Source organism: Vicugna pacos, unplaced genomic scaffold, assembly GCF_048564905.1.
Source record: "Vicugna pacos unplaced genomic scaffold, VicPac4 scaffold_114, whole genome shotgun sequence".
NCBI lineage: Eukaryota > Metazoa > Chordata > Mammalia > Artiodactyla > Camelidae > Vicugna > Vicugna pacos.
In genome coordinates this window covers 192795-333091 of record NW_027328794.1, presented here as the reverse complement: position 1 = coordinate 333091, position 140297 = coordinate 192795, and the positions used below count along the sequence as shown (strand labels likewise).

Sequence of the window (140297 nt, the reverse complement as noted above, 5' to 3'; positions counted from 1 at the left end):
GAGTAGGGAGGGATCTGGAGAGGGGAGGGTCTTAGCGGAGTTGGAGAGAAAAAGCTTTACCTCTGGGGCACCCCTAGGCGGCAGACCTGCCTCTGTACCCTTCTGTAACCCTTCAAGTTCCGCAGCTCAAGTTTTACCTACCTGATCCAGCCCTCCATGGGATGCTTCTGCAGAAACTCTATGGGGATCACACCCATTGCCCCGACGCGGACCTGGGTTTCCTGTTGCTCTGAGAACCAAGCACCCGCAGGTGTTGTCGCTCAGAACTACCTTGGAAAGGTACATAATCCCCTTTTACACGCTGGGAAACAGGCAGGCAGGATCACTGCCTTAGCTCCACTGTCCCAGGTGTTGGGCTGGCGGGGAGCGGGATGGTACAAGATCAGAGCCCCAGACAGAGCAGACTGCCTGAGTGTTGGTGCATAGTCCCCATCCCTCCTGGGTAAACCATACCCCACCCTAGTGGAAACATCAAGGGCTCACAGTGGTTTCCTGGGGGTGGGAGAGCTGTCCTCATGTGAAGGAAAAGTCCAGCTGGGCTAACAAGCTAAGTCACAAATCTAAGTGTGATAAGTGTCGGTTTACTGATCTAAGTTCTGCTGGGCTATCTCGTAAATCTGAAGTTTAGTGTCAGTTTATTGGGCTAACAACCTAACTCGTAATTCCAAGCTCAACAAGTGTCAGTAACGTGATCTATTACAAATTGATAAGCTCCAGTGTACTGATTCCTTGCTTTTTTTTCTTTAAGTCTTATTGGCTAATATCCCCTTACTTGTAATTAAGCCTTTAAAACCTCATGTGCACGTCTTGGAGGTGCTCAGAACTTCAGAGCAGGAGCCCCACTGAGCCCACCGGCATAATACTTCTGAGTACACCAACACCCCGATTGGTGCTTTTCTTGGCTGGCCTGTTTCCATAACACTCAGCTCCAGTGCCCAGCTTTCTAGGTAGATAGGAGTGTTACCAAGTCGAAATTCTTTCTCCTCAGTGCAGGACAGGACAATAAGTTGGAAGACAAGATGTTGGGGCATGGAATAGCAAGTTTCTGTAGACCTAGATGGCAAACTAATGTCCTGGAAAACCATCTCCCCAAGTCACAATTCAGGATCCTTTCCTATGTGCTTGGTTGTTGCAAACTTCTTAGTGTAGGAATACCTTCTTGTTAGAATCCTTTCTTCTTGCAGCTATCTGCGTGGGTCAGATCCCTGCAAACCTCCAACAAAACAAACGTTATTTTCTATTCTGCAATTTGCTATCTTTAAATGAATGAAAAAGTGTTAAATATCCTTAAAGGTCAGAGGCTTCAGAATAGGCTCTCCTGTATATTTCAGGCTCCAGGCGACATTGATTACAAGCAAGATGAAGCCTAGGAGACAGAGCATAGGGTTAAATTCAAAGGAACAGATCTAATATGGAGTCAGATTTGTTCTGTTCTATTACCCGGCCAGAAGCCACTTGAGGATTTAAATCCGTTTAAGTTAAAAATAACTAAAATTTTAAAGGAATTTACATACATAGGTGGGAATGTGCAAAGCATATCTGGAACAGCACCCAAAGGATAGCAAACAGTGGCATTTCCAGAGAGGGCTGAAAGAACAGAGGATGAGGGAAAACTTCTTTCACTTGTGTATTTTTGTGCTCTGTTTGAGTTTTTTTTTTTAACCATTTGCTTGTATTTCTTTTTCAGTTAAAAAAACTGTGTAATGGAACAAAGGAGTAACTAGCATAGCAAATACAGCAGCCATGGAATCACTGAGTCATCACTTTTGGTTTAAGCCAGAAAGCATTTATTGACTCTCTCCAATGTGCAGTCGTGTTTTAAGAATTCTTTTAATATAATTATTACTATTATTATTATTACTACTACTACTACTGCTACTACTATTAATATTACTAATATTACTATTATTTTATGAAATAATAACATGGTTTATCTCACCCCTGCCCATGGCTGGTGAAAAACCAACTGAGTTTATCTTGAGTTGTTTTCCAAGGAGTAGAGATGAGTTTATAAACAGAACACATCTTCAGGGTAAAACAGGCAGAGTGCTTTTCCAGCAGGCCAGACAGCTATGAAGGGTTTTCAACAGAGGCGCCCAGAAGCTGAGAGAGAAAGCCTCCAGGACACTACAAAAAGCTGCCCAAACTGCCTTCTCCATGGCACTACTGAAATAGGAAAGAACAAATCTGACTCCATATTTGATCTGTACCTTTGCCTTTAACAAAGCCAAGTTAATATGCTCCGGTCTTTTCATGGGTTATGATGTGACAGAGGAGATGGACAGGTCAACAAGGAACCACTCTGCCCTGATTACAGAGCCGGAGAAAGGGATGGGCTGCAAGATGTATGACGCAGCCGCAACTGTGCCCGTGCTTCTAGGCAGGTATCCAAAATCGCCTCGACAAGGTGTCAAACACTTGTGCCCACGTCCTCATCAAAAGACATGTATTAAAGACAAATGGAACCATATAAAAGGCCAATACCCTTGCTGGGTACACCGTCCAAAGAACAAAGTCTCAATTTGACAACTGGCCATCTCAGTTCCCTGGGATTCATTCTTGAAGAACCTTAAAAACCACTCCTCTGCCCTCAAGAAGTGCTCCATATTTGTCCTATCTTTGGATCAGGGATGGAACACGTTCAAGTGAACTTTAATGTCTGCACAGATTTGACTGTCTTTCTCCAGGTTCACTTGTCCATTCCAAAGAGGCCTGAGCTAAGCTCATCCTCCGTAAGATCTATTCCCTCCAGTGACAGCTCATTGAGCCTGCAATTAAAAGCCAAGTGAACAAGACTGTCCTCAGCTAAAAAGTTCACCCACCCTTCACTGTTTTCTTAATCTCCTCTCCTGGCTAATTGCAACAGACTAACACCTCCCTCCACCAAGATACCCAACTATGTCATTTTGTCTCCCCAAAGAGAAAGTAAGGTCCATAAAAGAGGAGACAACTCCATAGTCACCTCTGAATTCTTAGCATATAGTAATGTCAATAAATACAACTCAGATTATTGTTAGTTTCCTTTAAAACCTTTCTGGTTATTTGAATGAGACCTTGGAAGAGAGGTGTTTGCTGTCCAGTATCTTGATCCACAAGACTCTGGAGGCCTTTTTCGGAATAGCTGTTCACTGATTCATTCAAAACACAACTTATCAATCAAGGAGTAGCTGTGCTTTTCTGCCAGGAGTTTGTGGTCACTCTCATGCCAGAACAGCTTTAAACTATATCCTTACTTTGGATTTGTTATTTTCCCCCTCTTCCAAAAAATTGACCTTCCTTACTTTCTTGTCTTGAGGAATTTTCTTTTTCCTCTTTCACCCTTTAGTAAACCAAGATTCTCAGGATGGGCAAGGCCCATTATATGATCACCCATCCAACTCCTAGTGTGAGAGGCCTGGGGCTAAACTCCTGCCCTCCTGTCAAGGCAACTGAAAATCAGTTCAGGAGCCAACCTGCACACCACGGATTCTAACGCTCACTTATCTCCCAGAATCCCTGTTTTCTCGTTTGTCTTGGCTTCTGAGGATTTCCCCTTTCTTGACAATGAGTTGTGCAGCTTGAAAGATGAGGAAGGAAGGTTTTATTTCTCAATCAGCATTTTAAGAAACTTGTCTAATGAAGGTTTCCAAGAGGTTATACAACCCTCCATTGCCGAGACAGAAAACACACTAGACATTTTCTAAATTTAGCTCTCATGTGCATTTTTTCTTTGCTTTTGTTTTCTTAACTGCTAACAGACATTATTTAATTAAAAAAAAATAAGGCCCCAAAAAGGATAGAACACTGAAGGGGCAAACAAAATTAAAGGGCAAAGACAGAAAAATGATAACTACTCTACAAAGTTAATATAATACATACACTATGTATCAGATCAGCAATTCTCAGTAACAGCTAATTGAAACATGACCATGAGGTAAAATTTCTCTCCTGTCAGGACATGGCCAACAGAAAATACAATTAAACCAACAAACTAATATCCTAAGTCTGGCAAGGTACAGAAGGCTACAAGCTAAATGTGTCTTCTTCTGGAAAAGAAGGAGACACACAAGCTCTTCTCTGTGGAGCCGGAGCCCACGGGAGGACGGTGAAGTGAGCTCTGTAAGTACCCAATTAGCAAAGTGAGTGATGAATAAATAGACGTGAGCTTTGTTGACAGTGATGATACTACTATTCATTTGTCCTTTAAAGTATGACTTCACTTTCAGTGATCAATACATCGGTGTCCTCAGGGGTTGAGATTTTAGGAAAATGCACAGCCTGGGCCCAGACCTCCTCTTTAAGCTCGTGACTCTGTGTAGATATCTCAAGGGCACTCCCAACTCAACCTGCAAAGAGCTGACTTCACGGTGCTCCTCCCATAGCCGTCCTTACCAGGGCCCCTGGTCGGAGGGTAAGGTCTCCCTGCGTCTCCCAACTCAGGCCCATTACTCACAGATGTGAATGGACCCCTCCTTCAGGGACCAGATATCCTCAGACACCGAGTCCCACTACCCTCAACTGACCTACCAGATACTCACTGGCACTCACTCAGCACTGACTCTCTGCTGGAGACCACGCTGCACACTGCACAGTGTATCTCACCGGATCTCCACAACAGTCCTGGGAATTGGGTACATCACTGCTTCAATTGATTAGATAAATTGTTTCAATTCCTTGTGTGTGTCATTCAAACTGACACGGCTACTAAGCCACAAGCCTGGGCCTGAAAACAACTTGAAAATTGAACACTGCTACACCTCGCAGCCACCCTACTCTGACTCAGCACATCACCTCCTGCCAAGCCTTCTAAACTTTTCCAAGCATTCTACAAGACAAATGTGAACTACGAGAGCAGCCTATTCTCCTACTTAAAATCTGTCAATGATGGTGCACTGCCCTTAGGAGAAAGCCCCACTGGGCTTGAGCACAGCCTAAGACCCCAGCATCCGCGTTCCCTGCGTGGCCGCGCTGCCTCACCCAGCACGCAGCTCTACACGTGCCGTGTCCAGGACAGGGATGCTGACTCCACACAACCCAGGGCTTGTCTCACTCGAACAATGATCACATTCTTCAGTGTTCATCTTCATTGCTGACTCTCACAAAAATGTTTTCTCATGATGAATCAATATCTTTTTCCTTACAACTTCCCATCATTGATAATGAGCTCCCCCCAAAAGAGAGAAGACCTAATTCTCAGTCTCCTTATATTTAAAGTGAGAATAACAAGGAAATATATGAGGTTTTAAGAGAAATAATATTCATGTGAGGCTGAGGGACAATTCCATCATACAGTAAGCACTCAATGTGTGCTTACTAAATATTAGTAAGAATATATTGCATTCTAGCAATCTTCAATCAATGTTTTATGACTTTGTCCAACAGGCTACTGACAAACTGTTGGATGAACCACTTTGAGCAGATCAGCACTAGCGTACTGGGAGAGGTAAGCACTGACTCCAGTTACAGCTGCAGCCACCCAACACTACGGGGCGGGGGCAGTTTGCTCAAACTCTTACATGTTGCTTAAGCATTTAGTCCTCGTTATAGAATAAAGATAGGTGTTCTTTAGTCAAATCTCCTGAAACATAAATCTTCAAAGATTGATGCAAATTAGGTTTCAAGTACAACACTCTCACTAGAATTTATTTGAAAATTATAGTCTTAGCTACTCCGCACATCAAAAGGGCATAATCTTAATGTATCTGACTAAATACACTGAAAGGGTTGTTTAAAAGTAATTAAGAAGAAGCCATTCAGAATAAGCTCTCAGTATCATCTGCACAAAGACCCACCCAAGAGTCTCATTTCTCACTTCCACATAGGTGTTTTCAAGTAGCTTACCTTGGGTCTTGGTTTCTTATAACACGGGGCGGGGAATAGTTGTGGATAGATTTATGTAGCAAATATATACCTAGGGTATTTGCTGTGAAGGAATTCTAGAAATAAGAAGATTGATATATAGTACCACCCATAAGAAACTCAGCCTTTCCTTTAACAACAGCATTAAGAATAAAGTGAGAGATACATTTAACAAAAATTTACAAGATTTGTACATTGAACTTTTTGAAGTATCAACAAAATAAATTTTAAAAGATCTACATATATGGAAGACATTCCATTTTCATGGAATGATTGACAATATTATTAAAAATGTTAAGACTCCTCAAAGTGATCTATATATTCAGTGGAATCCCTATCAAAATTCCAGCCAACTTCATTGGAAAAATTGAAAAACTGAACCCAAAATTCATATGGACGTGCAAGGGGCCCAGGACAGCAAAAACAACCTTGAAAAAGAAGAGTAAAGTTGGAGGACTCACTTTAAAGTGTACTAAAATGCTATAGCACTAAGTCAGTATGAAACTGGCATAAGTTTGGATAAATAAATTTAAGAGACACAATAAAAACCCACGGGGAAAACTTTCATTTACAGACAGTTTTCCACCTGGGGGCCAAAAATACTCCATTGAAAGAATAGCCTATTCAACAAATGGTGCAGGGACAGCTGGGTATCTGCAGGCAAAAGAATCAATCTGGAATCTGAACACCCATATTTTATATAACAAATAAAATTAATTGAAAATACATCACAGACAGAAATGTAAAAATTAAACTTATAAAATTTCTAAAAGAAGACACAGTATAAATCTTTGTGGGCCTAGGATAGGCTTTGGTTTCCTAGATACAAAACCAAGAGCACAAGTGATAGAAGAAAAAAGCAGATAAACTGGACTTCACCAAAATTAAAATCTTTTTATTACAAAGGACATCATCAAGAAAGTGAAATGACAGGGGAAATGGTTATCTCAAGTCAGAGAGGGCGTGCTTAGTAAGAAAAATAAAATAAATCATTTCATCTATCTACCTCCCCTGTAAAGAAATTGTTTTAATGTTTAAAAAAATATAGTGAAAAGACAGTTTGCAGAATAGAAGAAAAATTTTGCAAAGCATGTATCTAATAAGAGAGTAGTATCCAGGATATATAACGAATGCTTTCAACTGAGCAATACAAGAAAATAGACACAATTTTTAAATTTACCATGAATTTAAATAGATATACAAATGGCCAATAAGCATATGAAACGATGCTCAGCATCACTAGCGAAATCAAGAACAAAATGAGATCTCATTTTACACCCACTAGGATGGTTATAACCAAAACATGGACAATAACAAATGTCATTCAGGAGGCAGAGAAACCTCATATGCGGCCAGGGGAAAGGGACAATTGTGCAACTTCTTTGGAGAAGTCTGGTATTTCCTCAAAAGCTTAGAGTTATATGGCTCAGCAATTCCACTCCTATATGTAGAGTCATCCCTCAATACCCTTGGGTGGTTGGTTTCAGGAACCCCACACCCTGGATACCATAATCCAAGGATGTTCGAGTCCCTTTACAATCAGCCATCTAGATCCATGTAGTGGAAACTACAGATATGGCGGGCCAAATGTACAGCCAAAAGAATGAAAACATATTCTCATAAAAAATTTCACATCAATATTCATAGCAGTATCATTCAGAGTAGCCAAAAGTTACTAACAATATCCATCCATCAATGAACGGATAAACACATTTACCAAGAATAGGCCCACAAACTTTTGGTCATTGAAACTTTGACAAAGGAGGTGACAACATACAATGGAGTAAAGACAGCCTCTTCAGCAAATGGTGTAGGGAAAACTGAACAGCTGCATGCTAATCATTGAAGCTAGACTACTGCCACACAGCATACACAAAAAAGAAATAAAATCTGTTAAAGACTTAAACATGTAAACAAGACACTATAAACCTCTTAGAAGCAACCATAGGCAAAACATCTGACATACATCTCAGCAATGTTCTCCTAGATCAGTCTACTCAAGCAATAGAAAAACAACCAAAAATATACAAGAGGGATCTAATTAAACTTACAAGCTTTTGCACAGCTATGGAAACAGTAAGCAAAACAAAAAGACAACCAACCTATGGAATGGGAGAAAATATTTACAATAAATGAAACTGCTAGGGGCTTAATTCCCAGAATATGTAAGCAGCTTTTACAGTTAATATGAAAAAATACAAACAATCAATTCAAAAATTGGCAGAAGTCCTAAAGAAACATTTCTCCAATGAAGACGTACAAATGGCCAGTAGGCACATGAAAAAATGTTCAATATCATTATCAGAGAAATGCAAATCAAAACTGTAATCAAGTATCACCTCTCACCAGTCAGAATAGGCATCATTCAGAAGTTCACTGACAATAAATACTGGAGAGGCTGCGGAGAATTGGGAACACTCCTACACTGTGGAGGGAATTCAGTTTGGTGGAGCCATTGTGGAAAAGTGTATAGATGTTCCTCTAAAGACAAAAAATTGACCTCCCAGATGACCCAGCAATGCCACTCCTGGGCATATATCCAGAAGGAACCCTAATTCAAAAAGACACCTACACCCCAATGTTCACAGCAGCACTATTTACAATAGCAAGACATGGAAACAACCGAAATGTCCACTGAGAGATGACTGGATAAAAAGGTTGTAGCATATTTGTCCAATAGACTACTATTCAGCAATAAAATAATAATAAAATAATGCAATTTGTAGCAACATCAATGGACGTGGGAATGTCATTCTAAGTGAAGTAAGCTATAAAGAGAAAGGAAAATACCATATGAGATTGCTCACAGGTGGAATCTAAAAAAAAAAGAAAGAAACAAAAAGATAAACTTATCTACAGAACAGAAACAGACACAGAGTCATAGAAACCAAACTATGGTTACCAGAGGGGAGAGGGTGTGGGAAGGAATAAATTGGGAGTTCAAGATTTGCAGATACTGAGTATGTAACAAATAAACAGCAAGTTTATACTGTATAGCACAGGAGAATATATTTAATATCTCATAGTATCTTGTGTTTAAAAAGAGTATGAAAATGAATACAGGTATATTCCTAATTAACTGAAATGTTGTGCTGCACACAAGAAACTGACACAAAATTATAAACTGACTAGACTTCAATGAAAATATTTTTAAATAGACCAAAAACGAAAAAAAGGAAAATGATATTATCAAACAAAAAGAATAAAGTACTAATTCAGGCTACAATATGGATGAACCTTGAAACTTTATGCTAAAAAGCCAGACACAAAATGTCAAATAGTGCCCTTTAAGGTGAACTGTATTTAAGGTTTTATTTTACTACTCCTTTAAATTTTCTGGTGGTTTGAAATCTATCAATATCAAAATAAGATGTATTATACATTAAAAGCTTAAAACGCTTCCTCACAGGAGGGCTTTTATTATTAAATTCAGAAAACGCATATAAAGCTCTTGGAAAAACACTTTGCACGTCCACACACAGTGACTGCTGTCACTGCCACTCATAGGGTGGTGCCAGCACTGATGAGAGCTGCCTCCACTCGCTCCCCTGCAGAAAGGAGTGAAGGCCTGAGCTCTGACAGGCAGGGTGAGCGTGAACCTGGGTCAGACACAGCCACGTCCCAGACTCTGCGTTACCCAACTTTCTTACACAAACTGCAACATGTAATGTAAACACGCTAGAGGGATGTACCTTACAACACAGGGAATACAGACAATGTTTTACAGTAACTATAAATGGAGCATCTATTGTACACCTGAAACTAATATCATATTTTAAATCAGCTATATCTTTCCAAAAAATTAAAAAATATTTCTAAAATGTTATCACTTTAATATTCAATTCGGTTTTTAAGTAACTACTAAATAGTTTAGAATGTATAAAAGCATTTAATTGTGCTGTTTGTTTACATATTTATTCACATTCAGCCTCTTGTTAAAGAGAATTTAAACAATTCTTTTAAAAACAGCTTAACAACCTTAACAACAAAAAGGCAAACCTGAGAATGAAGAGAAAATGGAGATTCAATACTTAAATGAAACCAGGGGGAGATAAACTCATAAAAATGGATTCCATGAAGTCAGAGCAAGTGTTAAAGGCTGACTAGAAATTCAGCTGTAGGATTCTTGGCAGCTAAACCAAAAAGAAAAGATGATGGGGCGGGTGGTAGAGCGTGTGCTTAGTGTGCACGGGGTCCTGGGTTCAAGCCCCAGGGCTTCCACTAACAGATAAATACGTCTAATTACCTGCCCCCATAAAAGATCACCAAAGAAAAGAAAAAGAGAAATTTCTTTCCCAAAAAACCCTGATATTAAATTTGGATTAAATACTTAAAAAAAGCAAAAAAGAAAAATAGAAAAGATAAGTGACACTGTGAAGGGAAACCACAGCTGGTCTAACAAGCTAAGTCACAAATCTAAGTGTGATAAGTGTCTGTTTACTGATCTAAGTTTTGCTGGGATACCTGGTAAGTCTGAAGTTTAGTGTCAGTTTACTGGGCTAATAAGTTAACCCGAAAATCCAAGGTGAACAATTGTCAGTAACGGGATCTGTTCCAAATTGATAAGCTTCAGTGTACTGATTCCTTGCTTTCTGTTGTTTGAGCCTTATTGGCTAATAGTCCCATACTTGTAATTAACCGTATAAAACATCATGTGCACATCTTGGAGGGGCTCAGAGCTTTGGAAAAGAAGCCCCTCAGAGCCCGCCAACGTAATAAATCTCAATACTCCAACCCTGTGAGTGATTCTTGTTTCTTGGCTGGCCCGTTGTTTCCATAACAACACAAGGGATAATGCCCGTGGGATAAATCTGCAGTGGCTGCTGGCAGGTCCCCATGTCTCACGTGGGAAAATCTGAAACATCCTTCTCAACACTCAGAGTCATCATAAGCCCACCCCAAACCTGCAGCCTTTAAATGCAGGAGCACAGGTAGGGCCTGGCCTTTGCTGTCTCTGTGTCATCACAGTGAGACAGGATGGAAGGGGGAAGAGCACAGCCATTCAAGGAAGGCCACCACAATTAACATAGAAATGGTGAAGGATTCAAACCCCAATAGGTCTTGAGGCTCAGGATGAAGAGATTTAACTTCTAGCAGATCTTGAGATTCAGTAAACACCCATTGTAATAGTAACGTGGTGAATAACATGCCCCAGGCACCATGGCAGTCCCAATGCTAGCCACAAAAGGTCAAAGGGTGGGAAATGGCCAACTCCTTGGAAATCACAGCCCCTTGCCCTAAGGCTGGTCCTTCTACTTATTAGCATATGAAACCACCAAGCCCAAGAAAACAAGCAACACAGCGCCACCTCGCGGTCACCACTCTTTCCCTCTTTGGTGAAGGCCCACACTCTGTCTGTGAAGTGTGTACCTACTTCTAATCTGAGCATCAAACCCCCACACCTCGTGAAGTTTCTGTTGCCTATCAATGTATCTCTCTGAATAAATATACCTTTACTCAACACTGGCTTACTCTTGAATTCTTTACTGCATGAAGTCAAGGAACAAAATCTGGTGGGGCACATCCCAGGGACTCAACAAAAGCCTGGGACACAGCCCTTCTCATGCCCAACGTTTTTTTATTCTTCTATCAACAGGACTGGTCTGTGAAGGGAGGTCTGAGACCCCAGCTAAGGGACAGAAGCAGCCTCCAGGGCTCCAGCTTGCAGGCAGCCTCTCCCCCAGCATGGGTCTTGGGGTCTGCCCGGTTCTCTGTGTTTCTCTGTTGTGCTGACTCCCCAGCCAGACAGCGTACTCCTAGGCCTGTCCCCACAAAACCCTTCTCTCCAAAATACAAGCACATCATGTCACAATCCTCTTGTTCAACCAGGAAATGTTCAGCCCACTTTTTTCCTCCCCAATAAAGTACCCAACTGTCCTCCATCCCATCACATCAGTTCTTTTTTTGTGAGAACTCTGCACTCGCCACACCCCATCCTGAACACAGGTGTCTTGCTGGCTGTGACCGAGATGTTTCTTTCTCACATAGCCTGCGTCCTTTCTCTTTCCCTTTATTACCTTAAAAAAGCCTTTCCTGAGTCACCCACCCCACTGATTCTGAACTCACAAAGTGCTGTGGTTGCAGTCACTATGTGCATACCTCCCAGGTTTTGGCTAGGTTTCCATCGCAAGATCTTCATTAAGGAGCTGCATCAAGAAGTTTAAAGAGGCTATTCTTACATCTGAGTGGAGGAGCCTGCAAAAAATTTACATGGCTTTGAAGAGAGAGTTAACCAGGGACAGAGAAGTCACGGGTCCTAGTCAAAAGTTTCATGAGGCAAAATATTCTCCCAAGGCTCAGAGTGGCTTCTGAACATGGAGTCGGCAGGTAGGAGGTGACAGGCAATGATTAGGGTGGGTGATACAGGGTACGCTCCCCCAGCTGGGAAAGAATAGGTATTTTTCTAGTTTTCCAAACAATTTCTTACTGCCTTTTTTCCCTTATTACCACATACCATTTCCTACGAATTAAGCATATCAATGTAAGTTATTTGGGGCAATTGGGAGAAGCTACACGATGCCATTCACAGGGCCGGGACATGACAGCCACACCAGTCTAGGTTGAAAGACCAGTGGGAATATTTCCATGGTAATCACGGGCATGCAGCAAACTCCCCAGCTTCAATGACCTCCTCTCAAAGTTGGCGCCAATAAAGCTACCAGTCAAAATGCGTGACGATTATGGCCAACATCTGTTTATTAGTTAAGTGCCCGTGAGAGCTGTCGCTTAATGGGGAATGAGTACGATCAATGAGGCCCTGTCTACCTGGCCACACGCGCCCTGCCTTCCTGCCTTGGTGCAGCAGCAGAGTTTGTTTAGCTGAGATGAACGCCCCCAGAGCAGCCCGACGGGAAAGCTCCCAGCTCTGCACGGCGAGACGTGTTCCTTTCCTTCTCAGAGCTGATCACAGTTTGCTGTCGTCTGTTTTTATGTTTATCCCTTTTGTAACTGCCTCTCCTCCGGAGATTTTGCTCAAGCAGCACGGGGCCAGTTGTGTCTTGCGGCCTGCCGGATATTTTGGGCAGGGAAACAGCCGAGCCCACATCTGGCTCTGGTGCTGAACGGAGAAGGCACAAGTCCCAGGGGCCCATGCTGAACCGAGGCCCCTGCACCCAAAATTATGGTCTGACTTTGGGCAAATTACAGTCTTTTTTACCCTGAGATTCCTCATCTGTCTATGAAAATAACTGCCCATGGAACACAGAGTTACAAGTATTAAAGGAAATCACCAAATTCACAACCTAGCCAAGGGGCTACCAGTGCATCCTCAACAGATAAATACTGCCTTTACGGCTCTGACACACGCCAAGCTTGGTGGCCGCACAAAGTGTAAACTGCTAAGTGCCAGTGTGTTAAGTGTTTCATGTGTGCTATAATACCCTTTAGAACTTACAACAATCCCAGAAAGTAACGAATATTATCATGCCCATTTCACAGATTCACCAACAGGTTAAGAGTGGTTACATTCTAGTCCAAGGTGCTATGGTGAGGTAATGGCGATTTCAACGTCAATATGGCCCCAGGCCTGGGCTCCATCTCTGTCCCATCCACCTGACCACTTGCCTATGAAATCCACCTGTCCAATACCCAAGTTTGAAACCGGCCAGCTCTTAAATGCAATGTGTGCCACCGTTTGTCTATGTTCCTTAATTACCATAAACTGTTCTCAGAAAGCACTTCAGAAAGGAAAGTTGGACTCACGTCCCTGCCCACAAAGAAGAGGAATTCTGCCTTGCCTTCTCCTGTAACGTGCAGAAACCCTTCCCATTCACCACCGAATCCTTTTGTATGCTTCCTCCGTGTTCATGTTTGCACACGGCTTATTAAAGTAGAAGTTACCTGCAGTAATTCCATCTCGGTTCCTTTCCAAGGTTCCAGATTATCCATAATCAGGGTAATACCATAATTTTCTGTGAACGAAAATACTACAATGTGAATGAAAATACTGCAACCATGTCACTAAACAAAGAATGCTGAAAACAAGTCATCAGCGACTGCTGCCGCACCCCAGTGAAAACAGGCCTGCAGCCACTCACAAAGGTGCCCTCTGAGCAGACTCAGAATAAGAAAGGACAGATTACTGGCCCTAGATAGCTAGGTGCTTGTCTAAAGAATATATTCAGTGAGCCCAAATGTTGGCTTCCTCCCATATATTGAAAAGCACTAAATTCTTGAACGTGAGATACCTGGCTTTCTTTAGATAACAAGCAATGTTTTATTGTTCTAACTACCTGGTCTTTGTTGTAAAGCTCCTATATAATCCTAGCTTCTCCCCTAGTCTTGGGAGCAGTCCCTCAGAGTGCTCCGAGAGGCGGTCATCCTGGCTCGAGCCCTCCTGACAAATAAAACATAACTCTTAACATTCAGGCTGCACGTTTATTTCAATCAAGTCCCAAAATAGACACAACTCATCAATTCTGTAATGGGACACACTGGATCAGGAACCAAAAGAGTGTAGTAGTCCCGAAGAACTACGGCTCCCTCTTTCTTCCTGTCATTATACAATCCCACCAGAACTCATTACTATGCTGTCTGCTCCTCTGGCAACCAAACTCATAGAAGAGTGAACTCAGCAGAGCACCATGCTGGGGAGAACCCCCCACAGCAGCACTGCAGGCCGCCTGCTCTCCCGCACGCTCTGCCGACCGCTAGTGTCCTCCGTGGAGACCAGGTCAAAAGAGCTGTTCCCAAAAACTGCAAAGTCCCACATATTAAATAAAAACGTTTTATTTTATACGATATGTTACGTATATACCCATCTGTGAAAACAGCTTTGCCAGAAGCCCAAACCTTCAATATTAATATGCAAAGGCAAACCCGGTCCCCAAGGGAAAACAAGTCTTAAGACGACACTAAGGCCTCCAAAGTCCACTCCACGACAATGAACCAAACTGCCTGCAGGTCTGCAGCTGCAGGAGGCTACATGTCTGCTTTTAAAGCAGCTCCTTCCTGCCCTCGTGTGCTACAATGCCCTTTTATGCCCTCCCATCGCAGGGCAAGAGCAGCTGCTGCAGAAACTTGCAGGGGCCTCAGAGCCAGGGATTATGCCCAGGTCACACTGCAAACCTACTGCCCGCCTCACAGCCCCCAGCCAGCAGGTCACCTGGAAGTCACAGCAAGTGCCCCAATCCAGAAGTCTCTTCATTTGCCAGCACAACTGATAACTGGTCTCCAACCTTCGTCAGTTTTGCACAAAACAGCACCTTCTACTGTGAAGCGGGTGGTTTTCGCTTCTGTGACCCATCCTTACTGGAAACGTTAAGGGAAACCAAAAGGCCTCTTTCAACCCTTTTCTGATAACACCCTCCCACCCACAATACTCATATGCTCAAGAGTTTGGATCCACGTGATTTTGTTTCCCTTATGCTAAGGGGCTCAAAACACTGCGGGATTCTTTCTCCTTTGAGTGTATTAGCACTCAGTTTCTTGGCTTTAATCTGTTTTTGTCTCTCTCTTCAGTGTCCCTAGCAGTTGCCACCTCTTACTCCCTTCAGCAGCCTCCTTCCCAACATCTATTCTAGGGAATCAGCTGTGATGAGGGGCCCGGGGGCAGTCACAGAAGATGCAACTAAGGTACAGAGAGGCTACATAATTTGCCCAAGAAATCACCTTGAGCCACCAACAGAGTGTGTCACGTCCCTCTATTTAACAGTTATGCTAAGCAAGTTAACTTTTTGTAGATTATGTTTATAAACAGATGAGAAATCAAAATACATACAAGGACACACATCAACTCTAAGATGTTCATTAACTCCACTGTTTTGTTTCAATTTATTTTATTTCTATTAAAAAATTGAGAACCCCTGCAGCCTATATAGCAAAATGTTACTGGGTTTTAAATCCAGAATATAGAGGGGTTATGTCATTACTCATTCTTATATGTATGTTCAGAAGACAAAATGATTTGAAAGTCTCTCTCCCCGCCCCCTACTCACTACTGGCTCTCACCAGAGCTCCCAGATCACACATCTAATACCTTTTCACTTTACCCACAGCTGAACTCATCAGTTTTCCCCCAGAACTCCCTCTGCAGCTTTCCGTCCTCAGAACACAGCAGGACCATTATTTAACTCATTAATCCACCCAGAAACCTGGGTCTTACTCCATCCTACCTTCACAGACAGCATTGATCCTTTCATTTTAACCATCAAAACATGCCTTCAATCTGTTCGCTTTTACCCACTGAATGTCCTACGACTCAAGTGGAAGCCACCAACACTGCGCACCTGGACTCATGAGTCTCCCAAGTGGCCCCACAGCCACTCTTCCCTACTTTAGACAAATGGGATTGTGTCAATCCCGCGCTTTTTGGACTCTTCAGACCCAATTTTCTTAGAAGAAACTTCAATTTCTTCACCTGGTGAAGGTCTTTGCCATGAAACTGTCAGCTCAGGGAGGGCAGGACCCGCCCTCTCCCCTTGGCCCCGCCCTCTGGCAGAGCTTCAGCTTGGGAGGACCTGCTGAGCTAAATCAGCCTGTATTATAAACCTGGTCTTGAGTTCTTAGCAAACAACTTCACTTATCCATACAAATCCAACGTAGATTAGAAAGATTTTAGATGTTGAGCTAGACAATTGATTTGGGGATTTTGCACTGGCAACCTGCAAGTATATGTTCTAATGATTGTGTCTTGTTAAAACCACACACAGATTAAAGGAGTATTTGTGGAATGTCTTCGGAGTAAAAGGGACTGTACTTTTACAGATTTTATGTTTTATTACATGAACAACCAGGACAGGGTCACAAATGGAACCGCCTCACAAGTGACAGAAGACAGGTGAGACGCATATAGCAACAGGTCACAAAGATGGTAAGAGCAAAGTTGTTTATCCAACCCCCGAAAAAATTCCTCCAAGAACAGAAAACTCACAATTTTGAAAATAAAATTCTATCATCTAAAGAAAGAAAATAAATAATCCTCTTCATCAGGGTTTCTAGATCTGACTGCAGAGTTATTAGCAGGCCATACTGAATCCTAGCAGAGAAAAATCAGATGGACTAGTGGTGAGTAAGTTCCAGGAAAACGGCAGTAATTCCTCCACTTGAAAGAGGACACACATTCACTTGTTGAAGGTGACTGTAAACCGCATTCTGCAGAAATTCAGAAGATTCAGACACTGCTTCTACATGGTGATGACATGGAAGGACGGCTTGGATGCATGCTTCTAACTGAGTCACCGGCATTCTTACACAGCAGGGTGAAACGGAGGCCCTCAGCCAAGAGCTCAGATGTTCCTGTCATGTATCCCAGATCGTGCCTCGGGGACTCAGTGTCCTGTAGCAGTGCGGCCCCAGGCGAGGACCCGCAGCGTGGTCCACGCAAGCAGGAGGGGCACTGTGCTTGAGAAATCCCATCCCCGATGGGGGCAAGACGGGCTGGTGGGGTTGTGTGAACCTATAAATGCTCATAGAAATAAACCTGCATACATTCACGTGATAAAATTAACTGTAGCAGGCTATTTAACAAAATTTCAATTATCAGTGTTAATTTTACCATTCCTTTCCTCTTGTCCCCTGCACTCTGAGACAGGCTTAGGCTCTCTCACATATGCAGCTCTGATGCAATAGTTTTGAATTTATTTTATTTTGCTACAAGTGTTTTCACTCCCAGTGTCGCTGTGACTGTCGTCTCTTAACACAGTCAGATGTCTTCCTGGATCTCTCCCTGTGTTCCTTGCTCCTGCTTCTCAGATCCTGAGATAAAGAACAGGTGAAGGCATATGACTGGGAATGTCAATGTGGACTTGATCAAAGTCCTCAGTGACTCGCTAGGTGAGTGCTGCCCACCCCTTACCTTCGATTCTCAAGGTTCTGCCCAGGGTGACATCCAGACAGGAGAGATTCCTGGGTCCAAATAAGAGCTGTGTGGCTTGGGTGCGGGGAAAGGTGCAGGAGCTGGTTCCGTAGACGGTCACTTCCATTTCTCTGCTACTCTCTCTCCCGAGGCCCCGCTGCCAAGCCCCCAGGCTCCCTGATCTTCTGTCTTTCTCTTCTACTCTAATTCAAGCCCTTTTCCTCTTCCTTTATTCCCTGATTATCCCCAGCTGGAGTGATTTTCCCATCACAGATTCTGAAAAATTTTCCTGCAGCTGAAAAACAGGTCTCCAGAGGTCAATGCCCATATGGTGGTTCCTGAAGAGAGCCCCTGGTTAGGGGGACCCTCACCAACACTCACGGGGCATCAGACATGTTGCAGGGTCGAGCACCCCCAACAAGAGTTTGCTGTGACCCCAAAGCACGCACAGAATCCCTGCTCACTAAAGTGTAGTTGTAGTCCTTTATTAAGAAGCAAAAATAAAAAAATTGCTCATGTTTCTTACTAAAATTATTTATGAGGTAGAAAAGTAATTCTAATAGAAAAGAACAAATTTCACTCCATGTTAGATGTGTTCGTCTGACTTTAAACCTGTACCTTGTTTTCTAGGCTCAGACTTGCTGTTTCTGCAACTTTTGTAAAAGAATGTTGCCTTTAGCCTGAAATACCCAGGAGGGCCTATTCTCCGGGCTCTGATCTTTAAGGATATTAGCTCTTCTACACTTATGTACAGATGGCAAGTTGCAAAAAAATTCTTTTTTTTGGAGGTTATACGGGGGCACCATAATTTGACCCACATGAACAGCTGCAGGAACAAAGGGTTTCAAATAGAAACAATTCGTACAGCAAGAAGTTTGCAACAACCAGCCACATCCCCGCCGCTTTTTAGTATAAAAGGAGACTGAATTCTGCCTTGGGGAAGAGAGTTCTACTGGATATCAATATGCCATTTTCTGGGTCTGCCGTCTTTTCAAATAAAGTCACTATTCCTTACTCCAACATCTCATCTCCCCATTTATTGGCCTGTCATGCAGCAAGCAGAACGAGTTTGGACTTGGTAACAAAGTGACTGCATTAGAGGTAGTATGTCTCCACTGTTTCCTCATTTCCAGAATGTCACAACTTATCAGTTTTATATGCTGTTTAACAACACGAACTAAAAACCTATTATACGGAACTGATTCCAAGAAATAAAATTATTTCTACTCCTTCAAACATTTTCTTCTTTTTATTTTGTTTTGTTATGCTTATTGAAAAGAAAATAAAAGTCAAATCATTTTATTTCACGTATTTTTTAAAGCTACATATTGTAAGTACTACAAAGATATTTAAATTGCAATAAAAATTGTTCATATATTAGTATAAAGATATATACACAATCAATGCAGATTAGGAAAGGAGTAGATATTTACTAAAAATCCACTGCACATCCAGTCTTTTACAAGCATATCCTGGAATATAAGCTCTATTACCCCGGAGTCCCCCACCCCCATTCTCACTGCGGAGTCCCTTAGTAATCAACTACCAAGGCACCAGCATAGAACCATGCAATCACTATTTTAGGTATAAATGAGAGTATTAGCTCATTCAATTCTGAAACAGAAACCTTAAAATAAATACTGAACTTATTTACAGATAAACAAATTTGGACACAAAAAAGTACAGTTTCTCCCCCAAGACACAAAGATAATAATTGGTAAAGGCAAGATTTGAACTAATCTGCCTGATTCTAAAAGCTAAGGTGGAAATCCCCTTTGACTTTGGAGGTAAAGCAGCACAACCTATCACCCTATCATTGTTCAGATCTAACTTTAGACAGCATGAGACAGCACCTCATTCCCTTGGAACTCGAGGGCAAACAATAACAATAAGGATTTTATATTCAGTATTTTCTTAAGTCTCAATTATATAAAGTGTCAGAAGATCAGCAGAAAACTCTGGGAAATATGAGTGGGTCCAGAGCTTTTTGCTGATAAGAAACTCATTCTATCAGGACAGAGTGACCTTCCCATGTGAGGCCTCATGTACATAAACTAAAGGCAGCTGAGCAATGAAAACTAGCAAGAACATGGAACTCAAGCAAGAAGGATGCCTGCCATCCCCTGCCCAGTTGCCTCTTCACCCACGTGGACAAGATGGCAGAAGATCCAGTTTCTTGTCCAAGTGACAACATAATGGATTCTCACCCATGAAATGTTATGACTCTATGCTGTCTTAAGTCCGTTCCAACTAAAATATGATAACACCAATATCTCAGCAGAATGTCTATGTCTCCACTTTCTGTCTTCTATTAGGAGACTATATCTATGGCTACAAAGCCGAAATTCAATTAAAAACACCATGCACGAAGCCTGGTGAAAGTCTGTGTAAGAGACATTGTTCTCACGCTCAGTGAGTGAAAACTCAGAAAAAGTGGTCCTTCTCCCTCTGCAAGTGGGAGGTAGCCTGATTGTGTGTGTGTGTGTGTGTGTGCACACGTGTGTGTGTGTAAATCAAATACAACGTATTCTGGGATGTGCACAGATTTTTTTTATGTTACTATTATTTCGTGAGAATGAGCCTACCTTTAAATTAATTTGAATCTATTATTCTGAGAGAGTCTCAGGCTCTTTTGGTGGAGGATGGGAAAGAGGAAAGGAAAGTAGGAAAGATGTAAATGAAGCAAAGCTGTAAGAGTACTGCTAGGGAAAGGCAAGGCATTATTTTTGTTCCTACTTGCATCACACACAAATTACGGACTGGCTTTCCCCCATGTCTTGTCAAGCACTGAGTTGCAGAAGAACAGGCAACAGCCCTTTTCTCACTGAGCTTGTGACTGTACGTGACATCTTATAGACACAAATTATTTAACCTGATCAAACACTCTAGCAGCAGGCTGTAATTCTCCTACTTTGAGAGACAAGGAAACAGGAAGTGAAAGACGGTATATAGCTTGACCAAAGACAGAGGACAAGTAAACTAAAGAGGATGAATTCAAACTCAGATCTGAATGCAGAGTCTGAACTTCCCACTCCGAGGGCTGGAAAATCCTTAACACACAGGGTCCCCAGCTCCTCTGCATTGTTCCTGGCACCAAGCATTTCCCATGGTCTCCAGTTCTCAGACACAGCGCTCTGTGCAGCCAATAACCTCCATTCGACCTTGATCATCTACCTGCCACGCCCACCAGGCTTCACCATACAGGCAGGAAAGCTGGCTTTCAAGTGCATACAAAGCCACCCCTGGTCTAACCTGGACTCTTCAGCAGCTTTTCCAGCATAAAGGCAGCCATGAAAGTGCTCACAGTTTGTACATGAGCCACACTACCTCTCTCCATCTCTCTCCCCACCTATACTACTTAGCTATGACCATTTTGAGAATCTTGGAAACAAATTTTTAAAAACAGAAAAGAAAGGATTGTGTATCGAGTACTTAACACTTACAATTTTAAATGAGAAGTTACAAAGTGAGTATTTACAAACCGAATCTGCCTTCCTAGGTGTCAGTTTTAACAGTTAAAAAATATAATAGCAAAAATTTCTCACTTAAAAAATTAACAAAAACATCAACAATAATCTGGAATAAACTCAAAAACAATGCCCATGTTGTATATGGAGGAAGTACAGGACTGTACTGAGGGGTAAAGTAAGAAGTGTGAATGTAGAGACATCAACCTTTGTATGGAGGAAAACAGTTTTGTAAAGATTTACGTTCTCCTAAAGATAATTCAAAATTACTAAAAAATCCCATGACAACACTTATCCTTTTTTTTAACTTGAAAAAATTATATTAGAATTCTTCAGGAAAAATGAAGTCATAATACTAGCAAAGAAAAATAGGGATTGAAAAGCAAATCAAAAACTTTGCACTGTCAGATATTAAATAAATTTTTACAATATGTAAGATATAGTGCTAGTGTAGGAAAGTAAGATTGACAGAAATAAATCATGAGCTCAAAAAGAGACTCTAGTGTACATAAGTATTTTTACAGGTGGGATTTCAAATTAAAGAGCAAAGTAGGAATTCAATAATTGTCTTGGGACAATCACAGAATCCCCTTGAAAAAACAAATTCTATTCCGGTCAAAATGACCGCAAGAAAAATTACAGAAAGTGATGTAAATATTAGAAAGTACTAATAAGAGCAAATACAACTCTTTGCTCATATCAATTCAGCTTCTCCTCACTATGACAAGCACTATTATCATCTCCATCTTAGAGATTAAGGAAACCTACAGAAGAAATTTATACCATTATAAGAAAGCATTTCTAAGAATAATATCAAGAATAAAACCGAAAAAGAAGACATTTACTATCTAAAGTTTATTTTGGGCCATAACAAAAATGAACCTACTGAACAAAATGAAAGGCAAAAAATGACAAGGGAAAGCTCTGTGATACATGTTGATGAAGACAAGGGGCTAATGTTCATAATATACATAGAGCTGTCACAAAGCAACAAGAAGCTCCCTCACTTAAATATTTGCAAAGGACAAAAAGGATCATTCACTTTTTAAAAGTCAGATGGCTAATGAGTGAAAAATGCTCAATACCTCACTGGTCATAAAGTGCAAACTAAAACAATGAAAATCATTTTGCTCGTCATATTGGCAAATATTTTTAAAAGATATTCTAGCTAGTGTCCATCTTTGAGACAACAAACTGTGAGCGATCTTTTGGAGGACGACATGTCAATGGATATGTAAACCCTGGAAAACGTGTGTACACACAGGCTGAACTTCACTTTTAGGAATCGTTTCATTTACAAAAAGAATCAGTTCAAATAGATGTACTCATCAGAGAATTTACACAGCACTGTTTACATTGGTGGGAAGAAAAGCTGAAGTGGAATCATACCCACGGATAGAGAATTGGTTACATAAGTTATTCTACATCTTTTCATTCCCCACAAGAGAAGGAATTTCTAGATTCACTTGAAAGGAGCCTGTGATTTATGTAGTTGTCACATCCAAGGACTAAATTTCCAGAAACCTTAACTAAAGGAATACTTATACAAGATCACAGGAATGTTTGTACAAGAAGGATGCCAGTCAGACACCCTTTCTGACAGTGGAAAATGGAGAAAACTTAAGTGTCCACCATCAAGACAATGATGCGGTAAATCACGGTGAGCTGTGGCCACTGAAGTTCCGGTGTTTCGGCGTGGTCCAAGGCCTTGCCCACTGTTCTCTCCCACGAAAGGTGTCCTTACACAAGAGACCAAACCTGCACATCAGGAGACCACTCTACTCTATCTGAAAGGACCGGGTGAGTCTGGAGGGAGAGGACGTCTGTGATATATACCTGAGTGAATAAACCGAGCTGCAGAAAACATATAGTATGGCCTTATTTTTCAATAAAGCATATATACACACACATATACATAGATTTCTCATATACGTTTATGTATGTGTATATATATATGACATAGGCATAAAGGTCATGAAATATATACTCCACATTGTCAGCAGTTTTTACTCTCAGGAAAAAAGGGGAAGGGAAGTAGGGGACTTTCGGTACCACCACAGTTCTCTTTTCAGAATTTCAATTAAGTATACTTGGAATATAAAAGTTTACTTAAGTCCAAAGTAAAATGGACGAGGACTCCACAAGACAGAATGCTATAATGGTCATTAAAAATCATGCCAGCAGAGATAGAATACTGTAAAAAAATTGTCATAAGCTGAATGGAAAATGGAGGTCTCCACACAGCAAACAGGCACACAGTGCTTGCTGGTTTTTATGACAGAGGTAATACACACTGATGAAAAGAACAGAAAATAGATTTTAAAGTGTTAATTATTATCTCTGAATACTGGGAACAGGATAGACCCTTTGACCCTTTTTTCAGAATTTTATATTAAATACACATTATTTTTCATCTGAAAAATGCATTTTTAGATGTCTAGTAACACACATTGGAAAAAATACATGAGTACTTACAGAAATAAATAACTAGGAGACACCGAAGCACCGTCACACAGTGCAGAATGGGTGATCCTGAATAACACCGCGCAGTTACATAAGGACTCAAAAATTGAAAGCACCCGCTGTAACAGGGCGCGTCCCCCTTCCATTTGTCAGTTGTGTCTTCAGGGCTGAGGCAGTTCTGAGCACGGCCAGTGTCAGTGCTGGTGTCTGGATGGATGCCACTGGAGGTGAAGGCACCTGCAAGCCGAGAGGAAGAACAGAAATCATCCTGTGCTTTTTCTGTCTTGTTTCTTTTCTCTTTTAAAGAGAGGCGGAAATAAGATAAACTGAATCTTCCCTACTGAAATTTCAGTATTGAAACAGTTTTTATATTGTTCACAACTTATATTCTGCCTATAACTGTCTTTTCAACAAAGCATTATATTTATTAAATGTTAATTAACTCAGTTAATTAACTACCTGTTGAAACCTATTAAAGAACATGAAATGCACTACGTGAAAGCACCACACCTGCAGTGACTAGCACAGCTGTTTTGACGGCAGTGCAGTCAGCCCCCACCATCACGTGGCCCTGAGCTCCTGATGCTGGGAAGAGAGCACGCTGCTTCCTCAGGCGGAGAGAAATGGTAAAAGTATTTTCTGAAATCTACAGCACTGACAAAACATAACTGCTTAATCCCAGGCTCCTTTGAGGCTGTCATTTTCCGTTTCTGGCCAACACCCGTCAATGAGCAGAACCACCCCATTCCCGAGTCATGGGACTCACGTGGGCAGCAGTTTTGGAGAAATTTCCAGGTATAGAATGTAAACCAACTATACATAAAAGTCTGAAAAAGAAAAGATGCAATAATCTGATTTTGGAAGACACTCAATATATTCTCCTAAGCCTTAGTAGTTGGAAAGTCTGGGCTTCTCCTAAGCCACTTATTTATTTCTCAGACAGTAAGCATCTCCCACAAACCCTGTTTCCCTGTGTCTGCTGGGAGCCTCAGGCATATTGATGCTGTCTATCTTATAAGGCACAAGGCAGAGGCGTGTGTCTCACGCCTGCAAATCTCACACAGGCTCAACTGCAAGCCTCACTGTCTGAAATTGGCCCCATTTTCTCACCTGTTTATTTGGTATCTGTTCTTCTGTAAGCTGCCTGAAATGCTTATTGAAACAAGTCAGAAGAATGAGTGGGTAGAGAAATGGACAGATGGACAGGTGAGAGATGGGCAGACAAACAGGGAGACTCCAAGAGAAGGGGAGCAAACAAAATTTCCTATGCAAAACCCTCTTCTAGTCAGGGAAGAAAACCACCACAAAGAAGTGTGAAGAGGCAGGTGGCTTAGGACTGTTTCCTGGATTCCATGAAATGTCACACCAAGAGATGAGAGGGTAGAAGTATAAATAATAAAAGATAAAAAGCATGCATGTTTGAAAAATATATCTACATTATGTACTTTCTAAAGAATAGATTCAAATCAGCAAGGCCCAATAACCCAATTCTTGGGTATTTACAGAAGTGAGAATCCCATCTCCAATCCACAAGGCATCCCTTCGGAGCACTGAGAGTCTACACGGTGTGGTCATAAAGGCATCACCGCAAAAGCTGTGCTATCCTGCACTTACGAGGAACGAGCAGGTGTGCTCGGGCTGCCCACTCACGTCATTTACACCCCACAGCACCTCTACGGGGTAGGGATGCCTAGCGAACCCCATCTCTACAGGACAGAAAACAAGTCCAAGAGAGGCTAAGCCGATCTACCATTTCTCCATCTCACAGGACTTGTCACTCCAGAGCAGGAATCGAACTCGGACCCACGTTTGTAACCACAGTACTACCGTAATTTATGTGCTTTTTGTGTGTATAATACATTTGTTTCTGGCATGAAAGGATATTTAATAAATGATCGGTTGTCTTGTCTATCTCATTAGCTCACAATCTTTATATTTTTGAATTGTACCCTTCCCCTGGAGAAATGAACGGAAAGAGCGGTGGTCAGAATGAGGTGGGGCTCCATTCTTTATCTGTTACCTCATCTCATCCAAGTCCCCAACCAGGGAGAAGGAGCAAAGGTTTTCTTCATCTTTTAATGAGAGGGCTCCAGTGATGGTGACTTACTCAACTCCAAAACCGAGTCTGGGGGAAGGGCACATGCAGCAACGAGAGCAGTATCACCTGTAGGAAGGCGAAAAGAGCTCAGGGGATGGCTCAATGGGTCAGCCTGATTTAATTTCAATCGATAATACAATAACACACTCTAAAAAATCTAGCATGCAATGGATTTGCTCTTTCTTGACATCTAGCAAGTTTCCACAGCCCACATGTAACATTATCATGAACTAGTGAAAGGATGAGACCACAGACAAGAAAAATCAATGCCACAGGCACGCTGAAACCCAGGCTGGAAGAAAGGAAGGGAAAGGGCATAGTTAAGAAGAGAGGAAAGTCTGGGAAAAAGACATCATCACAAGGACTCTCAAGCATCATCCAGCAATCATATAATCATTCTTTCAAGAGAGAGTTACTTAGGTCCTATTTTGTGCGAGATTTTACAAAGGGCAAAGAGAGACCGCAGCGTCCATGGTGGCAGCAAGTTGCGGGGCTATAATACAATTCTAATCCTGGTACCTTGCACACTTGTCCTCAGTATAAAGGCAAAAAATAAATAAAATAATACTATGTAAACCATACACATTGCTGAAAAAAATTAAAGAATACCTAAATACCTGGAAAGACACACCACGCAGATTCCTGGATCAGATGACAGCATTCTTGGGATGGCAGTGCTCTCCAGAGCGATGCATACATACAACGTGGTCTCGATCACAATCCCAGCGGGCTCCTCTGCAGTAACTGACTAGCTGCTGCTACAATTCATATGGGAATTCGAGGGTCTCAGTAACCAAAACGTACTTGAAAGAGAAGTACAACGTGAGAGGACTTGTAATTCTCAATTTCAAACCTTACATCTGTATCTCCAAGTGAGATTAGAGGCCATTTTTAAGTTATTATTTTGTTTATCCTTATTTTCTAAATTCTGTACAACAAATATACCTGTTAGAATAAGAAAAATAAAAAGTAAGTTATCTTTTAAAACATGAACACCGATTCATTCATTGGGAAAAAATTATTTTAACTCTAAAGAAGTAAACAAATATCTAGTGAAAAAGGACTACTTAAAAACAAGTGTGCATTTACAATTTTCATAAATTGAAAACTGAAAAGCACAAACACATCAAGTTTCTAGGGAGACTGGTGAAACATATTAACAATTATTTTAAAAATTCTTATTGAAAAATGAAAACTCAAGAAAGGGAAATTCGTGATTTACAGCCAACTGCAAACACATGGAAAGCAAAGGCCTAGAAATCACAGTTCCTTTAACTCTGCTACTAACGGAATAGGAGAGGAAATTCCTCACTGAGGGGACAGTGGAATCCCATCCATAAGATAGAATACACAGTACAAACTGCAGTAATATCGGGAGTGAATAACTTAGAAGAATTCTGAAGTTATAACATTGCTGAAAAACTATAAAAAACACTGACAGGCAGATTAAAACACACAGTCATATATATTATATAGAAACATATGCAGTCTGCTCCCATGTTGCATAGAAATACAAACATATTTGTTCATTTATGGGCACTTATGACTTTATCCCTGGTAGAATATTTCAACTAAATCAAATAATCAATATAACACTCCTCTTGTCAAATCTACTTGATAAGTTACTCTGCTATGTAACCATAAAGTGTCTAAGATAGATCTAAAATTAGTGAAAAAGAGCTTTGTATGGCTTCTTGAATTCTTCTCAAATTTCCAAGCTTAATTTTAAAATAGATCTGAGCAGTATTTCTATATTATCTTTTCCCTTGTGAAATGAACAGCACAGTCTGTTGTCAAAATTCTGTGCTTACAAATATTCACGAGCACAGTATCCTCACAAAACTGCTGGACAGCAAAGCACTATCCAGACACTGTGACCAAATAAATGAAACACAAGGAAGACAGTGACCCTATTCTGGAGGGCTTATAGTCTGTGTCAACACTGGGGTTTTTACTTGATTGGTTTGATTGGGTAGCAAAATAAAATCAATCAAGTACTTTCTTCTTTGAGCGTTCTGTAAGTCATGACTGTTTTTAGTGTCATGAGCAGGAAAGACTTAAGCATGACTTGATTAGGTCAACTAGCAACAATCATCACTGGAGAGTGAGTAATATAGAAGTTAACTGATAGCAATGCTTCTGCCTACATGAGCCCTATAATAAATCTACACTGACATCAGAAAGGAAAATAAGGAGATGAGGTCCCCAATGAGAAAACAAACTAACAAGAAATCAAAAAAGGAAAGATGTTTTCATTAATGATTCCAGGCAGTAGTGGAGCATGGTGGTGAAGATCACATATTCTGGGGAAAAACATGAGGGGTCTGAACTCCCACAGCACTGGGTAGCTGTGACACTGATATTTCAGTGAAATTTTCTGCACCTCAGTCTCCTATCCAAAGACGGGGGAAAACAACCGCACCCATCTCCTAGACTGTTTCTACAAATTTAGATATTTTATACATAAAAGCTTAAATAAAATACTTCAGATTTAAAATAATACCCCAAAACAAATGGAACAAAGAAAACAGAGATAAATTGGAGTTCATCAAAATTTAAAACTTTGCTTCAAAGGGCACCATTCAGAAAGTGAAAAAACAACACACTAGAGAAAATTTTTTCAAATCATTTATCTCATAAGGAATTTGTATCTCCAAATGAAGAAAAAAACCCCCTACAACTCAACAATAAAAAGGCAACTCAATTAAAAAATTAATAAATGTTCTGAAAAGGTATTTTTCAAGAAAAACATAGAAATGTCCAATAAGCACAATGAAATGATGTTCAATAGCATTAGCTGTAAGGAAAATCAAGTGAAAACCACTAGGAGAAGCCGCTTCACACTCACAACAATAGGTTATAATAAAAAAAAATGGTAACAAGCACTAATGAGGACACAGAGGAAGTGGAGCGCACAGCCCTTGCTGGTGAGGACGTAACACAGCGTGGCCACTTTGGAAAACAGCCTGGCAGGGCCTCAGAGAGTTGAACATTTCGTTTCTGACTTACCCAGCAATTCTGCTCTCTGGGCACACACGAAAGAGAACTGAAAACAGATATTCACATAAAAAATCCCACATGAGTGTCCACGGCGACATTACTCATCACAGCCAAAAAGCAGAAACAACCCAAATGCCTATCACCTGGTGAATGGGTAAACAGAGGGGCCCAGCCATACAGTGGAATGTTATTCAGCAATAGCAAAGCATAGAATAGTGACTCAGGCCACAACATGGACAAACATTGAAAACGTTACTCAGTGTGAAAGTAGTCGGTCACAATAGACGGTTCCACTTACATGAAGTGACTCGATTTACATTAAATGTCCAGCACAGGCAAATCCACAGAGAGAAAAGTGGCTCCTTGGGGCTGGGGGAGGATGGGGAAGATGGGAATGTCTGCTTATGCATACGGGGCATCCTGTTGGGGGGATGAAAATGTTCTAAGATTGAATGGGATGCACAATTCTGGGCATAGAGTAAAAACCGATGTACATTTTAATGGGTGAATTGTATTAAAACTGTTAAGAACAAAAGCATCTCGGGGCAGTACCTTCCAGAGTAAATGCAAATTGCTAACTTTTATTAGAGGAAAAAGAAACTGCCCTCAGCATGAAAGCAGGAGATCAGCAAATGTGAGTTAACCGAAATTGGACAAGAGCATTTCACTTGAAACAGTTGCTGAGTGTACACGAAATATTCAGAAATAGGAGAATCACCTTGACATCACGAAGAAGCATTCTGCTTCAAATGCAGATCAAGGATTCGGCAAGCCCTGCTGCCAGAAATGAGCAGAGAAGAATCCTGATTCATAAAACTAGCACCAGAGCCAACAAGGAAATGGTGGTGAGGAAAGCAGGCGGCGAATATCTGGAAGAGTTTGCTACAAATATTTTCTCCACCAAAAATTTAAAAATAAAATGAAAGTGATGAAATGCTGTGTTGACATCACGTGAATGGGCTTCCTTCAGTGCTCGACTGTTCTGTAACCCAGATTGATAGACTCAGGAGAATCAGCATGGCTCCTGGGGGTCCCCAAAGGACTGCCCACCAGCACGCTGACCACCATCACATCTGCCAGGGTTGAATTGCAGGGAAGAGACCAAGTTCTGAAAGGTACCGGAAATGTTGGCAAGGGAAGAAAAGGATGAGTTTAGTCCTGGGACAGAGGCAGTGTGAGCAGAGGCCAGAAGGCTGCAGGTGAACTGCAGTAGACCTGGGGCAGGAAGGGATCACGGGGGAGCATATCTCAATTCTCTTCTGTCTCTGCCTCCGGTAGGAGAGATAAAGCCTGCATCCTTCTCACCTGGAACTGTGGGTTCTGGCTGGCAGAAGTCTTACCGACACGGAATGATTATTCAAGACTCTGTGGAAAAAGTCAAGAAATCGAGAGGGAGTAGGGAGCCATCTCCATGAGCCTCTCAAATGTTCCCATATTTATTGTGCATAATCAAAGGAAAAATTCGTTAACAGTTGTGAGATAGTAAGGAGGAAATTCGGGAAAGACAGGATGAGGCAGAGATTGTAGAATATACAATGAGTACAAAGGATTAGTGTATGTTTAGGGAAGTCATGGGGTGAGGGGAACAAGATACACTTTTAGATATGTTCATTACAAAGCACACCACCAGACCAGCCAGGTCTTTGTTTTGAGGATAATAGACTAACAACACACAAGCCCAGCGTTTATAGCTGAGGGTCTCGGTCCTTGCTTTGCAACCAGCAGAGTGCTACCTAAAACCTCAACTACACAAGCAAAGCATTGTCTCTGCTTTTTAAGGAAAGGAGACTGGAGTGAAGATGCACAGGAACTTGCTTGCAAAGCAGTACCAAAGCATATTTTTTCTTCTTAAAGTTCAGAGGCGACTGTGCTGTGTTATAATTTGTTAACCCAATCATGGGCTCCCACATGGAACCATTATGGAGGACACCCTAGGATGACTAATCCTGGATGTGGGTCTCTTCCTGCCATCTTCAGCCACTCTAGCAGGGTCTACGCACATCCGAGAATAACGATCCTACGGAACCACCCACTCTCTTAACCCCTGATGCTTGAAACTTAATTTTAGCTCTACACAACTTTCCGTAGAAAAGTTTCAGAAATAAAAGATATAATATTCCTTTTATATCTCATCATATTACTGATTTTTCTGATTGCTCTCTGCTGCTTCTACTTGGTAAAGCACCTCATTCTGCAGCTGAATTCAGTAATTTCCGTTGTGCATTTCTAGCCAGTTTGGGCTCGCTAAATTCTATTGGTCAAATATCGATATACTTAATTGATTTCTTTGTTCATCAATTTCAGCCAGGAGGAGAGGGAGTGTCACTCTTTTCCTCAGCCCACCCTCAACACTTTTCTCATCAACTCAGGCCTCCTGAAAACAAAACAAAGCATTTTTTTCCCTTCTACTCTTTCCACAAACCCAACAGGAAACATCAGTCTGGAGAAAGTATTCAACACAAATTTTAAAACAAAAATCTATAAACCTGAAGCAACTCCATCTCCGAATCATGATACACAATGACATGAGAGTAAGTGTGTCAGGCACAAAGCATGAGGGAGCCTGACTACCTGATTTCTATTCTTCAAAGGAAGGAAGATTTTCGTATTTTTTATTATCATTCTTGGTCATTGTTTCTGATTATGCCAAAAAATAGTTTATGAAATAATTATGCACTGCAATAACAGATTTTTAATGTATCAATTTTAGAAGGCATTCAGAGGGGATAGGAAAACCCACCTGTGTAAAAAATGCAAAATTTCTTCCCCTGTTAAGAACACGTATACAAAATGCAACAGAGAATTCAAATTCTTGTGGAGAGGATCAAAACCACAGAATCAAAGCAAAGTCATTACAATGAGTCAATTTAAATTTCACTGGACATACATGCTCAATGCATACAAATAATTTTAAAGGCACACTGCAAACCATTCACTTAATGATCTGCAGGCTAGAGGAAGAATTTCCCTCTTGAACAGACAACAGAAATCAGTAGGTTGTCCCACCAAACCAGGAGCAGAGAACAATCAGGTTTTTAACAGTTTTGATAAATCAGCATGTTCTAAAGATCAAAATCCAGAAATTTTAAACATTCATTCAAACCACAATGAAACAAGCACTTAAAGAAAAAAAAACACAAAGAATCTAAGCACAGAGGTCATTTAGATAGATCAATGAGAATTTCTTGTACCGCTGGAAGAAAGAACAGGCTATAACCTTTTACTTGAAAAATAAAACTTCTTTTAAAGATAAATGCTAAAACATATTTCATCTTTCATGTTGCCTTAAAAAATCTGAGGTACTTGTATCTGATCAGAAAAGCAATTCTGAGTAATATTATGTTACAATTCAGTGCCAGTTTGCTCTAGAAGAAAAGAGAAAAGTTACTATTTCTCATTCTGCACAGTTTAAAGAACCTCCCTGTCTCTATATCCTCCCATTTCCTAAGCTCAACCTCCCTAACCCTTCTGAAACAAGTATGAGAAAGTCTTATTCCCAACATGCCAAATGACAAAAGAATATCAATTTATTTATGTAAATATATGCCTACACCTTGAAATGGAGGAGAAAGTTATCAGAAGTCTATATGGAACTTCTTTCTATCTTCCTGATATCACACACACAAACGTTCACACAGACACAGACACATACCCCCTGGATTACTGAGCACTTCACAAGCTTAGTACTTACAACTTGTAGAAGATAACTTTGTAGTTAATTTAAAATACAAAACTTTCAGCTTTTGAAAGTCTTCATCATCTGCTAAACCATCCAAATATCAAAGAGACCCAATTAGCCTTCTCTGTAGAATGTAATTTCCCTTGATGGCAAAACAGACCCTAAGAAGTACTGGATCAAAGATTCGTGTTTATCACTACCTATGATCGTTTTTAAGCACATTAACAGATTCAGAAATGTATGTCTCATCAACATTTATTCCTATTGAATTAGCATACGTGTTCAATTGTCTATACAGTGACTAGGTCCCATGATGGTGTTTAAGAGCTATTTTGTGTATAGCAATATTTATATTCAAGTGCAGAAAAGGAGGGTGTGTTTTACTCAGTTGTAGAGCACCTGCATAGCATGCACAATGTCCTGGCTTCAGTCCCCAGTACCTCCAAAAAAATAAATAAACTAAGTGCATATTTAAAAATAAGAATAGTGCAGCCACTATGGAAGACAGTGTGGAGATTCCTCAAAAGACTAGGAATAGACTTACCATATGACCCAGGAATCCCACTCCTGGGCTTGTACCCAGAAGGAAAACTACTTCAGGATGACACCTGCACCCCAATGTTCATAGCAGCACTATTTACAATAGCCAAAACATGGAAACTACCTAAATGTCCATCAACAGGTGACTGGATAAAGAAGATGTGGTATATTTATACAATGGAATACTTCTCAGCCATAAAAACCGACAACATAATGCCATTTGCAGCAACATGGATGCTCCTAGAGAATGTCATTCTAAGTGAAGTAAGCCAGAAAGAGAAATAAAAATACCATATGAGATCGCTCATATGCGGAATCTAAAAAACAAAAACAAACAAAAACAAAGCATAAATACAGGACAGAAATAGACTCATGGACCGAGAATACAGACTTGTGGTTACCGGGGGGGTGGTAGAGGGTGGGAAGGGATAGACTGGGATTTCAAAATTGTAGAATAAATAAACAAGATTACACTGTATAGCACTGGGAAATATACACAAAATGTTATGATAAATCACAGAGAAAAAAATGTGACATGAGTGTGTATATGTACATGAATGACTGAAAAATTGTGCTGAACACTGGAATTTGACACAGCACTGTAAAATGATTATGAATTAATAAAAAATGTAAAAAAAAAGAATAAACACAGGGAAATATACACAAAATGTTATGATAAATCACAGAGAAAAAAATGTGACAATGAGTGTGTATATTTCCATGAATGACTGAAAAATTGTGCTGAACACTGGAATTTGACACAACACTGTAAAATGATTATAAATCAATAAAAAATGTTAAAAAATAAAAATAAAAATAAATAAACAAAGTTGCAAAACAAAAAAAATAAGAATAAAGTTATAAAAAAACGCAGACTAAAAACCACTGCAACCTAGGTATTACAATTATACTAAAAAAACAAGTGTTTCTATCAAATATTCACTATATGCCAATCACAGAGACAACCCCAAGTCACCCCTGAAGCTTCACGTGTGATTCTCAACAACCCTACTAAGTAGACACGGATGAGAAACCCGGCTCTGCGGATGAGGAGACGGAGCTCAGAGGAGCCGGGGACGCTGACCGTCCTACTCCGTGTGACACCGCGTCAGCCCAGGGCAAGCGCTGACAGTGCTGCACTGAGGGGACACCCAGCTGCATGGAACCTTGGGGTACTGGGGAGTCCCAGAAAACACTAAAAATTTTTCAGTGAAAAACCAGCTCAAATATATTACACTGTGCCGCATCCCTTAAACAGGGAACGTGAACGAGACCTTTTTGATGCGTCCATGTTCTTTCTGCCATCATCAGTTACTTGCCCTCACTGCGTCACCAGTGATGATCTGGACCCCATATGAAGTGCACTCAGATGGAAGAGCTTTTAATGCTGTTTTATGAAGTTTGTAAGACTCTGTCTATGCCTCACACTGGTGGCCATCCATCACTTCTCACCAGTGTGGACGTACCACCTGAAATCATTCCTTTCTGCTTTTTAAAATCCCTTCATCTACTCCAGACTTTTCAATAGCAAAGAAGCAGCTAAACCACAGACAGTGGACAGCTTTTCACCAAATGGACTCGAACAGCCCATCTGACTACCTGGAAGCCCTTTTCTTCTATTAAACCCACTTCCAGGTATTTCATCATTTTCTGATTGGTTAACTGGGCCTCTGACTGGCCTACTCAGAGAGCTCCCAACCTCACATCCAGGGGTGGGAGAGGACCCTGCTGTTGGGGGAAATCAGTGAGGAAGGTGGACATCCTTCAGCCACGTCTGCATGGGTAGAAGTGCCACAGCGTGCTCAGAAATTATACCGTCATCACCCCTGGGCTCCCATGGACTGGTTTCACATTAACCAAAGTCATGAGACACTGATGCAAGAAAACCAGAAACTTAGCTTATTAATGTAACAGAAGACGTGAATCTATGAACCAGACTGAAATATCAGAGTTCAACCATGAGTACATTTTCTCCTCCACTGCCCGATAACGGGCAGGCAGTCACATGGCAAGCATGGACAGAAACGGAGCAGGAAGGGTTTCTAGATTAACTCAATGAACTAAATTTCTATTATACGAACAGATCTACTGCCCAGAAGACAATTAACGCCAATCACGGTGCACTCTCCGTGGACAGCGGCAAGACATGACTATGAGCACCCATGTAACTCTCCTTTCCCTGTCCTTTATAGGCTAACTGATGCACAGAGGTACAAAGATTCAGGGATGCTGATAACGCTAAACACAAAAAGCCCATCTCTGGGAGCCTCAAAACCAGACAGCCAGGGTTTAAATACCAGCTCTGCCAATTACTAGTTCTGTGATTTTGCCAACTTAATTACCCTCTGTGTGCCTCAATTTCCACACTGTAAAACTGGGATAACAATCAAACCTTCCTTACTCGCTTGTTGAGAAGATTGAAGGATTCATTTCTGTAAAATGCTCAGAAAAGAATGTAGCACATTTTGGGTGTTCAACAAATGTCAACTTAATATCAAAGTGATTTACAAGTCTCCCCTCTAATCATCTTATGTGTTTCCTGGCTAGCCTAAGTCCCAAAGAACATCCTTATTTCTCCTTTTATAAACAATTGGGGAGTACCCTTATGTTCCACCCCACCACCTGTTTAAACTGAGGGAGGGGATGCCTCCTAACCACTCTTTTGGGCCATGGAGGGTGCTTCTCCCTTCACACCCCTGGCCCCTGGCCCACAGCTAGCACTCATCACACTAACAGAGTGAGGTGTGAGTCCGGGGAGACAAGCGGGGCATGTGAAACCCTTCCTTTCACTCCAGTGTTGGTCACCATTGGGAAGCACCTGGGATGCTCAGCTCCATGGCAGGAAAGCCCTGTGCAGGAAAGGGGCATGTCCTCTCAAGGGAAGGCTCGCTGTGGCCCAGAGCTACATGGGACAGGGTGAGTCTGTATTTCTGGGACACAGTATCATGACACGCATTTTCCCACAGCCTTGAAGTTCATGAAGAACGTGGCTTCATCAGTAACAAAGAAGACATTTATCGCCTGTCTACTCTTTTGTGTCATCTCTCAGTTGGCTGCTGGAGACAACATGTGTATAAGTATTGGATCTCCTTAAGCCCCAAAATATATGAAGCAACAAATAATTCTGTGGCTTAACATTGGTTCAGGGCGACTGTGTAACTGTCCTGACTCTGCTGATGCTAAATTATGGGTATAGGAACTATGGAACCTCCTCAAATATCTTTCATCATAAAAACAGCTCTTCTTATTTTCCTGTTTCTTAGTAATTGCCAAAGACTCCCAAATGATGGCTTCACACAAAACAGCAGCTAAAGTTTAAGAGCCCTCTTGACATACTCACTGTGGTAAACACTGCACATAATTTCTAATTCTCACAATTCTACAATTCATATATGAATGTCCCCATCTCACAGACGAGGGAAAAACTCAAAACGAACTGTCTCAGGCTCACGTGGCTCAGTGGCAGCACGTGCAACCAAACCCATGTCAAAAAACTACACCCCTTCGTATATGTACCAAATCTCCTACCACCAATTAACACACAGCGGCGGGGTCAAAACTCAGGGAACTCAATACACTTTTCACCTTTAACGTCGTCCAGATGCCGCTTCTAGCTGTTTTATAAAATCCCGGCTCACTGGTTTCTAACACTAGAAGAAAAGCCCGATTTTCCCATTGCTTGCACAGCAAGTCTGAAATGTTCACAGTGAGATGACAGAATAAATCTAAGATATAAGCAGAATAACTTTTCCAGGTAGACACACATAAAAGACATTGGGCTCTTCTGAAGCATTAAGTAAAGAAATCAAAATAAAATAAAGTTATTTAAGCCTTCTTTTACAAACAGGAATGTTAAGACTGTAAGAAGGTGCAACAGTGCCACCTATGGCTAAAATGACCTTCCAGGTTGCCGGGAAAGATGCAACACAAAAATTGCCTGTAGGATCAGAAAGGAGAATCAGATAACTAAAAGCAAATGTAGCATATACTGCACTTTGATTCGGGGGAAGGGAGGGATATTCAGTATTTAATTTGATACTGCTAATACTCCTGAATATAAACAGAAGACATAGGCTCATGGAAACTCATCTTAGAAGAGGAAAGAATCCAGTTCAGCCACTTCATTTTACAGGAGGGGAAACTGAGACATGGAATGTGTCCTCCTGGCAATCGGCAGCAAAGGCATCCTAGGCCTCATGTCTTGCACTATAGCAAAAACCAACAGATCTGTACTACGCCTATTTTCATAAAAGTCACGTTTGTATTTTTCCAACAGTAGGTTATCTAATATCTTGCAAAATACTTCTCAAAGATCCAGGATATCATACAAGTTTGTCGACATACAAAAATATTTATTTACATAATAAAACAGCATGAGCTTTATTCTCTCTATTAAAAAAGTAATGTGTCAAATCAATGTTTTGATATTTTAAACCTGTTAAGAGTGTAGAAAAAAATCAAAATTTTCTTTAATCACAAAAGAGAGGAGCTTATTCCCTGAAAATGATCAATGTGGATTTTACTAAACTTAATTGATCTGGTCAGAATCCCACGAATTTAAATATCTGAGTGGATGGTTACACGGCAACATAAATTCTGATTTGTAGCAATACATATTCTGTGTAAATAATCTTCAAGGTCATCTGATTAAGGCAATTTAACTAGTCCCTGTCTCACTAGAATGATACAGATTTCATTAAAACTTCATACTACACCAAAAAAAAAATGAATCCTTGTTACTTTAAACCATATTCAAATATATCATACATATACATATTAAATATGCATCAGAAATAAGCGACACTCTTTAGTATTCAGAGTTGATCAATCTAAAATATCTGTCATTGTGACAGCACTTTTATTAAGCACCTCTTGTGTTCTTTGTATACAAGGCGTCTAACTCTCACAGTCAGACAAATTAAACAATATTACTAAAATTTCACAAATGAGGAAATGTACTTAAGCCATGAAAACAACTTACATATTCATCAACAGGAAAGAAAAGAGTAAAGACTTTACTTACAATATTCACTGACAATCTTTTCTTCCATATTAAGACTACATAAAACCAATTCAGTCTTTGTAATTATTTCTGTCAATAAGGGCCACTAGAGAAAAACAAGTAACATCAATAGCAGTTTTTGGACTTTCAGAGCCCACTTCTCTTTTGCACTATAATTATTTTTAATGTTATGTTTTTAGTGCTTACAAAGCACTAAAATATAAAATTAACTTTTTAAGTAATTACCTGAGAATTATAAATTTGTGAAAATAAACAATTGTAATTTCTGCCACTCTGTCTCACCTTCTCAATGGTGTCTCTCCTTTGAAGGCATCATCAAGCTGAGATCACTAAACTCGGCCATTTATGGAGTCACAGGTGTTTGGGTAACCACTTAACGGGAGGCTGATTAGAGGAGCAATTAAGAAAGCATCCTGTGCAGCCTGGGTTCCAGCACCGAGCTAGCCACAGCCTGCTGCATGTAATTTGGGACAAGCTGCTCCATCTCTCAATCCCTCAGCTGCAAAAAAGGAGACACTGATACCTACAATCAAACACCTGCTATGAACTAAAACATGAGGAAAGCATTTTAGCCTTAGGTAGGTGTCCACTCACAGCGAGTTTGGTCATTATGATGATGAGGATGCCTGTTAATAAATTAAGCTAGACCACAAAGGAGAAATCACCTTAAAGGAGAAGCATTTTAAGTCAATGAGCATTTCTTTTTGGATGGATTGCACAATATTCTATTGATTTTTTTAATAAACCAAATTTTGTCCATTAATTATAGATTTACAGGTTCATGGACAAGTCTCCAGAAAAAGAATTAGAGGCCTCTAAACTCCGTAAATTAAGAAAGTAAATTAAAAAAAAATCAGGGAGGAGGTTATACCTCATGTGGGAGAGTATGTGCTCAGCATGCATGAGGCACTCAGTTCAGTCCCCAGTAACTCCATTTAAAAACTTTGTTTTTTAAGAAATGGGGAATTAAAGCAAAAAGATGGAGGAATACAGACTTTTTTAGAGACTCATCTCAGATTTAAGATGGGGAAGATACCATCTATTTCTCAGAGGAAATTTTGAGGACTATGTAAACTGGATCTGAGATATCTAGTTCTTTAACATTATTCATGAATTCATATTACCAAGTCATAAACTACCTGATAATCAACAGTGGTGATACTGATCATAACAGCTGCCATCACGGATCGAGCTCCGGCTAGGACTGCTCTGTTCTGACATCTCTGCCCCTCAGGCCTCACCAGACTGACAGCACTAAACTAGGTCATTCATGAGCACCTCGTGTAAGTCCTCCATTTGTGCTTCTGACTCTCCCCTCACCAGCTCCTCTGAGGGAAGCACTGTTATCATCTTACCCACTCACAGATAAGGTGACTGAGGCACAGAGGCTAATCCCATTCCAGGTCACATTGGCATTAAAGGACGTCTGTATTTCTGCTGTTTTGCTTTTGACAAAGGAATCTGAGATATCAATTCAAGGCAGACTGTTAAATAATCAAGTCTGTCAGGTCTTCACCTCAAAGAGCAGATACTATAAATTCCTGATGTAGGATGAGGCTGCCGCCACAAACTGACTCAGCTTGAAATTAATATCCAAGATGAAGCAGCGGATACACGTAAATATTCACGATTGTCAAGTCTGCTCACGGGTCTGGGCCCTTCACTGCCTGAACGGGGGTGCAAACCCCACCCGTGTCTGGGAGAGATGCACGGTGCTTCCCGGGCTCAAACAGGCTTCACGGGCTATTTCCTCCCACAGACTGGCCTCAACGATTAAAAGCTCTCAAGGTTTTTACATCATGCAAAACAAAAAGACATTTCTGCAGATGGAGCACTTTCTTAGGCTTAAATCTTTTTTTGCCTACACTCACCCAGGGGGAAAAAAGAAACATGACTCTGCAAAGTCTCTGACCCTCACCACTCACAGGAGTAGAACAGCCACAGCAGAAGATGGCTCTTCACATTGCAGGATGAGAACAAAATAAAGATGCCCCAACAACAGGCACTCCCAGACACAGCGCTCAGCAGTCTTCTGCACAATCACGGTTGTGTAGCACCCATCACCTTCTATTTCCAGAACACTTCATCACCCCTAAAGAATCCGCCTATCACTAGCAGTCAGTCCCTAATCCCCCTCCAACCAGCCCCTTCCAGCCATCACCTGCTCTCTGCCTCTGCATGTGCCTTTTCTGGGTATTTCAGATCACTGAAATCAACAATATTTGACCGTTTGTGTCTGCTTCCTTTCAATTAACAAGCTGTTATCAAGGCTTGTATATTTTGAAGTGGTATCAGCATCTCTTTCTTTTTTTTTTTTTTTGAAAACGTTAAAGATTATTAGAAGGTGGTAAGCACTATCAAAAAGAGTAGAGTGGAGCATAAGTGATTGGGTTTCAAAGGGAAAAGTGTGGGTTGAACAGTCAGGGTGGACTTCCAAAAACAGGTGGCCTTTTTCATTTTCCTCTTTTTTTTTTCTTTTTTATTCACTCTTACGTGTGAATAATCTTCCACTTCATAGAGATACTACATTCTGTTCATCCATTCAGCAGCTATTTATGGACGAGTTCCAGAAAAATGAGTGTAAGGGGTGACTAGCATGGATGGCATTTAAGCAAAGGGCAAAATGTGCTTTCAAAAAAAAGCCAACAAACAGAGTCACAAGGAAATTCAGTGCGTTTCTGAGCAAAGTGCTTGCTTGCTTCGGCAGGACTACCGTGCAGGACTGTGGCGGATATTGGCAGGAGTCACGGTGTGGGAGAAACATGAGAAGACTCCCCACTGCAAGTAGCTCAGACAATTCTCCTCCCTCATCCTGTATTGTTAGAGCAATGTTTCTAGGTTACTCTTATTTCAAGTAATAGCACTTTAACTGCACATCTGATCATCTCCATCAGACCACCTTTCCTCCAAGCAACAGAAAAGCATTCAATGACCTGAGCAGCTCCAGGACATAATGGTGATGGATTAGGGAGTCCTGCAGCATTCCAGCCTGCAGGCACAAACCCCACATGTGCCCTGGTGATGTCCAGAAAATAAAATGCATGGAAATATCTCACTGTTTTTACACGACATCTGCCATAAATTTGCCCCAAAATCATGCTCGCAAAGCACTAATCAACCCTCTCAATACAAAAATAAAAAAGCTAAGAAGACAAATTTAGGCTCTTTCATTGAAAACCAGCAACCATCACTGCCAGTATCTGAGCTGGAATGCTCCTGACTTTGAAAACCACTGCGCAGTTACTTTTCAAGCGTAAAACTCATATATGTATTCCATGTAGATGATATTGCAGTAGGATTTTTCTTTTCAAAATTTCCAGTTGCAACATTAGCACAAGAAAGTTTATGTATAGGATTTAAAAAAATCAATTATCCTCCACTTTCTTAATTTTGAACTAATTATTATTTTATAAATGTGGCTATGCTGCGTATTATAAACCGTTTGATTTCTGAAAACAAGACCTTTATGACCTCACTATTTCAGAGAAAACTTTAACGATTCTTTGAGAGGTGGGGCCTGGGGCGCCCACTATCAGCTCTTTAAATACTGACAAGGATGTGCTATTAAGTAATGCAAAGGCTCTAACTCCACATTAGCTCAGAAAGCAAAGAAACTACACCAAAGACTTCCTTAAATATTTTATATATTTCTATTCTTTTGAATATTAAAGTTCTTAAATGATATGATTTTTTTGAAAAAGACAACAGCTGTATTAAATTTCCTCTCACCAAGAAAGCAATCTTTATGAAGTAAAAAACCCCTATGGAAATCGAAATGACAGGACGTTTCTAGCTAAGTGAACATCCAGATCTGAACACAAACCTAAATCCGATCAGATCTCACTCGAAGGAGCTCTACAAAGTCCTGGCAACCCTGGAAATTAGCTCTTTTGTTCCAAATGTTGGCTGAGCTAAGATCATCACACTAGGCAGGGAAGGAGAGAAGAGGAAAATCCACCTGGCGGCCTCCATCAGTTTTCTTCCAGCCACAAAATGCCTCTAGGTCGGCCCGCTAACAAGTCCCCCAATAAGGAAAGCCAGCATCCACACTGCCCCTGCCATCCCCAAGTAGCCCCGATGCCCATATCCCAGCCTGTGAATGGTCTTCTAATGATCCCCCAGTTGGTGGCACCCACCCCCTCTTCCCCGCTATACAAACACAGAGAGCCACGGCAGCCTTCCCAAATCACAAATTTGATTACATCAACCCCCACTTCAAACCCTTTAGAGGCTCCCTGTTAGAGTTCTAGCCCCACCCCAGACCCTGCTCGCCCATCCTCACCTAAGTACACAGGTCCCCAGTGACCACAGGGGCCCCTGACCTGCTCCTACTTCCCACTTGCTCCAGTCTCATTTTGACTGTTTCCCAAGGAAGCCTTCCCTCCCTCCAACCTCCACAATTTGTTCCTCTCTTCCTAGAACATTCTAGGCTAAGTCAACTTCTGACAATGCTAAGCTCTCAAGAAGCAAATACATTTTGCTTACTAATGTGGCTACACGCTCTCTCCCCTAGACTCACAGAAGTGCACGTGTAATGTATAAATGAATGACCGGTTGGGTCTCAAAGGGACAGACATAACTGCTCTCCCCATCCCGATCCTTCGGTCTGTAGAATATCAGAAGCAAAACCAAAAGTACCTTTCCTGAGGGTCACTTCTGTTGACACCCTTCACTGCCTACTGTGTCAGTTCTAGTAAAACTCAAATTCTTCCAAAGCCCTACATCCCGGACTCTCTCCAGTGTCCTCCCCAGCAGGGGCTCCCTCCACCCTGGACCGCACAGGGCACTCTCCACGGGTGCCCACGCCAAAAGCCTCCAGGCCTCTGCCCGGGCTGCACCTGCGATCTGAGACACATTCTTGACTCCTTCTCCTGGCTGACTCTTACTCTGTCCTCACAACTGAATGTAGAGCCCATTTCTTCCAGGAATTCCTCTCCGATAATGTCCTTTAGGTCTTGTCTGGTCTCTATCTATAGCAGCAGTACATGGTGACCAACTGGGTGTTTGCCCGCTCCTTTGAGACCACGAACACTTGGGAACCACGTGGGAAGGAGTGAGAGATTACAAGACAGGTGGGGGAAGCAAAAAGCAGAAATCACAGTCCAAGTCCCAAATTCAAGGATACTTTCTCAGAAAAAAGTATAAACTATTTCACACGTGTGCAATTTGGCTACTATTTTTGTGGCATGGGGACAGCAAGAACTTGGTGTTCTAGTCCAAAACCTAGGTTACATGCAAAGAAATGTATATATTCATATCCAAAGAAAACCAGAGCTGCTCAACAACAGTTTGCAGTTAGAACTGAAAGGAACTTTGATAAAGGCAATCTCTCTCTCTCTCTCTTCTTTCTTTTCTGGCATCATATAATTTTAGAAGTTTTTGCGTGACTAACAGATGGCTACAGCCCGTGATTCTGCACTGGAGTGTTTGGGGTTGAGGAAGACCAGATTAGATTCACTCTGTAAATGCAATCACACCAACACACTGATAGGTGCCGTGGTGGTGAAGCTGATGTTCCAAAGCAGGCAACCTTATTCGGTAAGGGAACTCTAAATAGAAAGGAAGAAATGCAATGTCCTATACTGAATTTCATTTGCTATATGGGCCATTAACTGATAGTATATCTTGACTAATGAAACCCAAAAATAAATTGTCAATGTCGGTTTTCTTCATCTGACCATTTTATGCTAACATCGGTTATTAAATCCTCACTCCATACAGAAGCTCAGGCCTATGCTGCAGCACAGTTACACCCCGTGGAAGAAAGCCGACCAAGGGAGAATTGGAGAGTTTCCCTTTAGAAGCTGCGAAGTGTGGTTTTACACCTGTATATCATTTGCAACCACATCATCGACAATGGAGTTAGACGTTACCTCTGTGGGGCGAAAAGCACTGCATGCTTCAGAACCATCAAAGAACGCTGAGCTTTGTGAAACAGTCCAGAGGCACTTAAATCATACTTTTTCTGAAAGGCTCCAAATCTGACCCACTTCACCATTCCAGGTATAAAAGTGAAGTACTGGAAACAGTAGAGAGAACATGCCCTTGAAGTCTGACAAGGCTCTGCTTGAATCCTGCTACAGCATTTATCAACCGCTAAACAAACCAATTCCTTAACCCCTCTGAGAAGGCTTCCCAATCCCCAAAAGGGGGCTGTCAGCGCCTACCTGGGAGTCATGGATGTGAATGAAACACGCAAGTAGGGCGGCCGACTGCTACCTGACACGGGGCCTGGCAAGTTTCCCTCCGCTGCCCTTCTGCCCCTTTAAACTTGCACTGATCCCCCTGGTAAGGATCAAGTCCCCGGAACAGACTGCCCGTATCTTCTGTGTATCCCTGGATACATGACTTACACTTAGGAGGCCAGAAAAACAACTGCCTCCTCCCAAGTCACTAACAATATTCTTAAGAGTCTGGGTATTTTTAACTCTATTTTTCAGGGAGACTATTCCAGAAATTTCCAAGCACCATTCTCCAGGTTGGCTCCCCTCCCAGTGCCCATCCTTCTTACCTCAGATCCTCTGTCTGACTGCCTCCTGTTCATGGGAAAGCGAGTCCGGTAAGGTGGGGACTCCCTAGGCCTCCCTCCCTCCCTCACAGGTGACTGTGAATACCTTCACCCCACTCCAACTCCAGCTTCTGAGGATTCTAACCTTCCGTATCCTGCAGCCTCTGCACCTTCCTAAGACGCACACGTGGCCAAGACTCTCCCTTTGGATTTCTTTCTGGCTGGCCCTGCTGACCCCCAGGCCCCTTAAGGATAAATGGGATTGCTCTGAAAATGACAAACGCCGCTGGCTGACACACCAAAGCTGCATGGTCTGGGCTTTCCTCCAACCGAGGCACAGCCCTCCCCTCCCTCAGCCTCAGTCTGCAGCTCTCGACATGATCTAATTCACATGCAAGGCTGTGAACACCAGCTAAGAATGACGACTCCCAACTTGTATCTCTAGTCCAGCTCCTTCACCTGAGCCTCAGTCTCATAGAGCCGAGTGCCTCTTTGAAGTCCTAACTTGGATGAAAAATGGCATCTTAAAAATGCCTCATGTCCACCATTTACTCTGGAATTCGATTCCTGGCAGGTACCTCCCAGACTCCCCATTTTAGTAACAGCCTCAGCACCCACCTAGTTGTCTCAGGTCACATTCAATTTCCACTGTTCCCTCCCCCCGGCCCTGCCCTAGAATCAGTCCTGTTATTTTCGCCAATAAGCTGATCTCAAGTGTGGTTTTGCAGGGACCATGGCCGGAAACACACAAGCTCACAGCATGGTTCACTAACAGTCCGCCGTAGGGTGCTCCCTGGAGGGGGAGGCATCTCCTGCCGCTGGTCACCTCAGAAGGCACTGGATTCTCACACAGGAGGCCCAGGAGAAGGGACTCAAGATTTTCCCGTGGTCTGAGCTTTGAAGGGCCCGAGGTCTGGGGGAGCTCCTAATTAGCAGACTCACTTGCCAGTGAGCAGATGAGGATGGGGGAACCCACGCAAGGCTGTTATCACTCCAACTCCTGGGCTCTCGGGAGCCACGGGAAAGACCTGTGTCCAGTGTACAGCCCAGCCATCACAGATCCCAGCCTGCATTTGCCAACCCGGACAGCCTAGACTCCATCTACTTGCGACACTTACTTCTGTTCTGTTCCCCACCCAGAATGTGATGGACTCATTCAGATATTCTGGCCTGTCTCAAGCGAGACAAATTCAGTGAAAAATGAAGTGTCCACATTTGGACCAGAGCATGAAAGGAGAAACAAGGCCTCATGGTCAGCATGATGGTGGTGGCCACACCCTTCCACCGGGTGAGATGAACCATGGTGAGGGTGAGAATCCAGGGTCCTAGGTCGGCCAAATCATCTTCCTTCACGGTTGTCTGGGGTGTTGGAGACTGACTACCACAAACTAACGACACGGCTGTCAGTGGTGGATGTCAGCTGCAACAGAAACGGATTCAACTCTTTACTGCCAACATGGGTTAAAAGTAAAGGCCGGGGCAGGGAGGTCTGCACGGCTGCTGAGGCAAACCACAGACCCAGCTCTGAATGCCCACTGGCTGGAGCAGAGAGGAAGCTACGGCCCTGTTAGCTGTCCCTGTGTCCAACAGATCCAGGTGAGCCAGCTACTTAGGAGAAGGTCATGTTGTCCTGATACCCAGAAAAACCAGCCTCGTAAAGGGAACAAATAGTGTCATGGATTTTAGACCCAATTCTGCCCCTTTATGAAGGCAAAGTAAAGTAAATGGCACGGGGAAGTTGAATGCAAAAAAAAAATTTAAAGAACCAAACGGTGACTGCTTCCTCCAACAGCGTCCCCTGCAGCTGTCACCTCCGTGGCGGCCACTTCCTCACCAGTGACCGCCGGCCATGAAGCGCCGTCACGCACGTCACACAGCGACAGCCAGGAACCGCGTGCCGAGCACGTTTGTGTAAAAGCAGGAATCGAGCAAAATGCTGCAGAGTTTGACCTTACAAGTTTAAATACTCCATGAAAAGAATCCCTGAGCAGCCGACTAAATCAATTCGCATCTTACTTCTTCAAAACAATCAAACAAATTTAATAAGGGCGCATTTGTCACCAAATAAAAGGAGGACCAAACAGGTCCCTCAAAGCAAGGATTTTAACAGGTATCTAACACCAGTGGGTAATGTGCTAACAAAGCAAATATTCCAAAACATTAGAAAATACAAAATGACTAGGATAATACATGGATCAAGACAGATATTAAGATTTTGCTTTTTAAAGCGATGGAGACAGTATGGAGGGCAATCTGGCTATTTCCCATGCAGGGTGTGCACAGCCCACATTTTCAGATGCAACAACATGCTCACTGGGCAGTACAAATGAAAAAGGAATAAAGAAAAAGGAAAAGAGGAACAAGAGAAAATTAGAAACACACAAGAACAAAAATGATTTTGACAGCATGTACAAGAATTTACGTGAGTGTGTGAGGCCAGGGACGAGGGGATGGTGAGACCCACCCTCACCCCCTGCTCCAGGGAAAGCAGGGACCTGAGGGGAGCGGCGCTGCCGGGGGACCCCAACGTGGTCAGCGCCCCTAACCAAAATTCCACCTACAAGCTTCAAGGCAGCTTTTGAGCTACAAATTGTGGTCGCATTTCAGTCTGGACCGTTTCACTCACTTCCACCAAGAGTAGCAGGAGAGAATTAGGCTCTGCTCCTGTACCAAAGAATTATTTAAATAATTAATGACTGTGGAATACTAAAAGCAACAATGGGGTAAAAGTGACTGGAGGAGAATGTGCTTGACCCGAGCTCACTGGCCGCGTTATCTCACTGACGTTCAGAAGCTGGCTGAGCCCTTATGGTACCAGAACAGACAGACCCAAAAGGAGGGAGGTTTAATGCGCTGCTGTATATCGATACTGGGAGCCATGCCTGGTACACGAGGTTCTGGGTAAACAATGGGGACAGTGTCAACCACTGTGGGCTAATTACACATCCGGATACTCCGCCAAGTCCCAAGGGCAGACTTCAAAAGACAAAAACAATCTGGCATTCTCTGGTGGGGCTGCAGACTCAGAGACAAGCATTTGTTGAGCAAAAATATCACCAGTGCCTCCTATGACAAAAGAGGAGGCACTGGCGTGGGGGCTGGGGCAGGGCTCCAGGCTTCCACTGCTCACTCACCAGTCTGTCCAGGGGGAGAAGTGGTCCCTGCTTATGTTGCACCGATGCACCTACCTTGACTAATGCCTGGGGCCTCAGCAGGTGTTGACAGGAGAGGTGAACGGAGCCAGACTTGGTGTAGCACGGTGCTGGCAGCTATGCCCTCAGCAGTGCCCAGGCTCCTATACATGCCAGCTCATCTTAAGAAGCAGATGGGGAGTGCGGGCATGTAGATCACAGGGCCCTGAGAGGACAAGTACAGATCATGGCTACAGCAAGCCTCTCCCCTTCCTTAAGTCATAGAGGTATGTCTGGGAGGAACAGAAAATTCATCCAGAGCCCGCTACATTGTCTCTCGCAGGTGGGACTCGTGTCCCCTGTGCTTCTCACCCACAGGGCTGGTCTAGACATTCTTTTTATCAATTCTCTAGCATCTTCTCCTCCCACTTACCAACAACCAGAGAGTAGGATCTTATCTTAGCTAAGTTCAAGAGTCACAGAGCACTTCCTTCACAGCGGGCCCAGAAACATGTGCCAGGTTCTCCGACCGTCACCTGTGGGACCACCATGAGCCCTCTCCAGACTCAAGGACAGAGGTCGTAGGCCGGGGGAACACAGCTTCCCTCACTCTCCCCAGCAAAGGTTTCCACGTCTCGGAAAAGGCATCTCACCCTCTTCTGCCTGAGGGACAGCACAACAGATACACCGGGAAACAGAGCTGAAGTTGGGGGGGTAGGCAGCCCAGAAGAGCTCGTCTGTACTTCCGAGGCAATGTGGGGCCGTTGACTTAATCACAGGGAAAAAGTGAGAATGAACATTTCCCTGCTCTGTCCCATACACCGTGATACGCCTTTCCCGGCATAAGGAGTTCATTCGGAAGTCCCCGGCGGTGTTTCTGATGTCCTAACTTGGCATGGAGGCTGTCGGGCAAGAAGAGAGGGCCTGAGCAGAATAGGTGCTGGGCCTGGGAGGCAGGAGACACCAGCTCCAGCCCCAGCTCAACCAGCTCCTCGTTCCGCCTCTCGGGGTTCAGCATCTCATCTATAAGCAAAGGGATGAGACTGTCCCAGGACAGGCTGCCCAAAAGAAATGAAATGAGAGCCATGTAAATAACGTTTCCCATTTGCCACGTTTAAAATGGTAAACAAAGAAACAAACCAACAAACAAAAAACAAATACTAGAAACTGATTTTAAGAACAGATCTTACTTAATCTACTGTATGTAAAATACTATCATTTTGACATGTAAGCAATATAGGAAGTAAAGAGAAAGTTTATATACTTTTACTAGACAAGCCTCAGTGTCTGATGTGCATTTGACCTACAGCACATCTCAGCTCAGTCCAGCCTCCTCCCCAGTGCTCCTAGCATCAGTGGCTTTGGCTACTTTATTGGACAGCAACCCCAGGGGTCCCACCATGGTCATGGCTGTAAAGCGGGAGTAAGTGTCCACACTAACCCTAAAAGGATCTCTCTGAAACAAAGGTGGATTCACTTTGAAATGTCTGTAAACCGGCAGGCTGCATCTCCATCCCCCCTTGGCTACAAGACAGACTTCTTCCTTGCTGATCCCTTTCTGGATGTAGGGAAGCAATCCGGCACAAAGCCAGGGTGGACTGGCCTCCAGGTAAACTTACCTGCTGTCTGTGTCCAGTCCCATGAAGTCCTCCTTCTCAAACGGGATGCAGGGGAGGGGGATCTTGTCCCCAGAATTCTTGGGGCCACCATCCAGCCACTTGGACTTGAGCAAGATGAAGAGTGACTCAGTGAAGTCCTCGATCCTCTTCTCCACCACCCTGCAGTCCTCTAAATTTGAAGGCAACGTCGGTGCGCGGCTGCTCGACTTCCTCCACATGCAGTACAAAGACAAAGAGCTGAGAGTCATTATCGAGGTGCCATACAGCTCCTCTGCACGTGGAGCTTCTCCAAGGCCTTGGCAGAGAGACAGTCGGTAATGGTGACAAGGCCCACGACCTTGCAGTGTTTCTGGAAGACGCTCCACCCATTCTCGGGCACATAGCGGTGCCTGTAGTGGATACAGAGTGTCCACTGGGAGCCACATGGGCTGATATGGCTCACCGAGGTGAGTAGCTGATAGATGCAAAAGAAATTCTCCTCTGAGATGATCTCCATGGTTTGGACTACAACGGGAAGAGTCTGGTGGTCCTCAGCACACTGCACGTAGTCAGGGATGCTTATGTTGCAGGCCCTGCCGAGACAGGAGAGGAGATCGAGGTACATACTCTGCTGTGTGCTATGGGCCCATCTGGGTTGCGGTGACCTGGTGTGTACCAGACAGAAGGCAAGGGAAGCCAAAGCAAATCCGGGGGTACAGTTTGTCCTCATAGTCTGCACATGGCTACTGTAGCTCGGATCACATTACCCAGTTTTTGGTCTAGGCTTCCTGCCCCTGCAGAGAAGTGTCATTTCTTATTTTATATTTCCAAGCACCTAGCAAGGCTCTGATATAAAGTCACTACTCAAAAATGCTGAATAAAGAAATGAACAAAGGATATGCTTTCCCCAAACCCCTTCAGCAGAATATAAAGAAAAGGACCACAGTAGGATCAAAAGATCTGGAGTTCTATTCAATTTATTTGAACCCCTTAGCTTCATAGTACTGGATAAGAAAACTTGCCTTGGGGTAGAGGGTACTGTTCATTGGTGGAGCACATGCTTAGCATGTACGAGGTCCTGGGTTCAAACCCCAGTACCTCATTTTAAAAAATCAAACAAATAAATACACCTAATTTCCCTCCTGAAAAAGTATTTTTTAATTCAAAAGTCAAAAAACACCTTGCAATTGACACAACATTGTAAACTTGACTATACATCAATTAAAAAAAAATCCTTGCCTTGCAAGAATATATCTGGATTACGGATGTTTGCAAATGTAAAATGCCTAGGGTACCACCTGCATAAAAAGTGGTGACTGTACAAATGTACTATCCCCCCTTTATGAGCTATTCTTCCTTTGGGGGAGTTATAACCTCTCAGAGCTAATTTTCTCAGTTTAAAATATATAAAAATTACCTGGTTCTCAGTACTGCTGAAGAATCAGATAACCCTAAGAAAGCATCTGACCCACAGAATTTACTCAATAAATGTTTTTTGAATGAATGAATAAACAAGCAAAGTGAATGCTGCTCCCTGCCAAAGACCATCATAATGATACTTCCTGGAAATCCCAAGCCCACGTTCACCAGACTCTGCACTAACAATGTGGGTGACCTGGGCAGGCCTGTGTGCTTCTCTAAGCCCCAATTTAATCGTGGATAGAAATGAGGGCAATAACACAAACCTCAAATTGTTAGTGAGTCATTAATGAATTGTACCCCAATATTGCAAGATGGAACCATTAAGGAAAACTGGGCAAAGAGTCCATAGGCTCTCTCCATATTATCTCTTACTACCACATGGGAATCTACATTACATCTCAAAATAAAAAGTCTAATTTTTTAAAAAGGTTTTCGAGGTTAGGTGAGCTCACTGTCTCAAATAAGGAACACACAGTACAAATAGGACAATGCCCAGCCCATGAGATACACTCATTTAACATTCCCACTGAGCCCACTAGTCCCTCCAACTTCTAATGGTGTCCACTTCCAAGAGCCCATGTGACCATCCTTGTTCTAATTTTCTATTTGTAATTTTTTTCTTTTCATTAAATAGAAACACCCAATTCCATAGAATTCTTACCAGATATCATGATGGCAGCCCTTCAAAACCTGACCACAGAGATCATGATGGCAGCCCTTCTTGGTGAAACAATAAAGTGACTAGCCATTTTCACAAGACCTCTGAGTAAATCTACTAGGGAACTTCATCCTGGACTGAGGAAGAGGACTGGGGAGGAGGGGGCATTCAGGGGCACAGAGAATCATGGGCCACCTGTCCCACGATGGACTTTAGACTCACCCTCCCCCTTCAGGAACTACTAAATACACACAGACAGAGTGCTATGGACAAGATTTTTTTTTTTTAAAACAAATCCCTGAATCTCTAGCAGGTCTTGTTTCTACCCATACACAAATGGCTTATGTGCATAATGTTTCACAAAAGCCTTAAAATATTATCACCCCAACTTGACACATCAAGAAACTGAGGTAGAGTAGTTTATCACATTCTACAAGATTAGAGAGAGGCCACGTCAGACACCGTATTTAAATCCAAGCCCCTGCTCCAGTGGTCACACTAGAAAGTGTGACATACTGCCCCTTTCCTGCCCTCTCCCTGCAATCAATCTCTGAAGAGTCTTTTCTGTGTCACCTGGAATCACAATCACATTCATTTTCCACAAAGAGCTATGTCACTCCTTGGAGGACTTTTCAAAATCTAAAGGGTTGGTTTGAGAGGAGAGATTTGCATTTTCTGTTTCTCAAAGGAAACATGGCTTTAAAAGAAACTGAAAAGTAGTTATCTAGTCTAAGCCCTCATTGTGCAGAGAAAAAACTGGAGGCTCAGAAGAGATGAGGAAAGGGCCTTATTAACAAATATTGCCTCAGTGCAGCACCAAGCCAGACCTGGCACTTCTAGGGGAGGATCTGGAAGGCCTAGGAGAATGAGTGTTAGAAAAGAGAAAGAGAAGAAGCATACAAGGCCCCGTCTCTTCAACACCATAACATGAATTTCCACCAAATTACCCAGAATGGGTGCAGCCAATATTAAGTTTGTCAAAAGAGGTTATAGAATTCTCAACCATAGTGGAAATTCCAACATTTACTGTGCTTTTATCACAGTTCAAGCATCAATTCAGTGGGCACTCTGTACCAGGGACTACACGAGGCCTGGGGTTCTCCCAAATACAGATCTCTATTACCACGTGTGCAAACCACATTAAGGCCACCAGAAGAAAAGCGCCCACAGATAAGATGGAATTACTGAAACTGAAAGCAGCAAAAGAGCATATATTACTAGGAAAAACGGTGATCCTAGTAATGGACTCATGGACATAGAAAGCAAACTGTGTTTAGCAGGCAGGAAAGAGGGGATTAACAGATACAAATTAGTAAATATAAAATAAATGACAAGGACCTGCTACATAACACAGGGAACTATATTCAATTTCTTGTAGTGATTTATACTAAAAACAATCTAAAACATATATATATACATATACATATGTTTATAACTGAATCTCTGCTGTACACTTGAAACTAACATTGTAAATTGACTACACTTAAATAAAAAATAATTTTAAAAAATAAGTAAAAATAAATGCAATGCCATTAAGAAAAAATAAAAGAACTCTCTAATCCCCTTAACTGTAGGTGGTCGAGAAATCTAGCTGCAAACACCAAGTCCACTGGATCACTCCAGCACTGGCTGTCACTCTTTCTGACCATCAGAGAGTCACTTGCTTCACTGAGGTTACTTTTCTCTTCTGTGAAAGGCTACAGTTGCAACTAACGATGTATAGAATCTCATCATTCACAAGCCCAAAAAGTAGTGAGGACTTCACATGGGCCAGGCTCTGGTCAGATGAAAAGATAGGGTCCCAGATATATTGATGGGTAGAAGAAGTTTATGCCATAAAGGTATAAATTCTTCCTGTTTTGATAGACAGATTCATTTCAATTCTGGTTAGAATTCCTACCAGATTTTTCTTGGAATATAACAAGTTAATTTATGGTCAGGAATAGCCAAGAAATTTCTTTAGAACCACCACTTGGGAGGGGTGGATAGGTCATTCATTTCCACTGCTCTTTCTGAAGTGATGAAAACGTTCTGGAATAATAATGCATGCACCACTGTGAATATGCAAAAAGCTGCTGAATTGTACCATTTAAATGGATGGAATTCATGGTGTGTGAACTATATCACAATAAAACTGTCCTATGAAAATTATTTCTTGACAATTATTATTCAGTTTATACACTAGTCTGTCCCACAATTTAAGAAAAACAAAAAACCTAAACAAGCCAAACTATGCCAGGAGCACTTTAGGACTGCAATATCCCTGGGTCTCCAAGGCCTCTGGTGGTGCTGTTCCTGTTAACACACACTAGCTGGGCTGGGCTAGTTAGGGACTGTAACTATCTTTTGAAAATCGAGGATCACTCCTTTCACCCTGGGAGAGGGAAGGAAGGAGGATGTCACAGCCTCATGCCTTCAGCACATTTTTAACAGAACCAAGCCCTGCTTTCACCACTGCAATCCCTCTCACTATAAAAACACGTGACATCAACAAGCACCTCCATCATAACACCTGAAAGTGTTCAAGGTACTTACCTGCGGCAGAAACATGGAGGGGGGAGACAGAACCTCGCTTAGCAGTGACGCTCCCTTTTCCCAACTCCACCAGGAGAAGCTGGGCGTAAGAGCCGGAGGCTTTCAGCCCAGGTAGCAGCGCCCACGCCACAGAGCTGGTCCTCAGGGAGCGGGAAAGGGAGAGCAGGGCAGCCCCGGGGTCGCGGGGCAGGGAAAGCGGGGAGGGGGACGCGGGCTGCAGCCTCGCTCGGAGGACAGCCCCAGCCACAGTCCCAGGCGCCCGCCCCCGTCCGGGTCCGCAGACCCCGCCCGCCCGGGACACAGCCCGCCCAGGGGCGGGGACGGGCCGCCGGACGAGAAGAGGAAGCCCGGGAGGAGAGGACTAGCGGGAGGGAGAGGGGAAGGGGACGCCAGCCGCGGACTGAGGGGATCCCGGCTGGGTGAGAGGTGGCAGGTGCACACCAGGCCCTGGACACTGTGGCCGGGGCGCCGGGGCAGGTGGCGCTGGCAGAGGGGTCTGGCCTGAGCAATTCATCTGAACACGGGCTGACTAGCGCCCTTGGGGTCTGTGACAGGCGGACCGCCCTCCCGCAGCCGCCTGACCCCTTTCCTGGGAGCCCCCCACCTTGCACTTCCACAGTCAGAGGCCCCGGCCCCAGGCAGGAACCAAAGGCCTACCGGGCGACGTAGTTGAGAAGACTTTGGGCCCGATCCCCGGCTCGGATATGGAGCTCCCAACCAGCGGACCACTTGGCACTGACTGCGCATGCGCAGGAGGGCCAGCGATCCTCTCTGGGTTCTGTGAGAGAAGGTGGGACAGCGAGGGAGGGAGAAGATGGGAGCGGGTGGAGAGGACGGGAAAATTGGAGGGATACAGATGGACAGGATGAGCAGAGAGAAGGAAGGGCTCTGGAGAAGGGAGGGTCTTAGCGGAGTTGGAGAAAAAAAGCTTTACCTCTGGGGCACCCCTAGGCGGCAGACCTGCCTCTGTACCCTTCTGTTACCCTTCAAGCCCCGCAGCTCAATTTTACCACCGTGATCCAACCCTCCGTCCGATGCTTCTGCAGAAACCCTAGGGAGATCACACCCGTTGCCCCCACGCGGAGCTGGGTTTTCTGTTGCTCTGAGAACCAAGCACCTGCAGGTGTTGTCGCTCAGAACTACCTTGGGAAGAGCACATATTCCCCTTTTACACGCTGGGAAACAGGCAGGCAGGATCTCTGCCTTAGCTCCACTGTCCCAGGTGTTGGGCTGGCGGGGAGCGGGATGGTACAAGATCAGAGCCCCAGACAGAGCAGACTGCCTGAGTGTTGGTGCATAGTCCCCATCCCTCCTGGGTAAACCATACCCACCCTAGTGGAAACATCAAGGGCTCACAGTAGTTCCCTGGGTGTGGGAGAGCTGTCCTCATGTGAAGGAAAAGTCCAGCTGGGCTAACAAGCTAAGTCACAAATCTAAGTGTGATAAGTGTCGGTTTACTGATCTAAATTCTGCTGGGCTATCTCGTAAATCTGAAGTTTAGTGTCAGTTTATTGGCCTAACAACCTAACTCGTAATTCCAAGCTCAACAAGTGTCAGTAATGTGATCTGTTACAAATTGATAAGCTCCAGTGTACTTATTCCTTGCTTTTTGTTCTTTGAGCCTTATTGGCTAATCCCCCCTTACTTGTAATTAAGCCTTTAAAACCTCATGTGCACGTCTTGGAGGTACTCAAAACTTCGGAGCCGAAGCCCCTCTGAGCCCACCGGCATAATAATTCTGAGTACTCCAACACTCCGATTGGTGCTTTTTTCTTGGCTGGCCTGTTTCCATAACACTCAGCTCCAGTGCCCAGCTTTCTAGGTAGATAGGAGTGTTACCAAGTCCAAATTCATTCTCCCCAGTGCAGGACAGGCCAATAAGTTGGGAGACCAGATGTTGGGGCATGGAATAGCAAGTTTCTGTAGACCTAGATGGCAAACTAATGTCCTGGAAAACCATCTCCCCAAGTCACAATTCAGGCTCCTTTCCTATGTGCTTGGTTAGTGCAAACTTCTTAGTGTAGGAATTCCTTCTTGTTAGAATCCTTTGTTCTTGCAGCTATCTGCGTGGGTCAGATCCCTGTAAACCTCCAACAAAAGAAACGTTATTTTCTATTCTGCAATTTGCTATCTTTTAATGAATGAAAAAGTGTTAAATATCCTTAAAGGTCAGAGCCTTCAGAATAGGGTCTCCTGTTTATTTCAGGCTCTAGGCAACATTGTTTTACAAGCAAGATGGAGCCTAGGTGACAGAGCACAGGGTTAAATTCAAAGGAACAAATCTAATATGGAGTCAGATTTGTTCTGTTATATTACCCGGCCAGAAGCCACTTGAGGATTTAAATCCCTTTAAGTTAAAAATAACTAAAATTTTAAAGGAATTTACATACATAGGTGGGAATGTGCAAAGCATTTCTGGAAAAGCACCCAAAGGATAGTAAACAGAGGCATCTCCAGAGAGGGCTGAAAGAACAGAGGATGAGGGAAAACTTCTTTCACTTGTGTATTTTTGTGCTCTGTTTGAGTTTTTTTTAAACCATTTCCTTGTATTTCTTTTTCAGATAAAAGAAATGTGTAATGGAGCAAAGGAGTAATTAGCTTAGCAAATACAGCAGCCATGGAATCACTAGTCATCACTTTTGATTTAAGCCAGAAAGCATTTTTTGACTCTCTCCAATGTGCTCTGTCCTGTTTTAAGACTTCTATTAATATTATTATTATTATTATTATTATTATTATTATTATTATTATTATTATTATTACTATTACTACAACTACTACTAATATTACTATTACTATTATTACTATTATTTTATGAAATAATAACACGGTTTACCTCAACCCTGCCCATGGCTGGTGGAAAACCAACCGAGTTTTTCTTGAGTTGTTTTCCAAGGAGTAGAGATGAGTTTATAAACAGAACACATCTTCAGGGTAAAACAGGCAGAGTGCTTTTCCAGCAGGCCAGAGAGCTATGAAGTGTTTTCAACAGAGGCGCCCAGAAGCTGAGAGAGAAAGCCTCCAGGACACTACAAAAAGCTGCCCAAACTGCCGTCTCCATGGTACTACTGAAATAGGAAAGAACAAATCTGACTTCATATTTGATCTGTTTCTTTGAATTTAACAAAGCCAAGTTAATATCCTCCGGTCTTTTCATGGGTTATGATGTCACAGAGGAAACGGACAGGTCAACAAGGAATCACTCTGCCGTGATCCCGGAGCCGGGGAAAGGGATGGGCTGCAAGATGTATGAAGCAGCCGCAACTGTGCCCGTGCTTCTAGGCAGGTATCCAAAATCGCCTCGACAAGGTGTCAAACATTTGTGCCCATGCCCTCATCAACAGACATGTATTAAAGACAAATGGAAACATATAAAAGGCCAATACCCTTGCTGGGTACACCGTCCAAAGAACAAAGTCTCAGTTTGACAACTGGCCATCTCGGTTCCATGGGATTCATTCTTGGAGAACCTTAAAAACCACTCTTCTGTCCTCAAGAATTGCTGCATATTTGTCCTATCTTTGGCTCAGGGATGCAGCATGTTCAAGTGAACTTTAATGTCTGCACAGATTTGACTGTCTTTTTCCAGGTTCACTTGTCCATTCAAAAAAGGCCTGAGCTAAGTCCATCCTCCGTAAGATCTAGTCCCTCCAGTGACAGCTCATTGAGCCTGCAATTAAAAGCCAAGTGAACAAGACTGTCCTCAGCTAAAAAGTTCACCCATCTTTCACTGTTTTCTTAATCTCCTCTCCTGGCTAATTGCAACAGACTAACACCTCCCTCCACCAAGATACCCAACTATGTCATTTTTCTCCCCAAAGAGAAAATAAGGTCCATAAAAGAGGAGACAACTCCATAGTCACCTCTGAATTCTTAGCATATAGTAATGTCAATAAATACAACTCAGATTATTGTTAGTTTCCTTTAAAACCTTTCTGGTTATTTGAATGAGACCTTGGAAGAGAGGTGTTTGCTGTCCAGTATATTGATCCACAAGACTCTGGAGGCCTTTTTCGGAATAGCTGTTCACTGATTCATTCAAAACACAACTTATCAATCAAGGAGTAGCTGTGCTTTTCTGCCAGGAGTTTGTGGTCACTCTCATGCCAGAACAGCTTTAAACTATATCCTTACTTTGGATTTGTTATTTTTCCCCTCTTCCAACAAAATTGACTTTCCTTACTTTCTTGTCTTGAGGAATTTTTTTTTCCTATTCCACCCTTTAGTAAAGCAAGATTCTCAGGATGGGCTTGGCCCATTATATGATCACCCATCCAACTCCTAGTGTGAGAGGTCTGGGGCTCACATCCCTCCCTCCTGTCAAGGCAACTGAAAATCAGTTCAGGAGCCAACCAGCACACCACGGCTTCTAACGCTCACGTATCTCTCAGAAACCCTGCTTTCTCGTTTGTCTTGGCTTCTGAGAATTTTCCCTCACTTTCTTGACAATGAGTTGTGCAGCTTGAAAGATGAGGAAGGAAGGTTTTATTTCTCAATCAGCATTTTAAGGAACTTGTGTAATGAAGGTTTTCAGGAGTTTCTAGTACCCTCCATTGCCGAGACAGAAAACACACTAGACATTTTCTAAATTTAGTTCTCATGTGCATTTTTTCTGTGCTTTTTTTTTCTTAACTGCTAACAGACATTTTTTAATTAAAAAAAAATAAGGCCCCAAAAAGAATAGAACACTGAAGGGGCAAACAAAATTAAAGGGCAAAGACAGAAAAATGATAACTACTCTACAAAGTTAATGTAATACATACACTATGTATCAGATCAGCAATTCTCAGTAACAGCTAATTGAAACATGACCATGAGGTAAAATTTCTCTCCTGTCAGGACATGGCCAACAGAAAATACAATTAAACCAACAAACTAATTTCCTAAGTCTGGCGAGGTACAGAAGTCTACAAGCTAAATGTGTCTTATTCTAGAAAAGAGGGAGTCTCACCAGCTCTTTTCTGTGGAGCCTGAGCCCACGGGAGGACGGTGAAGTGAGCTCTGTAAGTACCCAATTAGCAAAGTGAGTGATGAATAAATAGACGTGAGCTTTGATGACAGAGATAATACTACTATTCGTTTGTCCTTTAAAGTATGACTTCACGTTCAGTGATCAATACTTCGGCGTCCTTAGGAGTTGAGATTTTAGGAAAATGCACAACCTGGGCCCAGATCTCCTCTTTAAGCTCGTGACACTGCAGTTAGTTGTCTCAAAGGCAGCTCCAACTCCACATGCAAAGAGCTGACTTCACGGTGTTCCTCCCATAGCCGTCCTTACCAGGGCCCCTGGTCGGAGGGTAAGGTCTCCCTGCGTCTCCCAACTCAGGCCCATCACTCACAGATGTGAATGGACCCCTCCTTCAGGGACCAGATATCCTCAGACACCGAGTCCCACTACCCTCAACTGACCTACCAGATACTCACTGGCACTCACTCAGCACTGACCCTCTGCTGGAGACCACGCTGCACACTGCACAGTGTATCTCACTGGATCTCCACAATAGTCCTGGGAATTGGGTACATCACTGCTTCAATTGATTAGATAAATTGTTTCACTTCCTTGCGTGCGTCATTCAAACTGACACGGCTACTAAGCCACAAGCCTGGGCCTGAAAACCACTTGAAAATTGGACACTGCTACACCTCGCAGCCACCCTACTCTGACTCATCACATCATCTCCTGCCAAGCCTTCTAAATGTTTCCAAACATTCTAGAAGACAAATATGAACTATGAGAGCACCCCACTCTCCTACTTAAAATCTGTCAATGATGGTTCACTCCCCTTAGGAGAAAGCCCAACCAGGCCTGAGCACAGCCTAAGGCCCCAGCATCCGCTTTCCCTGCACGGCCGCGCCGCCTCACCCACCACGCAGCTCTACACGTGCCGTGTCTAGGACAGGGATGCTGACTCCGCACAACCCAGGGCTTGTCTCACTCGAACAATGATCACCTTCTTCAGTGTTCATCTTCTTCATTGCTGACTCTCACAAAAATGTTTTCTCATGATGAATCAATATCTTTTTCCTTACAACTGCCCATCATTAATAATGAGCTCCCCCCAAAGAGAGAAGACCTAATTCTCAGTCTCCTTATCTGTAAAGTGAGAATAACAAGGAAATATGTGAGGTTTCAAGAGAAATAATATTCATGTGAGGCTGAGGGACAATTCCATCATACAGTAAGCATTCAATATGTGCTTACTTAATATTAATAAGAATATATTGCATTCTAGCAACCTTCAATCAATGTTTTATGACTTTGTCCAACAGACTACTGACAAACTGTTGGACGAACCACTTTGAGTAGATCAGCACAAGCATACTGGGAGAGGTAAGTGCTGACTCCAGTTACAGCTGCAGCCACCCAGCAGTACGGAGCGGGGGCAGTTTGCTCAAACTCTTACATGTTGCTTGAGCATTTAGTTCTCATTATAGAATAAAGACAGTTGTTCTTTAGTCAAAGCTCCTGAAACATAAATCTTCAAAGATTGATGCAAATTAGGTTTCAAGTACAACACTCTCACTAGAATTTATTTGAAAATTATAGTCTTAGCTACTCCGCACATCAAAAGGGCATAATCTTAATGTATCTGACTAAATACACTGAAAGGGTTGTTTAAAAGTAATTAAGAAGAAGCCATTCAGAATAAGCTCTCAGTATCATCTGCACAAATACCCACCCAAGGGTCTCATTTCTCACTTCCACATAGGTGTTTTCAAGTAGCTTACCTTGGGTCTTGGTTTCTTATAACACGGGGCGGGGAATAGTTGTGGATAGATTTATGTAGCAAATATATACCAAGGATATTTGTTGTGAAGGAATTCTACAAATAAGAAGATTGATACATAGTCCCACCCATAAGAAATTCAGCCTTTCCATTTACAACAGCATTAAAAATAAAGTGAGAGATACATTTAACAAAAATTTACAAGATTTGTACATTGAACTTTTTGAAGTATCACCAGAATAAATTTTAAAAGATCTACATATATGGAAGACATCCCATTTTCATGGAATGATTGACAATATTATTAAAAATGTTAAGAATCCTCATAGTGAACTATATATTCAGTGGAATCCCTATCAAAATTCCAGCTGACTTCTATGCAAAATTGAAAAACTGATCCCAAAATTCACATGGACGTGCAAGGGGCCCAGGACAGCAAAAACAACCTTGAAAAAGAAGAGTAAAGTTGGAGGACTCACTTTAAAGTGTACTAAAATGCTATAGTACTAAGTCAGTATGATACTGGCATAAGTTTGGATAAATAAATCTAAAAGACACAATAAAAACCCACGGGGAAAAACTTACATTTACAGACACTTTTCCACTAGGGGGCCAAAAACACTCCATTGAAAGAATAGTCTATTCAACTAATGGTTCAGGGACAGCTGGGTATCTGCAGGCAAAAGAATCAATCTGGAATCTGAACACCCATATTTTATATAACAAATAAAATTAATTGAAAATAGATCACAGACAGAAATGTAAAAATTAAACCTATAAACTTTCTAAAAGAAGACACAGTATAAATCTTTGTGTGCCTAGGATAGGCTTTGGTTTCCTAGATACAAAACCAAGAGCACAAGTGATAGAAGGAAAAAGCAGATAAAGTGGACTTCATCAAAACTAAAACCTTTTTCTTACAAAGGACATAATCAAGAAAGTGAAATGACAGGGGAAAAGGGTATCTCAAGTCAGAGAGTGCGTGCTTTGCAAAAAAATAAAATAAATCTTTACATCTAACTACCTCCCTTGTAAAGAAATTGTTTTAATGTTTAAAAAAAATATAGTTAAAGGACAATGTGCAGAATAGAAGAAAAATTTTGCAAAGCATGTATCTAATAAGAGAGTAGTATCCAGGATATATAACAAATGCTTACAACTGAACAATACAAAAAAATACACCCAATTTTTAAATTTACCACGAATTTAAATAGGTATACAAATGGCCAATAATCATATGAAAAGATGCTCAGCATCACTAGGGAAGTCAAAAACAAAATGAGATCTCATTTTACACCCACTAGGATGGTTATAACCAAAACATGGACAATAACAAATGTCGTTCAGGAGGCAGAGAAACCTCATATGTGGCCAGGGGAAAGGAACAATGTTGCAGCTTCTTTGGAGAAGTCTGGTATTTCCTCAAAAGCTTAGAGTTATATGTCTCAGCAATTCCACTGCTACATATAGAGTCATCTCTCAATATCCTTGGGGGGTTGGTTTCAGGAACCCCACACCCTGGATACCATAATCCAAGGATGTTCGAGTCCCTTTACAATCAACCATCTGGATTCATGTAGTGGAAACTACAGATATGGCGGGGCAAATGTACAGCCAACAGAATGAAAACATATTCTCATAAAAAATTTCACATCAATATTCATAGCAGTATCATTCAGAGTAGCCAAAAGTTACTAACAATATCCATCCATCAATGAACGGATAAACAAAATTACCAAGAATAGGCCCACAAACTTTTGGTCATTGAAACTTTGACAAAGGAAGTGAGAAAATACAATGGAGTAAAGACAGCCTCTTCAGCAAATGGTGTAGGGAAAACTTAACAGCTGCATGTAAATCATTGAAGTTAGACTACTCCCTCACAGAATATACAAAAATGAATACAAAATGTGTTAAAGACTTAAACATGTAGACAAGACACTATAAACCTCTTAGAAGCAACCATAGGCAAAACATCTGACATACATCTCAGCAATGTTTTCCTAGAGCAGTCTACTCAAGCAATAGAAAAACAACCAAAAATATACAAGAGGGATCTAATTAAACTTACAAGCTTTTGCAGAGCTATGGAAACAGTAAGCAAAACAAAAAGACAACCAACCTATGGAATGGGAGAAAATATTTACAATAAATGAAACTGCTAGGGGCTTAATTCCCAGAATATGTAAACAGCTTTTACACTTAATAAGAAAGAAAAACAAACAATTCAATTCAAATATTGGCAGAAGTCCTAAAGAAACATTTCTCCAATGAAGACGTACAAATGGCCAGTAGCCACATGAAAAAATATTCAATATCATTATCAGAGAAATGCAAATCAAAACTGCAATCAAGTATCACCTCTCACCAGTCAGAATAGCCATCATTCAGAAGTTCACTGACAATAAATACTGGAAAGTCTGTGGAGAATTGGGAACACACCTACACTGTGGTGGGGATACAGTTTGGTGGAGCCATTGTGGAAAAGTGTATAGATGTTCCTCTAAAGACATAAAATTGACCTCCCAGATGACCCAGCAATCCCACTCCTGGGCATATATCCAGAAGGAACCCTAATTGAAAAAGACACCTACACCCCAATGTACACAGCAGCACTATTTACAATATCAAGACATGGAAGCAACCGAAATGTCCACTGAGAGATGACTGGATAAAGAGGTTGTAGCATATTTGTCCAATAGACTACTATTCAGCCATAAAATAATAATAAAATAATGACATTGGCAGCAACATCAATGGACCTGGAGAATGTCATTCTAAGTGAAGTAAGCCAGAAAGAGAAAGGAAAATACCATATGAGATTGCTCACTTGTGGACTCTAAAAAAAAAAATAGAAAGAAACAAAAAAATAAACTTATCTACAGAACAGAAACAGACACAGAGACATAGAAACCAAACTATGGTTACCAGTGGGGAGAGGGTGTGGGAATGAATAAACTGGGAGTTCAAGATTTGCAGATACTGAGTATGTAAAGAATAAACAGCAAGTTTATACTGTATAGCACAGGAGAATATATTTAATATCTTATAGTAACTTATGTTTAAAAAGAGGATGAAAATGAATACAGGTAGGTTCCTATTTAGCTGAAGTGTTGTGCTGTACACAAGAAACTAACACAAAATTATAAACTAACAAGACTTCAATGAAAATATTTTTAAATAGACCAAAAACGAAAAAAAAAGGAAAAGGATATTATCAAGCAAAAAGAATAAAGTACTGATTCAGGCTACAATTATGGATGAACCTTGAAATTTTATGCTAAAATAAGCCAGACACAAAAAGCCAAATAGTGCCCTTTAAAGTGAACTGTATCTAAGCGTTTATTGTACTACTCCTGTAAATTTTCCAGAGGTTTGAAATCTATCAATATCAAAATAAAATGTATTATGCATTAAAAACTTAAAACGCTTCCTCACAGGAGGGCTTTAATTATTAAATGCAGAAACGCATATAAAGCTCTTGGAAAAACAATTTGCACGTCCACACACAGTCACTGCTGTCACTGCCACTCAGAGGGTGGTGACAGCGCTGATGAGAGCTGCCTCCACTCGCTCCCCTGCAGAAAGGAGTGAAGGCCTGAGCTCTGACAGGCAGGGTGAGCGTGAACCTGAGTCATACACAGCCACTTTCCAGACTCTGCGTTACCCAACTTTCTTATACAAACTGCAACATGTAATGTAAACACGCTAGAGGGATGTATCTTACAACACAGGGAATACAGACAATGTTTTACAGTAACTATAAATGGAGCATCTATTGTACACCTGAAACTAATATCATATTTTAAATCAGCTATATTTTTATGAAAAATTAAAAAATATTTTTAAAATACTATCACTTTAATATTCAATTCGGTTTTTAAGTTACTACTAAACAGCTCAGAATGTATAAAAGCATTTAATTGTGCTGTTTGCTTACATATTTATTTACATTCAGCCTCTTGCTAAAAGAGAATTTAAACAATTCTGTTAAACACAGCTTAACAACCATAACAACAAAAAGGCAAAACTGAGAGTGAAGAGGAAATGAAGATTCAATACTTAAATGAAACCAGGGGGAAGTAAACTCATAAAAATGGATTCCATGAAGTCAGGGCAAGTGTTAAGGCTGACTAGAAATTCAGCTGTAGGATTCTTGGCAGCGAAACCAAAAAGAAAAGATGATGGGGCAGGTGGTAGAGCGTGTGCTTAGCGTGCACGGGGTCCTGGGTTGAAGCCCCATGGCTTCCACTAACAGGTTCATACATCTAATTAACTGCCCCCCTAAAAGATCACCAAAGAAAAGAAAAAGAGAAATTTCTTCCCCAAAGAACCCTGATATTAAATTTGGATTAAATATTAAAAAAAAGAAAAAAAGAAAAATTCAAAAGATAAGTGACACTGAAGGAAAACCACAGCTGGGCTAACAAGCTAAGTCACAAATCAAAGTGTGATAAGTGTCGGTTTCCTGATCTAAGTTTTGCTGGGCTACCTGGTAAATCTGAAGTTTAGTGTCAGTTTACTGGGCTAATAAGCTAACCCGAAAATCCAAGGTCAACAGTTGTCAGTAACGTGATCTGTTCCAAATTGATAAGCTTCAGTGTACTGATTCCTTGCTTTTTGTTGTTTGAGCCTTATTGGGTATTAGCCCCATACTTGTAATTAACCCTATAAAACCTCATGTGCACGTCTTGGAGGTGCTCAGAGCTTTGGAAAAGAAACCCCTCTGAGCCCGCCAGCGTAATAAATCTCAGTACTCCAACCCTCTGTGTGATTCTTATTTCTTGGCTGGCCTTTTGTTTCCATAACAACACAAGCGATAATGCCCGTGAGATAAATCTGGGGAGGCTGCTGGTAAATCCCCATGTCTCACGTGGGAAAATCTGAAACATCCTTCTCACCACTCAGAGTCATCATAAGCCCACACCACACCTCCTGCCGTTAAATGCAGGAGCACGGTTAGGGCCCGGCCTTTGCTGTCTTTGTGTCATCACAGTGATACAGGATGGAAGGGGAATTGCCGCAGCAATTGACATCAAAATGGTGAAGGATTCAACCCCCAATAGGCCTTGAGGCTCAGGATGAAGAGATTTAACTTCTAGCAGATCTTGAGCTTCAGTAAACATCCATTGTAATAGTAACCTGGTGAATAACATGCCCCAGGCACCATGGCAGTCCCAATGCTAGCCACAAAAGGTCAAAGGGTGGGAAATGGCCAACTCCCTGGGAATCCTAGCCCCTTGCCCTAAGGCTGGTCCTTCTACTTATTAGCATATGAAACCACCAAGCCCAAGAAAACAAGCAACACAGCGCCACCTCGTGGTCACCACTCTCTGTCCCTCTTTGGAGAAGACAGACCTTCTGTCTGTGGGGTGTGTACCTACTTCTAATCTGTGCATGAAACCCCCACACCTCGTGACGTTTCTCTTACATTTCAATGTATCTGTCTGAATATATATACCTTTACTCAACACTGGCTTGCTCTTGAATTCTTTACTGCATGAAGTCAAAGAACAAAATCTGGTGGGGCACATCCCAGGGGCTCAACGAAAGCCTGGGACACAGCCCTTCTCATGCCCAACGTTTTTTATTCTTGTATCAACAGGACTGGGCTGTGAAGGGAGGTCTGAGGCCCCAGGTAAGGGACAGAACCAGCTTCCAGGGTTCCAATTTGCGGGCAGCCTCTCCCCCAGCTTGGGCCTTGGGGTCTGCCCGGTTCTCTGTGTTTCTCTGTTGTGCTGACTCCCCAGCCATACAGCGTACTCCTAGGCCTGTCCCCACAAAACCCTTCTCTCCAAAATACAAGCAAGTCATGTCACAATCCTCTTGTTCAACCAGGAAATGTTCAGCCCACTTTTTTCCTCCCCAATAAATTACCCAACTGTCCTCCCTCCCATCACATCACTTCTTTCTTTGTGAGAACTCTGCACTCGCCACACCCCATCATGAGCACAGGTGTCTTGCTGGCTGTGACCGAGATGTTTCTTTCTCACACAGCAAGCGTCCTTTCACTTTCCCCTTGTTACCTTAAAAAAGCCTTTCCTGAGTCACCCACCCCTCTGATTATGAACTCACAATGTGCTGAAGTTGCAGTCACTATGTGCATACATCCCAGTTTTGGCTAGGTTTCCATCACAAGATCTTCATTAAGGAGCTGCATCAAGAAGTTATACAGGGTATTCTTACATCAGAGTGGAGGAACCTGCAAAAAATTTAAACGGCTTTGAAGAGAGTGTTAACCAGGGACAGAGATGTCGCGGGTCCTAGTCAAAAGTGTCATGAGGAAAAATGTTCTCCCAAGGCTCAGAGTGGCTTCTGAACACAGAATCCTCAGGGAGGAGGTGACAGGCAGTGATTAGGGTGGGTGATACAGGTTACGCTCCCCCAGCTGGGGAAGAATAGGTTTTTTTCTTGTTTTCCAAACAATTTCTTACTACCTTTTTCTCTTATTGCCACATACCATTTCCTACGAATTAAGCATATCAATGTCAGTCATTTGGGCCACTTGGGAGAAGCTACACGATGCCATTCACAGGGATGGGGCATGACAGCCACACCAGTCTGGGTTGAAAGACCAGTGGGGGTATTTGCAAGGTAATCACGGGCATGCAGCAAACTCCCCAGCTTCAATGACCTCATCTCAAAGCTGGGGTCAAAAAAACTACCAAGCAAATTGCGTGACGATTATGGCCAATGTTTACTAGGTAAGTGCCCGTGAAAGCTGCCGCTTAATGGGGAATGAGTACGATCAATGAGGCCCTGTCTACCTGCCCACACGCGCCCTGCCTTCCTGCCTTGCTGCAACAGCAGAACTTGTTTAGCTGAGATGAACACCCCCAGAGCAGCCCAGACGGGAAAGCTCCCAGCTCTGCACGGCGAGACGTGTTCCTTTCCTTCTCAGAGCTGATCACAGTTTGCTGTCGTCTGTTTTTATGTTTATCCCTTTTGTAACTCCCTCTCCTCCGGAGTTTTTGCTCAAGCAGCACAGGGCCAGGTGTGTCTTGGGTCCTGCCGGATATTCTGGGCAGGGAAACAGCCAACTCCATATCTGGCTCTGGTGCTGAACGGAGAGAGCAGAAGGCCCAGGGGCCCATGCTGAACTGAGGCCCCTGCACCCAAAATTATGGTCTGACCTTGGGCAAATTACACAGTCTTCTTTACCCTGAGATTCCTCATCTGTCCATGAAAATAACTGCCCATGTCACACAGAGTTACAAGTATTAAAGGAAATCAACAAATTCACAACCTAGCCAAGGGGCTACAAGTGCATCCTCAACAGACAAATGCTGCCTTTACGGCTCTGATGCACGCTAAGCGGGGCGGTCCCACACAGTGAACACTGCTAAGTGCCAGGGTGTTAAATGCTTCATGTGTGCTATAATACTCTTTAGATCTTACAACAATCCCAGGAAGAAATGAATATTATCATGCCCATTTCACAGATTCACCAACAGGTTGAGAGTATGCATTCTATTCCAAGGCCCTATGGTGAAGAAATGGCAATTTAAACCGGAATCTGGGCCCAGGCCTTGGCTCCATCTCTCTCCCATCCACCTGACCACTTGCCTATGAATTCCACCTGTCCAATATAAAAGTTTGCAGCCGGCCATCTCTTAAAAGCAATGTGTGCCACCGTTTGTCAATGTTGTTTAATTACCATAAACTGTTCTCAGAAACCACTACAGTAAAGAAAGTTGGACTTAAGGAATTCTGCATTGCGTTCTCCTGCAATGTGCAGGATCCCTTTCCTACACCTCCAAATCCAAGTGTATGCTTCCTCCATGTTTATGTTTGCACACGGCTTATTAAAGCAGAAGGTATCTGCAGTAATTCCATCTCGGTTGCTTTCCAAGTTTGCAGATTATCCATATTCGGTCTGTGAACGAAAATACTACAATGTGAATGAGAATACTGCAACCATGTCAGTAAACAAAGAATACTGATACCAAGTCATTAAAGGCTTCCGCCACTCCCCAGCGAGGACAGGCCTGCAGCCCAGCCACTGCAGCAACTCACAATGGTGCCCTCTGAGCAGACTCAGAATAAAAAAGGACGGGCTACTGGCCCGAGATAGCTAGGTGCTTGTCTAAAAAATGAATTCAGTGAGTCCTAATATTTGCTTCCTCCCATTCATACAAAATCACTAAATTCTTGAACTTGAGATACCTGGCTTTCTTTAGATAACAAGTAATCTTTTATTGTTCCAACAACCTGGTCTTTGTTGTAAAGCTCCTATATATCCTAGCTCTTCCTCAACCTCTTGGGAGCAGTCCCTCAGAGAGTTCTGAGAGACGGTCATCCTGGCTCGAGTCCTCCCGCCAAATAAAACATAACTCTTAAATTTTAGGCTGCACGTTTATTTCAGTCAACAGTTTTGGACACCATGAAGCACCACAGCAGATTTCTCTCCACCTGAACTCTCCAAGTAACCAGAGCCTTGGTACCAGCAGTGGCCCTTTGTGCTCATCCGCCTCCTCGGGGGGTCCAGATGAATTTGGCTGAGTCTCTCCTGGTTCTCAGATCTCACATATTGGTTGATGATCCTAAGTTTTATCTGGCGGTGTATCCAGGTACGTGGCCCTCCAGTTGAAAGAAACTGAGGTGAATTACCCACCCAGTGGAGACATCCCGAGTGGGTCCAAGTTGAAAGACACTGGGTTCAGGACTGAGTGGTTAGGTAAGAGCCTGGTCTAATGTCTTCCTCAATTTGGTTACCTCCATTGAATTTTTCAGGATAAAAGTAAAACTCTTATGAGGAAACTTTCAACTCCAAATTTTGGACCATCCTCCTGGCTGGTAACAGCATTCTCGGGTGACAGGGAATCTTCCAGGAGTGGTAGACACAAAGACTTCATGCCACAGAGTTGTCCCTGTGGGAAATCTTACTAGCAAATTTATTCTGAGAACCCGACCTTACAATGGGGAATAGAACTTTCAAAAAAAAAAAATACAGAACAGAAAAGAAAAGAAAAAGAAATGACAGATTGCCAGTCTCCAAGTAAAACCCCAGCCAGATTTATGTACATACAAAACTTACAACATTAATCGGGAATAAGAAAAAAAAAAACTCACTCTGGAAATAACCAGGCCTGATAAAAACATTTTTTGGCATTCTGAACTTATAAAAACAAAATCCCCTTTAGTGGGAACTTGGATTTCTCTTCCTGTGTCCTTGAAATGTAAACGTTTTATCTTTCTCTGGATGTTTTAAGTGTGTGCATGTAAGTATATATATGTTTAGTTTAGTTTTTAAAGGAAACCTTGGACTCTGCCATACAAAAGGTTCAAGTATTGTGTACATACGGTGGCCACGCAAATAAATTATGATTCTAAGCAATTCTTTGATTGTACCAATTTTCAGATATTTTGCCATCTTAAACTTTGTTGCATCAGCCTGGACCACGAAGGCTTTAAGCTTTTGGAGAGTAAACCTTTGAATTTTATTTAGGCAACACCCCGACTCTCATGTGGAAGGGCCTCTTCATCTTATTGGTTTAAAATCACTATATATATATTTATATCTATATAAATTGATGGCCATATGATGGATTTTTTAATTTGGAAAAACTTTTTAATTGGTGAAAGTTTAAAGAGATCTCATTATAAACGGCTGTTTTATTGGTACCTATTAAAATAAAGTTTAAATGCAGAAAAATATATCTAATGGTTAACCTAACAACTCAGATATAAAAATATAACTGGTTTGAAAAGCTACATTTTTGTTTTTCCTTTCTGATAAATGTTTCTAGGGATGCTAATAAAAACTTAGTATAATTAATGTTAATTAGGTTGAATAACTGGAAAAAGGATTGTAAAAATGTCAAAAAAACAGATAAGTGGCTTATCCCAAAAGGATAAATATTTTTATATGGTTATTTTGAATGAGATCAATAAAATGGACATTTTTGGATTTACATACAGGGTTTTGATACTACACTACGTAAAGTTAAAAAAAAAGGGCCAAAGAGTTCACCTACTCCCCCCCAACATTAAAGTTCAAACAAGTCCGTTTTATTTACCACAGTTTAAAATATATTTATATGTAGACTGAAATACTTGATCAAGGATTGGGACAACAGACCAATTAATGAAATTAAAAATCGAGAAGGGCCTAAGCTCTTTGGCTGAAACTTGGGCATCCTAGAGACTTCTATAAAATTATATACAATGTACACCCACAAAAAAAAGGTTTCTGTCACTCCTTCTAGAAATAAGAATTATTGATTAAACTTAATAAATATAAAAATTAAAGGTATAAGATTTAATAAAATTGAGATAAAAGTTTGTGAAATTGGTATATTTAGATGGTCTTTATATAAACCTTTTGCTTATGTTGTGGGATAGATATGTTTCAGTGGAAAAACGCTTCCCCTTCTTGGTATTATAAGGCTGGGCACATGTCTATCCCTCTGAAAATATTAATTGAACAAATTAAAGGAAACCAATATAGTTACTTGAGACGTCCAATATAACATAAATCTAAAAAGTAATTTGAGTAGCTAAAAAAAAAATATAGTTTTACCCTGGGTTTAACTTATAACTCAAGGAAAAGAGACCTTAATAAATGTCTTATGCAAGCTTTGGAAGACAAAATAAAGAAAACCTTAGTTTTAAAACATGGAATTCTTTGTTTACAGCTCTTCTCACTGATACAAAAATGCCAATTAAGGAGATAAAATTGGGTCTGGGTGACAGAGCAGTTATCTGAGGACCTGGAAGAGAGTGTCTTTGTCTTGCAGATCAGAAATATAAATACAACAAACAGTGACCTAGGACTGAGCCTAATTAGCTCAACGAAATAAAACTTGAGGCCATGAAATTTTTGGCATTTTAGAACTCAGAACTCTGACGGGTCCTTCAGACTTTGTGAGGAAATCTTAATTATCTGTTTCATAAATAGTAAGCCTTAGTGATTTGAGCAAGCAAATTCAGCTTACTCCAACTATTATTATAAATATAAGTAAGTTTTAAAGTGAAGCTATGAGATCTCTAGCTTTTGTCTGTTTATAAGCCTGCATACAGATTATAGAAGTGAGATATTTCTACTGCTAAAAAAAAAAAATTTCGAAGTCAAAGAGCTCTGCTTAATTGATGTAAAAATATAAGAGCTTAAAAATTAAGTATTTTTAAAAAAAAACTTAACAAATTGACTTTCAGTGTCATGTGAATTGGAAAATATTCAATATTAAGGTAATATTTGATATTGTTTAGTTTAAGTATGTTCTAATAAATATAGACATCTTTAAAATCATCCATCTTAACTATAATACCTTTACTGTACCTAGGTTTAATGAAAGTCAAATAAGATCCTGTTATATCTGTTGCAGATTTGTCAAAAAAAAAATAACAGTAATGTGCTGTGGTAAAATTTTAAGTAAATTAAATGCAAATGAGATGAGAGCTTTGGGTAAATATTTAAAATATATTTTTAAAATGTATGCTTAAAATAATCTCTAAATGTTTGATATCTTTAAATTCTAGAGTTGTGCTAAATTAAGTTAAATGACAAGATTTTATTAAATATCTATGCCATTTTCAGATAAAATGATTGAAATATGAATTACTTAACATTTAACTTCCTCTTACAGTGAAACTAAAGGTGTTTAGAAATATTAATAAATGGTTGGTGTCACACAGAAATAGTCTCTATTAGTAAGGGAATGATCTCAGTATCCTAGGAAAGTAATATAAATGCGTAAAGGAAGATGTAAGAATGGAATAATACTTTGTTAATGAAAAATAGTGACTTTCTCCTGAAGCTGGTTACCTCTGAATGGAAGACAAAATAAGGGACACACTAATATAAGTATAGAAAGCTGTGGAAGGCTTGTGGAAAAGGAACCCTGAGGAAAGTTTTGTACGTGGTCAGAATTGGCTAAGTTTAGAATCAAATTGGGCAACGTAAATGAATCTTAGAAGTTAGCTGGAACAAGATTAGATTTGGTTTTCTCTCTGTTAAGAGGAAAAAATTTTCTTAAAATATTAATCCACCTTCAGTAACAGATTGTAAAACTTCTTATACCACTTAGCTGATCTGTTCTGCCTTTACATTTGACATATTTTCTTGTAAATGAATTAGTACTACATTACAGTGATCTATATGTTTATCTGATCAAGTGTTCTGAAATCTTTCAAAAAGCTCCCCAAATATAAAATTCTAATTAATTAAATAAAAATTAATTTAATTAATTAAAATTCTTTTAATCTCCAGTTAAGTTTGGGATGCTACAGAAGGCCCCTGAAACATCCCAAAGAGAGATTTTTAACTATAAAGTTTCATTTGGCATTTTAAATAACATGGAATTGTCAAATGAATCATAAAACTTCTAAGGTTATATTGAATGAGAAATATTATTAATATAGGTATTGTAGAAATTATATGGACTCCCTAAAATTCTGGTTTATCTGAAATGTTACCAGTGATAATTATGGGTATAGTGAACAGGTTTCTTTATTGATTATAGTGTAACGGTGTTTAACCATGCTTTTAAATCTTTTGTCATTTATAGACAGTTAATTGTTTTCTTCTGATGGTTTTGCAAAATGCTTTCTCTTCAAGGAGATTTACTGATTTCTAATAAATTTCAAACTACAGCACTGAACTAAACTGGGTAAGACATTTTAAAGTTCTAATGAAAACTCTCATTAAAAGAATTAGTTACATGGGACTGATTAACCAGCTGAATATGGTTATAATTTTTGATATTGTTTGAAATACTACTGCCTTTTAACCTGTTTCCCAGACATAAAGAATCTCTTCTCCTTAAGCTAGTTATGGTTCACAGCAATTTGATAAATTATAACTATGTATACAGACTTGGAACAGTTATCTTTTCTCTCTATCTGATCCCTCAAAAGACTAAAAATACTTAGGTCCCCAGTGGCTCTATCAGACAAATTAGGGAGATCATCTCCTAAGAGATATAGGAGTATAAAGGTATTTTAAGGATTTTAAAGAGAAAAGAATTTACCTAAATCTGTAAGGCAAAAATCCATGAAAAGCCTTGACGTGGCTTTCTTGGCCTTAGAAAACCTTATTAACATTCTACCCTGAGACTCCGTATTAAAACTTCCAACACAGTCAATTTAAAAAGCCTATATGATCAAATAATCAGATTTAATTTGTAAAGAAATTAATCTTGATTTGGCTATATTTGAGAAAACTGAGGGTAACTTTAGAGAGAAAAAAATTATATTTTAGTCGATATTAAATTCTAGTTTTGTTAATTGAGGTCCATATTTACTAAGACACTTCCCAGATCATTCCTTGCTGTTATGTCACACTGCTGTACAGTTTAATTGAATTATGAAAAGAATACTCTAGGTTTGATTCTGAAGCTCAGTAATCTATCCTTGGGTAAAATTCCAATGCCCCATGACCTGCAGCCAGGGGATTATACATACTGCAACAGGCATGACTTAAAGAACTGTCTCCAACCTGAATGGAAAGACCCTTTTTCAGATACTCTTAACTAGACCATACACACCAAAGCTGAAGGAAACGGAGTCTCGGATTCATTTCCTATCTGAAACAGCCCCTGCAGTGCACTGGCCTATAGAGCACTGCTCACCTTAAAACAATGCCCAAATGGAGAAAAAGCTTCCATACCAGGATGAGAAGAAGACGACATCTGAGCTAGACTGCTGACCCAAGACACCGGACCAGGACTGTATACCAATTACTTTGATAATTTCTCCAACCTTTGATTATGAACTACTCCAATTGTTAAGTTTATGATAAATTACCTATGTCTAGTACTTCTGTGTTACCTTGGTGGGTTTCCCTAATACAAGGCTCTAACTAGGTAGCCCTCAGAAACATTAATCTAAAAAGAAATTATAGTTCTGTTTAGGCCACTGTTGATCTTACAAGGTGGGAGATTTCAACTGGCCAATTAATACCTGCTCTGACCCTGACCATAAATATGAACTTTCTCATAGGATCAAACTCAGAAACAGAAGCAAAATTTTAACCCAAAAATACAACTTCTCGACTATTAAATTCTTACTCGTGACTTTATTAACGTTACTAGCTGTATTACTTATATCCTGTCTATTTTATAAAATTGTTGTCTATTACATTTCCCAATGTGTAACTAGGCCCACAAGATTGATGATGGCTAAACATCTTGAAGAAACAGATAAAATTTATAACCCTGAATAAAATAAATATAATAGTGTGATTCTAGGTATGGGAATGAGCAAAGAAGGTTAAACACTTCCTGGATCATAATAGAGTAGTAAGACAGGTGATCCAGAGAACTTTTAGTATCAACAGGGCCTGATAAAAAAAACTAACACCTTGAATGGCAACTCAGAAGATTCTTCACCTGAACTACGAATGAGCCATCCTAGCAACGTGGGACAAAATTGGTCATGAAATGTCTCTCAAAATATTGGTCGAATTTAGGACCAAGGGGGAACACTGTGAATGAAAATACTACAATGTGCATGAAAATACGGCAACCATGACAGTAAACAAAGAATGCTGAATCCGAGTCATCAGCGGCTGCTGCCAACCCCCAGCGAGTACATGCCTACAGCCCGGCCTCTCAGCCACTCACAGTGGTGCCCTCTGAGCAGACTCAGAGTAAGAAAGGACAGGATACTGGCCCTAGATAGCCAGGGGCTTGCCAAAGGAATGAATTCAATGACCCAAATGTTTGATTCCCACCATACATAGAAAACCACTAAATACTTGAACTTGAGATATCTGGTTTTCTTTAGATAACAAGCAATATTTTATTGTTCCAATTACCTGATCTTTTTTGAAAAGATTCTATTTATCTTAGCTCCTCCCCTACCTCTTGGGAGCAGTCCCTCAGAGTGATCTGAGAGGCTGTCATCCCGGCTCGAGTCCTCCAGCCAAATAAACCAAATCCCATAACATTTAGGCTGAACGTTTATTTCAATGAAGTCCCAGAATAGACACAACTCATCAATTGTGTAATGGAACACACTGAATCAGGAACCAAAAGCGTGTTTTAGTCCAGAAAATCTCCAGGTTCCTATTTCTTCCTGTCATTATACAATCCCTCCAGAACTCATTACTTTGCTGTCTGCTCCTCTGGCAACCAAACTCAGAGAAGAGTCAACTCAGCAGAGCACCATGCTGGGGAGAACCCCCCGCAGAAGCACTGCAGGCTGCCTTCCCTCCCGCACGCTCTGCTGACCCTTGGTGTCCTCCGTGGAGACCAGGCCAACACAGCTCTTCCCAACAGCTGCAAAGTCGCTCACGTTAAATAAATCATTTTATTTTATATGATATTTTACGTATATACCCATCTCTGAAAACAGCTTTGCCAGAAGCCCAAATCTTCAACATTAATCTGCAAAGGCAAATCAGGTCCCAAGGGAAAACAAGTCTTAAGACGACGCTAAGGCCTCCAAAGTCCTCTCCACGACCATGAACCAAACTGCATGCAGGTCTGCAGCTGCAAGAGGCTACATGTCTGCTTTTAAAGCAACCCCTTTTTGCCCTCGGGTGCTACAATGCCCTTTTATGCCCTCCCATCACAGGGCAAGAGCAGCCGCTGCAGAACCTTGCAGGGCAGCACTGACAGGACTGGACAAAGGGGATCAGAGCTAAACAAAGCATTCTGATGACACGAGCTTGTCACTGTGTCTCTTTACAGATGTAGATATATATAGAGAGAAGTGGGGTGATATTGCTCAAAGTCACACAGCTAATAAGTGGCAAAGTATATAACTCTGCTCCTCCCTCCTGTGTGACGCCCAACTGGGACAACCACAGGGTTCTCTCGTGGCTGCCTGAACAGTCTTTTCCTATCACTCATGACACACAATAGTGTCTGAACTTAGCCTGCATTTGCAGCATCTTTTCCCTCCAGTTTCTCAGGAACAAGGCTGTTCGGGCCTGTATGAATTCCGGCTTCCTGAAATCTCCGTGCTCAGGCTGGTCTTGCCTGTGCATCCGGCCCGCTGCTCAGAGGCTCTTCCTCCCCTGCAGGAGGACGTTTCTAATCTTCACAGGGACACAACTTCAGGGGAGCTCTCCTCTCGCCCTCAGCATGGCAGGTATCCCAGGCCTCATCCCTAGCAGCCCCGTTAGGACGGTGTCTGACCAGCTCTGCTAGTCAGATCAGCAGCCTCACTGCCAGGGATTATACCCAGGTCACACTGCAAACCTACTGCCCGCCTCACAGCCCCCAGCCAGCAGGTCACCTGGAAGTCACAGCAAGTGCCCCACCCAATCCAGCAGTCTCTTCTTTTGCCAGCACCACTGATGAATGGTTTCCAACCTTCGGTCAGTTTCGCACAAAACAGCACCTTCAACTGTGAAACGGGCGGTTTTTCTTCTGCACCTCATCCTTACTGGAAACGTAAAGGGAAACCAAAAGGCCTTTTCTCAACCCTTTTCTGATGAAACCCTCCCACCCACAATACTCATATGCTCAAGAGCTTTGGATCCACATGATTTTCTTTCTCTTAGGCTAAGTGGCTCAAAAAACTAAGGGATTCTTTCTCCTTTGAGGGTATTAGCACTCAGTTTCTCGGCTTTAATCTGTTTTTGTCTCTCTCTTCAGTGACCCTAGCAGTTGCCACCTCTTACTCCCTTCAGCAGCCTCCCTCCCAACATCTAGTCTAGGAAATCAGCTGTGATGAGGGGCACGGGGGCAGTCACAGAAGATGCAACTAAGGCACAGAGAGGCTACATAATTTGCCCAAGAAATCACCTTGAACCACCAACAGAGTGTGTCACGTCCCTCTGTTTAACTCTAATGCTAAGCAAGTTAACTTTTTGTAGATTATGTTTATAAACAGATGAGGTATGAAAATACATACAAGGACACACATCAACTCTAAGATATTCATTAACTCCACTATTTTGTTTCTATTTATTTTATTTCTATTAAAAAATTAAGAACCCCTGCAGTCAATATAGCAAAATGTTACTGGGTTTTAAATCCAGAATATACAGGGGTTGTGTCATTACTCATTCTTGTATGTAATTTCACAAGACAAAATGATTTGAAAGTCTCTCTCCCTGCCCCCTACTCACTACTGGCTCTCACCAGAGCTCCCAGACCACACATCTAACAGCCTTTCACTTTACCCACAGCTGAACTCATCAGTTTTCCCCCAGAACTCCCTCTGCTGCTTTCCCTCCTCAGAACACAGCAGGACCATTATTTAACTCATTAATCCACCCAGAAACCTGGGCCTTACTCCATCCTACCTTCACAGAAATCATTGATCCTTTCCTCTTTACCATCTAAACATGCCTTCAATCTGTTCGCTTTTACCCACTGACCGTCCCACCGCTCAACTGGAAGCCAACAACACTGCCCACCTGGACTCATGAGTCTCCCAAGTGGCCCCACAGCCACTCTCCCCTACTTGAGACAAATGTGATTGTGTCTCTCCCACGCTTTTGGACTCATTTCAGACCCACTGTTCTTAGAAGAAACTTCAATTTCTTCACCTGGTGAAGGTCTTTGCCATGAAACTGTCAGCTCAGGAAAGGCAGGACACACCCTCGTCCCTCGGCTCCACCATCTGGCAGAGCATCAGCTTGGGAGGATTGAGTTCTTAGCAAACTACTTCACTTATCCATACAAATCCATGGTAGATTAGAAAGATTTTAGATGTTGAGCTTGACTATTAATTTGGGGATTTTGCGCTGGCAACCGGCAAGTATATATTCTAATTATTGTGTCTTCTTAAAACCATACCCAGATTAAAGGAGTATTTGTGGAATGTCTTTGGAGTAAAAGGGACTGTACTTTTACAGATTTTATGTTTTAAAATATGAACAACCCGGACAGGGTCAAAAATAGTACCGCCTCACAAGTGACAGAAGACAGGTGAGACGCATATAGCAACAGGTCACAAAGATGGTAAGAGCAAAGTTGTTTCTCCAACCCCCGAAAAAATTCCTCCAAGAACTGAAAACTCAGAAATTTGAAAGTAAAATACTATCATATAAAGAAAGAAAATAAATAATCCTCTTCATCAGGGTTTCTAGATCTGACTGCAGAGTTATTAGCAGGCCATACTGAATCCTAGCACAGAAAAATCAGATGGACTAGTGGTGAGTAAGTTCCAGGAAAACGGCAGTAACTCCTCCACTTGAAAGAGGACACACACTCACTTGTTCAAGGTGATTGTAAACCACATTCTGCAGAAATTCAGAAGATTCAGGCACCGCTTCTAGATGGTGATGACACGGAAGGACGGCTTGGATGCATGCTTCTAACTGAGTCACCGGCATTCTTACACTGCAGGGGGAAATGGAGGCCCTCAGCCAAGAGCACAGTTGTTCCTGTCATGTATCCCAGGCCGTGCCTCGGGGACTCAGTGTACTGTAGCAGTCTGGCCCCAGGTGAGGACCCGCAGCGTGGCCCAAGCAAGCAGGAGGGGCACTGTGCTTGAGAAATCCCATCCCCCATGGGGGCAAGAGGGGCTGGTGGGGTTGTGTGAACCTATAAATGCTCATAGAAATACACCTGCATACATTGAAGTGATAAAATTAACTGTAGCAGGCTATTTAACAAAATTTCAATTGTCAGTGTTAATTTTACCATTCCATTCCGCTTGTCCCCTGCACTCTGAGACAGGCTTAGGCTCTCTCACAACTGCAGCTCTGATGCAATAGTTGTGAAGTTATTTTATTTTGCTGCAAGTGTCTTCGCTCCCAGTGTCACTGTGACTGTCTCTTAACACAGTCAGATATCTTCCTGGATCTCTCCCTGAGTTCCTTGCTCCTGCTTCTCAGATCCTGAGATAAAGAACAGGTGAAGGCACATGACTGGAAAAGTCAATGTGGACTTGACCAAAGTCCTCAGTGACCCCCTAGGTGAGTGCTGCCCACCCCTTACCTTCGATTCTCAAGGTTCTGCCCAGGGTGACATCCAGCCAGGAGAGAGTCCTGGGCCCTATTAAAAGCTGTGTGGCTTGGGTGCAGGGAAAGCTGCAGGAGCTGGTTCCGTAGCCGGTCCCATCCACACCTCTGCTCCTCTCTCTCCCGAGGAAGAGCTGCCAAGCCCCCAGGCTCCCTGAGCTTCTGTCTTTCTCTTCTACTCTACTTCAAGCCCTTTTCCTCTTCCTTTATTCCCTGATTATCCCTAGCTGGAGTGATTTTTCTATCATAGAATCTGAAAAAATTTCCTGCAGCTGAAAAAGAGGTGCCAGAGGTCAACGCGCATATGGTGGTTCCTGAATAGAGCCCCTGGTTAGGGGGACCCTCACCAACACTCATGGGGCATCAGGCATGTTGCAGGGTCGACCACCACCAACAAGAGTTTGCTGTGACACCAAGGCACGCACAGCATCCCTGCTCACTAAATTGTAGTTGTAGTCCTTTATTAAGAAGCAAAAATAAAAAAATTGCTCATGTTTCTTACTAAAATTATTTATGAGGGAGAAAAAGAAATTGTAATAGAAAGAACAAATTTCACTCCATGTTAGATGTGTTCATTTGGCTTTAATCCTGTACCTTGTTTTCTAGGCTCAGACTTGCTATCTCTGCACCTTTTGTAAAAGAAAGTTGCCTTTAGCCTGAAATATCCAGGAGGGTCTATTCTCCGGGCTCTGATCTTTAAGGATATTTGCTCTTCTACACTTATGTATAGATGGCAAGTTGTAAAATAGTGAATAACCTTTCTTTATTTTGGAGGTTTTACAGGGGCACCATAATTTGACCCACATGGACAGCTGCAGGAACAAAGGATTTCAAAGACAAACAATTCATACAGCAAGAAGTTTGCAACAACCAGCCACATCCCCGCCACTTTTTAGTATAAAAGGAGACTGAATTCTGCCCTGGGGAAGAGAGTTCTACTGGATAACAATATGCCATTTTCTGGGTCTGCCAGCTTTACAAATAAAGTCTCTTTTCCTTACTCCAACATCTCATCTCCCGATTAATTGGCCTGTCATGCAGCAAGCAGAACGAGTTTGGACTTGGTAACAAATTGACTGCCTTAGAGGTAGTATGTCTCAACTGTTTCCTCATTTCCAGTATTTCGCAACCTATCAATTTTATATGCTTTTTAACAACATGAACAAAAAACCTATTACAAGGAATTGATTCCACAGAAATAAAATTATTTCTACTCCTTCAAAACTTTTTTCTTTTCTATTTTATTTTGTTTTGCTTATTGAAAAGAAAATAAATTCAAATCTTTTTATTTCACGTATTTTTATAATTAGATATTGTAAATAGTACAAAGATATTTAAATTGCAATAAAAATTGTTCATATATTAGTATAAAGATATATACACAATCAATGCAGATTAGGAAAGGAGTAGATATTTACTAAAAATCCACTGCACATCCAGTCTTTTACAAGCATATCCTGGAATATAAGCTCTATTATCCAGGGTCCCCCACCCCCAATCTCACTGCGGAGTCCCTTAGTAATCAACTACCAAGGCACCAGCATAGAACCATGAGATCACTATTTTAGGTATAAATGAGAGTATTAGCTCATTCAATTCTAAAACAGAAACCTTAAAATAAATACTGAACTTACTTACAGATAAACAAATTTGGACACAAAAAAGTACAGTTTCTCCCCAAATTCACAAAGATAATAACTGGTAAAGGCAAGATTTGAACTCATCTGCCTTGAATATAAAGCTAAGTTGGAAATCCCCTTCAACTGTGGAGGACCAGCAGCACAGCCTATCACCCTATCTTTGTTCAGATCTGGCTTTAGACAGCCTGAGACAGCACCCCTTCCTATGGAACTCGAGGGCAAACAATAACAATAAGGATTTTATATTCTGTAGTTTCTTAGGTCTCAATTATATAAAGTGTCAGCAGGTCAGCAGAAAACTCTGGGAAATATGAGTGGGTCCAGAGCTTTTTGCTGATAAGAAACTCAATCTATCAGGACAGAGTGACCTTCCCATGAGAGGCCTCATGGACATAAACTAAAGGCAACTGAGCAATGAAAACTAGCAAGAACATGGAACTCAAGCAAGAAGGATCCCTACCATCCCCTGCCCAGTTGCCTCTTCACCTTTGTGGACAAGACGGCAGAAGGTCCATGTTCTTGTCCAAGTTACAACATCATGGATTCTCACCCATATAATATTACGACTCTATGCTGTCTTAAGTCCTTTCCAACTAAAATATGATGACACCAATATCTCAGCGGAATGTCTATGTCTCCACTTTCTCTCTTCTATTAGGAGACTATATCTATGGCCACAAAGCCGAAATTCAATTAAAAACACCATGCACGAAGCCTGGTGAAAGTCTGTGTAAGAGACATTGTTCTCAAGCTCAGTGAGTGAAAACTCAGAAAAAGTGGTCCTTATCCCTCTGCAAGTGGAAGGTAGCCTGATTGTGTGTGTGTATGTGTGCACACGTGTGTGTGTAAATCAAATACAATGTATTGTGGGATGTGCACAGATTTTTTTTATGTTACTATCATTTCATGAGGATGAGCCAACCTTTAAAGTAATTTGAATCTACTATTCTGAGAGAGTCTCAGGATCTTTTGGTGGAGGATGGGAAAGGGGAAAGGAAAGGAGGAAAGAAGTAAATGAAGCAAAGCTGTAAGTATACTGCTAGGGAAAGGCAAGACATTAATTTTGTTCCTACTTGCATCACACACAAATTAGGGACTGGCTTTCCCACATGTCTTGTCAAGCACTGAGTTGCAGAAGAACAGGTGACAGCCCATTTCTCACTGAGCTTGTGACTGTACGTGACATCTTATAGACACTAATTATTTAACCTGATCAAACAATCTAGCAGCAGGCTGTAATTCTCCTATTTTGAGAGATAAGAAAACAGGAAGTGAAAGAGGGTATATAGCTTGACCAAAGTCAGAGGACAAGTAAACTAAAGAGGATGAATTCAAACTCAGATCTGAATGCAGAGTCTGATCTTCCCACTCCGAGGGCTGGAAATTCCTTAACACACAGGGTCCCCAGCTCCTCTGCTTTGTTCCTGGCACCAAGCATTTCCCATGGCGATATTCTCCAGTTCTCAGACACAGCGCTCTGTGCAGCCAATAACCTCCATTCGACCTTGATCATCTACCTGTCACGCCCACCAGGCTTCACCAGGCAAGAAAGCTGGCTTTCAACTGCATACAAAGCCACCCCTGTTTTATCCTGGACTCTTCAGTGGCTTTTCCAGCATAAACACAGCCATGAAAGTGCTCACAGTTTGTACATGAGCCACACTACCTCTCTCCATCTCTGTCCCCACCTATACTACTTTGCTATGACCATTTTGAGAATCTTGGAAACAAATTTCTAAAAACAGAAAAGAAAGGATTCTGTAACAAGTACTTAATACTTACAATTTAAATGAGAAGTTACAAAGTGAGTATTTACAACCGAATCTGCCTTCCTAGGTGTCAGTTTTAACAGTTAAAATATACAATAGCAAAAAATTCTGACTTAAATAATTAACAAAAACATCAACAATTATCTGGAATAAACTCAAAAACAATGCCCATGTTGTACATGGAGGAAGTACACGACTGTACTGTGGGGTAAAGTAAGAGGTGTGAAAGTAGAGACATCAACATTTTGTATGGAGGAAAGCAGTTTTGTAAAAATGTACGTTCTCCTAAAGATAATTCAAAAGTACTAAAAAATCCCACGACAGCACTTCTTTTTTTTTTTAACTTGAAAAATTATATTAGAATTCTTCAGGAATAATAAAGTCATAATACTAACCAAGAAAATTTGGGATCGAAAAGAGAATCAAAAAATCACACTGTCAGATATTAAATAAATGTTTACAATATGTAAGATATAGTGCTAGTGTAAGAAAGTAAGATTGATAAAAATAAACCATGAGCTCAAAAAGAGACTCTAGTGTACATAAGTATTCTTTACAGGTGGGATTTCAAGTTAAAAAGCAAAGTAGGAATTCAATAATTGTCTTGGGACAATCAGAGAATCCCCTGGAAAAAACAAATTCTATTCCAGTCATAATGACCGCAAGAAAAATTACAGAATGTGATGTGAATATTAGAAAGTACTAATAACAGCGAATATAATTCTTTGCTCATATTAATTCAACTTCTCTTCACTATAACAAGTACCAACATCATCTCCATCTTAGAGATTAAAAAAACCTACAGAAGAAATTTATACCATTATAAGAAAGTATTTCTAAGAATAATATCAGGAATAAAACCCAAAAAGAAGACATTTACAATCTTAAGATTATTTTGGGCCACAACAAAAATGAACCTACTGAACAAAATGAAAGGCAAAAAATGACAAGGAAAAGCTCTCTGATACATGTTGATGAAGACAAGGGGTTAATGTTCATAATATACATAGAGCTGTCACAAAGCAACAAGAAGCTGCCTCACTTAAATGTGTGCAAAGGACAAAAGAGATCATTCACTTTTTAAAAGTCAGATGGCTAATGAGTGAAAAATGCTCAATACCTCAGTGGTCATCAAGTGCAAATTAAAACAATGAAAAAGTACTTTTGCTCATCATATTGGCACATATTTTTAAAAGATATTCTAGCTAGTGTCCATCTTTGAGAGAACAAACTGTGAGCGATCTTTTGGAGGATGACATGTCAATGGATATGTAAACTCTGAAAAACGTGTGTACACACAGGCTGAACTCCACATTTTGAAATCGTTTCATTTAGAAAAATTCAGTTCAAAAAGATGTACTTATCAGAGCATTTACACAGCACTGTTTACAATGGTGAGAAGAAAAGCTGAAGTGAAATCATATCCAGCGATAGAGAATTGGTTACATAAGTTATTCTACATCTTTTCATGTCCCACAGGAGAAGGAATTTCTAGATTCACTTGAAAGGAGCCTGTGATTTATGTAGTTGTCACATCCAAGGACTAAATTTCCAGAAAGCTTAACGAAAATAATACTCATACAAGATCACAGGAATGTTTGTATAAGAAGTATGCCAGTCAAACACCCTTTCTGACAGTGGAAAATGGAGAAAACTTAAGTGTCCACCATCAAGACAATGATGCGGTAAATCACGGTGAGCTGTGGGCACTAAAGTTCCGGTGTTTCGGCGTGGTCCAAGGCCTTGTCCACAGTACGCTCCCATGAAAAGTGTCCTTACACAAGAGACCAAACCTGCATATCAGGAAAACCCTCTACTCTATCTGAAAGGACCGGGTGAGTCTGGAGGGAGAGGACGTCTGTGATATATACCTGAGTGAATAAACCGAGCTGCAGAAAACATATAGTATGGCCTTATTTTTCAATAAAGCATATATACACACACATATACATAGATTTCTCATATACGTTTATGTATGTGTATATATATATGACATAGGCATAAAGGTCATGAAATATATACTCCACATTGTCAGCAGTTTTTACTCTCAGGAAAAAAGGGGAAGGGAAGTAGGGGACTTTCGGTACCACCACAGTTCTCTTTTCAGAATTTCAATTAAGTATACTTGGAATATAAAAGTTTACTTAAGTCCAAAGTAAAATGGACGAGGACTCCACAAGACAGAATGCTATAATGGTCATTAAAAATCATGCCAGCAGAGATAGAATACTGTAAAAAAATTGTCATAAGCTGAATGGAAAATGGAGGTCTCCACACAGCAAACAGGCACACATTGCTCGCTGGTTTTTATGACAGAGGTAATACACACTGATGAAAAGAACAGAAAATAGATGTTAATATGTTAATTATTATCTCTGAGTACTGGCACCAGGATAGATCCTTTTGACCCTTTTTTCAGACATTTATATTAAATACACACTATTTTTCATCTGAAAAATGCATTTTTAGATGTCTAGTACCACACATTGGAAAATTACACGAGTACTTACAGAAACAAATAACTAGGAGACACCGCAGCAGCGTCACAAAGTGTAGAAAGGGCGATCCTGAATAACACCGCACAGTTACATAAGGACCCACAAAGTGAGAGCACCTGCTGTAACAGGGCGTGGCCCCCTTCCATTTGTCAGATGTGTCTTCAGGGCTGAGGCAGTTCTGAGCACGGCCAGTGTCAGTGCTGGTGTCTGGATGGATGCCACTGGAGGTGAGGGCGCCTGCAAGCCGAGAGGAAGAACAGAAATCATCCTCTGCTTTTTCTGTCTTGTTTCTTTGTTACTTTTAAAGAGAGGCGGAAATAAGATAAACTGGATCTTTCCTACTGAAATTTCAGTAATGAAACCATTTTTAAAGTGATCACAACTTATATTCTGCCTATGACTGTCTTTTCAACAAAGCACCATATTTATAAAATGTTAATTAACTCAGTTAATTAACTCCCTGTTGAAACATTCTAGTAAAGAGCATGAACTGCAGTATGTAAAAGAACCACACCTGCAGTGACTAGCTCAGCTGTCTTGACGGCAGTGCAGTCAGCCCCCACCATCCCGTGGCCCTGAGCTCCTGATGCTGGTAAGAGAGCGCGCAGCTGCCTCAGATGGAAAGAAAAGGTGAAAGCATTTTCTGAAATCTACAGCACTGACAAAACATAACTGATAAATCCCAGGCTCCTTTGAGGCTGTCATTTTCCGTTTCTGGCCAACACCCGTCAATGAGCAGAACCACCCCATTCCCGAGTCATGGGACTCACGTGGGCAGAAGTTTTGGAGAAATTTCCAGGTATAGAATGTAAACCAACTATACATAAAACTCTGAAAAAGAAAAGATGCAATAATCTGATTTTGGAAGACACTAAAATATTCTCCTAAGCCTTAGTACTTGGAAAGGCTGGGCTTCTACTAAGCCACTTATTTATTTCACAGCCAATGAGCATCTCCCACAAACCCTGTTTCCCTGTGTCTGCTGGGAGCTTCAGGCACATTGATGTTGTCTATCTTATAAGTCACAAGGCAGAGGCGTGTGTCTCACGCTTGCAACTCTCACACAGGCTCAACTCCTAGCCTCACTGTATGAACTTGGCCCCATTTTCTCACCTGTTTATTTGGTATCTGTTCTTCTGTAAGCTGCCTGAAATGCTTATTGAAACAAGTCAGAAGAATGAGTGGGTAGAGAAATGGACAGATGGACAGGTGAGAGATGGGCAGAAAAACAGAGAGTCTCCAAGAGAAGGGGAGCAATCAAAATTACCTATGCAAAACCCTCTTCTAGTCAGGGAAGGAAACCACCACGGAGAAGTGTGAAGAGGCAGGTTGCTTAGGACTGTTTCCTGGATTCCATGAAAAGTCACACCAAGAGATGAGAGGGTAGAACTATAAATAATAAAAGAAAAAATTCATGCATGTTTGAAAAATATATCTACATTATGTACTTTCTAAAGAATAGAGTCAAATCAGCAAGGCCCAATAACACAATCCTTGGGTATTTACAGAAGTGAGAATCCCATCTCCAATCTGCAAGGCATCCCTTTGGAGCACTGAGAGTCTACACGGTGCGGTCATAAAGCCATCACCGCAAAAGCGATGCTATCCTGCACTTACGAGGAAAGAGCAGCTGTGCTCGGTCTGCCTACACGTGTCTTTTACACCCCTCAGCACCTCTACGGGGGAGGGACGCCTAGCGAGCCCCATCTCTGCAGGACAGAAAACAAGTCCAAGAGAGGCTAAGCCGACCTATCAATTCTCCATCTCACAGGACTTGTCACTCCAGACCAGGACTCGAACTCGGACCCACGTTTGTAACCACAGTACTACCATATTTTATGTGCTTTTTGTGTGTATAATACATTTGTTTCTGGCATGAAAGGGTATTTAATAAATGATCGGTTGTCTTGTCTATCTCATTAGCTCACAATCTTTATATTTTTGAATTGTTCTCTTCCCATGGAGAAAGGAACGGAAAGAGCGGGGATCAGAATGAGGTGGGGCTCCATTCTTTATCTGTTGCCTCATCTCATCGAAGTCCCCAAACAAGGAGATAGAGCAAATGTTCTCGTCATCATTTAAAGGGAGGGCTCCAGTGATGGTGACTTACTCAACTCCAAAACCAAGTCTGGGGGAAGGGCACATGCAGCAACGAGAGCAGTATCACCTGTAGGAAGGCAAAAAGAGCTCAGGGGATGGCTCAATGGGTCAGCCTGATTTCATTTCAATCAATAATACAATAACACACTCTAAAAAATCTAGCATGGAATGGATTTGCTCTTTCTTGACATCTAGCAAGTTTCCACATCTCACATGTAACATTATCACGAACTAGTGAAAGGAAGAGTCCACAGACAAGGAAAATCAATGCCACAGGCAGGCTGAAACACAGGCTGGAGGAAAGGAAGGGAAAGGGCATAGTTAAGAAGAGGCGAAATTCTATGAAAAAGACATCATCACAAGGAATCTCAAGCATCATCCAGCAATCATATAATCATTCTTTCAAGGGAGAGTTACTTAGGTCCTATTTTGTGCAACATTGTACAGTGGGCGAAGCAAGAGCACAGCGTCCATGGTGGCAGCAAGTTGCGGAGCTCCAATACACTTCTGATCCCGGTAACTTGCACACTTGTCCTCAGTATAAAGGCAAAATATATAGTAAAATAATCCAATGTAAACTCTATGCAATGCTGAAAAAAATTAAAGAATACCTAAATACCTGGACAGACACACCACACACATTCCTGAATCAAATGACAGCATTCTTGGGATGGCAGTGCTCCCCAGAGCGATCCATATATTCAACGTGGACTCGATCACAATCCCAGTGGGTTCCTCTGCAGAAACTGACTATCTGCTGCTACAATTCATATGAGAATTCGAGGATCTCAGTAACCAAACCGTACTTGAAGTAGAAGAAGAGTTTGAGAGGACTTGTAATTCTCAATTTCAAACCTTACAACTGTATCTCCAGGTGAGATTAGAGGCCATTTTTAAGTTATAATTGTGTTTATCCTTATTTTCTAAATTCTGTACAACGAATATACCTGTTAGAATAAGAAATTTAAAAAGTAAAGTATCTTTTAAAACATGCAAACCGATTCATTCATTGGGAAAAAAATATTTTGACTATAAAGAAGTAAACAAATATCTAGTGAAAAAGGACTATTTAAAAACAGGAGTGCATTTACATTTTTTGTAAATTGGAAACGGAAAAGCACAAACACATCAAGTTTCTAGGGAGAGTGTTGCAACATATTAATTGTTATTTCCAAAATTCTAATTGAACAATGAAAACTCACGAAAGACAAAATCTTGATTGACAGCCAACTGCAAACACATGGAGAGCAAAGGCCTAGAAATCACAGTTCCTTTAACTCTGCTACTAACTCAATAGGAGAGGAAATTCCTCAGTGAGGGGACAGTGGAATCCCATGCATAAGACAGGATACACAGTACAAACTGCACTAGAATTGGGGGTGATTTCCATAGAAGAATTCTAAAGTTACAACATTGCTGAAAAACTATAAAAACACTGACAGACAGATTAAAACACACAGTCATATATATTATATAGATACATATGAAGTCTGCTCCCATGTTGCATAGAAATACAAACATATTTGTTCATTTATGGGCACTGATTACTTTATCCCAGGTAGAATATTTCAACTAAAATAGATAATCAATAATACACTCCTCTTGTCAAAACTAGTTGATAAGTTACTCTGCTATGTATGCATAATGTGTCTAAGATAGATTTAAAATTAGTGAAAAAGATTTTTGTATGGTTTCTTGAACCCTTCTCAAAACACCAAGCTTAATTTTAAAATACATCTGAGCAGTATTTCTATATGATCTTTTCCCTTGTGAAATGAACAACACAGTCTGTTGTCAAAATTCTTTCCTTACAATGATTCACGAGCACCGTATACTCACAAATCTGCTGGACAGCAAGGCACTATCCAGACACTGTGACAAATCAAATGAAACACAAGGAAGACAGTGACCCTATTCTGCAGGGCTTATAATCTGTTCCAACACCGGGTTTTTATTTGATTTGTTTGATTGGTTAGAAAAATAAAATCACTCAAGTACATTCTTCTTTGAGCATTATGTAAATCATGACTCTCTTTTTAGTGTCATGAGCAGGAAAGACTTGAGTATGAATTGATTAGATCAACTAGGCACAATCATCACTGGAGCCTGTGTAATAAATAAGTACATGAGATCTAAAATAAACCTACACAGATCTCTGCAAGGAAAATGAAGAGGTGAGTTCCCCAATGAGAAAACAAACAATCAAGAAATCAAAAAAGGAAAACTATTTCATTAATGATTCCAGGCAGTAGTGGAGCATGGTGGTGAATATCACAAATGCTGGGGACAAACATGAGGGTCTGAAATCCCACAGCACTGGGTAGCTGTGACACTGATATTTCAGTGAAATTTTCTGCACCTCAGTCTCCTATCCATAGACTGGGGACAACCACAGCACCCATCTCCTAGAACGGTCTTAAGAATTAAGTTATTTTTTATATAAAAGTTTAAATAAAATACCTCAGATTTTAAATATTACCCCAAAAGCTCAAGGAACAAAGAAAACAGTGATAAATTGGAGTTCATCAATTGTTAAAAATTTGCTTCAAAGGACACCATCCAGAAGGTGAAAAAACAACAGAGAGGAGAAAATTTTTTCAAATTATTTATCTGATTAAGTATTTGTAACTTCAAATAAAAGAAAAAACTCCTACAACTCAACAAGAAAAAGAGAACTCAATTAAAATGTGTATAAAGTATCTGAAAATGTATTTTTCAAAGAAAATATACAAATGGCCAATAAGCACAATCAAACGATGTTCAATATCATTAGCTGTAAAAGAAATCAAGTCAAAACCACTAGGAGAAACCGCTTCACACTTACTACAATAGGTTATAATAAAAAAAAGGTGTAACAAGCACTAATGAAGACACAGAGGAAGCGGAGCGCGCAGCCCTTGCTGGTGAGGATGTAACACAGCGTGGCCACTTTAGAAAACAGCCTGGCAGGTCCTCAGAGAGTTGAACATTTGGTTTATGAATGACCCAGCATTTCTGCTCTCTGGTCACACAAGTAAGAGAACTGAAAACAAATGTCCACATAAAAATTCCTACAGGAGTATTCACGGCGCCATTACTCTTCACAAACAAAAAGCAGAAACAACACAAACGACTATCACCTGATGAATGGGTAAACAGTAGGGCCCAGATATACAGTAGAATATAATTCAGCAATAGCAAAGCATAGAGTACTGACCCAGGCCACAACCTGGAAAAACATTGAAAAAGTTACTCAGTGTGAAAGAAGTCAGTCACAATAGACAGTTCCATTTACATGAAATAACTTGTTTTACATGAAATGTCCAGCACAGGCAAATCCATAGAGAGAGAACAATGGCTGCCTGGGGCTGGGGGAGGATGAGGAAGATGGGAATGACTGCTTGTGCATACAGGGCTTCCTGTTGGGGGATGAAAATATTCTAAGATTGACTGCGATGCACATTTCTGGGCTTTGAGTAAAAACCGCTGCACATTTTAATGGGTGAATTGTATTAAAACTGTTAAGGACAAAAGCACCTAGGGCCAGAACCTTCAAATAGTAAATGCAAATTGCTAACTTTTATTACAGGAAGAAGAAACTGCCCTCAGCATGAAAGCAGGAGATCGGCAAATATGGGTTAACAGAATTGGACAAGAGCATTTCACTTGAAAGAGTTGCTGAGTGTACCCAAATATTCAGAAATAGGAAAATCAGCTTGACATCACGAAGAAGCATTCTGCTTCAAATGCAGATCAAGGATTCGGCAAGCCCAGCTGCTAGAAATAACCAGAGAAGAAACCTGGTTCTTACAACAAGCACCAGAGCCAACAAGGAAATGGTGGTGAGGAAAGCAGGCAGCCAAAAATCTGGAACAGTTTGCTACAAATAATTTCTCCACTGAAAATTCAAAAATAAAATGAAAGTGATGCAATGCTGAGCTGGCCTCACGTTAAAGGGCTTCCTCTGCTGCTCGACAGTTCTGTAACCCCGAATGAGAGACTCAGGAGAATCAGCATGGCTCCTGGCAGTCCCCAAGTGACTGCCCACCAGCACGTTTACCACCATCACATCTGCCAGGGTTGTATTGCAGAGAAGAGACCAACTTCTAAAAGGCACAGGAAATGTTTACCAGGGAAGAAAAGGCTGCTGTCAGTCCTGGGACAGAGGCAGTGTGAGCAGAGGCCAGAAGGCTGCAGGTGAACTGGAGCAGACCTGGGGCAGGAAGGGACCACGGAAGAGCAGATCTCAATTTTCTACTCTCTCTCGCTCGGGTAGGAGAGATAAAGCCTGCATCCTTCTCACCTGGAACTGTGGGTTCTGGCTGGCAGAAGTCTTACGTACAGGGAATGAATACTCAAGACTCTGTGGAAAAAGTCACGAAAGAGAGAGGGCGTAGGGACCCAACTCCACGAGCCTCTCAAATGATCCCATATTTATTGTGTATAATCAAAGGAAAACGTCATTAACAGTTGTGTGATAGTAAGCAGGAACTTGGGGAAAGAAGGATGAGACAGAGATTGTAGAATCCACCATGAGTACAAAGGCTTAGTGTATCTTTAGGTAAGTCATGGGGTGAGGGGAATAAGATACATTCTTTAGACATGTGAATTACAAAGCAGACCACCAGACCAGCTAGGTCCTTGCTTGGGGGATAATAGAGTATCTAACTGCACACAAGCCCAGCCTTTATAGCTGTGGGCCTGGGTCATTGCTTTGCGATGAGCAGAGTGCTCTCTAAAACATCATCTACGCAAGCAAAGCATTATCTCTGCTTTTTAAGGCAAGGAGACAGGAGTGAGGATGCACAGGCACTTGCTTGCAAAGCAGTTACTAAGCATACGTTTTCTTCTTAAATTTGACAGGCGGCTGGGGTCTGTTACAATTTGTTAACCCAATCATGGGCTCCCACATGGAACCATTATGGAGGACACCCTAAGGTGACAAATCCTGGCTCTGGGTCTTTTCCTGCCAGCTTCAGCCACTCTAGCAGAGTCTAGGCACATTCCTGAATAATGATCATACAGAACCACCCACACTGTTAACTCCTGGTGCTCGAAACTTAATTTTAGCTCTACACAACTTAACGTAGAAAAGTTTCAGAAATAAAAGATATTATATTTACTTTATATCTCATCATAGGACTGATTTTTCTGATTGCTCTAAGCTGCTTCTTCTTGGTAAAGCACCTAATTCTGCAGGTGAATTCAGTACTTTCTTTGGGCATAACTAGCCAGTTTGGGCTCGCTAACTTCTATTGGTCAAATACCGATACACTTAATTGATTTCATTGTTCATCAATTTCAGCTGGGAGCAGAGGGAGTGTCACTCTGTTCCTCAGCCCAACCTCAACTCTTTATCATCAGCAACTCAGGCCTCCGGAAACCAAAAAAAGCTTTTGTTTCCCTTCTACAGTTTCAACAAACCCAACAGGATACATAAGCCTGGAGAAAGAATTCAACACAAATGTTAAAACAAAAATCAATAAACCTGAAGCAACTCCATCTCCGAATCATGATACACAATGACATGAGATTAAGTGTGTCAGGCCCAAAGCATGGGTGAGCCTGACCACCTGATTTCTATTCTTCAAAGGAAGGAAAGTTTTCCTATTTTTTACTATCACTCTGTCATTGTTTCTGATTAAGCCAAAAACTAGTGTATGAAATAATTAAGCATTGAAATAACAGATTTTTGTTGTATCAATTACAGAAGGCATTCAGAGGTGTTAGGAAAAACCACCTCTGTAAAAAATGCAAAATTTCTTCCACTGTGAAGAACACGTATACAAAATGCAACAGAGAATTCAAGCTCTTGTGGAGAGGAGCAAAAGCCACAGAATCAAAGCAAAGTCATTACTATGAGTCAACTCAAAATTCACTGGACAATCATGTTCAATGCATTCAATGAAATTTAAAGGCATACTGCAAACCATACACTTAATGATCTGCAGGCTAGAGGAAGAATTTCTCTCTTTAACAGACAAGAGTAATCAATAGGGTGCCCCACCAAACAAGGACCAAAGAACAATCAGGTTTTTAACAGTTATGATAAATCAGCATTTTCTAAAGATCAAAATCCAAAAATTTTAAACATTCATTCACACCACAATGAAACAAGCACTTAAAAAAAAAAAGAAAATAAGCACATAGAACATGTACATAGATCAATGAGAATTTCTTGAGACGCTGGAAGAAACAGGCTATAGTCTTTTACTTGAGAAATAAAACTACTTTTAAAGATAAATGCTAAAACACATTTCATCATTCATGTTGCCTTGAAAAATCTGAGGTACTTGTATCTGATTAGAAAAGCAATTCTGAGTAATAGTGTGTTACAATTCAGAGCCAGTTTGCTTTAGAAGAAAAGAGAAAAGAAAAGCTACTGTTTCTCATATACTGCACAAAGTGTGAAGTGTCTCCCTGCCTCTTTCTCCTCTCGTTTTCTAAGCTCATGCTTCCCAACCCTTCTGAAACAAGTATGAGAACCTCTTATTCCCGCCAATATGCCAAATGACAAAAGAAAATCAATTTATTTGTGTAAGTATATGCTTAAACCTTGAACTGGAAGAGAAAGATATCAGAAGTCTATATGGAACTTATTTCTACATTCCTGAAATCACACACACAAACGTTCACACAGACACAGACACAGACACATACCCCCTGGATTACTGGGAAATTCACAAGCTTAGGATTTTCATCTTCTAGAAGATAACTTTGTACTTAGTTTAAAATACAAAACTGTCAGCTTTGGAAAGCCTTGATCACCTGCTAAACCATCCAAATATCAAAGAGACCCAATTAGCCTTCTCGGTAGAATGTAATTTCCCATGATGGCAAAACATACCCTAAAAAGTCCTGGATCTAAGTCTCGTGTTTATCACTAGCTATGATCGTTTTTAAGCACATTAACAGATTCAGAAACTTATGTCTCAACAGCATTTCTTCTTATTGAAATAGTATACGTGTTCATTTGCCTATACAGAGACCAGGTCCCATGATGGAGTTTAAGAGCTATTTTGTGTATTGCAATATTTATTTTTAAGTGCAGAAAAGGAGGGTGGGTATTACTCAGTTGTAGAGCACCTGCATAGCATGCACAATGTCCTGGCTTCAGTCCCCAGTACCTCAAAAAAAAATAAATAAAATAAGGGCATATTTAAAAATGAGTAAAGTTATAAAAAAATGCAGACTAAAAACCACTGCAATCTAGGAGACACAATTACAATAAAAAAAACAAGAGTTTCTATCAATTATTGGCTATTTGCCAATCGCAGAGACAACCAGAAATCACACCTGATAACCATCACGTGTGATTCTCAGCAACCCTACTAAGTAGACACGGATGGGAAACCAGGCTCTGCAGATGAGGAGACGGAGCTCAGAGGAGCCGGGGACGCTGACCGTCCTGCTTCCCGTGACACCACATCAGCCCAGGGCAAGCGCTGACGGAGCTGCAATGAGGGGACACCCAGCTGCATGGAACCTTGGGGCACTGGGGAGTCCCAGAAAACACTAAAAACTGTTCAGTGAAAAACCAGCTCAAATATAATACACTGTGCCACATTCTTTAAACAGGGAACATGAGTGAGACCTTTTTGATGCCTCCGTGTCCTTTCTGCCATCGTCAGTTACTTGCCCTCACAGCGTGACCAGTGATGAACTGGACCCCATATGAAGCGCACTCAGACGGCAGAGCATTTGAAGCTGTTTTATGAAGTTTGTAAGACTCTGTCTGTGCCTCACACAGGCGGTCATCCATCACTTCTCACCGGTGTGGATGTACCACCTGAAATCACTCCTTTCTGCTTTTTAAAATCCCTTCATCTACTCCAGACTTTTCAATAGCAAAGAAGCAGCTAAACCACAGACAGTGGACATCTTTTCACCAAACGGACTCAAACAGCCCATCGGACTACCTGGAAGCCCTTTTCTTCTATTAAACCCACTTCCAGGTACTTCATCATTTTCGGATTGGTGGACTTGGCCTCTGACTGAGCTACTCAGAGAGCTCCCAGCCTCACATCCGTGAGAGGACCCTGCTGTTGGGAGAAATCAGTGAGAAAGGCGTACATCCCCCAGTCATGTCTGCATGGCTAGAAGTGCCACAACGTGCTAAAAATTTATACCATCATAACCCCTGGGCTCCCATGGACTGGTTTCACATTAACCAAACTCATGAGACACTGATGCAAGAAAACCAGAAATTTAACTTATTAATGTAACAGAAGATGTGAAACTATGAACCAGACTGCAATATCAGAGTTCAACCATGAGTATATGTTCTCCTCCACGGCCCAAACACGGGCAGGCAGTCACATGGCAAGTGTGGACAGAAGCAGAGCAGGAAGGATTTCTAGATGAATTCAATGGACTAAATTTCTGTTATACCAACAGATCTGCTGCCTGGAAAACAATTAATTCTAATCACGGTGCACTCTTCGTGGACAGTTGCCGAGACACGACTGTGAGCACCTGTGTAACTCTCCTTTCCCTGTCCTTTCTGGGCTAATTGATGCACAGACGTACAGAAATCGAGGGATGCAGATACATCTAAACACCCAAAGCCCATTCTGGGCGCCACAATACCATACAGCCAGGGTTAAAATACTTGCTCTGCCACTTACTAGTTCTGTGACCTTGGTCAACTTACCCTCTGTGTGCCTCAATTTCCACACTGTGAAACTGGGATAACAATCAAACCTTCCTTACTCGCTTGTTGAGAAGATTGAAGGATTCATTTCTGTAAAACGCTCAGAAAAGAATGTAGCACATTTTGGGTGCTCAACAAATGTCAAATTAATATTACAGTGGTTTACAAGTCTCCTTCCTAATCATCTTCTGTGTTTCCTGGCTAGACTAATACCCAAAGGAAATTCTTATTTCTCCTTTTATAAACTCATGGGATGAACCCTTCTGTTCCATCCCACCACCTGTTTAAACTGATGGAAGGGATACCTCCTCCCCACTCCTCTGGGCCATGCAGAGTGCTACTCCCTTCACAGCCCTGACCCCTGGCCCACAGCTAGCCCTCCTCACATTAACAGATTGAGTTGTGATTCCGGGGAGACAAGCAGGGCATGTGAAACCCTTCCTTTCCCTCCAGTGTTGACTACCCTAGGGAAGCACCCTGGATGCTCAGCTCCATTGCAGAACAGCCCTGTGCATGATGGGGCTCATTCTCTCAAGGGAAGGCTTGCTGTGGCCCAGAGATACCTGGGACAGGGTGAGTCTCTACTTCTGGGACACAGTATCATGACACTCATTTATCCACAGCCCTGAAGTTCATGGAGAACGTGGCTTCATCAGTAACAAAGAAGACATTTATCGCCTGCCTACTCTTTTGTGTCATCTCTCAGTTGGCTGCTGGAGACAACATGTGTATAAGTATTGGTTCCCCTTAGGCCCCAACATATATGAAGTAACAAAAATTTCTGTGGCTTAACGTTGGTCCAGGGCGACTGTGTAACAGTTCTGACTCTGCTGATGCTAAATTATGGGTGTAGGAATTATGGAACGTCCTCAAATATCTTTCATCATAAAATCAGCTTTTCTTATTTTCTTGTTTCTTTGTAATTACCAAAGACTATAAAATGATGGCTGCACACAAAACAGCAGCTAAAGTTTATGAGCTCTCTTGACATACCCACTGTGGTAAACATGTTACATAATTACTAATTCTCACAATTCTACAAAGCAGATATGAGTGTCCCCTTCTCACAGACGAGGGGAAAACTCAGAACGAGCTGACTCAGGATCACATGGTTCAGTGTCAGCACGTGCAGGCAAACCCAAGTCAAGAAACTACACCCCATCATATATGTACCAAATCAACTCCCACCAATTAACACACAGCGGCGGGGTCAATACTCAGGGAACTCAACACACCTTTCAGCTTTATGGTGCTCCAGAGGCAGCTTCTAGCTGTTGTATAATATCCCGGCTCACTGGTTTCTAACACTAGAAGAAAAGCCCGATTTTGCCATTGTTTGCACAGCAAGTCTGAAATGTTCACAGCGAGATAAAAGAATAAAACTATGATATAAGCAGAAAAAATTTTCCAGGTAGAAAGACATAATGGACGTTGTGCTATTCTGAAGCATTAAGCAAAGGAATCAAAATAAAATCACATTGTTTAAGCCTTATTTTACAAACAGAAAAATTAAGACTGTAAAAAGTTGCAACAGCGCCACCTATGGCTAAAAAGACCTTCCAGGTTGCCGGGAAACATGCAACACAAAAATTGACTGTAAGATGAGAAACGAGAATCAGATAACTAGAAGCTTATGTAGCATATACTGCACTTTGCTTCGGGGGGATGGAGGGGTATTCAGTATTTAATCTGATATTGCTAATACTCCTAAATATAAACAAAAGACATAGGCTCATGGAAGCTCATCTTAGAAGAGGAAAGAATCCAGTCCAGCCACTTCATTTTACACGAGGGGAGACTGAGACCTGAGATCTGTCCTCCTGGCAATCAGCAGCAAAGCTCTCCTAGGTCTCATGTCTTGCACTGTAGTAAAAACCAACAGAACTGTACTACGCCTATATTCATAAAAGTCACGTCTGTATTTTTCCAACAGTAGGTAATCTAAGTATCTTGCAAAATACTTCTCAAAGAGCCAGGAAATCATAGAAGGGTATTGAAATACAAAAACATTTATTTACATATTAAAACAGCATGAGCTTTATTATCTCTATTAAAAAAGTGACATGTCAAATCAAAATTTTGAAATTTTAAAACCTGAAAAGAGTGCAGAAAAAAATCAAAATTTTCTTTAGTCACAAAAGAGAGAAGCTTATTCCCTGATAATAATCAATGTGGATTTTTCTAAACTTAATGGTTCTGGTCAGAATCCCAAGAAATTAAATGTCTGATGGATGGTTACACGGCAACATGAATTCTGAGCTTACATTCTGTGTAAATAATCTTCAAGGTCGTCTGCTTAAGGCAATTTAAGTAGTCCCTGTCTCACTAGAATGACACAGATTTCATTAAAGCTTCATACTGCACTTAAAAAAAACAATCCTAGTTACTTTAAGCCATATTAATGTATATCATATATACACATATTGAATATGCATCAGAAATAAGCTACCCTTTTTAGTATTCAGAGTTGATACTTCTAAACTATCAGTCACTGTGAAAGCACATTTTTATTAAGCACCTCTACGGTGCTTTGTATACAAGGCGTCCAGCTCTCACAGTCAGACAAGGTAAACCATATTACTCAAATTTCACAAATGACGAAATATACTTAAGCCATGTAAACAACTAAGATATTCATCATCAGGAAAGAAAAGAGTAAGGATTTTACTTACAATACTCACTGACAAAGTTTTCTTTCATACTAAGACTACATAAAACAAATTCAGTGTTTGGAAATTTTTCAGTAAATAAGCACCACTAGAAAAAACAAGTAACATCATTAGCAACAGTTGGACTTTCAAAGACCACTTCTCTCTTGCACAATAGTTATTTTAAATGTTTTGTTTTTAGTTCTCACAAAGCACTAAATTAAGAAACTATTTCCTTTACAGTCATTACCTGAGAATAAAACATTTGTGAAAATGTACAATTTTAATTTATGCCACTCTGCCTCTCATTCTCACTGGTGTCTCTCCTTTGAAGACCTCATCAGGCTGAGATAGCTAAAATCGGTCATTTATGGGCTCACAGGAGTTCGGGAAAACACTCAACGGGAAGCTGATTAGAGGAGCAATTGAGAATTCATCCTGTGCAGCCTGGATTCCAGCATCGAGCTAGCCACCGCCAGCTGCGTGTCATTTGGGGCAAGCTGACCCATCTCTCAATCCCTCAGCTACAAAAAAGGAGACACTGATACCTACAATCAAACACTTGCTATGAAGTAAAATATGAGCAAAGCATTTTAGCCTCAGTTAGGCGTCCACTCACAGCGAGTTTGGTCATTATGATGATGAGGATGGCTGTTAACAAATTAAGCTCGACCAAACAGGAGAAATCACCTTAAAGGAGAAACATTTTAAGTCCATGAGTATTTCCTTTTGGGTGGACTGTAGAATATTCTATAGATTTTTTTTTAATAAACCAAATTTTGTCCATTAATTGTAGATTTACAGGTTCATGGACAAGTCTCCAGAAAAATAATTAGAGGCCTCTAACCTCTGAAAATTAAGATGTAAATTTAAAAAAAAAATCAGGGAAGAGATTATACCTCATTTGGGAGAGTATGTGCTTAGCATGCATGAGGCCCTCAATTCAGTCCCCAGTAACTCCATCTAAAAACTTTGTTTTTTAAGAAATAGAGAATTAAAGCAAAAGGATGGAGGAATACGGAAATTTTTAGAGACTCATCTCAGATTTAAGATAGGGAAGAAACCATCCAATTCTCAGAAGAAATCTTGAGGACTATGTAAACTGGATCTGAGATGTCTAGTCTTTTAACATTATTCATGAAATCATATTACCAAGTCTTAAAACTACCTGATAACCCACAGTGGTGATACTGATCATAACAGCTACCATCACGTATCGAGCTCCGGCTAGGACTGCTCTGTTCTGACATCTCTACCCCTAAGGCCTCACCAGGCGGAGAGCACTAAATTCGGTCATTTATGAGCATCTCGTGTAAGTCCTCCATTTGTGCTTCTCACTCTCCCCTCACCAGCTCCTCTGAGGGAAGCACTGTTATCATCTTCCCCACCCGCAGATAAGGCCACTGAGGCACAGACACTAAACCCGTTCCAGGCCACATTGGAATTAAAGGACGTCTGTATTTCTGCTGTTTTGCTTTTGACAAAGGAATCTGAGATATCAATTCAAAGCAGACTGTTAAATAATCAAGTCTGTCAGGTCTTCACCTCAAAGAGCAGATACTATAAATTCCTGATGTAGGATGAGGCTGCCGTCACAAACTGACTCAGCTTGAAATTAATATCCAAGATGAAGCAGCGGATACACGTAAATATTCACGATTGTCAAGTCTGCCCACGGGTCTGGGCCCTTCACTGCCTGAAAGGGGGTGAAATCCCCACCCGTGTCTGGGAGGGAAGCGCGGCTCTTCCCGGGCTCACCCAGGCTTCATAGGCTATTTACCCCCACAGACTAGCCTCAACGGTTAAAAGCTCTCAAGATTTTTACACCAGGCAAATCTGAAAGACATTTCTGTAGATGGAGCACTTTCTCAGGCTTAAATTTTTTGCCTACACTCAGCCAGAGGGAGAAAAGAAACAGGACTCTACAAAGTCCTGACCCTCACCACTCACAGGAGTAGAATGACCACAGCAGAAGATGGCCCTTCACATTGTAGGATGTGAACAAAATAAAGATGTCCCAACAACAGGCACTCCCAGACACAGCGCTCAGCAGTCTTCTGCACAATCACAGTTGTGCAGCCCTCAACACCTTCTATTTCCAGAACACTTCATCAGCCCAAAAGAATCCCCCTATCACTAGCATTCACTCCGTAATCCCCCTCCACCCAGCCCCTTCCAACCATCACCTGCTCTCTGCCTCTGCATGTGCCTTTTCTGGGCTTTTCAGATCACTGAAATCAACAATATCTGGCCGTTTGTGTCTGCTTCCTTTCAATTAACATGCTGTTAGCAAGGCTTGTATATTTTGAAGTGGCATCAGCATCTCTTTATTTTTTATTTTTTTTGGAAACGTTAAAGATTATTAGAAGGTGGTAAGTACTATCAAAAAGAGTAGAGTGGAGCATAAGTGATTGGGTTTCAAACGGAAAAGTGTGGGTTGAACAGTCAGGGTGGACTTCCCAAAACAGGTGGCATTTTTCATTTTCCTCTTTTTTTTTTCTTTTTTATTCACTCTTACGTGTGAATAATGTTCCACTACATGGAGATACTACATTCTGTTCATCCATTCAGCAGCTATGTATGGACGAGGTCCAGAAGAATGAGTGTAAGGGGTGACTAGCATGGATGGCATTTAAGCAAAGGGCAAAATGTGTTTTCAAAAAAAAGCCAACAAACAGAGGCGCAAGGAAATTCAGTGCGTTTCTGAGCAAAGTGCTTGCTTGCTTCGGCAGGACTACCGTGCAGGGCTGGGGCGGATATTGGCAGGAATCACGGTGAGGGAGTCACCTGAGAAGACATCCCACTGCAAGCAGCTCAGCCAATCCTCCTCCCTCATCCTGTATTGTTAGAGCAATGTTTCTAGGTTACTCTTATTTCAATTAATAGCATTTAACTGCACGTCTGATCATCACCATCAGACCACATTACCTCCAAGTCACAGAAAATCATTCACTGACCGGAGCAGCACCAGGACATAATGGTGATGGATTAGGGAGTCCTGCAGCATTCCAGCCTGCAGGCACAAACCCCACATGTGCCCTGGTGATGTCCAGAAAATAAAATGCATGGAAATATCTCACTGCTGGAACACGACATCTGCCCTCAAATTGCCCGAAAATCATGCTGGCAAAGCACTACTCAACCTTCTCAGTACAAAAAAAAAAAAAGCTAAGAAGGCAAATTTAGGCTCTTCCATTGAAAACCAGCAGCCACCACTGCCAGTATTTGAGCTGGAATGCTCCTGACTTTGAAAACCACTGCGCAGTTACTTTTCAAACGTGAAACTCATATATATATACCACGTAGATGATATTGCAGTAGGATTTTTCTTTTCAAAATTTCCAGTTGCAAAATTAGCACAAGAAAGTTTATGTTTAGGCTTTAAAAAAAATCAATTATCCTCCATTTTCTTAATTTTGAACTTATTATTATTTTATAAATGGAGCTATGGTGCGTATTTAAAACCTTTTGATTTCTGAAAACAAGACGTTTATGACCTCACTATTTCAGAGCAAACTTTAACGATTCTTTGAGAGGTGGGGCCTGGGGTGCTCACTAACAGCTCTTTAAATACTGACAAGGATGTGCTATTAAGTAATACAAAGGCTCTAAGTCCACATTAGCTCAGAAAGCAAAGAAACCACACCAAAGACTTCCTTAAATATTTTATATATTCCTATTCTTTTGAATATTAAAGCTCTTAAAACATATGATTTTTTTTGAAAAAGACAACAGCTGTAATAATTTTCCTCTCACCAAGAAAGCAATCTTTATCAGGAATAAAAACCCCTATGGAAATCGAAATGACAGGACGTTTCTAGCTAAGTGAACATCCAGATCTGAACACAAACCTAAATCCTATCAGATCTCACTCGAAGGAGCTCTACAAAGGCCTGGGCAACCCTGGAGATTAGCTCTTTTGTTCCAAATGTTGGCTGAGCTAAGATAATCACACTAGGCATGGAAAGAGAGAAGAGGAATGTCCCCCTGGCAGCCTCCATCAGTTTTCTTCCAGCCACAAGGTGCCTCTAGGGCAGCCCCGCTAACAAGTCCCCCATAAGAAAAGCCGGCATCCACACTGCCCCTGCCGTCCCCAAGTAGCCCCGAAGCCCATATCCCAGCCTGTGAATGGTCTTCAAATGATCCCCCAGTTGGTGGCACCCTCCACCTCTTCCCCGCTACACACACACACAAAGCCACGACAGCCTTCCCAAAGCACAAATTTGATTACATCAACCCCACTTCAAACAGTTCAGAGGCTCCCTGGTAGAGTTCTAGCCCCACCCCAGACCCTGCTCGCCCAGCCTCATCTCAGTACATAGGTCCCCAGTGACCTCAGGAGCCCCCTGACCTGCTCCTACTTCCCACTTGCCTCCAGGTTCATTTTGACTGTTTCCCAAGGAAGCCTTCCCTCCCTCCAACCTCCACAATTTGTTCCTCTCTTCCTAGAACATTCTAGGCTAAGTCAACTTCTGACAATGCTAAGCTCTCAAGAAGCAAATACATTTTGCTTATTTATGTGGCTACACTCTCTCTCCCCTAGACTCACTGAAGTGCACGTGTTATGAATAAATGAATGACGGGTTGGATCTCAAAGGGACAGACATACCTGCTCTCACCCGTCCCGACCCTTTTGTCTGTAGTATATCAGAAGCAAAACCAGAAGTACCTTCCCTGAGGGTCACTTCTGTTGACACCCTTCACTGCCTACTGTGTCAGTTCTAGTAAAACTCAACTTCTTCCAAAGCCCTACACCCCGGACTCTCTCCAGTGTCCTCCCCAGCAGGGGCTCCCTCCACCCTGGACCGCACAGGGCACTCTCCCCGGGTCCCCACGCCAAAAGCCTCCAGGCCTCTGCCCGGGCTGCACCTGCGACCTGAGCCACATTCTTGACTCCTTCTCTTGGCTGACTCTTACTCTGTCCTCACAACTGAATGTACAGCCCATTTCTTCCAGGAAGTCCTCTCTGATAATGTCCTTTAGGTCTTGTCTGGGCTCTATCTATAGCAGCAGTACATGGTGACCAACTGGGTGTTTGCCCGCTCCTTTGAGACCACGAACACTTGGGAACCACGTGGGAAGGAGTGAGAGATTACAAGACAGGTGGGGGAATCAAAAAGCAGAAATCACAGCCCAACTCCCAAATTCAAGGATACTTTCTCAGAAAAAAGTATAAACTATTTCACACGTGTGCCATTTGGCTACTATTTTTGTGGCTTGTGGACAGCAAGAACTTGGTGTTCTAGCCCAAAACCCAGGTTACATGCAAAGAAATGTATATATTCTTATCCAAAGGAAACCAGAGCTGCTCAACAACAGTTTTCATTTAGAACTGAAGGGAAATTTGATAAAGGCAATCTCTCTCTCTTCTTTCTTTTCTGGAATCATATAATTTTAGAAGTATTTGCGTGACTAACAGACGGCTACAGCCCGTGATTCTGCACTGAAGTGTTTGAGGCTGAGGAAGCCTAGATTACATTCACTCTGTAAATGCAATCACACCAACACACTGATAGGTGCCGTGAGTGGTGGAGCTGATGTTCCAAAGCAGGCAACATTATTCTGTAAGAGAACTCTAAATAGAAAGTAAGAAATGCAATGTCCTGTACTCAATTTCATTTGCTATATGGGCCATTAACTGATAGTATATCTTGACTAATGAAACCCAAAAATAAATTGTCAACTTCGATTTTCTTCATCTGACCGTTTTATGCTAACATCGGATATTAAACTCTCACTCCATATGGAAAGCTCAGGCCTACGCTGCAGCACAGTTACATCCCGTGGAAGAAAGCCGACCAAGGGAGAACTGGAGAGTTTCCCTTCAGAAGCTGCAAAGTCTGGTTTTGCACCTGTACACCATTTGCAACCACGTCATCATCAAAGGAGTTAGACGTTACCTCTCTGGGACGAAAATCACTGCGTGCTTCAGAACCATCAAAGAATGCTGAGCTTTGTGAAACAGTCCAGAGGCGCTTAAATCATACTTTTTCTGAAAGGCTCCAAAACTGACCCACTTCACCATTCCAGGTATAACAGGGAAGTACTGGAAACAGTAGAGAGAACATGCCCTTGAATTCTGACAAGGCCCTGCTTGAATCCTGCTACAGCATTTACTAGTCGCTAAATGGACCAATTCTTTAACCCCTCTGAGAAGGCTTCCCAATCCCCAAAAGGGGGCTGCCACCGCCCACCTGGGAGGCATGGATGTGAATGAAACACGCAAGTAGGGCGGCCGACTGGTACCTGACACGGGGCCTGGCTAGTTTCCCTCCGCTGCCCTTCTCCCCCTTTAAACTTGCACTGTTCCCCCGGTAACGATCAAGCCCCCGGAACAGACTGCCCGTATCTTCTGTGTATCCCTGGATACATGCCTTACCCTTAGGAGGCCAGAAAAACAACTGCCTCCTCCCAAGTCACTAACAATGTTCTTAAGAGTCTGGGTATTTTTAACTCTATTTTTCAGGGAGACTATTCCAGAATTTTGCAAGCACCATTCTCCAGGTTGGCTCCCCTCCCAGTGCCCATCCCTTCTCACCTCAGATCCTCTGTCTGACTGCCTTCTGTTCATGGGAAAGCGAGTCCGGTAAGGTGGGGCTCCCTAGGCCTCCCTCCCTCCCTCACAGGTGATTGTGACTAACTTCTCCCCACTCCTCACTGCAACTCTAGCTTCTGAGGAGTCTACCCTCCCGTACCCTGCAGCCTCTGCACCTTCCCAAGACGCACACGTGGCCATGACCCTCCCTTCAGATTTCTTCCTGGCTGGCCCTGCCCAGCCCCTGGCCCCTTAAGGATAACTGGCATTGCTTTGAAAATGGCAAACGCCACTGACTGACACACCAGAGCTGTATGGTCTGGGCTTTCCTCCAACCAAGACACAGCCCTGCCCCCCTCAGTCTCAGTCTGCAGCTCTCGAGATGATCTAATTCACATGCAAGGCTGTGAACACCAGCTAAGAATGACGACTCCCAACGTGTATCTCTAGTCCGGCTCCTTCACCTGAGCCCCAGGCTCATCGACCCGAGTGCCTCTTTGAAGTCCTAATTTGGATGACAAATGGCATCTTAAAAATGCCTCATGTCCACCATTTACTCTGGAATTCCATTCCTGTCAGGTATCTCCCAGACTCCCCATTTTAGTAACAGCCCCAGCACCCACCGAGGTGTCTGAGGTCACATTCAATTTCCACTGTTCCCTCCCCCAGGCCCTGCCCTGGAATCAGTCCTGTTATCTCCATCAATAAGCCCATCTCAAGTGTAGTTCTGTAGGGACCATGGCCGGAAACACACAAGCTCACAGCATGGTGCACTAACAGTCCTCCGTAGGGTGCTCCCTGGATGGGGAGGCATCTCCTGCCGCTGGTCACCTCAGAAGGCAGTGGATTCTCACACAGGAGGCCCAGGAGAAGGGACTCAAGGTTCTCCCATGGTCTGAGCTTTGAAGGGCCCGAGGTCTGGGGGAGCTCCTAATTAGCAGACACACTTGCCAATGAGCAGATGAGGATGGGGGAACCCACGCAAGGCTGTTATCACTTCAACTCATGGGCTCTCAGGAGCCATGGGAAAGGCCTGTGTCCAGTGTACAGCCCAGCCATCACAGATCCCAGCCTGCATTTGCCAACCCGGACAGCCTAGACTCCATCTACTTGCGACACTTACTTCTGTTCTGTTCCCCACCCAGAATGTGATGGACTCATTCAGATATTCTGGCCTGTCTCAAGCGAGACAAATTCAGTGAAAAATGAAGTGTCCACATTTGGACCAGAGCATGAAAGGAGAAACAAGGCCTCATGGTCAGCATGATGGTGGTGGCCAAACAATTCCACCAGGTGAGATGAACCAGGGTAGGGTTGAGAATCCAAGGTCCTGGGTTGGACAAATCATCTTCCTTCATTGCTGACTGGGGTGTTGGGGACTGACTACCACAAACTAATGACACGTTAGGGGGCCCACGTGGTGGGCGTCAGCTGCAACAGAAACGGATTCAGCTCTTTACTGCCAACATGGGTTAAAAGTAAAGGCCGAGGCAGGAAGGTCTGCACGGCTGCTGAGGCAAACCACAGACCCAGCTCTGAATGCCCACTGGCTGGAGCAGAGAGGAAGCTGCTGCCCTTTTAGCAGTCCCTTTGCCCAACAGATCCAGGTAAGCCAGCTACTTAGGAGAAGGCCATGTTGTCCTGATACTCAGAAAAACCAGCCTCGTAAAGGGAAAAAATAGTGGCATGGATTTTAGACCCAATTCTGCCCCTTTATGAAGGCAAAGTAAAGTAAATGGCACGGGGAAGTTGAATGCAAAAAAAAAAAATTAAAGAACCAAACGGTGACCGCTTCCTCCAACAGCGTCCCCTGCAGCTGTCACCTCCGTGGCGGCCACATCCTCACCAGTGACCGCCGGCCAGGAAGCGACGTCACGCACGTCACACAGCGACAGCCAGGAACCGCGTGCTGAGCACATTTGTGTAAAAGCAGGAATCGAGCAAAATGCTGCAGAGTTTGACCTTACAAGTTTAAATACTCCATGAAAAGAATCCCTGAGCAGCCGACTAAATCAATTCACATCTTACTTCTTCAAAACAATGAAACAAATTTAATAAGGGCGCATTTGTCACCAAAAAAAGGAGGACCAAACATGTTCCTTAAAAGCAAGGATTTCAACAGGTATCAAACACCAGTGGGTGATGAGCTAACAAAGCAAATATTCCAAAAAATTAGAAAATAAAAAATGACTAAGATAATAGATGGATCAAAACAGCTGTTAAGTTGTTGCTTTTTAAAGCGATGGAGACTGTACGGAGGGCAATCTGGCTATTTCAAATGCAGGGTGTGCACAGCCCACATTTTCAGAAGCAACAACATGCTCACTGGGCAGTACAAGTGAAAAAGGAGTAAAGAAAAAGGAAAAGAGGAACAAGAGAAAATTAGAATCACACAAGAACAAAAATAATTTTGACTGCATGTACAAGAATTTATGTGAGTGTGTGAGGCCAGGGACGCGGGGATGGTGAGGCCCAACCTCACCTCCTGCTCAAGGGAAAGCAGGGGCCTGAGGGGTGCGGCGCTGCCGGGGGACCACAACGTGTTCAGCTCCCCTAACCAAAATTCGACCTACAAGCGACTAGGCAGCTTTTGAGCTACAAATTATTGTCGCATTTCAGTCTGGACCGTTTTACTCACTTCCACCAAGAGTAGCAGGAGAGAATGAGGCTCTGCTCCTGCACCAAAGCATTGTTTAAAAAATTAATGACTGTGGAATAGTAAAAGAAACAATGGAGTAAAAGTGACTGGAGGAGAATGTGCTTGAACCGAGCTCACTGGCCGCGTTATCTCAATGACGTTCAGATGCTGGCTGAGCCCTTATGGTACCAGAATAGACAGACCCACAAGGAGGCAGGTTTAATGCGCTGAACCACTGTGGGCTAAGTACACATCCGGCTACTCCGCCAAGTCCCAAGGGCAGACTTCAAAAGGCAAAAACAAGCTGGCATTCTCTGGTGGGTCTGCAGACTCAGAGACAAGCATTTGTTGAGCAAAAATGTCACCAGTGCCTCCTATGACAAAAGAAGTGGCACTGGCGTGGGGGCTGGGGCAGGGCTCCAGGCTTCCACTGCTCACTCACCAGTCTGTCCAGGGGGAGAAGGTGGTCCCTGCTTAGGTTTCGCTGATGCACCTACTTGACTAATGTCTGGGGCCTCAGCAGGAGTTGACAGATGAGGTGAACGGAGCGAGACTCTGTGTAGCACGGTGCTGGGAGCTATGCCCTCAGCAGTGCCCAGGCTCCTAAACATGCCAGCTCATCTCCAAGAAGCAGATGGGGAGTGCGGGCATGTAGATCACAGGGCCCTGTGAGGACAAGTACAGATCATGGCCACGACATGCCTCTCCTCTTCCTTAAGCCATAGAGGTATTTCCGGGGAGGAACAGAAAATTCATCCAGAGCCTGCTAGGTGGGCTCTCGCAGGTGGGACTAGTGTCCCCTGTGCTTCTCACTCACAGGGCTGGTCTAGACATTCTTTTTATCAACTCTCTAGCATCTTCTCCTCCAACTTACCAACAACCAGAAAGTAGGATCTGATCTTAGGTAAGTTCAAGAATCACAGAGCACCACCTCCAAAGCGGGCCCGGTAGCACATGCCAGGTCTTCTGACCGCCACCTGTGGGACCACCATGAGCCCTCTCCAGACTCAAGGACCGAGGCCGTAGGCCGGGGGGACACAGCTTCCCTCACTCACCCCAGCAAAGGGGGACCACGTCTCGGCAAAGGCATCTCACCCTCTTCAGCCCGAGGGACAACACGATAGATATATGGGGAAACAGAGCAGAAGGTGGGGGGTAGGCAGCCCAGAAGAGCTCATCTGTACTTCCGAGGCAAAGTGGGGCCATTGACTTAATCACAGGGACAAAGTGGGAATGAACATTTCCCTGCTCTGTCCCATACACCGTGATACGCCTTTCCCTGCATAAGGAGTTCATTAGGAAGTCCCTGGCGGTGTTTCTGATGTCCTAACTTGGCATGGTGGCTGTCGGGCAGGAAGAGACGGCCTGAGCTGAAAAGGTGCTGGGCCTGGGAGGCAGGTGACAGCGGCTCCAGCCGCAGCTCAACCAGCGCCTCGTTCTGCCTCTCGGGGCTCAGCATCTCATCTATAAGCAAAGGGATGAGCATGTACCAGGACAGGCTGCGCAACAGAAATGAAATGAGAGCCATGTAAAGAAAGTTTCCCAGTTGCCACGTTTAAAATTTGAAACAAAGAAACAAACCAACAAACAAAAAACAAATACTAGAATGTGATTTTAAGAACAGATCTTACTTAATCTACTGTATGTAAAATACTATTATTTTGACATGTAATCAATATAGGAAGTAGAGAGATAGTTTATGTACTTTTACTAGACAAGCCTCAGCGTCTGATGTGCATTTGACCTACAGCACATCTCAGCTGAGTCCAGCCTCCTCCCCAGTGCTCCTAGCATCAGTGGCTTTGGCTACTTTATTGGACAGCAACTCCAGGGGTCCCACCATGTTCCTGGCTGTAAAGCGGGAGTAAGTGTCCACACTAACTCTAAAAGGATCTCTCTGAAATAAAGGCGGATTCACTTTGAAATGTCTGGAAACCGGCGGGCTGCACCTCCCTCCCCCCTTGGCTACAAGATTGACTTCTTCCTTGCTGATCCCTTTCTGGATGTAGGGAAGCAATCCAGCACACAGCCAAGGTGGACTGGCTTCCAGGTAAACTTACCTGCTGTCTGTGTCCAGTCCCATGAAGTCCTCCTTCTCAAACGGGATGCAGGGGAGGGGGATCTTGTCCCCAGAATTCTTGGGGCCACCATCCAGCCACTTGGACTTGAGCAAGATGAAGAGTGACTCAGTGAAGTCCTCGATCCTCTTCTCCACCACCCTGCAGTACTCTTAGATTGAAGGCAACGTCGGTGCGCGTCTGCTCGGCTACCTCCCCATGCTGCACAAAGACAAAAAGCTGAGAGTCATTAAGCGATGCGCCATACAGCTCCTCTGCATGTGGAGCTTCTCGAAGGCCTTGGCAGAGAGACATTCGGTAATGGTGACAAGGCCCACGACCTTGGGGTGTTTCTGGAAGATGCTCCACCGATTCTCGGGCACATAGCGGTGCCTGTAGTGGATACAGAGTGTCCACCGGGAGCCACAAGGGCTGATATGGCTAACCGAGGTGAGTAGCTGATAGATGCAAAAGAAATTCTCCTCTGAGATGATCTCTATGGATTGGACCACAACGGGACGAGTCTGGTGGTCCTCAGCACACTGCACGTAGTCAGGGATGCTCATGTTGCAGGCCCTGCCGAGAGGGGAGAGGAGATCGAGGTACATTCTCTGCTGTGTGCTACGGGCCCATCTGGGTTGCGGTGACCTGGTGTGTACCAGCCAGAAGACAAGGGAAGCCAAAGCAAATCCAAGGGTACAGTTTGTCCTCAGAGTCTGCATATGGCTACTGTAGCTCGGATCACATTACCCAGCTTTTGGTCTAGGCTTCCTGCCTCTGCAGAGAAAGGTCATTTCTTATTTTCTATTTCCAAGCACCTAGCAAGGCCCTGATGCAAAGTCAGTGCTCAAAAATGCTGAATAAAGAAATGAACAAAGGAAATGCTTCCCCAACCCCCTTCAGCAGAATATAAAGAGAAGGACCACAGTAGGATCAAAAGATCTGGATTCCTATTCAATTTATTTGAACTCCTAAGCTTCATAATAATGGATAAGAAAACTTGCCTTGGGGTAGAGGCTACTGTTCATTGGTGGAGCACATGCTTAGCATGTACGAGGTCCTGGGTTCAAACCCCAGTACCTCATTTTAAAAAATCAAACAAATAAATACACCTAATTTCCCTCCTGAAGAAGTATTTTTTAATTCAAAAGTCAAAAAACACCTTGCAATTGACACAACATTGTAAACTTGACTATACTTCAATTTAAAAAATAGCCTTGCCTTACAAGAATATATCTGGATTACGGATGTTTGAAAATGTAAAATGCATAGGGTACCACCTGCATAAAAGGAGGTGACTGTACACATGTTCTATCCCTCCTTTATGAGTTATACTTCCTTTGGGGGGGTTATAACCTCTCAGAGCTAATTTTCTCAGATTAAAAAATATAAACATTACCTGATTCTCAGTACTGCTGAAGAATCAGATAACTCTATGAAAGCATCTGACCCACAGAGTTTACTCAATAAATGTTTGTTGAATGAATGAATAAACAAGCAAAGTGAATGCTGCTCCCTGCCACAAACCATCATAATGGTACTGCCTGGAAATCCCAAGCCCACATTCACCCGACGCTGCATTAACAATGTGGGTGACCTGGACAGGCCTGTGTGCTTCACGAAGCCCCAGTTTAATCGTGAATAGAAATAAGGGCAATAACACAAACCTCAAATTGTTAGTGAGTCAGTAATGAATTGTACCCCAACACTGCATGATGGAACCATTAAGAAAACTGGGCAAAGGGTCCATAGGCCCTCTCCATATAATCTCTTACTACCACATGGGAATCTACATTACATCTCAAAATTAAAAGTCTAATATTTTAAAGAGGTTATCGAGGTTAGGTGAGCTCACTGTCTCAAATAAGGAACACACAGTACAAATAGGACAATGCCCAGCCCATGAGATACACTCAGTTAACATTCCCACTGAGCCCACTAGTCCCTCCAACTTCAGAGCAAGAGGATGGGTCCTCGTGGCAACAGGCCACAGCACCTGAAGCTAACAAAGCTAATGGTGTCCACTTAAAAGAGCCCCTGTCACCACCCTTGTTCTAATTTTCTATTTGTAATTTTTTTCTTTTCATTAAATTGGAACTCCAAATTGCATAGAATTCTTACCAGATATCATGATGGCAGCCCTTCAAAACCTGACCACAGAGATCATGATGGCAGCCCTTCTTGGTGAAACAATAAAATGAAAAGCCATTTCCACAAGACCTCTGTGTAAATCTACTAGGGAACTTCATCCTGGACTGAGGAAGAGGACTGGGGAGTAGGGGGTAAACTGGGACACGGAGAAATATGGGCCACCTGTCCCACAATGGACTTTAGACTCACCCTCACCCTCCAGGAACTTCTAAATACACACAGACAGAGTGCTATGGACAAGAATTTTTTTTTAAACAAATCCCTGAATCCCTAGCAGATCTTGTTTCTACCGAGACACAAATGTCTTATTTGTATAATGTTTCACAGAAGCCTTAAAATATTATCACCCCAACTTGACACATCAAGAAACTGAGGTAGAGAAGTTTATCACATTCTACAAGATTAGAGAGAGGCCACGTCAGACACCGTATTTAAATCCAAGTCCCTGCTCCGTTGCTCACACTAGAAAGTGTCACATACTGCCTCTTTCCTGCCCTCTCCCTGCAATAAATCTCTGAAGAGTCTTTTCTGTGTCACCTGCAATCAAAATCACATCAATTTTTCACAAAGAGCTATGTCACTCCTTGGAGGACATACCAAAATCTAAAGGGTTGGGTTGAGAGGAGATATTTGCATTTTCTGTTTCTCAAAGGAAACATGGCTTTAAAAGAAACTGAAAAGTATTTATCTAGTCTAAGCGCTCATTGTGCACAGAAAGAAACGGAGGCTCAGAGGAGAAGAGGAAAGGGCGTTATTAACAAATATTGCCTCAGTGCAGCACCAAGCCAGCCCTGGGCACTTCTGGGGGAGGATCTGGAAGGCCCAGGAAAATGAGTGTTAGAAAATAGAAAGAGAAGAAGAATATAAGGTCCCGTCTCTACACCACCATACCATGAATTTCCACCAAATTACCCAGTATGGGTGCAGCCAATAGTAAGGTTGTCTAAACAGGTTATTGAAACCTGGAATTCTCAACCATAGTGGAAATTCCAGCATTTACTGTGCTTTTTTCCCAGTTCAATCATCAATTCAGTGGGCATTCTGTACCAGGGACTACACGAGACCTGGAGTTCTCCCAAATAAAGATCTCTATTACCACGTGTGCAAACCACATAAAGGCAACCAGAAGAAAAGCGCCCACAGATAAGATGGAATTACTGAAACTGAAAGCAGCCAAAGAGCATATATTACTAGGAAAAATGGTGCTCCTATAAATGGACTCATGGACATAGAAAGCAAACTGTATTTAGCAGGCAGGAAAGGAGGGATTAACAGATACAAATTAGTAAATATAAAATAAATGACAAGGACCTGCTATATAACACAGGGAACTATATTCAATTTCTTGTAATGAGTTATACTAAAAACAATCTAAAACATATGTATATACATATGCATATGTTTATAACTGAATCTCTGCTGTAAACCTGAAACTAACATTGTAAATTGACTACACTTAAATAAAAAATAATTTAAAAAATAAGTAAAAATAAAAGCAACGCCATTAAGAAAAAATAAAAGAACACTCTAATCCCCTTAGCTGTAGGTGGTGGAGAATTCTGGTTGTAAACACCAAGTCCACTGGATCACTCCAGCAATGGCTGTCACTCTTTCTGACCATCAGAGAGTCACTTGCTTCACTGAGGTTTCTTTTCTCTTCTGTGAAAGGCTACAGCTGCAACTAACGATGTATAGAATCTCATCATTCACAAGCCCAACAAGTAGTGAGGACTTCCCATGGGCCAGGCTCTGGACAAAGGAAAATATAGGGTCCGAAATATATTCATGGGTAGAAGAAGTTTGTGCCATAAAGACGTTAATTCTTCCTGTTTTGATAGACAGATTCATTGCAATTCTGATTAGAATTCCTACCAGATTTTTCTTGGAATGTAACAAGTGAATTTATGGTCAAGATTAGCCAAGAAATTTCTTTACAACCACCACTGGGGAGGGGTGGATAGGTCATTAATTTCCACTGCTCTTTCTGAAGTGATAAAAACGTTCTGGAATAATAATGGTTGCACAACTGTGAATATGCTAAAAGCTGCTGAATTTTACCATTTAAATGGATGTACTTCATGGTGTGTGAACTATATCACAATAACGCTGTTATATGAAAAAATATTTCTTGACAAATATTTTTCTTTTTATACCACTAGTCTGTCCCACAATTTAAGAAAAACAAAAAACCAATACAAACAAAACTGTGCCAGGAGTTCTTTAGGACTGCAATATCCCTGGGTCTCCAAGGCCTCTGGTGATGCTGTTCCTGTTAACACACACTAGCTGGGCTGGGCTAGCTAGGGACTGTAACTATCTTTTTAAAATTGACTGTCACACGTTTCACCCTTGGAGAGGGAAGGAAGGAGGATATCACAGCTTCATGCCTTCAGCTCATTTTTAACAGAACCAAGCCCTGCTTTCACCACTGTTAATCCCTCTCACTATAAAAACACGTGACATCAACAAGCACCGCCATCATAACACCTGAAAGTGTTCAAGATACTTACCTGCGGCAGAAACACTGAGGGAGGAGACAGAAGCTTGCTCAGCACTGATGCTCCCTTTTCCCGACTCCACCAGGTGAAGCTGGGCGCTACAGCCAGAGGCCCTCAGCCCCGGGAGCAGCACACACGCCACTGAGCTGGTCCTGAGGGAGGGTGAAAGGGAAAGAAGGGCAGCCCTAGGGGGGAGGGAAAGGGGGGGTGCGGGCTGCAGCCCCGCTCGGAGGCCAGCCCCAGCACCAGCATAAGCCGCCCGCTCCCGTCCAGGTCCGCAGACCACGCCCGCCCGGGAAACAGCCCGCCCATTGGTGGGGACGGGCAGGCGGCCGAGGAGAGGAAGCCCGGGAGGAGAGGACTCGCGGGCGGGAGAGGGGAAGGGGACGCCAGCCGTGGACTGAGGGGATCCCGGCTGCGTGAGAGGTGGCAGGCGCACACCTGGACCTGGACAGCTGTGGCCGGGGCGCCGGGGCAGGTGTTGCTGTCAGAAGGGTCTGGCCAGAGAAATTCACCTGAACACGGGCTGACTGGCGCCCTTGGGGGCTGTGAAAGGCGGATCACCCTCCCGAAGCCGCCTGAACCCTTTCCCTGGATCCCCCCACCTTGCACTTCCACAGCCAGAAGCCCCGGCCCCAGGCAGGAACCAAAGGCCTAACGGGCGACAGAGTTGAGAAGCATTTGGGGCCAATCCCCGGCTCGGACATGGAGCTTCGAACCAGGGGACCACCAGGCACCGACAGCGCATGCGCAGGAGGGACATGGATCCTCTCTGGATTCTGCGAGAGAAGGTGGGACAGCGAGGGAGGGAGAAGATGGGAGCGGGTGGAGAAGAGGGGAAAAGTGGAGGGATACAGATGGACAGGAAGAGCAGAGAAGGGATGGGTCTGGATAGGGGAGTGTCGTAGCGGAGTTGGAGAGAAAAAGCTTTACCTCTAGGGCACCCTGAGATGGCAGACCTACCTCTGTACCCTTCTGTAACCGTTCAAGTCCCGCAGCTCATGTTTTACCTCCCTGATCCAGCCCTCCATCAGATGCTTCTGCAGAAACACTACGGGGATCACACCCGTTGCCCCCATGCGGAGCTGGGTTTTCTGTTGCTCTGAGAACCAAGCACCCGCAGGTGTTGTCGCTCAGAACTTCCTTGGGAAGAGTACATATTCCCCTTTTACACGCTGGGAAACAGGCAGGAAGGATCACTGCCTTAGCTCCACTGTCCCAGGTGTTGGGCTGGCGGGGAGTGGTGTGGTACAAGATCAGAGCCCCAGACAGAGCAGACTGCCTGAGTGTTGGTGCATAGTCCCCATCCCTCCTGGGTAAACCATACCCCAACCTAGTGGAAACATCAAGGGCTCACAGTGGTTTCCTGGGGGTGGGAGAGCTGTCCTCATGTGAAGGAAAAGTCCAGCTGGGCTAACAAGCTAAGTCACAAATCTAAGTGTGATAAGTGTCGGTTTACTGATCTAAGTTCTGCTGGGCTATCTCGAAAATCTGAAGTTTAGTGTCAGTTTATTGGGCTAACAACCTAACTCGTAATTCCAAGCTCAACATGTGTCAGTAATGTGAACTATTACAAATTGATAAGCTCCAGTGTACTGATTCCTTGCATTTTGTTCTTTGAGTCTTATTGGCTAATATCCCCTTACTTGTATTGAAGTCTTTAAAACCTCATGTGCACGTCTTGGAGGTGCTCAGAAATTCGGAGCAGAAGCCCCTCTGAGCCCGCCGGCATAATAATTCTGAGTACTCCAGCACTCCGATTGGTGCTTGTTTCTTGGCTGGCCTGTTTCCAAAACACTCAGCTCCAGTGCCCTGCTTTCTAGGTAGATAGGAGTGTTACCAAGTCCAAATTCATTCTCCTCAGTGCAGGACAGGCCAATAAGTTTGGAAACCAGATGTTGGGGCTTGGAATAGCAAGTTTCTGTAGACCTAGTTGGCAAACTAATGTTCTGGAAAACCATCTCCCCAAGTCACAATTCAGGCTCCTTTCCTACGCGCTTGGTTGTTGCAAACTTCTTAGTGTAGGAATTCCTTCTTGTTACAATCCTTTGTTCTTACAGCTATCTGCGTGGGTCAGATCCCTGTAAATCTCCAACAAAACAAACGTTATTTTCTATTCTGCAATTTGCTATCTTTTAATGAATGAAAAAATGTTAAATATCCTTAAAGGTCAGAGCTTCAGAATAAGCTCTCCTGTGTATTTCAGGCTCTAGGCAACAATTTTTTACAAGCAAGATGAAGCCTAGGTGACAGAGCATAGGGTTAAATTCAAAGGAACAGATCTAATATGGAGTCAGATTTGTTCTGTTCTATTACCCGGGCAGAAGCCACTTGAGGATTTAAATCTCTTTAAGTTAAAAATAACTAAAATTTTAAAGGAATTTACATACATAGGTGGGAATGTGCAAAGCATATCTGGAAAAGCACCCAAAAGATAGTAAACAGTGGCATCTCCAGACAGGGCTGAAAGAACAGAGGATGAGGGAAAACTTCTTTCACTTGTGTATTTTTATGCTCTGTTTGAGTTTTTTTTTTTAACCTTTTGCTTGCATTTCTTTTTCAGTTAAAATAATGTGTAATGGAGCAAAGGAGTAACTAGCTTAGCAAATACAGCAGCCATGGAATCACTAAGTCATCACTTTTGATTTAAGCCAGAAAGCATTTATTGACTCTCTCCAATGTGCTCAGTCCTGTTTTAAGACTTCCTTTATTATTATAATAATAATAATAATTATTATTATTATTATTATTATTATACTATTATTATTTCTAGTACTATTACTATTACTATTATTACTATTATTTTATGAAATAATAACATGGTATACCTCACCCCTGCCCATGGCTGGTGGAAAACCAACTGAGTTTTTCTTGAGTTGTTTTCCAAGGAGTAGAGATGAGTTTATAAACAGAGCACATCTTCAGGGCAAAACCGGCAGTGTGCATTACCAGCAGGCCAGACAGCAATGAAGGGTTTTCAATTGAGGCGCAAAGAAGCTGAGAGAGAAAGCCTCAAGGACACTACAAAAAGCTGCCCAAACTGCCATCTCCATGGTACTACTGAAATAGGAAAGAACAAATCTGACTCCACATTTGATCTGTTTCTTTGACTTTAACAAAGCCAAGTTAATATGCTCCGGTCTTTTCATGGGTTATGATGTCACAGAGGAAACGGACAGGTCAACAAGGAGCCACTGTGCCGTGATCACGGAGCCGGGGAAAGGGATGGGTTGCAAGATGTATGAAGCAGCCGCAACTGTGCCCGTGCTTCTAGGCAGGTATCCAAAATCGCCTCGACAAGGTGTCAAACATTTGTGCCCACTTCCTCATCAACAGACATGTATTAAAGACAAATGGAAACATACAAAAGGCCAATACCCTTGCTGGGTACACCGTCCAAAGAACAAAGTCTCAGTTTGACAACTGGCCATCTCGGTTCCATGGGATTCATTCTTGGAGAACCTTAAAAACCACTCTTCTGTCCTCAAGAATTGCTGCATATTTGTCCTATCTTTGGCTCAGGGATGCAGCACGTTCAAGTGAACTTTAATGTCTGCACAGATTTGACTGTCTTTCTCCAGGTTCATTTGTCCATTCCAATGAGGCCTGAGCTATGTCCATCCTCCGTAAGATCTATTCCCTCCAGTGACAGTTCATTGAGCCTGCAATTAAAAGCCAAGTGAACAAGACTGTCCTCAGCTAAAAATTTCACCCACCCTTCACTGTTTTCTTAATCTCCTCTCCTGGCTAATTGCAACAGACTAACACCTCCCTCCACCAAGATTACCAACTATGTCATTTTGTCTCCCCAAAGAGAAAGTAAGGTCCATAATAGAGGAGACAACTACATAGTCACCTCTGAATTCGTAGCATATAGAACTGTTAATAAATAGATCTATGATTATGGCTTCTTTCCTTTAAAACCTTTCTGGTTATTTGAATGAGACCTTGGAAGGGAGGTGTTTGCTGTCCAGTATCTTGATCCACAAGACTCTGGAGGCCTTTTTCAGAATGGCTGTTCACTGATTCATTCAAAACACAACTTATCAATCAAGGAGTATCTGTGCTTTTCTGCCAGGTGTTTGTGGTCACTCTAATGCCAGAACAACTTTAAATTATATCCTTACTTTGGATTTGTTATTTTTCCCCTCTTCCAACAAAATTGACTTTCCTTAATTTCTTGCCTTGAGGAATTTTTTTTTTCCTATTTCACCCTTTAGTAAACCAAGATCCTCAGGATGGGCTTGGCCCATAATATGATCCCCCATCCAACTCCTAGTGTCAGAGGCCTGGGGCTCACATCCTGCCCTCCTGTCAAGGCAACTGAAAATCAGTTCAGGATCAAACCAGCACCCCAGGGATTCTAAGGCTCGCATATCTCCCAGAAACCCTGCTTTCTCATTTGTCTTGGCTTCTGAGAATTTTCCCTCACTTTCTTGACAATTAGTTGTGCAGCTTGAAAGATGAGGAAGGAAGGTTTTATTTCTTAATCAGCATTTTAAGGAACTTGTGTAATGAAAGTTTTCACGAGTTTCTAGAACCCTCCATTGCCGAGAAAGAAAACACACTAGACATTTTCTAAATTTAGCTCCCATGTGCATTTTTTCTTTGTTTTTGTTTTCTTAACTGTTAACAGACATTTTTTAATTAAAAAAAAATAAGGCCCCAAAAAGGATAGAACACTGAAGGGGCAATCAAAATTAAAGGGCAAAGACAGAAAAATGATAACTACTCTACAAAGTTAATATAATACATACACTATGTATCAGATCAGCAATTCTCAGTAACAGCTAATTGAAAAATGACCATGAGGTAAATTTTCTCTCCTGTCAGGACATGGCCAACAGAAAATACAATTAAACCAACAAACTAATATCCTAAGTCTGGCGAGGTACAGAAGTCTACAAGCTAAATGTGTCTTCTTCTGGAAAAGAGGAAGACACACCAGCTCTTTTCTGTGGAGCCTGAGCCCACGGGAGGACGGTGAAGTGAGCTGTAAGTACCCAATTAGCAAACTGAGTGATGAATAAATAGACGTGAGCTTTGATGACAGAGGTGATACTACTATTCATTTGTCCTGTAAAGTATGACTTCCGTTCAGTGATCAATACTTCTGTGTCCTCAGGAGTTGACATTATTCGAAAATGCACAGCCTGGGCGCAGACCTCCACTTTCAGCTCGTGACACTGCACTTAGATGTCACAAGGGCACCTCCAACTCCACCTGCAAAGAGCTGACTTCACGGTGCTCCTCCAATAGCCGTCCTGCCCAGGGCCTCTGGTCGGGGGCTAAGTTCTCCGTGCCTCTCCCAACTCAGACCCATCACTCACAGATGTGAATGGACCCCTCCTTCAGGGCCCAGATATCCTCAGACACCGAGTCCCACCACCCACACCTGACCTACCAGATAGTCACTGGCACTCACTCAGCACTGACTCTGTGCTGGGACCATGCTGCACACTGCAAACGTTATCTCACTGGATCTCCACAACAGTCCTGGGAATTGGGTACATCGCTGCTTCAATTGATTAGATAAATTGTTTCACTTCCTTGAGTGCATCATTCAAACTGACACGGCTACTGAGCCACAAGCCTGGGCCTGAAAACCACTTGAAAATTGAACACTGCTACACCTCGCAGCCACCCTACTCTGACTCATCACATCACCTCCTGCCAAGCCTTCTAAATGTTTCCAAGCATTCTACAAGACAAAAGTGAACTACGAGAGCACCCCACTCTCCAACATATAATCTGTCAATGATGGTCCGCTGCCCTTAGAAGAAAGCCCCACCAGGACTGAGCACAGCCCAACGGCCCAGCATCCGCGTTCCCTGCGCGGCCACGCCGCCTCACCCAGTACGCAGCTCTACACGTGCCTTCTCTAGGACAGGGATGCAGACTCCGCACAACCCAGGGCTTGTCTCACTTGAACAATGATCACCTTCTTCAGTGTTCATCTTCTTCTTTGCTGACCCTCAGAAAAATGTTTTCTCATGATGAATAAATATCTTTTTCCTTATAACTTCCCATCATTGATAATGAGCTCCCCCGAAAGAGAGAAGACCTAATTGTCAGTCTCCTTATCTGTAAAGTGAGATTAACAAGGAAATATGTGAGGTTTTATGAGAAATAATATTCATGTGAGGCTGAGGGACAATTCCATCATACAATAAGCACTCAATATGTGCTTAATTAATATTAATAAGAATATATTGCATTCCAGCAACCTTCAATCAATTTTTAATGACTTTGTCCAACAGACTACTGACAAACTGTTGGACGAACCACTTTGAGCAGATCAGCACAAGCGTACTGGGATAGGTAAGCGCTGACTCCAGTTGCAGCTGCAGCCACCCAGCACTACGGGGTGGGGGCAGTTTGCTCAAGCTCTTACATGTTGCTTGAGCATTTAGTTGTCGTTATTGATTAAAGACAGGTGGGGGTTCTTTAGTCAAAGCCCCTGAAACATAAATCTTCAAAGATTGATGCAAATTAGGTTTCAAGAACAACACTCTCACTAGAAATTATTTGAAAATCATAGTCTTAGCTACTCCGCACATCAAAAGGGCATGTTCTTAATGTATCTGACTAAATACACCGAAAGGGTTGTTTAAAAGAAATTACGATGAAGCCATCCTGAATAAGCTCCAGTATCATCTGCACAAAGCCCCACCCAAGGGTCTCATTTCACATTTTCACATAGGTGTTCAGGTAGCTTAACTTGGGTCTTGGTTTCTTATAACACGGGGTGGGGAATTGTTGTGGATAGATTTAAGTAGCAAATATATAACTAGGGTAATTGCTGTTAAGGAATTCTAGAAATAAGAAGATTGATATATAGTCCCACCCATAAGAAACTCAGCATTTCCAATTACAGCAGCATTAAAAATAAAATGAGAGATACATTTAACAAAAATTTACAAGATTTGTACATTGAACTTTTTGAAGTATCACCAAAATAAATTTTAAAAGATCTACATATATGGAAGACATCTCATTTCCATGGAATGATAGACAGTATTATTAAAAATATTAAGACTCCTCAAAATGATCTACATATACAGTGGAATCCCTATCAAAATTCCAGCTGACTTCTTTGCAAAAATTGAAAAACTGATCCCAAAATTAATATGGACGTGCAAGGGGCCCAGGATAGGCAAAACAACCTTGCAAAAGAAGAGTAAAGTTGGAAGACTCACTTTAAAAGGTACTAAAATGCTATAGTAATAAGTCAGTATGATGCTTTCATAAGTTTGGATAAATAAATCTATGAGACACAATAAAAACCCACGGGGAAAAACTTACATTTACAGACAGCTTTCCACTACGGGGCCAAAAACACCCCATTGAAAGAATAGTCTATTCAACAAACTGTGCAGGGACAGCTGGGTATCTGCAGGCAAAAGAATCAATCTGGAATCTGAACAACCATATTTTATATAACAAATAAAAATTAAAACAAATTAGATCACAGACAGAAATGTAAAAATTAAACCTATAAACTTTCTAAAAGAAGACACAGTATAAAACTTTGTGGTCCTAGGATAGGCTTTGGTTTCCTGGATACAATACCAAGAGCACAAGTGATAGAAGAAAAAAGCAGATAAACTGGACTTCATCAAAATTAAAACCCTTTTCTTACAAAAGACATCATCAAGAAAGTCAAATGACAGGGGAAATGGGTATCTCAAGTCAGAGAGTGCGTGCTTAGCAAGAAAAATAAAATAAATCATTACATCTAACTACCTCCCCTGTAAAGAAATTGTTTTAATGTTTAAAAAAAATAAAGTGAAAGACAATGTGCAGAATAGAAGAACAATTTTGCAAAACATTTATCTAATAAGAGAGTAGCATCCAGGATATATAACGAATTCTTACAACTGAACAATACAATAAAACAGACCCAATTTTTAAATTTACCACAAATTTAGATACATATACAAATGGCCAATAAGCATATGAAAAGATGCTCAACATCACTAGACAAATCAAAATCAAAATGAGATCTCATTTTACACCCACTAGGATGGTTATTACCAAATCATGGACAATAACAAATGTCATTCAGGAGGCAGAGAAACCTCATATGCGGCCAGGGGAAAGGGACAATTGTGCAACTTCTTTGGAGAAGTCTGGTATTTCCTCAAAAGCTTAGAGTTATATGGCTCAGCAATTCCACTCCTATATGTAGAGTCATCCCTCAATACCCTTGGGTGGTTGGTTTCAGGAACCCCACACCCTGGATACCATAATCCAAGGATGTTCGAATCCCTTTACAATCAGCCATCTGGATCCATGTAGTGGAAACTACAGATATGGAGGGCCAACTGTACAGCCAACAGAATGAAAACATATTCTCATAAAAATTTCACATCAATATTCATAGCAGTATCATTCAGATTAGCCAAAAGTTACTAACAATATCCATCCATCAATGAACGGATAAACACATTTACCAAGAATAGGCCCACAAACTTTTGGTCATTGAAACTTTGACAAAGGAGGTGAGAACATACAATGGAGTAAAGACAGCCTCTTCAGCAAATGGTGCAGGGAAAACTGCACAGCTGCATGTAAATCAATGAAGTTAGACTACTCCCTCACAGCATACACAAAAATGAATTCAAAATGTGTTAAAGAATTAAACATGTAGACAAGACACTATAAACCTCTTAGAAGCAACCATAGGCAAAACATGTGACATACATCTCAGCAAAGTTTTCCTAGAGCAGTCTACTCAAGCAATAGAAAAACAACCAAAAATATACAAGAGGGCTCTAATTAAACTTACAAACATTTGCACAGCTATGGAAACAGTAAGCAAAACAAAAAGACAACCAACCTATGGAATGGGAGAAAATATTTGCAATAAATGAAACTGCTAGGGGCTTAATTCCCAGAATATGTAAACAGCTTTTACACTTAATAAGAAAGAAAAACAAACAATTCAATTCAAAAATTGGCAGAAGTCCTAAAGAAACATTTCTCCAATGAAGACGCACAAATGGCCAGTAGGCACATGAAAAAATGTTCAATATCATTATCAGAGAAATGCAAATCAAAACTGCAATCAAATATCACCTCTTACCAGTCAGAATAGCCATCATTCAGAAGTTCACAGACAATAAATACTGGAGAGGCTGCGGAGAATTGGGAACCCTCCTACACTGTGGTGGGAATGCAGTTTGGTGGAGCCATTGTGGAAAAATTATAGAGGTTCATCAAAGACAAAACCTTGACCTCCCAGATGACCCAGCAATCCCACTCCTGGGCATATATCCAGAAGGAACCCTAATTAAAAAAGACACCTACTCCCCAATGTTCACAACAGCACTATTTACAATAGCAAGACATGGAAACAACCGAAATGTCCACTGACAGATGGCTGGATAAAGAGGTTGTAGCATATTTGTCCAATAGACTACTATTCAGCCATAAAATAATAATAAAATAATGCCATTTGCAGCAACATCAATGGACCTGGAGAATGTCATTCTAAGTGAAGTAAGCCAGAAAGAGAAAGGAAAATACCACATGAGATTGCTGACATGTGGAATCACAAAAAAAAAAAAAAAAGAAAGAAACAAAAAGATAAATTTCTCTACAGAACAGAAACAGACAGAGTCACAGGAACCAAACTGTGGTTACCAGAGGGGGGAGGGTGTGGGAAGGAATAAATTGGGAGTTCAAGATTTGCAGTTACTGAGTATGTAAAGAATAAACAGCAAGTTTATACTGTATAGCACAGGAGAATATATTTAATATCTTATAGTAACTTATGTTTAAAAACAGTATGAAAATGAATGCCGGTATGTTCCTTTTTAACTGAAGTCTTGTGCTGTAGACAAGAAACTGACACAACATTATAAACTGACTAGACTTCAATGAAAATATTTTTAAATAGACTAAAACCAAAAAAAATGGAAAAGGATATTATCAAACAAAAAGAATAAAGTACTGATTCAGGCTACAATATGGATGAACCTTGAAATTTTATGCTAAAATAAGCCAGACACAGAAAGCCAAATAGTGCCCTTTAAGGTGAACTGTATCTAAGCGTTTATTGTACTACTCCTGTAAATTTTCCAGAGGTTTGAAATCTATCAATATCAAAATAAAATGTATTATGCATTAAAAACTTAAAACGCTTCCTCACAGGAGGGCTTTGATTATTAAATGCAGAAACGCATATAAAGCTCTTGGAAAAACAATTTGCACGTCCACACACAGTCACTGCTGTCACTGCCACTCAGAGGGTGGTGCCAGCGCTGATGAGAGCTGCCTCCACTCGCTCCCCTGCAGAAAGGAGTGAAGGCCTGAGCTCTGCCATGCAGGGTGAGCGTGAACCTGAGTCATACACAGCCACGTTCCAGACTCTGCGTTACCCAACTTTCTTATACAAACTGCAACATGTAATGTAAACACGCTAGAGGGAAGTATCTTACAACACAGGGAATACAGACAATGTTTTACAGTAACTATAAATGGAGCATCTATTGTAAACCTGAAACTAATATCATATTTTAAATCAGCTATATCTCTATAAAAAATTAAAAAATATTTTTAAAATGTTATCACTTTAATATTCAAATCAGTTTTTAAGTAAATACTAAACAGCTTAGAATATATAAAAGCATTTAATTGTGCTGTTTGTTTGCATATTTACATTCAGCCTCTTGCTAAAAGAGAATTTAAACAATTTTTTTAAACACAGCTTAACAACCATAACAACAAAAAGGCAAAACGGAGAGTGAAGAGAAAATGGAGATTCAATACTTAAATGAAACCAGGGGGAGATAAACTCATAAAAATGGATTTCATGAAGTCAGGGCAAGTGTTAAAGGCCGACTACAAATTCAGCTGTAAGATTCTTGGCAGCTAAAGCAAAAAGAAAATGATGAAGGGGCGGGTGGTAGAGCATGTGCTTAGCGTGCACGGGGTCCTGGGTTCAAGCCCCAGGGCCTCCACTAACAGATAAATACATCTAATTACCTTCCCCCCAAAAGAACCCCAAAGAAAAGAAAAAGAGAAATTTCTTTCCCAAAAAACCCTGATATTAAATTTGGGTTAAATACTTAAAAACAGATAAAAAGAAAAATAAAAAAGATAAGTGACACTGTGAAGGAAAACCCCAGCTGGGCTAACAAGCTAAGTCACAAATCTAAGTGTGATAATGTCGGTTTACTGATCTAAGTTTTGCTGAGCTACTTGGTAAACCTGAAGTTTAGTGTCAGTTTAATGGGCTAATAAGCTAACACGTAAATCCAAGGACAACAATTGTCAGTAACGGGATCTGTTCCAAATTGATAAGCTTCAGTGTACTGATTCCTTGCTTTTTGTTGTTTGAGCCTTATTGGCTAATAGCCCCATACTTGTAATTAACCCTATAAAACCTCATGTGCACGTCTTGGAGGTGCTCAGAGCTTTGGAAAAGAAGCCCCTCTGAGCGTGTCAGCATAATAAATCTCAGTACTACAACCCTGTGAGTTATACTTGTTTCTTGGCTTGCCTGTTGTTTCTATAACAACACAAGCGATAATGCCCGTGAGATAAATCTGCGGAGGTTGCTGTCAGGTCCCCATGTCTCACGTAGGAAAATCTGAAACATTTTTCTCACCATTCAGGGTCATCATAAGCCCACCTCACACCTCCCGCAGTTAAATGCAAGAGCACAGGTAGGGCCAGACCTTTGCTGTCTCTGTGTCATCACAGTGAGACAGGATGGAAGGGGGAAGAGCGCAGCCATTCAAGGAAGGCCACAGCAATTAACATCAAAATGTTAAAGGATTCAACCCCCAATAGGCCTTGAGGCTCAGGATGAAGAGATTTAACTTCTAGCAGATCTTGAGCTTCAGTAAACATCCATTGTATTAGTAACTTGGTCAATAACATGCCCCAGGCAACATGGCAGTCCCAATGATAGCCACAAAAGGTCAAAGGGTGGGAAATGGCCAACTCCCTGGGAATCCCAGCGCCTTACCCTAAGGCTGGTCCTTCTACTTATTAGCATATGAAACCACCAAGCCCAAGAAAACAAGCAACACAGTGCCACCTCGCGGTCAACACTCTCTCTCCCTCTTTGGGGAAGGCCCTCAATCTGTGGAGTGTGTACCTACTTCTAATATGAGCATCAAACCCCCACACCTCGTGACGTTTCTCTTGCCTATCAATGTATCTCTCTGAATAAATCTACCTTTACTCAACACTGGCTTGCTCTTGAATTCTTTACTGCATGAAGTTAAGGAACAAAATCTGGTGGGGCACATCCCAGGGGCTCAATGAAAGCCTGGGACACAGCCCTTCTCATGCCCAACGTTTTTTATTCTTGTATCAACAGGACTGGGCTGTGAAGGGAGGTCTGAGGCCACAGCTAAGGGACAGAAGCAGCCTCCAGGGCTCCAATTTGTGGGCAGTCTCTCCCCCAGCATGGGTCTTGGGGTCTGCCCGGTTCTCTGTGTTTCTCTGTTGTGCTGACTCCCCAGACATACAGCGTACTCCTAGGCTTGTCCCCACAAAACCCTTCTCTCCAAAATACAAGCACATCATGTCACAATCCTCTTGTTCAACAAGGAAATGTTCAGCCCACTTTTTTTCCTCCCCAATAAAGTACCCAACTGTCCTCGCTCCCATCACACCACTATTTTCTTTGTGAGAACTCTGCACTCGCCACACCCCATCCTGAACACAGGTGCCTTACTGGCTGTGATTGAGATGTTTCTTTCTCACACAGCCTGCGTCTTTTCACTTTCCCCTTGTTACCTTAAAAAAGCATTTCCTGAGTCATTCACCCCTCTGATTCTGAACTAACAAAATGCTGAGGTTGCAGTCACTATATGCATACATCCCAGTTTTGGCTAGGTTTCCATCACAAGATCTTCATTAAGGAGCTGCATCAAGAAGTTTAAAGAGGCTATTCTTACATCTGAGTGGAGGAGCCTGCAAAAAAGTTGAATGGCTTTGAAGAGAGAGTTAACTAGGGACAAAGAAGTTGCAGGTCCTAGTCAAAAGTGTCATGAGGCAAAATGTTCTCCCAAGGCTCAGTGTGGCTTATGAACACGGAGTCGGCGGGGAGGAGGTGACAGGCAGTGAGTAGGGTGAGTGATACGGGTTACGCTCCCCCAGCTGGGGAAGAAAAGGTTTTTTCCAGTTTTCCAAACAATTTCTTACTACCTTTTTCTATTATTGTCACATACTATTTCCAACGAATTAAGCATATCAATGTCAGTCATTTGGGCCACTTGGGAGAAGCTACACGATGCCATTCACAGGGCTGGGACATGACAGCCACACCAGTCTAGATTGAAAGAACAGTCGGGGTATTTGCAAGGTAATCACGGGCATGCAGCAAACTCCCCAGCTTCAATGACCTCATCTCAATGCTGGGGCCAAGAAAACTACCAAGCAAAGTGCGTGATGATTATGGCCAACATCTGTTTACTAGGTAAGTGCCCGTGAAAGCTGCCGCTTAATGGGGAATGAGTACGATCAACGAGGCCCTGTCTACCTGGCCACACGCTCCCTGCCTTCCTGCCTTGGTGCAGCAGCAGAAATTGTTTAGCTGAGATGAACACCCCCAGAGCAGCCTCGACGGGAAAGCTCCCAGCTCTGCACGGCGAAACGTGTTCCTTTCCTTCTCAGAGCTGATCACAATTTGCTGTCGTTTGTTTTTATGTTTATCCCTTTTGTAACTGTCTCTCCTTCGGAGTTTTTGCTCAAGCAGCACAGGGCCAGATGTGTCTTGCGGCCTGCCGGATATTCTGGGCAGGGAAACAGCCGACTCCATATCTGGCTCTGGTGCTGAACAGAGAGGGCAGAAGGCCCAGGGGGCCATGTTGAACCGAGGCCTCTGCACCCAAAATTATGGTCTGATGTTGGGCAAATTATACAGTCTTTTTACCATGAGATTCCTCATCTGTCCATGAAAATAACTGTCCATGGCACATAGAATTACAAGGATTATAGGAAATCACCAAATTCATAACGTAGCCAAGGGGCTACAAGTGCATCCTCAACAGACAAATGCTGCCTTTACGGCTCTGACACATGCTAAGCGGGGCGGCCCCACACAGTGAACACTGCTAAGTGCCAGTGGGTTAACTGCTTCATGTGTGCTATAATACTCTTTAGATCTTACAACAATCCCAGGGTGAAACGAATGTTATGCCCATTTCACAGATTCACCAACAGGTTAAGAGATTTTGAATTCTATTTCAAGGCCCTATGGTGAAGAAATGGCAATTTAAACCGGAATCTGGGCCCAGGCCTTGGCTCCATCTCTCTCCAATCCACCTGACCACTTGCCTTTGAATTCCACCTCTCCAATACACAAGTTTCAGCCGGCCAGCTCTTAAATGCAATTTGTGCAATTTGTCAATGTTGGTTAATTACCATAAACTGTTCTCAGAAACCACTACAGTAAAGAAAGGTGGACTTAAGTAATTCTGCATTGCGTTCTCCTGCAATGTGCAGGATCCCTTTCCTACACCTCCAAATCCAAGTGTATGCTTCCTCCCTGTTTATGTTTGCACACGGCTTATTAAAGCAGAAGGTACCTGCAGTAATTCCATCTCGGTTGCTTTCCAAGGTTGCAGATTATCCATAATCAGTCTGTGAACGAAAATACTACAATGTGAATGAGAATACTGCAACCATGACAGTAAACAAAGAATACTGAAACCAAGTCATTAAAGGCTGCCGCCACCCCCCAGCTAGGACAGGCCTGCAGCCCAGCTGCTACAGCAACTCACAATGGTGTCATCTGAGCAGACTCAGAATAAGAAAGGACAGGCTACTGGCCCGAGATAGCTAGGTGCTTGTCTAAAAAATGAATTCAGTGAGTCCAAATATTTGCTTCCTCTCACACATACAAAAGTACTAAATTCTTGAACTTGAGATACCTGGCTTTCTTTAGATAACAAGCAATCTTTTATTGTTCCAACAACCTGGTCTTTGTTGTAAAGCTCCTATATATCCTAGCTCTGCCTCAACCTCTTGGGAGCAGTCCCTCAGAGAGTTCTGAGAGACGGTCATCCTGGCTCGAGTCCTCCCGCCAAATGAAACATAACTCTTAACTTTTAGGCTGCACATGTATTTCAGTCAACAGTTTTGGACACCATGAAGCACCACAGCAGATTTCTCTCCACCTGAACTCTCCAAGTAACCGGAGCCTTGGTACCAGCAGTGGCCCTTTGTGCCCATCCACCTCCTCGGGGAGTCCAGATGAATTTGGGTGAGTCTCTCTTGGTTCTCGGATCTCACATATTGGTTGATGATCCTAAGTTTATCTGGCGGTGTATCCAGGTACGTGGCCCTCCAGTTGAAAGAACCTGAGGTGAATTACCCACCCAGTGGAGACATATTGGGTGGGGCCTGGTTGAAAGATAACAGGAAATATCCACCTTGAGGATATGTCCAAAGTGGGGCTGGTGGAAACATATGAGGAAAATACTCACCCAGTGGAGACGTCCTGAGTGAGTCCAAGTTGAAAGACACTGGGTTCAGGACTGAGTGGTTAGGTAAGAGTCTGGTCTAATATTTTCCTCAATTTGGTTACCTACATTGAATTTTTCAGGATAAAAGTAAAACTCTTATGAGGAAACTTTCAACTCCAAAATTCGGACCATCCTCCTGGCTGGTAACAGCATTCTCGGGTGACAGAGAATCTTCCAGGAGTGGTAGACACAAAGACTTCATGACACAGAGTTGTCCCTGTGGGAAATCTTACTAGCAAATTTATTCTGAGAACCCGACCTTACAATGGGGAATAGAACTTTCAAAAAAAAAATAAAGAACAGAAAAGAAAAGAAAAAGAAATGACAGATTGCCAGTCTCCAACTATTACCCCAGCCAGGTTTATGTACATACAAAATTTACAACATTAATTGGGAATAAGAAAAAAAAAACTCACTCTGAAAATAACTAACCAGGCCTGATAAAAACATTTTTTGGCATTCTGAACTTATAAAAACAAAATCCCCTTTAGGGGTAACTTGGATTTCTCTTCCTGTGTCCTTGAAATGTAAATGTTTTATCTTTCTCTGGGTGTTTTAAGTGTGTGTATGTATGTATATGTATGTTTAGTTTATTTTTTAAAGGAAACCTTGGACTCCACCATACAAAAGTTTCAAGTATTGTGTACATATGGTGGCCACGCAAATAAATTGGGATTCTAAGCAATTCTTTGATAGTACCAATTTTCAGATATTTTGCCATCTTAAACTTTGTTGCATCAGCCTGGACCACAAAGGCTTTTAGCTTTTGGAGAGTAAACCTTTGAATTTTATTTAGGCAACACCCCGACTCTCATGTGGAAGGGCCTCTTCATCTTATTGGTTTAAAATCACTATATATATATTATATTTGTATATAAATTGACGGCCATATGATGGATTTTTTAATTTGGAAAACATTTTAATTGGTGAAAGTTTAAAGAGATCTCATTATAAACAGTTGTTTTATGGTTTCTATTAAAATCAAGTTTAAATGTAGAAAAATATATCTAATGGTTAACCTAAGAACTTAGTTAAAAAAATAAAACTGGTTTGAAAAGCTACGTTTGTGTTTTTCCTTTCTAATAAATGTTTCTAGATATGCTAATAAAAACTTAGAATTATTAATGTTAATTAGGTTGAATAACTGGAAAAATGATTGTAAAAATGTCGAAAATAAAATTAAGTGGCTTATCCCAAAAGGATAAATATTTTTATATGGTTATTTTGAATCAAATACATAAAATGGACATTTTTGGATTTACATACAGGGTTTTGATACTACACAACGTAAAGTTAAAAAAAAAAGGGCCAAAGAGTTCACCTACTCCCCCCCAAGGCTAAAGTTCAAACAAGCCCATTTTACTTACCACAGTTTGAAATATATGTATATATAGACTGAAATACTTGATCAATAATTGGGATAACAGACCAATTAATGAAATTAAAAACTGAGAGGTGCCTAAGCTCTTTGGCTGAAACTTGGGCATCCTAGAGACTTCTATAAAATTATATACAATGCACACACACACAAAAAAAGGTTTCTGGCACTCCTTCTAGAAATAAGAATTATTGATTAAACTTAATAAATATAAAAATTAAAGGTATAAGATTTAATAAAATTGAGATAAAAGTTTGTGAAATTGGTATATTTAAATGGTCTTTATACAAAACTTTTGCTTATGTTGTGGGATACATATGTTTAAGAGGAAAAACACTTCCCCTTCTTGGTATTATAAGGCTAGGCACATATCTGTCCCTCTGAAAATATTAATTGAACAAATTAAAATAAACCAATATAGTTACATAAGCCGTCCAATATAATGTAAAACTAAAAACTAATTTGAGTGGCTAATAAAAAAATACAGGTTTACCCTGGGTTTAACTTATAACACAAGGAAAAGAGATCTTACTAAATGCCTTATGCAAGTTTTGGAAGACATATTTAAGTAAGCCTTAATGTTTTAAAACATGGAATTCTTTGTTTACAGCTCTTCTCACTGATACAAAAATGCCATTTAAGGAGATAAAATACGGCCTGGGTGAGAGAGCAGTTCTCTGGGGACCTGGAAGACAGTGTCTTTGTCTTGCACATCAGAAATATAAATACAACAAACAGTGACCTAGGACTGAGTCTAATTAGCTCAACGAAATAAACCTTAAGGCCAAGAAATTTTTGGCATATTAGAACTCAGAACTCTGAAGGGTCCTTCAGCCTTTGTGAAGAAATTTTAACTGTCTGTTTCATAAATAGTAAGCCTTAGTGATTTGAGCAAGCAAATTCAGCTTACTCCAACTATTATTATACCTATCTTATAAGTAAGTTTTAAAGTGAAGCTATGAGATCTCTAGCTTTTTTCTGATTATAAGCCTGTGTACACATTATAGAAGTGAGATATTTCTACTGCTAAAGAAAAAAAATTCAAAGTCATAGAGCTCTGCTTAATTGACGTAAAAATATAAGAGCTTAAACATTAAGTATTTTTAAAATAACAACTGAACAAATTGACTTTCAGCGTCATGTGAAATGGAAAATATTCAATATTAAGATAATATTTGATATTGTTTAGTTTAAGTATGTTCTAATTAATATAGACATCTTTAAAGTCATCAATATTATGTATAATACCTTTACTGTACCTAGGTTTAATGAAAGTCAAATAAGATCCTGTTATATCTGTTGCAGATTTGTCAAAAAAAAAAATAAAAGTAATGTGCTGTGGTAAAATTTTAAGTAAATTAAATGCAAATGAGATGAGAGCTTTGGGTAAATATTTAAAATATATTTTTAAAATGTATGTTTAAGATAATCTCTAAGTGTTTGGTATCTTTAAATTCTAGTGGTGTGCTAAATTAAGTTAAATGACAAGATTTTATTAAATAGCTATGCCATTTTCAGATAAAATAACATTGAAATACGAATTACTTAACATTTGACTTCCTCTTACAGTGAAACTAAAGGTATATAGAAATATTAATAAATGGTTGGTGCCACACTGAAATAGTCTCTATTAGTAAGGGAATGATCTCAGTATCCTAGGAAAGTAATATAAATGCGTAAAGGAAGATGTAAGAATGGAATAATACTTTGTTAATGAAAAATAGTGACTTTCTCCTGAAGCTGGTTACCTCTGAATGGAAGACAAAATAAGGGACACACTAATATAAGTATAGAAATCTGTGGAAGGCTTGTGGAAAAGGAACCCTGAGGGAAGAGTTAAGTACATGGTCAGAATTGGCTAAGTTTAGAAACAAATTGGGCAACGTAAATGAATCTTAGAAGTTAGCTGGAACAAGATTAGATTTGGTTTTCTCTCTGTTAAGAGGAAAAAATTTTCTTAAAATATTAATCCACCTTCAGTAACAGATTGTAAAACTTCTTATACCACTTAGCTGATCTGTTCTGCCTTTACATTTGACATATTTTCTTGTTAATGAATTAGTACTACTTTACAGTGATCTATATGTTTATCTGATCAAGTGTTCTGAAATCTTTCACAAAGCTCCCCAAATATAAAATTCTAATTAATTAAATAAAAATTAATTTAATTAATTAAAATTCTTTTAATCTCCAGTTAAGTTTGGGATGCTACAGAAGGCCCCTGAAACATCCCAAAGAGAGATTTTTAACTATAAAGTTTCATTTGGCATTTTAAATAACATGGAATTGTCAAATGAATCATAAAACTTCTAAGGTTATATTGAATGAGAAATATTATTAATATAGGTATTGTAGAAATTACATGGACTCCCTAAAATTCTGGCATATCTGAAATGTTACCAGTGATAATTATGGGTATAGTGAACAGGTTTCTTTATTGATTATAGTGTAACGGTGTTTAACCATGCTTTTAAATTTTTGTCATTTATAGACAGTTAATTGTTTTCTTCTGATGGTTTTGCAAAATGCTTTCTCTTCAAGGAGATTTACTGATTTCTAATAAATTTCAAACTACAGCACTGAACTAAACTGGGTAAGAAATTTTAAAGTTCTAATGAAAACTCTCATTAAAAGAATTAGTTACATGGGACTGGTTAACCTGCTGAATATGGTTATAATTTTTGATATTGTTTGAAATACTACTGGCTTTTAACCTGTTTCCCAGACGTAAAGAATCTCTTCTCCTTAAGCTAGTTATGGTTCACAGCAATTTGATAAATTATACCTATGTAATCACACTTGGAACACTTATCTTTTCTCTCTATCTGATCCCTCAATAGACTAAAAACACTTAGGTCCCCAGTGGCTCTATCAAACAAATTAGGGAGATCATCTCCTAACAGATATAGGAGTATAAAGATATTTTAAGGATTTTAAAGAGAAAAGAATTTACCTAAATCTGTAAGGCAGAAACCCATGAAAAGCCTTGACGTGGCTTTCTTGGCCTTAGCAAACCTTAACATTCTACCCTGAGACTCCGTATTAAAACTTCCAACACAGCCAATTTAAAAAAGCCTATATGATCAAATAATCAGACTTAAGTTGTAAAAAATTAATCTTGATTTGGCTATATTTGAGAAAACTGAGGGTAACTTAAGAGAGAAAATAAATTATATTTTAGTGGATATTAAATTCTAGTTTTGTTAATTGAGGTCCATATTTACTAAGACACTTCCCAGATCATTCCTTGCTGTTATGTCACATTACTGTACGGTTTAATTGAATTATGAAAAAGATACTCTAGGTTTGATTCTGAAGCTCAGAAATCTATCCTTGGGTAAAGTTCCAATGCCCCATGACCTGCAGCCAGGGGTTATACATACTGCAACAGGCATGACTTAAAGAACTGTCTCCAACCTGAATGGAAGGACCCTTTTTCAGGTACTCTTTACCAGACCATACACACCAAAGCTGAAGGAAACGGAGTCTCCGATTCATTTCCTATCTGAAACATCCCCTGCACTGCACTGGCCTATCGAGTGCTGCTCCCCTGAAAACAATGCCCAAATGGAGAAAAAGCTACCAGACCAGGATGAGAAGAAGATGACATCTGAGCTAGACAGCTGACCCAAGACACCGGACCAGGACTGTATACCAATTACTTTGATAATTTCTCCAACCTTTGATTATGAACTACTCCACTTGTTAAGTTTATGATAAATTACCTATGTCTAGTACTTCTGTGTTACCTTGGTGGGTTTCCCTACTCCAAGGCTCTAACTAGATAGCCCTCAGAAACGTTATTCTAAAAAGAATTTATAGTTCTGTTTAGGCCACTGTTGATCTTACAAGGTGGGAGATTTCAACTGGCCAATTAATACCTGCTCTGACCCTGACCATAAATATGAACTTTCTCATAGGATCAAACTCAGAAACACAAGCAAAATTTTAACCCAAAAATACAACATGTCGACTATTAAATTCTTACTCGTGACTTTATTAACGTTACTAGCTGTATTACTTATATCCTGTCTATTTTATAAAATTGTTGTCTGTTACAATTCCCAATGTGTAACTAGGCCCACAAGATTGATGATGGCTAAACATCTTGAAGAAACAGATAAAATTTATAACCCTGAATAAAATAAATATAATAGTGTGATTCTAGGTATGGGAATGAGCAAAGATGGGTAAACACTTTCTGTATCATAATAGACTAGTAAGACAGATGATCCAGAGAACTTTTAGTATCAACAGGGCCTGACAAAAAAAACTAACACCTTGAATGGCAACTCAGAAGATTCTTCACCTGAACTACGAATGAGCCATCCTAGCACCGTGGGACAAAATTGGTCATGAAATTTCTCTCAAAATATTGGTCGAATTTAGGACCAAGTGGGAGCACTGTGAATGAAAATACTACAATGTGCATGAAAATACGGCAACTATGACAGTAAACAAAGAATGCTGAATCCGAGTCATCAGCGGCTGCTGCCAACCCCCAGCGAGTACATGCCTAGAGCCCGGCCTCTCTGTCACTCACAGTGGTGCCCTCTGAGCAGACTCAGAGTAAGAAAGGACAGGATACTGGCCCTAGATAGCCAGGGGATTGCCAAAGGAATGAATTCAATGACCCAAATGTTTGCTTCTCACCATACATAGAAAAGCAGTAAATACTTGAACTTGAGATATCTGGTTTTCTTTAGATAACAAGCAATGTTTTATTGTTCCAATTACCTGGTCTTTGTTGTAAGCTTCTATATATCCTAGCTCCTCCCCTACCTCTTGGGAGCAGTCCCTCAGAGTGATCTGAGAGGCTGTCATCCCGGCTCGAGTCCTCCAGCCAAATAAAACAAAGCCCTTAACATATAGGCTGAACGTTTAATTCAATGACGTTCCAGAATAGACACAACTCATCAATTCTGTAATGGAACACACTGAATCAGGAACCAAAGCGTGTTTTAGTCCGGAAAATCTCCGGGTTCCTATTTCTTCCTGTCATTATACAATCCCTCTAGAACTCATTAATTTGCTGTCTGCTCCTCTGGCAACAAAACGTGTAGAAGACTCAACTCAGCAGAGCGCCCTGCTGGGGAGAACACCCCGCAGAAGCACTGCAGGCTGCCTGCCCTCCTGCACGCTCTGCTGACCCTTGGTGTCCCACGTGGAGACCAGGCCAACAGAGCTGTTCCTAACAGCTACAAATTCGCACTCGTTAAATAAATCATTTTATTTTATATGATATTTTACGTATATACCCATCTCTGAAAACAGCTTTGCAGAAGCTCAAATCTTCAACATCAATCCCCAAAGGCAAATCCGGTCCCCAAGGGGAAACAAGACTTAAGACGACGCTAAGGCCTCCAAAGTCCTCTCAAGGACCGTCAACCAAACTGCCTGCAGGTCTGCAGCTGCAGGCTGTTACATGTCTGCTTTTAAAGCAACCCCTTCCTGCCCTCGGGTATTACAGTGTCCCTCTACGCCCTCCTGTCTCAGAGTAAAAGCAGCCATTGCAGAACCTTGCAGGGAAGCACTGACAGGAGTCGACAAAGAGGATCAGAGCTAAGCTAATACTTCTGATGACACGACCTTGTCACTGTGTCACTTTACAGATGAAGATATATATAGAGAGAGGTGGGGTGATATTGCTTAAAGTCACACAGCTAATAAGTGGCAAAGTCTATAACTCTGCTCTTCCCTTCGGCGTGACGCCCCAGCTGGGACGCCCACAGGGTTGTCTCATGCCTGCCTGAACAATCCTCTCCTGTCACTCATAACCCACCACAGGGCCTGACCCTAGCCTGCCTTTTCAGCATCTATTCCCTCCAGTCTCTCAGGAACAAGGCCGTTTGGGCCACTGTATGACTTCCGGCTCCCGGAAACATCAGTGCTCATGCTGGTCTTGCCTGTGCATCCGGCCCGCTGCTCAGAGGCTCTTCCTCCCCTGCAGGAGTACATTTCCACTCTCCGCAGGGACACCTCCTCAGGGGAGCCCTCTTCTCGCTCTCAGCACGGCAGGGCCACATCCCGAGCTGCCCCATTAGGACAGTGTGCGCCCAGGTCTGTTAATCAGACCAGCAGCATCAGAGCCAGGGATTATGCCCGGGCTACCCTGCAAAACTACTGCCCGCCACACAGTCCCCAGCCAGCAGGTCACCTGGAAGTCACAGCAAGTGCCCCACCCAATCCAGAAGCCTCTTCATTTGCCAGCATCGCTGATGACTGGTTTCCAAACTTTGGTCAGTTTCACACAAAACAGCACCTTCAACTGTGAAGCAGAGGGTTTCGCTTCTGCTCCCCATCCTTACTGGTAATGTCAAGGAAAACAAAGAGGCCTTTTCTCAACACTTTTATAATGACACCCTCCCACCCACAATATTCATATGCTCAAGAGCTTTGGATCCACGTGATTTTCTTTCCCTTATGATAAGCGGCTCAAAACACTGCGGGATTCCTTCTATTTAGAGGGTATTTGTACTCAGTTTATCGGCTTTAATCTGTTTTTGTCTCTCTTCAATATCCCTAGCAGTTGCCACCTCTTACTCCCTTCAGCAGCCTCCCTCCCAACATCTACTCTAGGAAATCAGCTGTGATGAGGGGCCCTGGGGCAGTCACAGACGATGCAACTAAGGCAAAGAGAGGGTCCATAATTTGCCCGAGAAGATCAGCTTCAACCCCCAACAATGTGTGTCACGTCCCTGTGTTTAACTCTTATGCTAAGCAAGATAACTTTTTGTAGATTATGGTTATAAACAGATGAGGTATAAAAATACATACAAGGACACACATCTACTCTAAGATGCTCACTAACTCCACTATTTTGTTTCTACTTATTTCTATTAAAAAATATTAAGAACCTCTGCAGTCAGTATAGCAAAATGTTACTGGGCTTTAAATCCAGAATATAGAGGTGTTAAATGTGTCATTACTCATACTTATTTGTATGTTCACAATACAAAATTATTTGAAAGTCCCTCTCACCTCCCCCTACTCACTACTGGCTCTCACCTGAGCTCCCAGACCACACATCTAACAACCTTTCACTTTACCCACAGCTGAACTCATCAGTTTTCCGCAGAACTCCCTCTGCAGCTTTCCCTCCTCAGAGCACAGAAGGACCATCATTTACCTCATTAATCCACCCAGAAACCTGGGCCTTACTCCATCCTACATTCACAGACAGCCTTCATCCTTTCCTTTTTACCATCTAAACATGCCTTCAATATGTTCGCTTTTAAACACTGACCGTCCCACAGCTCAAGTGGAAGCCACCAACACTGCCCACCTGGACACATGAGTCTCCTACGTGGCCCCACAGCCACTCTCCCCTACTTGAGACAAATGGGACTTTGTCACTCCCGCGCTTTTTGGACTCTTTTCAGACCCACTCTTCTTAGAAGAAACTCCAAGTTCTTCACCAGGTGAAAGTCTTTGCCATGAAATTGTCACCTCAGGGAGGGCAGGACCCGCCCTCTCCCCTCGGCCCCGCCCTCTCCCCTCGGCCCCGCCCTCTGGCAGAGCATCAGCTTGGGAGGACCTGCTGAGCTACACCAGCCTGTATTCTAAACCTGGTCTGAGTTCTTAGCAAACTGCTTCAATTATCCATACAATTCCAAGGTAAATTAGAAAGATTTTAGATGTTGAGCTAGACTATTGATTTTGGGATTTTGCACTAGCAACCTGCAAGGACATGTTCTAAAGATTCTGTCTTCTTAAAACCACACCCAGGTTAAAGGAGTATTTGTGGAATGTCTTCGGAGGAAAAGGGACTGTACTTTTACAGGCTTTATGTTTTATAACATGAACAACCCGGACAGGGTCACAAATGGAACCGCCTCACAAGTGACAGAAGACAGGTGAGAGGCACAAAGCAACAGGTTGCAAAGATGGTAAGAGCAAACATGATTCTCCAACCCCCCCAAAAATTTTTGAAACAACCAAAAATTCTGAATTTTAAAAGTAAAAGAGTATCATATAGAGAAATGAAATAGATAATGCTCTTCATCAGGGTTTCAAGATCTCACTCCAGAGTTTTTAGCAGGCCATACTGAATCCTAGCACAGAAAAATCAAATGGACTTGTAGTGAGAAAGTTCCAGGAAAACTGCAGTAATTCCTCCACTTGTGTAAGGACATACACTCACCTGCTGAAGGTGAATGTAAACCGCATTCTGGATAAATTCGAAAGCTTCCAGGCTCCGCTTCTGGATGCCAAGGACATGGACAGCTTGGAAGCATGCTTCTAACTCAGTCATCGGCATTTTTACACTGCAGGGGAAACGGAGGCACCCAGTCAAGAGCAGAGATGTTCCTGTCGTGTCTCACAGGCCGTGCCTCGGGGATTCAGTGCCCTGCAGCAGCCCGGCCCCAGGCAAGGACCAGCAGCGTTTTCCACCCAAGCAGGAGGGGCACTGTGCTTGAGAAAGCCCATCTCCGATGGGGGCAAGAGGGGCTGGTGGGGTTCAGTGAACCTATAAATGCCCACAGAAATATGCCTGCATTCATTCAAGTGATGCAAACAACTGTAGCAGGCTATTTAACAAAATTTCAATTGTCAGTGGAAATTTTGCCATTCCTTTCCGCTTGTCCCCTGCACTCTGAGACAGGCTTAGGCTCTCTTACACCTGCAGCTCTGTGCAATAGTTGTGAAGTCATTTTACTTTACAGATACCACGGTTCTGCCCAGGGTGATATCCAGCCCAGAGAGGTGGCCCAGGCCAATTTAAAGCTATGTGGCTTGCGTGCGGGGGCAATTACAGGAGCTGGTTCTGGAGCCAGGCCCCTCCCCACCTCTGCTCCCCTCTCTACCGAGGCCCCGCTGCCAAGCACTCAGGCTCCGTGATATTAACTCCTACTCTTCTACTCTACTCCAAACCCTTTTCCTTTTCTTTTTTTTCCCTAATTATTCCCAGCTGG

The 140297-nt window shown here is 41.9% G+C and overlaps 1 protein-coding gene and 1 long non-coding RNA gene across 3 annotated transcripts; one reads left to right on the top strand and one right to left on the bottom strand.

Moving 5' to 3' along the window:
- Positions 1-23574: 23574 nt before the first annotated feature.
- LOC140694964 (uncharacterized) lies at positions 23575-115286 on the bottom strand. 2 transcript variants are annotated; one of them, XM_072957965.1, is made up of 8 exons: positions 115119-115286; positions 114526-114665; positions 109868-110086; positions 85371-85491; positions 78598-78724; positions 66558-66684; positions 58706-58755; positions 58067-58215 (listed from the first exon to the last, which is right to left on the bottom strand). In XM_072957965.1, exons 1-6 carry the CDS (start codon positions 115274-115276, stop codon positions 66670-66672), a joined length of 780 nt encoding a protein of 259 aa, XP_072814066.1. In that variant the 5' UTR covers positions 115277-115286; the 3' UTR covers positions 58067-58215; positions 58706-58755; positions 66558-66669. The 2 variants fall into 2 exon arrangements, 1 of the variants encoding a protein (XP_072814066.1); XR_012070618.1 differs by lacking the exons at positions 58067-58215; positions 58706-58755; positions 66558-66684; ... (3 more) ...; positions 114526-114665; positions 115119-115286 and adding exons at positions 23575-23799; positions 24073-24334.
- Positions 115115-119893, top strand: LOC140694967 (uncharacterized). The gene is made up of 3 exons (XR_012070621.1): positions 115115-115304; positions 119347-119508; positions 119639-119893. It is a non-coding gene; the product is annotated as an uncharacterized lncRNA (long non-coding RNA).
- Positions 119894-140297: the final 20404 nt, after the last annotated feature.

What these genes read in the sequence shown, in the direction of transcription:
- LOC140694964 (XM_072957965.1), bottom strand. Translation starts at nt 115,276, where the DNA reads ATGTCCCTCCTGCGCATGCGCTGTCGGTGCCTGGTGGTCCCCTGGTTC. An exon ending in TCTGGCTGTGGAAGTGCAAG is followed by an intron (nt 114,666 to 115,118) that starts GTGGGGGGATCC and finishes ACCCTCCCTCAG; the next exon opens with GACCAGCTCAGTGGCGTGTG. An exon ending in CCTCAGTGTTTCTGCCGCAG is followed by an intron (nt 110,087 to 114,525) that starts GTAAGTATCTTG and finishes GTCTTTGTGCAG; the next exon opens with CATGGGGAGGTAGCCGAGCA.